The sequence below is a fragment of the Drosophila pseudoobscura genome, chromosome X (genome assembly GCF_009870125.1).
Source record: "Drosophila pseudoobscura strain MV-25-SWS-2005 chromosome X, UCI_Dpse_MV25, whole genome shotgun sequence".
Classification (NCBI taxonomy): Eukaryota; Metazoa; Arthropoda; class Insecta; order Diptera; family Drosophilidae; genus Drosophila; species Drosophila pseudoobscura.
Window position 1 is genome coordinate 54,806,975 of NC_046683.1, and position 136,155 is coordinate 54,943,129.

Below are 136,155 nucleotides of genomic sequence, written 5' to 3' on the forward strand. Positions count from 1 at the left end.
GTTGGCCTGCTGGTCGCACACCGATACGCTGGGATGGCCATGACTCGCCGCGGTGTCCTTTCAAACTGCATTGAGCACGTGCCACTCGCCTCGCCAGCGATGGTGAGACGGTGTAGCGGTTGCATGCAACTTAAATCGGGGTTAAGGATGTGCCGTGCTGTGGCAACTTTAAGCGCCTTCTGCTGCTGCCAGATCGATTACTCAAGCCCTTTTCGGGCAATTCTTGAGCTGTTTCCTCATCAGTGGCCACTCCCTCGAAGTCCCTTCCAGCTGTCCGGCTGTCCGGCTGTCCAGAGTGCGGATTACCTTCCGCTGTCTTTATCCTTGACTAACTACAACTCCAGACAGATTCCATCGCATCTCGCTAGCTTGTGGAACCTCTAATTTGCTGAAGGGGTTGTGCATTTCCTTGTGCATTTCCATCTCGTGTGCTGCAGCCATGATTTATCTTTAATTTATGTTTGGGTAATTTATCATGTCTGTGTTTTTGGGGTCGCACACAGTCGCACGCCCCCCAGGAACCTCCTCCGTGGCTCCGTGCAGTCGGAGGCAGAGACAGAGAGCTGCTTTCCTTTTCCTGCCTGGGCAAATGCTATGCAAATTGTCTTGAGCATTCCCCAAAGTGAAAGTGCCATTTCCCAGGCGCACACACAGAGAGAGAGAGAGCCTCCTTTCTCCTTGTGCACCTCCCCCCAGTCGCAGCCCCAGCCCCCTTCCCTGATGTGTGCGTGTGTATTGGCCTTGAATCCATAATTTGCTTGTCAACGGCAGCCTCTGGTGGCGCGTTTGCTGCTGCTTCTGGCTGCTGCTGGATGCCCCACCAAAAATTGTGCGCACATAATTGAGTTCAAGCATTTGGAAGCCAATTATGATTTCCACATTTTCACCCAATTTTCGCCTCTCATTTCCACGCGCTTTTTGTCCTCCTTGCCGCCCCTCGCGCCCCTCTCTTGTCCCTCCTTTGAGGGCCTTTCGTGCCTCTTGCTTGATGTGTCCCCCCCCCCCCCCCCCCCTCCGTTTGTGCAGGCACTTGCTTGATGTGTCCTCCCTTTGGGGCCCCCTTTCTTTTGTCCTTTTGTCCTTTTGCTTTTGCTCTTTTCACATCTCAATCAAGTGGGTGGGCGTCCTTGGCCGTTTCTCCTCTTGCTTTGCAGTCCCCCCCTCCATCGTTGGCCTTCTTTAAGATCCAGCTACTGGTTATGGACCGTCTTGAGGCTCCAACTCCAGCTCCCGCTCCATCTCCAGCTCCAGTTTCAGGTTGTGGTCCTCTTCTGCTCCTGATGCCTGATGCCTGTCGCCTGCGATGTTCCTTTAATTGCTTCTGCCACTTAACATATGCAAATGAAATTTAATTCTTTTCTTTCTCCCTTAACCTGTGCCCCTTAAGTGGCATGGCATGGCATGGGATGGCCGCCACGCCTTTAGTTTGATAAATATTTATGATTGCCGATGATAGGTTGAACAATGGAAATGGGGTCCCATTCTCCTAGGTAAACCCTTTATTTTACCCCCCACCGCACTCCCCGCCACTGAGTTCCGGCAAAAGAAAAGAACAATAAACAATACAGTGGAGGAGGAGGGAGTGGAGGGGGGGAGTGGGAGTGCCACTCAACGCAACGGAACTCGACGCATGGACTCCGATGAAGCTCTCAACCTGTCAGGACGGATCGGTGGGGGGGTTGGGGGCTCGGGCTAAGTGTGTGCCGGGACGCCCTAAAGGAGCTTGGAGCTTGGAGCTTGAGCCGGGGCTAAGGCCAACAAAAGATACCGCCGGAAGTCTCGAGCTGATATGCCATGCACCTCCAAACCTTCAACAACAACAGCGGCTGGAAAAAACCAGGCAAAACCCAGGGAAATGGTTGGAAAAACTTTGCAACTACTCGTCGTCCCCCCCCTCTGCCACCCTACACTCCCCTGGCTATTATTCTTTATGTGTTGCTATTTTTTGGCCGGATTCTACGTCGGGGACCAAAGTGCGAGAGAGATTTAAGCTCGAACAATGGCTGCAGGCATGGGGCAAGGGGCAGGGGGCACGGTCCCGAAAACCGCACGCAGGAAAAACACCGAATGTGAGGAGAATGTAGATTGTGGATGGAATTGCATTAAGAAATCATTCTCATGTGTGTTTGTGTGTGTGTGTGTGTGTGTGTCCCCTCCCACAACCCTTGCTGTGTGCATTTAATTGTATTTCTTCTAATTATAAAGCAGAAACAGAAGCAGAAACAGAAGCACCAGCATAAGCCACATTTCTATTTGAATACATTTGCATACGAGGAGCTCTGCTAACGTGGCCAAAGCACACACACACACAGAGGCATAGGGGAATGTAACAATACTCGGTACACATGTACACGATTCCGTACTCTTTTGCATATTACAATTAGAAATTCCAGAAAATTACGAATGTAAACCCAGAGAGTTGTTGCCATGAAAATTTGATGCTGCAGCCAGCCAGCCATCCAGCCAGCCTCCTTTTTCCGCAGCTTTGGCCTTCTCTAATTGAAGGTGAGGGTTTCCCGGGTTACACCTCATCCACAGAAACAGTATGTAAGCTTTTGGAAATTGGATTAGGGAAATGAGTGAAAAGGGTGGCAAAAAATGGAAAAGAATCTGAATGGGAAATTTCAAGGCATGGAATGTGTGTGGAAAAATGCAAGCCAGAGAGAGAGAGACAGAGAATGGGGGTATACCTTTTTGAAAATATTTATTTAGAAATATTTTTTAAGGAAAAAAAAACGGTGGGAGAAACCTTCTGTCGATTGGAGCAGCATAGAGTCTCCGTCAAGCACACGACATGCATTTTGTTTTGCGTTTCTGGTCACCGAGAAAGGGCGAGCTCAACGCCATAGAGCACAACCTCTTTTACTTGTTTTTAGGTCATGAAATGTACTCAATTGGGGCTCTTTCTCCTTTCTATATGAGGGCTGCTTTAAGTAGGTTTCCAGCTATAATTTCCCACTATATTCACTCGTCTTGATCTGCATTTGTCACTTTCGAATGAACCTGAAATTATAGCCACATGGCCATGGCCGCCACAGGAATACAAATGTTCCACTTGAGGAGTTCATTAATCCACTTGATTTCCAGTCTCACGCCTCACAGGGCCCCCCCCCGCTCCACCCCGGCCCACAGACAATGATTTATGAATCTCCACTCCCACTATCACCCACTGCCACCCCCTGCCGCCCAATACCACCCACTGCCACCCACCGCTCTCCCATGTCGAAAGCACTTTGATATACTTGGCTTAGCAATTGTTTCGGTTGATATTTGGTTAATCAAGTGTCCACCTCTGCAGGGGCGGGGGGTGGGGGGGGTGCTCCTCGGACACGTGCCGCAAGAGCCGCAGCCCTCCCCCCTCCCCTCCCCCCGCCCAGACCGTTTCAATAAATTAATTAGCCACAAAATTTATGATTATTGCCCCAAATGATTTCCGCTTTTTCTTTTCGGACTTTTGTTGCCGTTTTGTTTGATTTTTGGCTTTTTGCTTTTGCTTTTTGCTTTTGTTTTGGCAGTTCATAAATAATTCGTCTAATTTATGCACTGTCATACATATATTTCGTAATGGCAGGAAGGCGTGGCAAACCGATTGTTTATCCTCCACTCTGATCAGCCCACCCCCCCATCCTCCTCCCCCGCCCACTCAATTGCCTGGCACTCAATTTGCAATGGGAGGAGGAGGGGGGGGAGGAGCAGATGGATTGGGGCGAAGGTACAGTACGATTTCATAATTCAAATTCTTCGATTTATGAGCCAAAAACTGGCGAAATTCCCCAGGGGGTTTATCTTCTGCTGCTCCTCCTTTGGTTTGCACTTTAGATTGAGCCAACACCCTCCCCCCCCCCAACACCCCATGCAATGCTTGCTCTTGGCTTGTCCGTAATTTACGATTTTCGGCCAGGCCCCGAAAAACGCACTTCACTTGTGCGTAATACCAAGACAATTGTGTGCACAAACTGCAAGGATTCTCTAGGGCACCACTACGAGGAGGAGGAGCACTACTCGTATAGCATTTATCCCACCCCCAACCCCCTCACCCCCTCCCCCCCCACTAACCCCACAGCCAAGTGCATTGCTGTTACCGTATATCGGATCTTTTCTGGTCATAAATTTCCCTTTTTCTGGTTAACTGCTGCTCCTGTTTTCTGGCCCAAAAATCCAACTATAGTAGTGTTTCGTTTTTACCGCCTCCCCGCCTCCCCGCCTCCCCGCCCCCCGGGGGGGGTGCTCCCTGGCCACAGATTGAGGGAGAATTGGATTCCTTTCCCCTGAATTTTTCGTAATTGGAGATTGCAGTTTGCAAAAACACAAAAAAAAAAAGTTTTGCCATTCAAAAAGTTTACTATTTGATTCAGTTTTCATCTCTGTATCCCTGTATCTATATCTACTCGTACTCGTATTCGTACTCGTATTCGTATTCGTATCTGTGTGAATGTTTGTCTGAATTTACCCTCTGAAAAGTTTTAACATTTTTGACCAGTAATTGAACTCCGCAAAATGTCATAAAAATACACACACACACGGAGAGAGAGAGAGAGACAAGTGGGCTTCTAATTACTCGTACAATCTGTCATTTGGCCATTGTCTGGATGGCAGGGCTACTGGATGGCTGGAATGAAATTTGAGGCTAGACAAACTGTGAGGAAGCCATAAATCTATTGATGGCCTGCGGTGGCGAAACATTTTGTGGCACTGGAAAGATAGGCACTTAGATGTGCAAATATTTTCCACTCTCCTTTTTCATATTCATAGTTTCAGTATTCGGCTCTTGGCTGTGGCTGTCTGGTAGGCAAGTTTTTTAATTAAAAACAAATTCATGAATGCAATTTGCATGAAATTCAATTAAAGTTTTTATCTCTGGGCAACTGGTGGGGCTTCTGCTGCTCTAGCAGGATGCTGGGCAAATTAATCATACGCACTGTGGTGCAATCAAGATGAAATCTAAGCCTGACAAACAGGACATTTGATTGGAATTTCCAGAGCCAAAGGCTTTGAGACCCAAACCAGAAAAGATCAAATGCCCTCCACCCAGTCTGTAAGAGGGCACTGAATAAATGAATGAATGAATGACTGACTAAGTGAATGGATGAATGCACATCGAACGTGCCACAGTGGCGTGCCAAAAAAAGTTGCACGTACTGCAGTTGCATCCTCTTCAGCAGTTGCTTCTCCTCCCCCTCCCCCACCTCCTCCTCCTGCTCCTCCTCCTGCTCCTCCTCGTTTATTTGTGTTTGCATTTGCATTTACTTTTCCTTCACTTTTTGGCTTTCTCCGCCACTCATTCCGGCCATTCCTCGGCTCCTCCATTCCGCTGCTGTGTTTGCCAATGGCGATGGCCGTGTAATTTCTCTCAAAAACATCAACATCAAGAAGTAAAGAACTTTGGGTTGTTTCTCCGTCATTTTCGTTGTTTTTTTTGTTTTTTTTTGTTTCAAGTGCTCGTTCATTCGTTTCGTTGGTTCGTTTATTCGTTTATTCGTTTATTCGTTGGTTTATTTCGGTATCAATGTAAATTTTAATTTGTTTGGCAAATATTTTCTTACACGAGTGCCACGGAACGGGAACGAGCAGAGATACGAGTATTTGGTTCGCTAATTTGGCTGGAAAAGATGTGATGGAAGGGTGTACAGAGGGGAGGAATAAGCCCCCCAAAACAACGACTTTTTTGCTGCACTTTTCCCTGCAGAAACCATTTTGATATTCAATCTTCGCCCGGAAAAAGTTTCCTAAGAACAGCCGTAACCAAAAACGCAACCACCTCTATCCTTCTGCTGCCTGTCTGTGTGCCACATTCAACAAATTCCTGACAAAAAAAAAAACGAAGAGCAGAGGAAAAACCAAAAAACACGGAGGCGAAGGCGAAGGCGAAGGCGAAGAAAGTTAGTCACTTTTTATTGTCGGGTAGAACATTTAAGTGGAGAAACGAGAATGTAAAGTTCCGGTTCTCGCAACTTGATCGGAACTAAGTAAGTGGCAAGACATTTGCACGCATGCCACAAGCAGTCCGTGGCGTCCCGTCCCGTCCCGTCCCGTCCCGTCCCGTCCCGCCCGTCCCGTCCCGTCCCGCCCGTCCCGTTCCGCCCTTCCCTTCCGCCTTGTTGCCTGTCAGTTTTCCTTACATGTCCCCCCGACAGGCAACGATTTTTTCAATTTGTGTGCGTAATTTCTGCTTAGGCGGCGGGGCCTGTACTCCGCAGTACAGAGCCCGTGTGAGTTCTCTCCGGCGGGGCGACAGTTTCCCAAAGTGACGATGACAGGCACAGAAGGTCGCCCCGCCGTCACTCTGACGTCCGCTGCTGTGGAGCGACTGTAGCTGAGGTCCTGTCCAAGGGTTGTGTGTGGCCCCAAGTCTAGACGGAGACACCACACTGAGAGGCAGGCTCCACAAAGTTTCATTCGTCGCCAAGAACTCGCGGTGGGACGGGGGGACGGTGGGACTGTACTCCTCGTAGACTTTCAATTCATTAAACTTTAAATTTCAACTGACACAGTGATGAAAGAGAATACGAATACGAGTGCGAATACGAATCCGAGTAAATTTCGCACACATTTTGTTCCTTTTTTTTGTGCTGACAAAAACTTAAATGAGCATTGTTCCTATCGCCATCTCTTTTGGCATTATTGTGCCGGGGGCTATAAAATAAATAAAATTGAAATTTTATGCAAATCACTGAAATGTTCAAATGTTGTTGCTGTGTTGCTGGCGTGTGGTGGCATGTGAAGCGGCAAAGCCGAATGACAACGATAATGCTGGGGAAAACGGAAGGAAGGAAGGACAGAGTGGAGACCGAATGGAATATGTTCGAAATGAGACAAGAAGTTAATTTAGGGAATCGCATTGGGGAATGGATCCTTGGGGTGGACTCCATGTTGAAGGCACGACACGAGTCCTGCCTGCGAAGCCATTTCAATTTGTTGAACAGATTTTTGTTTTTGCCGCAAAACTTTTATGGCGTCTTTTCGAAATTGTAAAACTCTTTCTGCGGGTGCCTTGGCGGTTGGGGGTTTGTTTAACGAAAAGTTGAAGGATCCAACAAGGAAGGAGTTCTAAGAATTCGATTGTAGCCTCCTATCGATACGATATAGGGTCACCTTTTCAACCAAATTTGTACTTACACTTTCGAAACGCACTGTACTCGTAATGCGTTCATAAGTAGAATTTTATCTGCCCCAAGATACATGCATATGTTTCCAGTTTCAACTTGAATGTTCATTTCCGGCCAACGAGAATGCCCGTATTCCGGCTGCCATTTGCTCTCCTTTCCCATCTTTGGTCTCAAGTTTAAATGCCAAATGAGCTTCCGTACACACACAGACTCGGATGGACACCCAGAGATGGATCTGCCCCGGCCACAACTCGAGTGGCAAACGAATCCCAAAGCCAAATAGAATCCTGGCTCAGCAAATGTCCATCCATTCGACTTATTACATAATTAATAATTAGAACAGATCCAGAGAAGGCTGGTGCCAGAGAGGCCTGGCAAAGTATTTTAATAACCCATCACATCACATGCCCCACTCAAGTTTCCATTGCCAGTGCCACATGCCACAGGACTGGGCGAGGGACTGGGAGGGGGAGGGGGACTGGGGGTGTGGAGGCAAGTGGATGGCAACTCAAATCAATGTGCGAAACGTGCTAATTGCGGCAGCTGTGCAAATGTGTGCCTGGCCCCGGCCATTTGATAGTTGACCATCATTTTGATGGCTCAAATGCTTGCCTGTCGGGGCAGGGGCCATTCGGATGGGGCGGTGGGGTGTCCAGGATATCTTTAATGTGTTCGGAAGCCGCAAAAGACGGAAAGAGACGGGCCAGAGAGCACATGGAAAAAATACTAATTGCCAAAGAGCGAGCAATGCCATGAAAAACACTCGAAGGAAGGAGAAACTTTTGCATAAATGGCTGTCGAAACCTCAAACTACTCAAGAGGGTGTGTCGGTGTGTGTGTCGGTGTGTGTGTGAGGGGCGAGTGGGGGTGTGTGGGTGAGAGTGCGTCGTAAAAAATGGCAGCAGAAGAGCACTCATAGCCGCCGTAACACGTAATGAGATACTTCAAAATGATGTTATTGCTTTATTTATAGCGCTGCATAAAAAGACAAAAACCTAAAAACAAAAAAGTACACACGGGAAGGTGCAGAACGGGGTGGGGGCTGGGTGGCATAGGTTTTCGGTAGGGGGGTGGGGGGGACAACCGCTTTTTATGCCCACGTGGATGGCCGTGTAGTTTCTCCTGCGACGCGGCACTCCTTTCGCACTTTTACAGCTGTTTCGCTTATTAAGTTTCGTCTGTCACACACACACACACACACGCACACACACGCACAGTATCAGCGGAAGATACTCGTGTCAGCTATGGAGATACAGATACAGATACAGATACAGATACAGACACATGCTCGGCGTACATTGTGTGATGGTGTGATGGGTGCATAAATCGTATCTTTTGGCAAATAAAACCTGCAGCCTGTCGTGCCATCGCAGTGTCTGTCTCTCCTCTCTCCTCCTGAGGGTGGGGCAAGAGTGCTCTTCCACCTGCCCCCCCTGTGCCTGCCCTGTGGAACCCTCTCCTTGGATCCTCCTCGACTCCTCTGCTCTCCTCTAGCTCTTTTCTGCGTCTCTCTCGGATTGGCTAATAATTTTCTTGGAAAACTCGTTGAACCTGAGTAATTGCACCTCGGGGCATGGCATGGCATGGCTGGCTGCGGACATTGTTTAGATAAAAATAATTCGTGTTCATAAAATTATTCATGGCCCGCCATTTGATTAAAGGACACAGCAAGGAAGGAGCCTTGACAATCATAAAGCGAGGAAAAACGGGAGAAGCCGAAATGAAATCAACTTCAGTGCGAGAATAAAAATATATATATATATATACGAGTGTGTGTGTGTGTCTGTGTGTGTGTGTGTGTTTCTGGACTAATAATAGATGAGGTCGTCTCTCTTTGCTACTAATCTTACTCTGTCTCGCTTTCTCTCTAGTGAAAGCACAAAATTTTAATTGAAAGCTAACATCAAAAAAGGAAAGAAAATGCAATTTTCCCAATCATCAGCAGCAGCAGCGGCAGCGACAGCAGCAGATGACAATTTGTGCAATTTTCTCAATCGTCAGTTGGCCGTCAGCAGAGGATGAAAGAAGATCGTCAAAGGGTTAATTTAATGGCTCTGGGCTTTGGTCTGCACCTCCCCCACGCTCTCGCTCTCCCTCTATGGCCTCCTCCTATTACTCTCTTTGAATGGAGGAGGAGCAGGAGCAGTATGTAGCTCCTGCCCGCTGCCTGCCTGAATGCTGACTCATGAAAAATTAACACACAAATCGCATGGGGCAGACATTTAAAATGCACTTTGTTGCAGCTGCATTGCATAAAATTATTGCAGAAACAAAAATGGTCGGCGATAAGAAAGCAACAGCAAAAACCTAAGAGAAAATTACACAAATATGAAGAGAGCAACGACACGGGGATACCCCATGGGACCGTAAATCGACGATTGTCCCTTCGAGGAGGGCATCGCATAGAATGCAGCATTTAGGCAGCTCTTCTGGGGTTCTTTCTGTGCCCAGACCACTCTGGCCGGCCCCATTACAGGGTATTCGGCAATGCCTTTCGCCCGAATGCTTTAAAGTGCATCAATTTTAATGCAAATATGCAGCAAGCAGCAAGCAGCATTAACTTTTGCTGCGCTCTTAAAAATTTACATAATTGCTGAGAGTCAGGCGAGAGAGGGAGAGAGAGAGAGGGAGAGGGAGAGGGAGAGAAAGGCGCCGCCAGAGCTGCCATCCAAAGCCCTCTCATGCATGTGTGTGTGTGTGTGTGTGTGTGAGAAATGTGCAGAGGAAAAGCAAAGGAAAACTTTAATGAAAAACGTCGAGCACTTTGCACAATTAACGATTTTTCATGATTTTTCTCCTCCTCGTTCACGCTGGTCAGGCAATTTGCATAAATCAGTGCAAAGTATCTGTGACACATGGAGAGAGCACGCACTCCAGCACCAGCTCCAGCACCAGCCCCTGCTCCAGCTCCCGCTCCTGCTGCAGCTCCTCCGTGCACTCCGCTCCGCTGTAAGTGTGACCAGGCGGCGGGTCTCTGAAAAATGTTTACACATTTGCAAATGTCTGAAGGTCAGGGAGAGGCGGTGTGTGGTGTGCGGTGTGCGGCAGCCACGTGCAACATGATTTAGGCGTTTGTTCGCTGAGTAATTGTTGTGTGGCGTTGCGGCAGCAGTAAGGCCGTGTGGCGGGTGTAGCGGTGTGGCCGTGGCTCAGTGGCGCACTAGCTTTAATTTAATTTATGCAGCACCACAACAGGAACAGGCAACAAAGTAACAACAGCAACAGCAGCAACAACAACAACTGCAACAACTGCTGGGTAACCAGCAACAGGAACAACACTAGCTATACGAACGGAAGGAAGGAAGGAAGGAGTGCGCCCCACCGCCGCCTTGTCGAGGGCCACTAAGTGGCCGCTTCAGCGAAATTAAATGCACTCTCCCCGCCTCCAGAGAGACGGAGTCGTTGTTGTGTCGTCATCACAGTTGTTGCAAGGGTATGACAGGGTATGCCGGACAGGGCCTCGCCACAATGCCGGCAAAGGGAGGAACACAAATGAAGATCAGGCTGCTGCGCTGCTAGGGTAAACAACAGATCGAGCTCTCTTTGGCGAAAGAAGAAGAGAGCGAAACAAGCGAGGGCCTTCGGCTGGCACTAGCAAGCGTTGCCTTCGGCTGGCACTCGCGAGCCTTGTCTTCGGCTGGCAATCGCAAGCGTGGCCTTCGGCTGGCACTAGCAAGCGTTGCCTTCGGCTGGCAATCGCAAGCGTTGTCTTCGGCTGGCACTCCCAAGCGTTGTCTTCGGCTGAAGCTAGAGCGAGAGAGAGCCAAAGTACTCTAAGCTGCGGTGGGATCAATGTGCATTACGGGACTGTATGGATATACTCGTTTGCATGCTCGGGAGAGAGCGATCCCTGGCGAAGAGCATCAAGAGAATGGCATGCATTTCGTTGCTCTCCAGCACAGTGGCGTCCTCGGGAGAGAGCGATCCCTGGCGAAGAGCATCAAGAGAATGGCATGCATTTCGTTGCTCTCCAGCACAGTGGCGTCCTCGCCCGTTGTGGCACTGTTCAAACGACATTAGTGGCCATCAAATGGTCGATTCGCGGCCATTAGAATGTAATTCCATTTTGCTATTATTTGCACAGGCTGCGCATCTTCGTGCAGCTGCCTCTAAGCTGAATTTATTATTATGGCCAGGCCAATGTGTTTAGTTTTATGGCCAAAGAGACGTGAAATGTTTATGCAACAGCAGGCAGCATGCAGCACCAGCACCAGAAGGAGATTGCATTTTGTCCGAGAAGCAGCTTCCGATGCAGAGAGTTATTTAATGCGTAATTACAGCGCAAATCTTGTTAAGAAGTCAAAGGAGAAACGGGATAAGATGAGCCAAAAGGAAAGGCAAGGAAAAGAAAAGATAGATGGTCCTCCTGCTGGCAACACTTTAAGCTTTCCCCTCAGATACAGAGCGAGCGGGGGGGAAAGAGTGTGGGGAAGGGGGGTGAGGGGGAGGGGGAGGGTAGAGGAATGAGCAACGCTGAGAGGCAGCTTAGTGTTTGCTTCATTGAATTCATAAGCGTCTCGAAAAGTAAATCCGAATGAACTTTGGCCAAAGTCGAGACCGCAAAAAGAAACAGGAAAAAGTGCAGCCAAAGGGAATCTCTCACATAAAAAGCTATGACTTGGCGGATATAGCGGGTAAACCAAGGATTTGCCACGACCCCAGCCACAGCCCCAGGCGCAGCTCCTTCTCGCCTCGAAGGACAGAGGAGAACATGGACGAGAGGGGGGCCAGCGACAACGGGTCGTCAAAAGTCAATTAACTGCAACACTTGCAGCACAACTTCAACTAATTAGCGTACCGCTGCTGCTGCTGCTTGCTGCTGTCTGCTCGTTTCTCTCTATTCAACGCAGGGGCACGGGTGAGGGGGGGCTGCAAGGGGGCAAGGTGCAACTACCTGCTGCCAAAAGCAGAACGCACACAAAAACGTGTAGCATGCTTTTGGGGCTTGTGGTAAATAAGAATGCACTTAACGCGGGTTTTTAGATGAGGATCCACCACGACGAAGAGGAGGGGCGTCGCGCGAGAGGGGGACACTGAAGAGCAGAGGAGTGAAGCAGCACCACAGACTTTTACGAGATGAAAACTGTGTCAGGCTCCTCGTGGGTTAATTTGGGTTAGTTGTGGAGTGCAGGTGCTGCGATAGAGACACAGATAGAGACACAGATAGAGATAGAGACACTCACAGCGTATTTACATAGATGTGGGGGATGCACGCGCAGAAAGGAACACCATTTCGGTTGAATCTTTCATTTCGCATTTGAATGAATTTGAATTCAGTAAAATAGCTGTGTGTCAGGCGATGTCATATTGATGGAATCATTCATTTTGAAGGGAATTATCTCCACACAAGAAGTAGAGCTTCATTTACCGAATGGATTCGCTTCGGTATTCACCAGGCATCATCATTTTTACTGCGACAAATTCGAAAATTTCGGTTTTATCCTCTCGCTCACTCACCGCAGTGCTTGCACTCAGTTCTTTGGGATTCAGATTGATCCGAATCGGATTGATTCGTAATGATCGAAAGCATAAAAGAAACATGCAGATAGTTGTGATTGTGGATTCATACAGTGCTCTAGTATATGAATCATTGCTTTAATTAGAGCGAACAACGTTCATCTATATATAGGTTTATTCTCAAAAGAAAGTTATATTTAACTCTGTTCTACTCTTTAATCATCCATTGACTTTCAATGGAATCTTTTGCTATAAATAATTTCTTCATCCACTGCTTCTGACTTTTGCAATTTCACTGCTTCTCTGCTATCAGTCGTGCCATGCCCTGCCCCACCCATTCCTATTCCTATTCCTATTCCATTCCACAACAGGTGTCCTCTCTCTCTCTCTCTCTCTGTCTCTCTCTGTCCTTGTGTGGACCAAAACTCGCAAACATCGTCATCGTCATCATCATCGTTGGTGCTGTTTAATTAGGGTGTCGCTTGTTCTGGGTACGACATTTATCTTATCTGAACCGATTGGAGAGGCATTTGCGACAAGATGCGCTATCGGCGCTGTTCTGTGCTGTGCTGTGCCATTGATAACCAATAAACCACCGCAAGGCCCCAAAGCGGGGGATGCATTTCCATTTCCATTTCGATTTCGATTTCAATTTCTATTCCCCATCGGAGTAGATGTGACAGCGAGCGAGACGATGAACCTGCCTTCGAAGGTGCACAGCGTGCGGACACGCCTCGTGGCGATGTTTTCGCTGCCCGATTTGCTGGGTATGTTTCCGATACATCACTTTCACGTGTCTCTGTCTCTGTCACTCACTGTCTCATGTGTGGCTTCTATTCTCAAGCATTGGCCTGCCTGTGGGCGAGTGGTTTCTCCTTGGGGTACTACTCAAAGTCCGCGTATGTGTACGACAATCTGTGGCCGCACTGGTACGCTCTGGTGGGCGGCGCCGTCACCTTGGCCCTGGCCCTGGGCTGGACCCTGCGGAAGCACAAGAGGCAGAAGTACAGTTACGATCACTACTACGTCATCTTCTACGGCCTGTTGTGCTCGCTGATGGGGAGCTGCTTCATGCTCACCAAGCAGTTGGGTGAGTCCTGCAGATGCGATGGAAACCCCCCGTCTAACTCGATCTCCCAGCCGTTAGCTACTACTTCCACTTCGTGGGCCTGAGCGTCGTGTACCTGGCGGGCTTTAGCTACGTGAGCCTGCGATGCGACGCCTCGGGACTGCGACCCGCCAGGATCGCCCTGGCGAACGCCCTGCATGCCTGCGGCCTGGCCAGCGGATTTGTGGTCTTCAACGAGATGGAACCGCAGCGCTGCGGGCTGATTACCCTCGGGATCGACCTGCTGCTGGTCTCTGTGGTGTGCCTCAACGAGCTGCTGCAGCACCTGGGCTGCCACAACTACAAGGAGTCGCGGGACCTGGTCTTCAACCTGCTGAACGAAGAGCGGATGGTATTCCTGCCCCGTCAGGCGGTGCTCGCACAGTTCGTGGGACGCACCGACTACCGGCTGCTGGCCGACCGGCAGTGGCTGGTCCTGGTCCTCGGGGGCTTCCTGGTGGTGCTGCAGAGGAGCTGCCTGCTCTTCTCCCCCGCCTACCTGCAGCTGATGTGGAGTGCCACCACGGGGTATGTGCAGCGGACCCAGCTCTTCGCGCCGTTCGTCCTGTACGCCGGCGGCTGTGGTCTCGGGGCTCTGCTGCTGATGCGCTACACCCCCAAGCTGGTGTACCTCCTCTTTGGGGTCATCCAAGTCACGCTGATCGTGGCCCTGCTGTGCATCTACAGCGAGGAGCAGTCGGAGCACTGCTTCCTCTTCCTGTGCCTCATCTACGCCACCGTGGGCGTCCTCTCCAGCCAGGCCCTCCACTGGCTGCTCGAGTGCTCGCCCTTCCTCTACGCGGAGCTGGCCCTGGCCACCGGCTTCGTGCTGCAGCTGGGCATCCTCGAGGGCCACAAGTACGAGGCGAATGTGGATGACACTTGGACGGCCCTGCTGGCGGTCAGTGTGGTCTCGCTGGTGCTCACCTCTCTGGCCGTCCCCGTGGTGCAGTGGCTGCAGCCCTACTCCGCCAGCCTCGTGGACGTGCGCAATCGCCTGCTGGGCATACGACGACTCTCCTCCGCCGCGGAACAGACGCAGTTCTGGCAGACGAACCACTTCCTGGCCCACAACAAACCGCCCCACGAGCTGCAGTCCGTGCGGCTGTCCAAGAGTCGCATCTTCCAGCAGTATCCGATTAGTGGCCTCATCGACACCCCCGACAGTCCCAAGCAGAAGTTCTGACAACAAAGTGCTTTGCTTTCCAATCCCTCATTTCTTTCCGCCATTACTCATCGATGGCTTCCCTTTTGTCTGCCCGTCTGCCCATTGTTTGCGATGGAAAATGAAGCATTACTTTTGCTAATTCCCTGGAAAACTAATTTCCTTTGACCACAAGCTAATGATAATTTTTACCATCAAATATTTACGAGAATAATCTGCAGCTGCGTTGCGGGGTTGCTGGGATACAAATCTGCTGCAAGCCTTTACCCAACAAAAGATTATTAATTATTTATGAGCAGCATTATATAATTCCCCAGCGTCTCCGCTAAAAACCTGCTCTCGAGGAAACAATGTTAATGATTTTTATTGATTTTTAAGCAAATTAAATTGTGCGTAAAACCGCAAACTGAATTTATCATAAAGTCGCTTTATCAGTGGAGAGGATACCCCTGGATACCCTGGGCCCCTCCCGCGAGCACCCTTACATTTTTATTGCCAAAACATTAAACATTTATATCCGCTATCAATTTCGTAACGACGGGAAAAAGCGTAATCGCATCTTTGGCTGCTCGGCAACATTTTTCCGGTTCTACCTAATTTAATTTACGTAGAAAACTGAACACGGAACACTCCCGGGGGCGGAGCGGTGCCCGTAGTCGGCAACGGATCCGCAACGTGCAAAGGCAATAAAAGCGTTAAATTTGTTTATTTTTTCAAGCCTCGTGAGTCCGCAGGGGCTTTATTCTCCCTCCACCATCCGTACGGATGCGATTCGGCTACGGGTTCGATTTCTCTCTCTCTCTTTCTCTCTCTCTCGCTCGTTCACGTCTGGGTGCTTAGGGTATAGCATACCTTCCGGCACCCACAGGGAAATCCACCCACAAGCACACAGAAAGAGGGGGAGGGGGGGGGGGGGGGAGGGGCTTAGAGGAAGAGCGAACAAGGTTCTTTTGTTTTTGCCTCGCCATTGTTTTTAAGTGGATGCCGGGACATCCTTTGTTGGGGTTCATTCCCAGCCATCCAGGAGGAGTCGGGAGCCAGCAGCCAGGAGCGTGGATCCAGCAGCATTTCCGATCCCCTTATCACTAATGAAGTGGCCAATGAACTGCGTCCCGAAAGATTAAAGCGAAATTAAATGGCCAAAAACCTAAACGAAAATTGATTGATCGAAAAAAGGTGCACTACCCATCACTACCCATCAGTGCCGATGCCACCAAACCCCAAACCCCAAACCCCAAAACCCAGAGCAAACCCCAACGAACCAAAGAGCGCAAAGAAAAATAAATGGGGAAAATTATTTAAACCAATTTAGGTTGCGGTTTCGGGCGGCAGCTCAATATGCTGTGCGGTCAGGCCGAAACCACAGATAGAGATACTCTCGTGGGTGGAAAAATCTGTGTGCTTCACACATAAGGCGGGTATGCGGGTAGCGTGCACTTGAACAAACTTCGAGTGTGGCCTGAAATGAAGTTGGAAGTGGGAGCAGAGAGGGGATTAGCCACGAGCAGGCAGCCAGCCTCTCGGTAAGATGGAAGAGTGAAAGAGTGTTGCCGATGATGCCTGATTCCGATTCCGATTATCTCTATATAGAAGGTCCGATTAGGTGGTAATGCCTTTCTCCCAGTGCACACTCCCCCTGCACTGGCGTATGGCCAACCATTTTGACAGTTGAAAACACAACAGACCCTTGAATACGAAATACAATTATGGTTTAATTAAAACTATATTTTCACGCAAAATTATCGCTTGAAGCATCACGCACGCAATCACAATCAAAATCATAATCAAAATCAAATATCAAATTTTATACCATTTGCGGGTAGTGCAGAAACAAAGGTTCTCTTTTCGCGCTGCTAATCAGAGATGCCGACAGCAGCTATAGGTTGCTTTTTCTCTTTCTCCGCTTGACGTTCTCTGAGTCCTCCACCGCGAGCTTGAACTCCTTGACGGCGTCGGGCAGGTCCTCGCCCTGGTCGCTGTCGACCGTCCACGTCTCCAGTTGCGGCGGACGGTGGCGCATGATGAACGGATTGATGATGGCCGCCACACCGGCGGCATTGTTGAGGTGCACGTGGTGGGTGCCCTGCACCTCGTGGAGCTCGAAGTGGGGATTGTTCTCGCGCAGAATGGCGATGACCTCGTCGCTCTGCTCATCGATGAAGTGCGACTCGGAGCCCTTGATCACGCAGTACGGAACGTTGCGAATGGTGCGCGCCAGCTCCGCGGCAAAGGGGGGGCTCGTGTGGAACTCGTTGTAGTACTTGCAGCGTCCGTCGCGGGAGAAGAAGTACTTGTCCGGGTACTTGGTGGACTTGGTCACGTTCCGCTCGAGTATGTGGTGGCAGTTCTCGAGGAGCACCGACCGATCGGAGCCCTTGTGCAGGACCTGCTCCAGCTCCGCGTAGGTGTAGGAGGGGGGCTCCTGCCGCTTGGCGTTGGCGAAGCGCTCGTCCTCCAGCATGTAGCCCTCGATGTTGGTGCGCAGGTAATCAATCTGCGAGGCGGGCTTGCGGTAGCGCGTCTTCACGATGTCCACGCTGATGAGCAGGTCCATGCGGTGCGGATAGAGCGAGGCAAAGACAAAGCACAGCATGGCGCTCATGGAGTGGGCCATCAGCGACACCTTCTGCCAGCCGTACTCCTCCATGATGCGCAGGATCACGCACAGGTAGTCCACAAAGTGGTAGGCAATCCCCTCGGGCAGCTTCGAGGAGTAGCCGTGGCCGGGCAGGTCAATGCAGAGCACGCCCAGGTGCGTGGGCAGCAGCGGCAGCAGCTCGTTCCACGTCCCTAAATTGTCCAGCCAGCCGTGGAGGGCCAGGATGGGACGTACCTGGCGATTGCCGTACCAGCGGCCGACCACATAACCCCACGGCATATCGATGCGCACATCCATGGGTTCCTGCAACGAGCAGGGCATAGGGTATGTGAGCGAGAGAGGGAGAGAGAGATGGCTGAAGGGTTAGATAGGGAGGGGTTCGTTCTCCTTGTTAGCTGTTAATTGCCAGTGGGGTAGCTGGTAGCCTGTCGGCCTGCTGTTCTCTCCTGTCCGTGACCGTGTCCGTGTCTGTCCTGTCCTGTCCCGTCCTGTCCCGTCCCGTCCGGCAGGAAAACCAACCTGGTTATAGGTGGAAAATGTGCCTCTGGCATTTCCTTTCGATTCCCACTCGCAACCATTGCCACCGCCTCATCTGCTGGAGCTCGGTTTGATCAATCGCTTTGTGTGAAAAAGTTGAATCGGTTGACAACTGAGTTGGGGCCCAGGTGTCAATTGACGGACAGGCGGACAGGCCCCACCGAGCATTCTCCCTTGCAACAATTTATCATCTAGTTTTTTTTTGTATTTTTTTTTATTTGGAGGGGATATGTGTGCGCTTGTTCCCCAGGCGTATCAATCGATAGGGGTACAGTGGGGGTTCCGCCGAGGGAACAACAGGTGTACCAAGAGGTGTACGAAGAGCATTGAAACGTGCGCGCTTAATGGAGCTGCTGTCTAGATTCTTTAGTGACAGATTTCACTGTCTCAGCAATTGACTGATGTTGCACATGCAAAACTTTACTTTTGTTCGCTCGCTCAGCTTCAAAATTAGCGCCAAAATGCTCTCTCAAGTATGCTGAGCAATCGAGAGAGAGAGAGAGAGCGAGAGCGCAAAGCTTTGTCTGTGAAACTTTTACGGCAAGCAAAGTTTCCTACGCCGCCGACACTTTGATGAACTCCTCTAATGAGCTCCTCATAACACACAAAAGGCCCGCCCCCACCCACCACTTTGGTCGTGTGTTCGTGTGTGTCTAGGGCTTTGTGCCGAACGGGAAACAAACAAAAAAAAAATCACTCCACTTTGCAAATTCCATCGGTAGCCATTGACTTTGATTCCGCTTCGAGGGCGGCGGGAGGGAGGGAATCTTATCAGGTGAGTCCAAGGCGATAAGAATGCAATTGCGTCCAAAGGTAGAGGGGAGGGCTACATACATATGTCTGTGGATTTTCATGGGGAAATCTACTTGGCCCCCGCGCGATAAGGTCGCGTATAACATTCAATAACTTTTTATGACACGACAGCAAACACTCTCCCAGAACGTACACAACGCACACTCTGTCCAATCGTATACCATAATTACCTGTTCATGTTGCTCAATCTGTTTTCCATCACCGCCTCCTGCGACGCCACCGCCACCCGCCGTGGATGTCATTGTGTATTGGGGATTTGGTCCGTAATAAATGACACAATCTCTCAACTAAATCCGACACACGCGTGTCATTAAGCAGTGGGAAAAGTTGTCTATTTTTATGCAATAACTAAATTAACAGAGAGAGAGTGAGAGAGAGAGAGAGAGAGAGTGGGAACTGGGGAAGTGCACGCCACTAGCGCGTAAACAAAACTAAAGCGTGTTTGGCCCCAGAGGCCAATTAAATCCCACTCGACTCGGACGATGTCGAGGCGCAGACACGGGACTGAACTTTAATCAGCCATTCAGCCGGCAAGAACAACAACAACAACAACAATCGGGATACAGCCGCTAAGGTGAGAGCAGACACCTCGCGAAAGCAAAACGAAGAGCGGCAGGGAGGGAGGGAGGCAAAGAGAGAGAGCGAACTACAGCAGATCGCTACGAAGCTTTTGCTGGCAAAAGCATGTTCTATCATGCTTGGCTTTGAGCGGGAGAGCGAGCGTTACTGCTATGTGGAGAGAGGGAGATGGATAGTTTTACAGCGAGTGTTTTACAGAGTGATAAATACGGGAGAGCGAAAGCTCTATCATGTTCCGATAGCATGAATAAACAAAAAGAACTTTGGCAAGGGCAAAACAACAAGGGGTCAAAGTATACAAAATACGACTATATCTGGGAATTAGTTGTAGATCTCTATGATGTTTTCCAATACATATATTTGGCCAATTATGTCTACAAAACACTCAGAATGTGTTTGGAATGGCTCCCCGTGATGGCAATATGGACGTTTCACATAAAAAACCTCGGCACTTATGCCAATTGGCAATTTTCAATTTCCTTTACAGATTACATTTCCAAACATTTTCAATTTGTGGTCAAAGGCAGCCATCAAATAATTGATGCCATCGTGTTACTAGATCTCAAATTACAAAACAGGAAAATAAATATTGTACTCTTCAACAAAATAAAAGTACTTTGCGATGACAGGGCAGACAGACAGAGAGAGAGAGAGAGAGAGAGAGAAAGAGCAAAATTTTCCCATTTTATATATAATTTTTATGAGATTTTTTGAAATGGCAAAACGAAAACGAACGCCAAGTATAAAATATTAAAATAAAAACAATCACATAGCCAATAAAATCCAAATGAATACGTTTTGTGTGTGTGTGTGTGTGTGTGCTTTGGAGCGTTTTTCGTTGGCGTTCAGCTTCAATCGGTTCAACAAATTAATACACAAAAGCAAATCAATAAGAATTTATTTACCTCTTTTTTGGCGGGAGGGTAAACCTCAATAAAAAAAATATGGCCTGCTGAGAGAGAGAGATTTGATCGGGGCTATAGCACACAAAATCTATTCAAAAATCCATTCGAATCGAATAAAGCCGCCGACAACAGTTTACACAAAATGAATTTGTTTAGTTTTTGGCTAAATGGAAACTGTTTCAAAGTGGACAGCGCTCGAGAGGCGCCTCGGGCTGTGGGTGCGGCGGTGCGGGGGTGCGTCCAACACATAAATCTTCGTGGAGTGCACAAATTGAATATTGCTTCGCTGCTCTGTTCTGTTCTTTTCTGTTTCGAGCCATAAATAACAAATTGGAATCATAAATCTGGCAATCGCTGAAAAGTATGCAAAGCCTTTTTAATTTCCACTGCAATTAAAACGGCAAACGATACATGGAATAGAAAGAGAGAGAGAGAGACAGAGAGAGAGTGGGAGAGGTGCATCTTCTGTGGGCCTCTAAAAGTGCCCCCTGGATGTGCTTCTGATGGTTCAACGTTTAATCAAATACAGCTGACGCCTCGCCAAGTGGCGGGATCCTGTTAGCGCCTTCCTTGGCCCTCAATTTGGTGTGGCGCCTCGAAATCAAATTACGATGCATGCACCTCTGCAGCTCTGCCATGCCACCTGCTCTGCCCCGGTGCCCCGGTGCCCTGGTGCCCTGCTGTGGAGCCTCCTGCTGCTGCATCAGTGTCACTAATGACATTTGAATGACACTTGCCCCCCTCTCCACCCTCGCCCCTCTGCACTCCTCTGTCCTCCAGACAGCTGCTGCTGCTGTGGCTATGGAGCATCGCCCAGTCAGTCAACCAAAGGTGGCTAATGACCCGAACCCAAACTGGAGCTGGCTTCCTCCTCTCCCTCTCTCCCTCTCTGTCTGCCTCTCCTCTGGTTGATGACGCGATGGCGATGGCGGTGGCGGCGCCTCCAGTGGCAAATAGATAAGCGATTTGTGCCTTTTCGGAACTTTACTTTGGGACAAGCTGTGGAACGTGTTCCATCTTAAAATTGGTCTCTTGGGTCTCTTTGTCGACCCAGAACTATCACCGCCGGGAGGGGGGCATATACATGCCTTAAAAACCTACCTACCCATCGATTCAGCTTCCGGCGAACTCCTAACTGAATATTTCAGAATTTACTTGTCGAAAAACCCAGCATTTCCGAGCCAAATCGGTTACGGTTGTAATATAGACCTTCCGCGTTTCTTACGGATTTATTCGCGCGGTTTTCCCGTGCTCCTCTACCAATACAAATACTCGTATACTTGTGTACTCAGCATTTGCTGGATTTATGCCAAAGCGAAGACAGCCATCCAGCCAGCCACGCCCAGCGACGTGTCCTGCCCTGCCGTACCGCCGTTCACCGTCTCAATCCTCTGCAGTGGCCCTAATGTTGTTCCAAGGTGTAAAACGCAAAGTAATGGCTTTGAATATGCCTGCTAAGGAGATGCCAGAAGGCAGCAAAGGCGGGCAGGCAGACAATGAGGTGGCATCGACTGATACCCTGTAGTTGGCTTACTTTGTTGTGGTCTCAAGGGGGTAGGGGGCCCCTCCCCCACTCCCCTGGCAAGCCCTGCAATTCCAAATTAATCCTTCTGTTTCTGTGCAGTTTTCACTCAATTAGAGCCCAGATGCAATCCTCCTAATTGGCTGCCAATCTGCAGAGTATATAAACTTCGTTTACATGGCTTTTTATCTGCCACGACTGGATGGATGGCTGCTTTTCCTATGGTCTGGGGCGGAGGGGGGTGTGGGGTGGACTTTTGTCTGGCACTCAAGTGAAAAGCTTTTGTCGGCGCATGGAAATTTGACGGAAATTGTTTGGTCTGATGGATGCTGCAGATGCAGATTGAGATCCAGCAGTGGAGAGGGAGGGGAGATGCTGCAGGTTGCTGTTGCCACTGTTTCAGTGGCCTCCTGCCTTCTGCCTCCTGCCTCCTGGTGTTGTCTTTCTTGTACCTTTGCCTAATGGTGGCCCCTCCCCCTGGGTTGTGGCAATCCTTCAGCTAAGTAAACGGACAGTTTTTAGCATTATGGTCAGTAAAAGGCCATAAACTGGCCTCCGCCTGGCAGCAGCACAGGACCCGTCCCCAGAATGCCAATTTCAGTAGAATTTAAAGTTAATTCTGCTTCATTTTCATCGTGGAGGATGTTCCTGGCGGAGCCAGCAGAGATTATGCCAAGCGAAATAAATGCAAATCGCATTAGAATAAATTTTACTGTCAAGCGTCCTTCTCGTCCTGCTCGTCCTTCTCGTCCTGGCTCTTGTCCTGGTTTTCGGTGTTCCGTGTTCGGTTTTCGGCTTGCTTCCTAGCCCAAGACTGAGACTGTGACTGCAGGATAATGTCCCTAAAATGGCCGGCCAGACGAAATCCTCAGCAGCGGAAAACTTTGGCGACAGGTAGTCCAGATATAGCCACGATGGAGAGTGGAGCGTGGAGAGTGGAGCGTGGAGGTCCTGGAGCACCCCCTCCTCTCTAGCGCTAAAGGAGCAATTGCTGCCCTGGAGAACACAATCAAAATCAAGTTGAACGTTGAACGTTGAACTTTTTAATGCATAATTTATTATGGGGCACGGTGCTCCTGCCCCTGCCCCTGCTGCTGCTGCTGCCGGGGGTTAATCGGAGAGTCACTAGTGGGTTAAGGCAACATTTTTTTGTATTTTTTTTTGTATTTTGTTGTTGATTTTACGCGTTATTTTTTATGGCCAACGCGAACCAAAAAATCAGTTAGAAGAATGAAAGAGAAAGCGAGAGACAAAGAGCAGAAGAAGGAGAAAGGGAAGAAAGAAAGAGAAGGAGAGATGCAGAGCAGATATTCCTGTGGCAAGCAGCATATCATAAATATTTATGAAGCATGCCCCGTGCCCCGTGCCCCGTGCCCCGCCACGCCCTCGAAACACGAAGTCTGGCCAAGCACGTACCCGTACGCGGTGGCACACCTCAATACCTCCTCCTCCCTGAGGTGAGGGGGGGTGTCGTGGTGGCCATGGCTGCCATTTATGAAATTTATTTGGTTTCATCAAAAACTCATCTTAAATGCCAGCACACATGCGGCACATAAATATCGAGGAGAAATATTTATTTTCAATTGATTTGCGGCGCCCCAAGAGTGGGGGGGGGAGCTATCGATATTTATGAAAATTTAATGGGAGGGAATTGGGATTGTTTTCAGAGCGGGGCCCAAAGATACAATGCGACGGATTCGGTAGAGTACTTCTATGATCAGGGGGAGATCGGGGGAGAGTCTAACAGTAAAAGGAGAAACCAGTTAAGTCTCCAACGAGATCGTCTCGAACCGTCCACTAGCACCTTCTGCTGCCCCTCTGGTCTTCGATTTATAGTCTCTGCAGATGTGATTCGATGGAACAGTGTCCTCCTTGAGCCCTACTTGCAGATCTCCCTTCATTGGGTTGCCATATCCCACTGTCCAAACGTTTTGTGGTTTTTCTGCCACTGCCAAAAAAAAGTTTCGCCCATGGCCCATCGCTTGATTTGCGTGTTTTGCTGCAACCAAATCGCCGCATGGCCAGCACCGGGCCCACAACTATCAATTAAACTAATTAGCTTGATTTCCCCAGATGGGGGAAAGGCGACCAGAAATCGAGAACAGAAAACCGACGAAACTGGGACACGCCCAAAACTTTCGCCTTGGCTGAAAAATTCAATCAGCGCGTGCAGAAAAACGCAATCAAATGATTAAGTCAACAAATGAAGGCAAATTGCTGGGGCCGACTGGGGCTGCCCCAGCCACTGGCCACACCCCCACCCCTGCCCCTGCCCCCACCCCTGCCCCTTCTACTGTTCCCCTGGACATTTGGGATGCACTGTGTGTGTGTGGCCCCGCGTAAATCGAAACCAGAAGGCAAAAAGTCACTCGCGTCCAATGAGGATGTTCCTTCGTCGTAAACTTTTGGGCCAACTTCTCCTCAGGGGAGGGGGTTTCTGGTCTTCTTTTTTGCCACGTTTTCCCCACCAGAGAATTTTAAGCAGGTGAAAAGCAGAACGGCAAAAAAAAAGTTTCCTTCTCCCTCCCTAATGAGTGCGGTGGCAGCTTCATTGATTAGTTGGGGGTTTGCTTTCCCAGGCCCAGACCGACTACCAGCTTTTTCTCGCCAGTCTATCGACCCGACCATCTTTTCCTGTTGGCCAACATATTTTCGCCATTTTTATGGCAACGTTTTTCTCCTCTACCCCCTCTTTTCATGGCTCCTGGCCTGGAGTCTGGTCCACATTCAAATTCAATTGACTGTAGCATCTATGGACGGGGCGTGGAACGTGCCACACACACACACACACACGCACACACGCACACCAATACGAATATGAGTAGTGGATGTATGGATCCTCCTTCTAGGATATTTATTCCACTCTTCTACGCTTTTTTTTCGGTGCGATTGCCTGGCAGGAAATTTATTTATATTCAATTTGTGAATTTATGCCACTTTTTGCCAGCAATGGAAGCAGATGGAGGCAGCGGCGACACAGCCAGGACGGGGGGAAATTCACTTTGCTGCAGTTGCATAAACGTGAAAAAAGGCTCCAGCAGGCGGCTGTGCGAAAAGTGCACTGGGAGAAATTTCACCAACGCCAAGGCGAGGGGAGAGGCTTCTTTAAGGTGAAGAAGGGACTAAAAGAAGACTAAAAGGAGGGACTGGGTCGTATATCGGGTGGCAAGCGAGTGAGCCCGTGGTTGGCGCACGAGCTAAGCGAGGAAGCAGGAAGCTTGTGCCCCCTAGTATTGATATATTATGCAAAAAGTAGGAGAAAACAGAGAGAATCAGGGAATGATTTTAAGGGTTAAAGATCCCACTACTAAAGGTCTATGAAGGAAGTGTAGGAGAGCTCAGGATAAGTACATAATTATGCTCTTTTGGGGATCCTTTGATTAGATTAAAGCCCAAGCAATGGCTATCAAAGGCTTGGCAAAGGGAAGAGTAAGTGTGGTGTCCATCCAGTGGGATTCCCATAGGAAGATTGGTCCCCAGACCCTAGTAGAGACCCGACTAATGCTTAAAGCCAGCAACTAGAAGCCATATGTCTTTCCCCAGAATCGATCCTATACCTTATCCACATCTGTGTACGTATGTGTGTGTGTGTGTGTGTGTGTGTGTGTGTGTATGGAGATCTTTAATTGTTTGTTCGAAGGAAAGTTACTCCTGTAGTCGCGTCGTGTTTACGGGTACAGCCAGCCACTGAGGCATCAACCGTTTGTGGCAGAGACTGCCTGACGGCTTGGACATTTTCCGCAAAATCATAAACACATTTGGCCGTCTGTCGCCTTCTTGGAGATGATTACCTAATCTGAAGGACTAGCCAAGTAGTAGGTACATGCTGTATATCCTGGAAGGTACAGTCCGAAAGGCCCAAAAGAAAACCCACGGCCACGGGCAGGGGCAGGCCAGGGGGTGGGTGGGCTACCTAGGTAGTTAGGTAGAGGCCGCCGCATATATAGGCTCTGGCAGAAGGACGATCCCTCATTCAGTCGTCGTCTGTCAGCAGTGATTGTCAGCCAGCGCCAGCCATCGCAGCCATCGTAGTCGTAGAAGTCGTAGAAGTCGTAGTGTCTGTGATAGCTATAGACCCAGTGTGCCCAAGTGCTTAGGATGCTGTTCCTTGCGCCGCGCAAGCATCTGTTTGCCACCAACCTGATCATCCTGCTGATGATCTACGTGATGCGCAAGTGCCTGCAGCTCTTCTGCATCCTCGAGAACCGCACCGCCTGCCCGCAGCCCGACTGTGACTGCGACGAGCGGGACAGGGAGGAGGAGAAGGAGAAGGAGGAGGACTCCCCATTGATGGAGAGACGCGGCGGCTTCAAGTTCATACCCGATGCCATGCATAAGAGCATGCACGGCTTTGGCTATGGCGAGGGCCACTACCAGATCTTCGTGGAGAAGAAGGAGCGCAATCTGCCCACCCATTCGCGCCTCAATGCGGCCACAGCTGAAGTGAAGCTGAATCCCAATTAGAGGGCGATGCCCCCACCCCAATGTCCCCCCTCCCCCAGAGAGAGAGGGACACTGACATCTTCTGGAGCCTCTGAAGGCCACAGGATGAAGTCAGGACAATGTGCCAATTGCCAGCCAGCCAGCAGCCACACCACCACAGCCGCCACACCACAACAGCCCCACCACAACAGCCAACAATCAAATAATCAAATCCACCTCCAGACACACATCCACATTCATTTTGGTTCCTCTTCTTCCGCACAGCCTTTGATTAATCATTAATATATGCAGCAGATATGCCTATTTTTATAACCAAACAAAGCGCACTTTTGGCCATTAATAAAATTCATAAAAAATATACGAGAATTGTGAAAAAATCTGTGCCGGTGATTGATGCTCCCGGTTCTCAGCCTATTTATACGTATGATCTGCAACTTTTCTGCTTGCTTCCACTTGGAGAGTGGGTCCAGGGGTCCAAGAGTCGAGCTCCGAGTCCCGAGTGCCGAGTGCCGAGTCCTTGGGTTTGCCATGTCGCTGGCGGCGCCTGCTGCTGCTTGAAAAATTATCTCCAGCGTGGGAGGCTCTCTGATCGCGTGGGTGTTGCTGCAACATTAAATGGCATCGAATTTATCACAAAGTAGCAACAACAACAGCAGCCACAGTGACGCACAAGGGTGGGAGGGAGGAGTGGCAGTGGCAAGACAGACAGAGCCGAGGAGCAGCAGCAGAAGCAGCAACAATGTCAGGCAATATGCTCGAGTAATTTGCAAATACTCTTCACACGAAAGGAGCAACTTGTGCGGGGGTATAGCCCTTTTGAGGGGAATTCTGTGACAAAGAAAATTCCAGAAACTATCAGCGCAAGCGAGGCGAGTGAGCCGGGGGTTGGTCCCCTCGTATCATAGGGTGGATTCTTAGAGGTGCTTTGTAAGCCATATATATAGGGGATAGGTTTCAACGGAGGCCCACTTCTGGGGCTAAAAACCTTTGCTGTATGTATCTTATGCCCTCCCCCTGTTTGCCCTCTTTCACGTCCATCCATTGCACTTTCTCCATGGTGAGGGCATCCCCTGTTCGTTGTGGAGTCCCCCGTTGGGGCAGCACTGCCATTGTTCGGCATTCGGCCGCGATAAGGAGGACAGAACTGGCTCAGCTTGAGCGCAGCAATTGTTCGCAAATCTATCATCATCATCTTCTTAAGCACGTGTCTGTAATGCGTGTGCTGGCTTCTCTCTCTCTCTCTCCCAGTCTCTCTCTCTCTCTCTCTGTCTCGCCCTGAAGGAGACAATGTGGGGCTCTGTGGGGGGGGGCTGTGTGCAGCATTTTCTGCATTGCATTATAAATGAGGGGAAATTTTTAGTTGTAAGCTTGCATCATCACTTGAGCTGCATATAAATTATCCCAACCAAATCCAACCGCCCTCATCCAGGGCCCCCCCCGCAGCCGTGCTGCTATCCTAACGAGTTCGTTGTCATTATAATCGTGATTGTTATGGCTGTAATTCTAATTCCATATCTCTATAAACTCGTATGATGGCCGCAGGGGGTCTGGGCATGTGTGGTACGTGCTCCCCATCCTGCTCCCACTCCTCGGCAGCTGTTGATGTGTAAAAATGAAATGTCAGTCGGATAAGCGCCCAAAGGCAACATCCTGGCATCCTCCGACTCGACACATGGCATCCTGGCCATAATGAGGTACAGAGCGTGGCGATGGCCATGGCTGCTCGTGTCTATGGGGGATATACATACATACATATACTCGGGGATAGCCGGACCCCCCTCCTCCTCATCCTCATCCTCCTCCTCGTCTTATGCCCATTTCTGAACTAGTTTTGCCCGCATAAAACGTTAAGCTCTCATGTAAATCATGTCGCTATTGTTAGTGGAGCTCTCTCTCTCTCCCTCTCTCTCTCGCTCTCTCGCTGGACTCATTATAATTAACAATTTATAAAGCGTTAATCCACACACAGACACACACAGAAACTTGGCTCCCCGATCCTCCATCCCTCCGCCCTCCCAACCATTGGAGGTAATTTGCCAAGGCAGCCAAAAGAGCATGTTCAGCAACAGCTATAGGGAAAATCCAAGCCAAACAAACAAGTCAACAGAGTGGCAACAGAGGGGCCACGGAGGGGGCAACGGAGGGGAGGCAGGCAGCAAGGACTCGGCGGGTAGGGGCTGGGGGGTTGTGGGGGGGTTGAGTGTGAGTAAGCAGCATCCATTCGGTTGTAAGCTGCTTTCATTGCTCCTCCTGCTCCCCTTGCACCCCCCCACTAACTGCCATGTGCCCTGCCCCTGCTGCCCCCGCTGCCCCTCCTGCCCCTGCTGTGGCACGTCGCGCGCATTAAGAAGATGAGCTGCATTTTTCATGCATGTGAAGTTGAGATTGCAGCTGCTCCCTTCGTTTCTCCCCTCGCCCGGTTTTCAGTTGCAGTTGCAGTTGCCTTTCGCCGGCTCTTTCTTCTGCTGCCACTTCCCGTTGCGGCGGCATCCCGTGGCAGCTTCTTTTGCTGCAGCATCGCCATCGCCATCGCCATCCCCATCGCTGTCATCGTCCTCCCGCTGCTCATCAACGTCATTTGTATTAATTGCCCAAGCAGTTTGCTCTGCGCAATGATACCGAAAATAAGAGGCGACTCCATTGTGGTGGCTGCAATGTGGCAATGATGCCGCCGCACAAGTGTATTTTGTGTGCTGTGCATCCTCCCAGAAATGAGCGCACAAAACAGTCGACAAATGCTTGAAGGAAGCCACGAATTTTCGTGGTTTTCTTGATCCCAAATTGGTGGAAGAAAAGATCAAGATTTGGAGACTCGGAAGATTGTCGAGGGACAACAGATCTGCAACAGATTAATTCTTTTCGGAAGTCCTTGGCCTGGACTCTGCTTCTCTTGGAATTGCTTTCATTCTGTTCCCCTCTCTACCCCCCCTCTTGGCGGCAATCGATGATGGAATTCTCCTCATATTACGAGCACAATGGACATGTCCTTTTCAGAAGATTTCCTCTCTGCAATTTCCAACTCAAATACTCTTTTAATTGTCATCCCCATCCCCATCCCCGTCCCCCGACATCAGTTTATATGGCATATTCTTGTTCAATTTCCCATTTTCCACATTCCCAATGCCATCAGCGTTTTTTTGTTTTTTTTGTATTTTTTTTTTTTGCAGCCATCCTCCAATCTGCGAATGCATCCGCAAACAAATTGACAATTTTGCAGTTTGCCAAACAGTTTGACAGTCACTGGCTCAATGCTAGTTAAACCGCATCGAAACGACTTTTATGGACGTTCAATTAGTGGCTCAATCGGAGGGAGACAGAGGGAGAGCGGCAGAGCAGAGCAGAGCATTCAATTGAATTTTATTGAGTCTTTAATTGATGCCTGCCATGATGGCATCGCAGCTGGGGGATTGCAGGAAACAATAGCAACAATTGCTGTGTCACTTCCACCGAATTCCGTTGCACACCCACGGCGGATTCGTAGTCGCACAGCAGCGATGATAATTAGCAAACGAAAGCATCCCTGTTTTGGTAGGGAAAAATGGCATGTAAATGATTTACAAAATGACAGCAAATTGCCATCCCTTCTTCCTTCCTTGGTTCCTTCCTTCCTAAATGCCTGCCTGCCTGCTTTGTTGCCTCTCATTTTCCACCCATATCATCATTTGTGCTCGACAATTGCTTGAGGCGGCAGCAGCCCAAAAAACAAAGGAAACCATTTGAAAACCGTTCAGCACTGAATGCGAGGCAATTAAGCAGCGCTAATGAAGCGACTGACTGCCACCAAAACGAATTTCCCCAGCCTCCACCACCCCCGCCAGCCCCCACCAGCCGACAATGGCATCGACATTCCACAGTTTGATGCATTTAAACTGCATTTAAAATGCACAAAAACACACAGAAAACCCCAACAAATGGGGCAAAACAGAGAAAATAATAAAAAAAAGAAATCCAGAGGCAAAATACAGAATAAATTTTAATCAAATTGCCAAACGAGGCGGAGAGCGGAGAGCGGAGCGGAGTGGAGCAGATCTCGCATAATAAATAATAATAAATAAATATTCGAGTTTAAATCAACCGAAAATGAAGCAAAATAAAATCGTAACGAACAAGAAAACGAAAACGAATGCGAATGCGAATGTGAATACGAATATGAATACGAAAATGAAATTATCAATTCCAGTAAATACAATAAAAATATCAATATAATATATAAATGTATTCCCATTGTGCGGAACACAAAACTGTATCCACAAATATGTATATTCCATTCATACGAGTGTATATTGAAACATACATATATTTTTAAGCGGATTTCCAAGTCGACAAATGTGTGGCCACAAAAAAGATACTCGATATCTGGCTCCAATTTGGGCTTTTGGGCTATAAACGAATACGAATTCGATTAAATAAAAACAGGCCGCAAAGTCCATCAATAAAAAACTATTAGAAATACATATACACACATACATAGACACACACATATACATATACATGGCATATCAGACCAATTAAAAATTAAAATCAATTAAGTTGAGCAAATTTTCTTTCTTTTGGAAATTCGTGCAGGATTTTCGGATGTTTGGACTTGTTTGGGCCTTGGGCCTTGGCCGCAGCTCGCAGCTCGCCGTTTGGGTCCGTGCCGGACTGGACGGGACAGCCAGGCGCCACATGCCTCACATTCCGCACTGTCTCTAGATAATGCGCATACGCCGTGTAGTCCGTCTGTCTGCTGGAGTCTGTTCCAGAGGCCAAACCAGCAAATGTTTATTACAAGCCACTCAATAAACTATCGAAGGCCTATAAATTCGAAGGGAGGGCATTGGTTGCCCAAACAATATAATCACATGTGAGGACACACTGGCTGTCGGCAGTATGCAAACGGTGTCTGCCTTCCATTCAGACATTCAGCCTAGGATCGAAACTACTGCGGGATACTGTGTGTGTGTGTGTGTGCTGGCGTGTGTGTGTGTGTGTGCAACTTTCAATTCGTTTGGCGACTCGTTTCGGTCCATGCAAATGGATGATGTCGAGTCGAATGGAAGTCAAATGCCGTGTGGATTCGCGCTGGGACTCGACTCGACTGCCGCTTGGCCCTTGCCAAATGGGTCAAAGTGGCAGTCAGCCAGGCGGGGCGAACCGTTTGCCAGCACTCACACACACACACAGACACTCTCAAGTGAATGCCTTAAAGTATGCAACGCACAAGAAAAAAAGCCAAATTGTGCGCGCTAAATTCGAAATCAAACACACAAAAAATGCAAGTAAATAAAGCGAAATGTAAGCGAAATGTATGCGACTGCGTGGAGCCAAAGGCAAACAGAAGGATGCCTGGATGCCTGGCCGGGATCCCAAAATGTTGGCTCAAAGAACCACAAACGCACACACACACACACACACACACAGAGCACACATTGGTGGATGGTGGATGGTGAAGGGGGAAGGGGAGAGGCAGAGCTAGAGGGATGTTTGGATGGATGGATGGAAAACCGCTTGGCTAAACATTTGTCCAATGCCACGATTCCCGGTTACCCCGTTTTCTGGAGGCACGTACAAATCCGATTTGCACAATTCAAATAGCCCAAAATTTCGGTGAGGGGGGGGGGGGGGGGGGAAATGCATAACATACTCGTATTTGCCCCACACACATGCTCCATATAAATACCCCACAGTCATCAGCACACCATCAGCATCAGCCGAAGAGTTTCGGCCATGTTTCGTCCTGATCCATTTCCTGCCGCTCTCTCTGGGCGGGAATTTTAAAATAATTTTAATTAATTTTCTGCGGTCAGCGGCTTAAATCTTTATTCCGTCTCGCGTCTCGGGCTAACCGTGAAGGAGAACCAAGAACCGCAGACAGCAGACGGCAGACAGCAGATATGGCAGCTCTCCCTCTCCCTCACCCTCACCCCGCCCTCTCGCATTTCCCTAAAGCCCTCAACATTGCTTTCATTTTAATTAAAAATGCGCTTTTAATGCGCTTTTCCTTGACCGCCGCCCCCCGCTGTTCCCCTTCGACGGACAAGTTCAAGGCAGAGCGCACTTAAATTACAGCACGCCGCAACTGTTGCATGCATCTCTGGGGGCGCAGCATTGAGCGTCAACAGTCGCGCCTCGAAAAGGGGCAGCTGGACGCCGGAGGCGGGAGTATGCAATAAATTGCATGAGCAACAGCAACAGCAGAGCTTGAAATATGCCACAAATGCCATTAAATGTCAAATAAAAATTCAAAACAAAGGCCAACACACACACACACACCCATGGGAACAGGACGCCACACAATGCACAGGGCAGAGGGCACAAGGCACAAGGCACTATGAAAATGAAAGACAAATGCTGGGCACACACATGGCACAGATTTTCCGGACCGACAAGTGGGGAGTGAACAGTCAGTCGTCTGTGGGATATTTCAATATCAAATACCAGGATGAAGAACCACAATGCCAGGCTAAGATTGAGTGCACTTATGGGAATGGGAATGCGAATGCGAATGCGAATGCAAAGCCCAATGAAAGTGCCTAAGCAGGCGCCATACGCGCTCGTATTCCCCTGGGAGTGGGTCTGAAAGACAGAAGGATTGCTTAAATGTCACAGCAGACCCTTCAACATAGTTAATATACCCACTCCGTCCCCCGCACTCCCCCCACACAATGTTGACAAGTCGCCTACGAAGGTCATGTGGCTGCCCCCCCCCCGGGGGGAGAATTTAAGGACTCGCCCATACACACACTTGAGTGCTTTATGCAGTGAGCATTTTTCAGCCACTGCACTGCAGGCTGCCAGCTGTAGGAGTAATTCCTGCCAGAAATTAAGTTGCATGTGGAAATCTCATACTCATGGCTGCTGCCTGCCACACAGCTTATGCAGCAGGTCCAGTTTATGGGGCAAGCATAAGGCTGTAAAACTGTTGGGGGAAAGTGTTTTGAGTGCGGCATTAGCTCTCTCGTTATTATCACACAACTTTTATGCTCCCCCCCCCCCCTCGCCCCTCGCCCCTGCCCCTCTCTCTGCCCACAAAACCCTTTGGACGGACGTGCCACCAATAAACACATAGTTCTGTGCTGTGCTGTGCTCCGTCCGGGAGCTTCTCGTAAATTGCGCATACGCCATGTGGCATGCTTCAGCAGACAACGCAGATAACTTAACCCTGAAGCATTTTTTATGCTCATATTTTTCGTTGTTCTTGCCCCTGCTGCTCCTTCTGCTGCAGCTTGCAAAAAATAACACTAAAGAATGCAGCTTAAAGAGAGCAAAAAGATAGATAAAAAAGAAGAGCAGAGCAGAGAAGAGAAGAGAAGAGCTTAAGAGCAATATAATGGTAAGAGCGTCACTCGCGGCGTATACGTAATAAGCTTGCCTTGGGTCGGGGTCTGGGTTGGGGTCTGGGCTTGGGGTCTGTGTCTGGCGTAAGCAGCCATTGATTTATGTTCATTTTGTCACACAGTTGATACGCTTATCAGGATAGAAAGGATTCCCCTAAGTGGCCCGCTCTTCGGGGCAGAATTTGAAAGGGAATTCCTCCCAAAGATGGAACTACAGATATTTCCTAGAGCACAGTGTGAACGAATGGCTTGCTAATCATTCATTTTAGTCGCTCTAATTCCCCTAGTCTGTGACTAATTTCTGTGCGGAATTCATTTGGAAACGTGCCTCAAGGGCCTCCCCGCACATCGATCTCTTGCCTTACCCCAAGATGTTGTCGCTTGGGAAACTAATTTTAAGAATATTTCTGCCAATATTTCTGTCTTGTTTCATTCTGTTTCCGCAGAGATATATTTTGCAGCATCCGAAAAGGTCCAAGGGTTAAACGAGTGTCCAAATGATGAAACAATAAAGTGAGCCCGTTTCCCGTTTGTCGATAAAGATATGCTTGTACGGGGGAGGGATACCAAATCCCGACTCTAGACACGGGTTTTGGCAAAGTTTCGGGGGAAAGAAAGCCCAAGTTTCGAATGCAACTAAAACCAGCTCGAATTGGAGGACACCCCGCCCTGGCCCACCTTTCGGATAATTCCTTGGGCATGTCCCGGAACTCTGGAAGCCGCAACAGAGCTCAAACACAAGCCCGGGCTCAAGGCAGGGCTTTCCCCCACCTCGAGTCGATAAATATTGAACCCCAGGCGGAAACAAGTTTCTCTGCGAAAGTGAGTTTTATTTGGCGTATAATTAGAGTAGGTTCGGCCCCAGAGATTAGCAGTCCAAATGCCAATGAGCATGGGGCATGAGCATGGGGCGTGTGGCAGGGATCCATTCAAGTTAATTTGCCTCCCCCCTCCGCCCCAATGTGGCCTGGTGTTTATGGGTGTATGTGGGCATGGCTGCCGCAGAAGGTCGAAGTAATTGAGATTGTAATCGTTACTTATGGTGGGGAAGGGGGCAAGGGATATCCCCCGCCCTTGCCACCGCCCCCCCCGCAGCTATCTCTCTGGTACATTCTCGCCCCTCTCTGCGGGTGTGAAAGTTTTCCGGGCATTAAGTTATTAAGCTGTTTGGCTGCCCTGCCCTGATGGTCAAGCTGTGTGCCCCCCAGAGGGGGGTGGAGAGTGGGGGCGAGGGTGGGGGTGCTTATGGAATCACATATTGAAATATGCTGTTAGCAATTAATAGCACACGAGAATGCCAGATCGGCATCCACACACATTCTGTGGCATCGATGCGAGGGGGTGGGGTGGGGGGAGGGGCAGGCATCATCGATGGCGAATCAATGTGTGGAAGCAAGCATTTTCAATGGCATGGCACGTAATAATCACAATGAATTGCACTTGAACAGTCAGACCCAGCTCGGATCCGATCCGATCCGACCCTGACTTGGCTTCGGTTTCATTCCTGAGAGTATGCAGCATTCCGTGGCATGGAATCCAAAGTGCTGACGGATGGCGGAGGTAGAGGGTGGGGGGGTAGGGGGTTAGGGCGTGGTTTAACCCCTCCCCCCACTCCGTGCACCGTACACCGTACACCGTAATCATCCTGTGTCTGCTCCAACGGGGGGAACGTTTTTCAATATCAGACAAATAGACAACGAATTACATTGTAAGTAGCTCACGTGCTTTGGATTATGCGTGATATGCCTGGAAATTACTTCATTAGCAGCCGCAAATGGCGCTCTGCATTCTAAACAACTGCAGAAAGGGACGCACAGAGAGGGAGACAGAGGGAGAGAGAGGGAGGCAGAGGGAGAGAGAGGCAGAGAGAGGGAGACAGACAGCCATGGATTGTCACTTTTTTATGCAAAGCAGCAGACCAACAAAAATTTGCTAAACACGAATGAACGTCAAGGAAGAGGCGGATCCAGAACGGGATCCGAACCCGGATCCGCCACTCAATACGAAAACTACAACGTGGCAGCTTCCTCTGTCTCTGCAGATGTGCCCCACAAGTGGGGCTGTGGCTGTGGCTGGGGCTGGGGCTGTGGCTGGGGCGTCGCTTAAATGGCATTTGAAATGCGCTTAATAATCAATATTTTGAGGTGATAATTGTGTGCGTGTTCTGGTTTTATTTTCTATTCGAACAATCACAGACCGATCCCCCAGTCCCCCAATCATGGGGAGGCTGAAGGTTAAGGCCATCGGATGCCATTTCACTTATTAACGCGCCACCGTCCAAATGTAACATTATGCTCTTGCCCCAACCCATTGGGTGTCCCCAACAACGACTGTTGCAAGTGCAATCATTAATTTCAAATTAATTGCAGTCGCCTTTTTTTCGAGGGTAGTGCGACATTCATGAGAGCCTTGCACGGCACTCGACAGCCTTTGAAGGCCACTCGAAGGCTTCGGCCAAGCCCTGTGCTGCCCCCTTTTGCCCTTGGATTATCCAGTTGCACCTTTTAATATGTGTTTCTTCTCGTTTCAGATCCAAAAAGGGAACGAGCCTGCTTCTGAAAGGGTATGTACACCTGTCGGATACCGCCTATGGTTTTTCCTCCGTTGTTTTTTGTTATTTTTTTTGTATGGTTTTCTCTGGTCCGACTGCATTCCGGTTTCCATATCGTTTGTCATGGTCGCCGTAGCATTAAATCAAAAGCCAACCAGATTTTTCCTGTTTTTTGCCGACATTTTCCACCGACTCAATTTCGCGAAAGCAGGCAAAAGTGGCAGGCAAAAAAAAAAGGAATGTTGCACAGGGAAAAATATTGAAGATAATTTGCGGCTTTGATGCCGCATTGGATTTGTATGGAAATTAACTCAATTTACGGTTGCACACGGCCGGCCGGCAATTTAATTAACAGCCAAAAAGGAGTGCAGACCATGGACCACGGCTGAAGGGCTTTAACAGAATCCGAAACCAAATCGGGCTTTAATTAATCTAGATTTGAGGCAAGTTCGGCACAAACTTTGGATGCCGCCAAAGAACTTTAGCAATAAGCCAGAAAGAGAGTCGAAAGGGGGGAATAGAAAGGGGGGAGCGTGGGGAGCAGCAGAGTAGAGCGGGGCGAGTCACGTGGTGGAATTAATAAGCTTGCCACAATTTTGTATGCCACGAACATTGCAAATCTATGTAAATGTGTCGCATGTGGCGTATACTTAATGTGGCTGACATGCAATGCTTGCCACCGCAGAAATGGGGAACGACTCGCAGACAAAAGGGTGAGCAGCCCGGGCGTGCCGTGCCGTGGCGTGGCGTGGCGTGGCGTGTGTACATCGCAGGGGTGTGCCGTTGTGGCAGACACAAGGAACCAGCTGCAGGAACATTTATAACATTGTGTTAATGCGACTTATGTGACAGATCAGTTAATTACCGAGCATTTGGCACACAGAGAGGGCGTCCCATGAAGCAGTCTCAGTCCCAGTCCTTCCCGAGAAGCCCCAACCCACACACAAGCAGTCGAGCTGCCAAGCATCCAAGCATCCAAGCATCCCCCTGCTGTGTGCCTGACTTGGAAATGCTTTTTAATGATTTTCCTTTTGATGTTTACTTTGCCAAATGTGCCACTATGATGTGTTTGCCTAGAAGAAGCTTTCTCCAGCCTACGCTCTCTACTTCCCTCTACATCCCTCTACTTTCGTCCCTCTCCGTGGCCGCCTCTATCCTAGTAGAAGTCGTAATTAAATCCCGCACTTGAAGTGTTTTTGACAGTGCTAAAAATATTTATGAAAGTTCTTGAGAACCAATGAACTTTGCACTGCTCGGAGTTTACATAACTGTAAGCTGGAAACGCATCGGGAAGAGGCAAGCCCTTCCTCCCAGACCTAATGAGTGGCTGGCCCAGTCCCCCCCCCTGTCCACCGCCCCTGCCCCTGCCCAGAGGCATGAGATGAGAGTGTTCTCGGAAAGTCCATCCAATTATAGTGCCAGGGACCTCGAACTTCGGAGCCTCGGAGCCTCGAACCTCGGAGCCTCGAACCTGATATCTGCCTCAATGAACTTTAGCATTGGGATTAACAAGACAGCGGGCGGCTTAAGCTGTTCGCTCGCCCACTTATAAATCATCCTTGCTGCAGTGGAGAACGGCTTTAAAAAAGATGACAGGATACTGGATTCAGGGACTGCCCAGTCCGGGGACAGCAAAACACTTGTAACAATGTAATTTGAAACGACAACATCCCCTTGGCCCACGCACTGTTTCCTTCCAGTCAGCGACAGACCTACAGATGGGGATGACGAAGCTTTAAAGAACGGGAAAAAAACAACAAACAAACAAATTCAGGCAAAAGGCCAAAATCCAGTACGCCCTGCCGCCGCCGCCGGTCAACAGTCGAGAGTGGAGGAGCATTCGGAGCGGGAAATGGCTGTGGAAATGGCAGGAATTTCTGTTATAGAACCAGAGTCGGAGTCGGAGCCAGAGCCAGAGCCAGAGCCAGAGTCGGGCGCTACGGGCGCTAAACTCGAGCATAATCACATAATAAACATTTTCCATTCCGAAAAGGCAAAAAAAAAGGAAGAAAGGGACACTCGGAGGAGAGGATTTCATTAGAGCAGGAAAGCGACAGCGGAAGCGGAAACGGAAACGAGAACCAAAACCGACATGATAATAAATATGGAGAGGGGTGGGGGGGAGGGTGGAAAAAAGCGTAAAAAATAAAATGGCGACAGACAAATTCCAGATAAACAAAAGAGGGAATCACACAAATAGAGAGAGAGAGGGGGGGGAGGGGAGGGGGAAGGACACACACACACACACATAGCATAGACACGAATTATGCATATGTAACACACACACGCAGGCGATAGGCAACGGAGATACCCTTAATGGCCGAATTAAAACCCCCTCAGAATGGAAATGGAAATGGAGAATCCTCTCTGTCCAGGATGCGGGTGGGCGGAGCCGAATCCGGTCTGCACAGCCAAGGCCAGACAGAGCCTGCCAGCCAGTAGCCAGTCCTTCAGTCCTTCAGTCGTCAGTCGTCAGTCGTTGAGGATATGTTTCGCTCTATTTTCCAGGCATTTTCACTGATTTTTTTCACGCTTAATTTCCCACTACCGCCCGCCGCCGCTGCCGCCGCACCACTAGGCCGCCACACCACCCACCGCCCTTGTGCGCTGCTTGCGGTTTTATGTGCCATATTATTTTTAATTTCTTTCATATTTTTCCACTGGATTTATAGACGCGCCCTGCGGCTTAAGGACATTTCGAGCATTTTTATGGCCAAAGTTTTTTCCGCTGCTGCCATGTCACACAGATTGGCAAAAGGCACTAGCAAAGGCAAAGCCGCATGCCCACACGGCCACATGGCCACATGGCAAAGGGAAATTGTTTTGGGAAATAAACTTGGGAGCATTTAATTTGATTTAAAGAGCTCTTTCGGCGCACTAGGCGTATGATGAATGTGGGCCGCATGAACGCGGCAAAGCAGAGGCCCACGCGATTTCTCTGGGCCAGTCGATATATATATATTTTGGCAAAGTTTTTGCTGCCTGCTGGTGGCGCCTTGGGGGTCCCACATCTCTCGGTACGTGGGTTATACGTACTCCTATATTTGTACATGCCAAAAGATGTCTTATCCCCCCTGTGAAATATGAGGTTCATCCACTGCTCATTTGACTAATTGCAGCTCCACTCCTGGCAGATCTTATCCAACAGTACCACAGCTTTCTCACGAGAGAGAGAGAGAGTTCTCTGCCATTCTCAACTCGTTTCGGTTGGATTCGGGTGCTGCCTGCTGCTCCATCGGAGGAGGCTTTTGAAATGTTCGCAAACGCTGTCGAGGGGGGGCAATGCAATCTAAACTCGTGTCAGAAGCACTCCCCCCCCCCCCCCCTCCCCCCACCGCTGCCCTGTCTTGGCTACAATTCCGCTTTAGGCCATGCGATGCCATGCCATGCCATGCCACGCCACGCCATGCCACGCCACGCCAGACCCGGATCTGGGGCCGGGACAGCCTCTCTGCTGTTTGCCTGCAAATCTGGAGAATGTAGCCATGTTATCCTTGACTTGCCTTCTTGCTGCCAACAAAAAATCCATTCCACTAAGCTCCTGCACTGCTGCTGCACTTTTCGGGGGGCGGGGCAGAAACAAAAGTCTGGAAATTCGTTTATCGCGCCGCAAAATTGTTTTCGTTTTTGTCTACATTGCACATAATATATATTTTAGTTGCTAGTTGCTCTTGTTTGCTCACTCTTTTCTCACTTCTCTTTCTCCCTGTCCCTCTCCCTCTCTCCCTCTCCCTCTCTCTCTTTATCTGTTTGAAAACACTGCAAACAAACAGGCTGCAGCGAATGGTCGAAGTTTTCCATGCCCTAACGTCAAACTTCATTAGAAAGTATTTTCGATTAACATTTTGTAGGTTTTTAAGCCGTGTAGCTTTTTTGTGAAGGGTTCATTGAATCGATTATGATCCGATGATGTGTCTGCCCGTATAGGGAAGGACCTGCCCTGCCTCTGGGCTGGGTTTCCCCCACAGAAGAAACTTTCTCTCCGCTTCTTTCGAGCAGCCCCTAAAGAACATGTCTAAAAGGTGTCGATTCCACAATTTTCTTTGCTCTTTTTCTAAGGGTATTTGAGCAAATTGAGTTTGGCTCAAATTATCCTTGGTCTTGGGCGCCCCAGACCAAAGACTTTGAGGCCACGCCCAAGCGCCCCCAAAGCGACTGCGGCAAACAGTTTCACTTTTGATGGAGGAAGCCGCAACAGAGTGGCAGTGGAAGCACCAGAAGTACACCGACTACATGCGAGTACACCAGCAGCCAAAAGTCATTTTAGACACTTTTTAGACCCTTTTTTTGGGGGGGGGGGGGGGGGAGTGTGGTGCGGTGGGGGGAGGGGGGGTCACTGTCGTGTAATTTATGAGCTTGCGCCTCAAGTTGTGGGGCCACCACACGGTAACCGAAACAACATTCTTGTACTACGAGTCCAGGGCCGCCGCATTCGTGTCCACACCAGAGAAAGTGGAGAGTGGAGGGGAGTGGCGGGGAGTGTTGGGGAGTGGGGAGTGCCGAAGGGAGGGAAGCTGCACTGCAGCAGCGGCTTATCGTCATTGTCTCGCCTGTCTCTGGCTGGCCTTGCCCGCCGTTGTCTGGCAGTTTATGAAAACTGCAGCGGAAAATGTTTTTGGGTTTTTGCCTCTCGTTTTTAGGGGCATCAGCCATAGTGGCATAGTGGCATAGAGGACCTGCAGGCAGTGGCAGTGGCAGTGGCAGTGGCACCCAGGAGTGCAATGTCCTTGTTTATGCGCTGACACTATCCCGTCTCCGGGTGCGGCGCTTGATTGAATTGTGTCCTTGTCAGTGCATGTCCGCCCCAAAAACATCAGAAGCAGCCTCCGAGGCAAAGGCAAAGCCTAAAGCATAAAGCCTGAAGCCTCAACCCTGAGGCCCGAGGACAGGCCACAAAGTTTAATTAACTTTTTCCAGCTCAATTTCTAAACATGTTTTTCGGTCTATCCTCTCGTTGTGCTGTGCCGTGCTCTCTTCTCTTTTTGCAGTAATTTAATTTAATTGTTGAGGCCCAAGAGCAGGGCAGCAGAGATTTCTGGCACCCTTTTTTGGCAAACCCTTTAGCCCTCTGCGAAACTAAGCCTCTGCTTTTCTCTTCCTTGGTTTTTGTGGTTTTTTTCGTGTTTTTTTCGTGTTTTTCTTTTCGAATGACTTTAAATGGCAGCCACGTCTTTTGACAGCTGGAGGCTCCAACGGTATTACAGCTGACAGCTGGCGTCTGATGCGGTTTATGTTAAAAGCCAAACCCCCACACCCACACACGCCCCGCAAAGCCATTCCCCATTTACAGGATGGATGCCACACACAAGCACACACATGAGGAGGAGAAGGGAGTGCAAGTACTCGTACTCGTACGAGTATTCCGCGGCTGAGCACACACACAAATTTATGTTTATGTTAACAAAGTCGGAGCCATTCAAGTGGCAAGCCAAAACAAGACAACCTGTCCCCATACAGACTCCCATCCCCATCCCCAAACCCCAGAATGGGATGCAGTCATGTGCACAGAGCCGAAAACATTGTAACCGAGCACGCGAGTCCCAGAGATAACAGCCCACAACGATGACGATGACGATGACGATGCTGATGCCGATGGCTGCTACACTGGGCGAAAAATTTGAGTAACAGATCAGCCAATGGCCACCCTTCACTCAGATCCTCCTCTGAGGTCTGGAAGCATCCGCCGGGGATTATTATCTGCAGATCTTTCCTCGAAGCGAAATGGTAGTGCGATATTTTAGGCAATGCGAGTGAGCCGGGGTAGCAATTTACTGAATTTAATTAATTTAATTTAATTTAATTTAATTTAATTTACAATAATTTTTGCTTGGAATAGACTGTCATTCGCCGGATAAATACTACAATAGAAGAGCATGGAATATGCCCAATTTCCTAATTTTACAAATCATTTAAAGGCAGAGAGTTAGAGTGAGAGAGAGAGAGAGATAGAGAACACACAACAACAACAACAACAACAACAAAAAGAAAAGAAAACTGTTAGAGAGAAAGAGATAGAAAGAGAGAGAAAGAGAGCCCATTCATTCGGCTGGAGGACCGGCCTCCCTGTCCCCCTCTGGTGGTCGCTGCTGCGTTTCGGGTATCTGCTCGAGGTCGTCGAAGTCTAGATGGGACTCCCGGTGATGATCGTCCGTCTTCATCTTGGCCGCCACGTAGTCGGCGAAGGTCAGGTTGATGTCGAACGGAGTGCGCCGGAAGATGTTGGGCGGCGTGTAGTTGTTCTGGATGGGCCAGAAGAGGCCGTCCTCGTCGGGGGTCTGCGGGGCAGTGCCGTAGAGGTCGAGGAACTCGGCCAGGGTGAAGTAGAAGCGAGTGGAGGCCAGCACCAGCTCGATGCGCTGGATCTCCGGCAGAAACTTGCGGTAGACGTCCACCGACAGGAACTCGACTTGCTCCAAGGACTTGGCCTTCAGGGAACCCGCCACGCTGGCGGCCGTGCTGGCAGCGATGCTGGGGGCCACACTAGGGGCCCTACTGGGGACCATGATGGGGGCCGTACTGGGGACGGCACTGGGGGTCGTGCTGGGGGCCACACTAGGGGCCTTGCTCCCGGTTCGACTGGCGGCAGTGCTGAGGACCTTCTCCGGCTCTCGCTCCTCCTCAAGCTCCTGAAAGCGCTGGCGGGAGGGGACTCTACTGACGGTCTGGTGGTGGTCCTGCTCCTTGTCGGGATCGGGACTGGGCTCGGAGGGCGCCAGACTCTCGGCTATGAGGCGGCAGATGATGAGGAGCTTCTCCTTGATGATCATGTGCTGCTTGCCCATCAGGTACTCATCCGTGGGCGTCGAGGTGGGGAACTTCTCGTTGAGAAAGACCCCGGGAATGCGGCGGAAGGTCAGCTCCTTGGTGTACAGGTGCTTGATGTGATCCTCGGTCTGGAAGACGCGGTTGCTCAGCCAGAACTCGTTGCTGCAGGCCACCAGCTGGCGGCAGAAGCAGCCCATCATGTCCTCGCTGGCCTCCAGCATCAGCAGCGAGTAGTCGCCCATGTAGATGAAGAGCCCGCAGACGGGATCCGGGGTGAAGGCCTCCGCCTGGCAGTTGTGGTGCAGCTCCTGCAGCTTCTCGCAGAACGTCTCGAAGTAGTCCCTGGCCTTGGGGGGCTCCGGCTCCGACTCCGCCTCGGGCTCTGGCTCTGGCTCCTCCTCCTCCTCCCCCTCGTCTTCAAGAGCCGCATCCGAGGCCTGGACGAACTCATCGCTGAAGCGAAAGGTCCGGGTCACTACCTCCGCCTGAGCTTCGGGCTCCGCGTTCACGCGCTGTGTAGGATCTTGTGCGGACTGCGGTGTGGCAGGCCCCTCGCCTGGAGCATCTGCGGTCGCTTCCTCGGTGCCCTCCGCCTTGGCCAGCGACATCTCCGTGGTGGAGCCCTGCGTGGTCTCGTCCAGGGGCACTGGCGCCTCCTCCTCGGCTGCCATCAGCTCGGGCTCCTTCTTCTCCGCCTCCGGGGCACTGCTGGGCGGCTCCTCCACCTCGGTCAGCGCCTCCACCTCGGGCTCCAGGCACCCGTTCTTGGCCAGGATGAAGATGCGCTGGTAGAACACCGACGTCTCCATGTCGGTCAGCTCCACGTCCACGTACTCCACCAGCGACTTGCGCACCTGGAAGATGGCGGCCCGCTTCATGGTGAAGCATGTGTGGCGCGTCAAGCGGTGGCTGCGGCTCTGGCGCTGTCGGGCGGCCACCGAGGCCTGCCTGATGGTGGCGCGATTCGGTATCGAGGACATGGCGGACTCTCACACAGGTCTAAAGCGACAGAGGCAATCGATCCGACTGGTTGTTGTTTGTTTCTCGAAATAATGATGTTGTTATGAGCAACAAAACGGTTGTTATGAAAGGGAAATCAATGGAAAACTCAATGCCCTCTGTGGGGACTACAAAATCGTATCCGAAACGCCAGATACGATTGAAGTTTTCTTCCAGATAGATAGCTGGGATAATCATCTTTTGAGTAGTGTCCTTTATTGTCGGAAAGCATGTGAGAAACGTTTTAAATCAGGCCTTATCCTCAAGGACATCTTGGAGAAGTCGGAATAACACATTTGATGGCTGCTCTCGGCGAGATCCAGGGCCAAGGCAGATGGACAGATATGCTTTACGAGCAGTAGATCCCGGAATATAATAGTTTTCTCTCAGTGCACACACGCACACAGACACACACGCACACACGTAGGCACTCGTACACTGTTATTATCTAAGCAATGTACTTGGGCCGCAGAGCGCCTCAATTATTATTATCATTCGCTTGAAATCTAAGGCAGAATGCCTTCCCAACCCCATCCTCTCTCTCTGTCTCTGTCTCTCTCCTCTAAGTCCTGTATCGTTGTCTCGCTCTGCGGCGGTGGCTGGGGCTTTGTTTCTGGCTTTCGGCTGCGGCTGCGGCTTCGGCTTCGGCTTCCACTTCGGCTTTGGGGTTCTGGCGCTCTTCAGCGAGTTAATTTATTCATGGCACATTTATGAGCATAGTGATTTCAGGCAGCACCTACAACAACCTTCCGTTTTCCGTTGTGCCGCTTTGCCGTTTGCCAACCAACCTGCCACACCACCTTTCCGACAGACAACAAGAACAATGTTAAGGGAAAACTTCTTCATCAGGATGCGACCTCGTCCTTGCTCCATTGCTGCCGCTGCCTTTCGCTCTTGGAACAATTTGAAACACTTGGGCATACAATATGTTGAAATGATAATGAGCGAAAATTGTTTTTTGACTCCGTTCCCCAGGTGTTTTTGGGGGGCGGGCAGGCTGCCGGGGCATGGCTTCAAAGGATGTGTCTAAGCAGCAGGTCCTCAGAGTCCTGTGCTCTGTGTGTGTCCTGTCTTATACCGCCCTCCACCCTCCACCCGCCACCCTCCTCGCATCGGGCTAAGTGCCATGGACCGTTTTGCAGTTTAGTTTATTGAGCAAAAAGTTGCGTAGCAATTTGTGGGCCAATGTTTTAATAACTAAGTGCCTTCCCTGCCCAGCCCTGCCCTGCCCAGCCCTGCCCTGCCCTGCCTGTCGTCCTTCGTTGTCCTGGCAGATAAGATCCAGCTTTGAGTCTCGCTTTTCCGCTTAAATGCTCCTGGCTTTCACTTTCACTCTCCCTGACCTGACCTGACCAGACCAGACCAGACCAGACTTCTCTTGATTCCTGGAAGTGGAACTGAAACTCTTTCTCTCGATTGAGTTTCACTTTCATTGCCATGCCAATATCTGAATGACTGACTGATAGACGGCTTTCATCTGCTACTTTCTACTACTGCCCGTCCACCCGTCCACCCGTCCATCCGCTCGTCAGATATGTCGAGAGGCCACGCCCATTTGTCGTAGTTGTCGTTGGGAAAAGTCGCTGGCAGCAGCAGCAGGCAGCAGCAGCAGCGTTGATTGCATCGAAGTTCTTAGTCAATATTTGTCGATTTCAATGAAATGAGAATTTGACATGCAAGCAAACACGGCAGACAACTTTGCCGATGGGAAAGCCATGCCCATGCCCATGCCATGGATACCGAGTGGCATCAGGAGAGAGAGAGAGGGAGAGCAGGAGACTTCTGCTTCTGCCTTTACTTCTGCTGCAGTGGCAGCTGCAACAGGAGAAAGACAAACACGACAATCGGTTGGCGGTGCACCAGAGTTGGGTGCTGCCTCGGTCTGGGGCTGGCTCTGGGGGCTGGCTCTGGCTCTGGCTCTGGCACTGTCTCTGGGTCCAAATTAATTGCGATTTGTATGCAATGACATTTTTGTGTGTGGCAAAGTGATTGATGCCACTGCCCGGTGCGGGGCTGTGTGTTTGCACTCGTTACCTTTGTTGTTCCTGGAAAAATGTCCACTCTAATGAGGCTCCACTTTGTCCGAGGCATTGATTGGGCTTTTGAAAAGGTTTCGGCTCTCGGCTCTCGGAATGCTCTGAACTTTATCTTCCAGCCAAGGCCTCTTTTTATGCAACATTTCAGAGATTATCCCTGCGAAATGGAGGACCCTCTATGTGCCACATCTAGGATATGCTTACCACTTCTGATGCGCCACAAGTGTCGGATGTGGCACGTGTATTCGGTTTGCACAACACACACACACACACACACATGTACAGGCATGTATGTAATCCAATTATTTGTTAAGCATACTTAAGCGGGCGGCATGGTATAATTTTTGCAGTACTTATGCCCCAAAAAACCTCCAGCATCGCATGACAGTGCACTAATTACAAAATCAAAAACTACAAAACAGTTTGTGCAATAAATTCAATTAAAATTTTAAATGGCCCAGCGCGCAAACAGAAGTTTCTATAAAATAAAATTAATGCCAACTCAGCAGGGAGGCAGACTGGCTGGGGGGGTCGACGGGGGGGGGGGGATGGGGGGGTGGCTTCCAGGCAATTTTAATTTAATTCAATTATCCGAGGCATCAACGGCAGCAGTCGAGGCAACAACAACAACAACAACAACTAAAACAAGTTGAGCATTCAATTGCCTCGATGGAATAAAAGTTGTACCAGGTGCAAGCTGCAAGCTGCAGGCTGCAAGGTGCCCCATGGAGGCGAGGAGTGTCTACCTATTTAATAGCTGCTTCTCTGTGGAGGTGGAGGCGGAGATGGAGGTGGAGGTGGCTGTGGAGGTGGCTGTGGAACTCTTTTGCCAATGCAATTAAATGCAATGACAACTAACGATTGGTGGAGGGGGGAGGGTGGATGGGGGGGCCGAGGCCGAGGCCAATCAATTAAGCCTTGGCAACGAATCTTCTTGGCTGCCCAATTGCTGCACTGCTGCTTGAGTGGGTCGTGTCTCCGCCGATGCCCGCATTTCCAATTAATGGCAGCTAATTTATTTGAACTGGACCAAAAATCAATATCAATATTGGCGGAACGAGCGGAGGCAGGATTGTACATTCCTCATCAGCGGCAGTGGCATGCCTCAGGCCATGTGGCCAGGAATCTGATCTTTGGCGGAGGGGCCACGGGCCACGGGCCACGGGCCAAGGGGCTGCCGGAATGCCGGCTGGGGGATGGGGGATGGGGGATGGGGGGTGCTTTCGGCTCAATTATATTTTTATTTATGCGCCAACATTCGCGCACTTAACAAAATAGCATCCGGCCAGCCCCGGAGCATCCTTTTTCTCCTTGGGATCCTTTGGCTCCTAGACAATGGAATTTTATTGTTTTCGCCAATGTAAGCAAATTTGGTGGAAACTTTTTTTGTAGCGCCTCTTGGCCCAATGGGGTAGGGGGTGGGGGGCACGAGGGGGCACGGGAATATAGCATAAATAAAGTTATGTATTTGATTATGAAACTGGCGGACAGGCGGGACAGAGCAGGGCAGGGAATCGTGGCCAATGGATTCAATTGCTTGGCAGCAATCTTTATGGAAGGGACAGACGGAATCATAAAAAAAGATGAGAACAATCCTGGAGGGGAGTGGGAAGGGGCTGAAATGAAAGTAGAAGAAAGCTTTTTATGGCCCAAAAGTTGGCTTTAAATGAAAGTGTCCAGTCAAGTGAGTGTGTCCCCCCGTGCCCCCTCGACAAGAGACAAGAGATGTGTGTATCTATTTGTTCTGGCAATCGATTTCGTTCGCTGGCGATAGACACTTCCACAGGATGCCGCATGGCCACAGGATAGGCCGCACTTGAAACCCTTTAGAGAATAAACCACTATTTGTCGAGCCCTTCGCACCTGGGCCGACCCAAAAATCACAACGAAAGTGATTTCGGGTGAGTGTCTGAGTGTGTGTGTTTGGGTGGAGTGTCCTGACCCTTTTTCTCTCTCCTGCGGCACAAATTCCAAAACGGGACTTCCGGGTGGGTGCTTAAGTTGTAGTTTTTTCTTTTTTTTGTGTCTTGTGTCTGTTCTTCCAATGGACAGAGGAGCAGGGGCAGGAGCAGGGGCAGGAGCAGGAGCAGGGGCAGGCAAACATTCCGTAAATTTCCTTTTACGCCTCTCCCTGTCTCTCTCTTTTTATGAGATCATTTAAAGCCAGGCTTCCCTTTCCTTTCCTTTCCTTTCCTTCGCCCGAGCCGAGTGAAATGTTGCACATATTTTGTGTGTCCCTCAGCAATTCTGTTGCATTTTTCTGGGCTTAATTTAGATGCTGGCTGCTGGCTGGCTGCTGGCTGGCTGCCTGCCCCCATGCTTCGCCTCTGTCTAATTGCAATGCCAGCAAGAATTGGCATTTGGAAGGCAAACAATATGCGATATTGTTTCATATATTGTACATATGTATGCATGTATGTACATTTATTATATGCAAAAACTTAGTATTCCGAAAAGGAATAAAAATACAGTTGCAGAGCCATGAAATTGCATTTTCCTTTTGGGTTCACATCCACTGACAACAAACAATGGCCAAAGCCTGATTGAAATGAAACGATACAGAGGGACAGACAGGCAGGCAGACAGACAGACAGACAGGACATTCGGTTTTTGCATGTCATGCAAAGAGTGGGCTGTGTTGGAAAATATCAAACAATTAAATTACACGCCGAGCAGTGGCGGGGGCAGGGGCAGGGGCAGAGGCAGGGGCAGGGCAGAGGCAGGGGCAGAGGCAGGGGCAGAGGCAGGGGCAGGGCCACAACCAGGGCACGAGCACGAGTACAACGCACACAAAACTATATCCAAAGTGAACTCAATTTGCTGGCATCTAAATCATTTTTAATTTGAACAAAAACAACAAACAACAAACAGCATCAGCGGCAGCGGCAGCGGCAGCGGCATACCCAACGACTCCCCGGCAACAAAATACAAACGTTTTGTTTGCCCCACGAATGTTGCAACAGCAGCAACACACTCACCAAAACACAAAACACAAAAACAAAAACAACAAAAAATGTAAAACATGAAAGGATTGTTAGTTTTGAAAGCCGCAGAATCGGATACCCTCGCAGATGGGTCTTTCAATACCCGATATTCAATGATATTGAGGGGTATATTAGATGGACAGAAGGAAGGGTTTCCGACCCCACGATGAGGGCCTAGATCGCAGGGACTACAAGAGCTAGAGCAACAGCATTTCGTATCAAGACTTCTGTAATATCGCACTGCATCAGGGTTGTTTCAAACATCAAACGTCCCCCATAAAGGACGTAAAACTGTGGCCTTCATATTTTCGAAATCAGGAGAAAGCCAAAAGCGCAGAATCATAGAGAATGATCTACCAGATTGCCGATTAGATCTGGTCAGAAGGAACAAAGGAAATTGCAATGGCACTCACTCAATCTCTATCTCTCTCTCTCTCACACATTCTTCCTCGTGCAGTGTGCGCCCTCTGGCGAAAAGGCTAGTGTTGGTGTGAGAATAGAAAAATAGCCACAAATGTAAATAAAAATGGAAACAGCTAGAAACTATTAAATACAAATCTCCTAAACGGATTGCCAGCGTTTTTAGGAATTTGTTTGTTGGCAAAAAATCAAATCTGGCTTTTTGGAAACAGCGATACCAAACGACCTATAAAATATATTTGATTTATAGCATAACTAATAGGCTCACATACAGTACTGACCGGGTATACCAGCTGCCAGGTGGCAAGTGTAAAAGTAGAGCCCAGGCCCTTGCCGCGGCTCACAACGGTCCCCCTCGTTTCATTTAAAGGACTTTCCAGCAATTAATGAGGATGCTCTGGCCCCTTCCTGCTGCATCCCTCGATGAGCCGCAAACAACTGCCAACAATCGGCATACCCTCTTCCGCAAAAAGGGTATCATTGCCAGCAAAACATATTTAACAATAACAAAATATAGCACATATCTGGGCGGAGCAACAGAGATGGAGAGAGCGAAAGAGGGAGGGGCTGGGAGCCTGAATGGAAAGTGAGAAAAAGCATGTTTGTGCAGCGAGAGAGAAGCGAGCGGAGAGGAGTCGGAAACAACAACAACATTGAGAGCACACACATACACTCGCACTCCCGCACACGCTCTACCGCTCTACCGCTCTACCTCTCTGCCACTCTGCCACTCTCCCATGCCATGTACCGTTACACGCTGCTGCACAATTATTCAAATCCACGAGCCATGACTGCAGTCGAGAGCGACAACACCGGAGCAGAGGTGCAGGGAGAGCGGGGCGGAGCGAAGGGGAGGGCAAGAGCTGGAAGAGAGAGAGAGCATACATTTACACAGGAGATAGCAGACGGCAGCAGTCGGGGCGAAACGGATACCCTCTACGGATGCCCTACAGGGGCAAAGAGGGCAGCTGCCAAGTACAGGGTACTCCCCAGTCGGGTCTCCAGTTGGGTGGCCAAACAGATAGACATACACGGGAGAGAACAGGCGACACTGCCGTCCCAGGGGATATCCTGTACTCGTTCAAGCAGGGCCTCCATGCACGTATGGATTACAGGCAGATTTCGGCCCAAAGCCGAGTACAGGATGTCCCCCTAGTCGATGCATTACCCTCGCCTGGCCCTTCAGTTCCTAACTCGTTTTAATTTCTTCCTTTGTTTGCCGCCTCAATTTGTCACAATACTCGTAACAATGGAATTTAAATGTTTTCAGCAGCAATACTCGTAAAAATAACAAAGAATTAGGAAAAAAATAACACAAATAATAATATTCGTTGAGGACTGTCCTTTGCGGAGACGGCAATTACATAAAAATTTGATTTAGAGAAGCTTTTTGTCCAGCTCTCCACGCGTGCTAAGCCCTTAAGAGTAGATCAACGTTTGCGAAAAGGATTACACAAGTAATTTATGTGGAATTCGAGCCATTCATTCCCGCCGCCCAGATCCCCGCAGTGCTCGGATCTGAGAGACAGAGCAACTATCAATTACCATCATCTCATCCGGGGCTAAACAAGAAGAGCTCTCCCGAAGACCTCCTAATAAATGTGTGCCTAAGCAGTCGCTCTTCTCACCTCTGTCCGTGCCTGCCCAGCCCCTTTCAGACTCTTTTCGGAATGACAAAGCCCAAGCAAATGACGTGAAATATACATAAAGAGGAGGAAGAGCAGGTCATAAAATGGCGACGGGGGGACGAGGGCTGCCCCTCGCCCACTTACAAGTAATAACACTGGCCCCAGAGAGGGGCATAAAAATCAGGGGCTACACCACCCACCGCCCACACCATATGGGCCATAAAAAGTATATGGGGTAAGCCAAAATCCAAATAAACCCCCTCTACCCCCGTCAGAGCCCATCTAAGACGACACGACTCCTTCTGTCTCGCTGGTGGAGCCCGGCGGCTCGAAATATATATTTCACACAAAAAGCAAAGCCATCGCATAATGCGTGTGATTGATTCACCTGTATCCCACCTCTCGCGACCCCAGCTGCAGAGCAGTTGTAAAATTGATGGGCCCCATTTGGGCAGCGGGAAACGAGAAACGAGAAACGAGATTGCAGAGACCATTGCTTTTGCGATGATTAGCGGAGAGGAGGAGGCACAGGCACATGCCACATGCCACAAAATCCGCCACCGACTCCGTGCCGGGCATCTTTGGGCTTGGGGGCCATGGCCCCGCAGAAGTTTGCTGTTTGCATGGGTTTAACTGTCGTCGTCTGGTATCGGGGCAACACAATCAGCAAGTCGGAGCCAGTAAGTCACAACGAAATGAAACAAGCCAGCAAAAGTTGGTTAGTTAAAAGTGTTTGTCATTGCTGACACCTTTCGTCTACGCCCAGCGAATGTCCCGCGACAACAAGGACAACAGCGACAAGGACAACGACTTGAACAACTCGAGACAATGAGCACCGCGAGTCGACGTGAAAAGGGCAAAGTTTTTTCTTTTCTTTTCTTTGCTCTTATTTTGCCTGCCTTGTGGACTCCTTCGGCAGCCAGCTTTGGACCTTGTTGCTTGTTGGCCTGCCCGTGCGGCCAAAAAGTTTCCTGCACTCTCATGTTGATTGGTGTTAAATATTTGGCGGCGGCATTTCTCGCATCAAGTTTTGTAAATCTAATTTATTACATTGTGTGGTCCAGTTTTAAAGCCAACAAAAGAGTCAACAAATGGTGTCCCCCCATACCCCATCCCCCATCCTTCCCCCACAATCTCTCTCTCACCCTCACTCGTTTTATGCGAGTTGGTTTTGGTGTTAAGCCCCACCACAGAATGGCACAGAATGCCACAGAATACCACAGAATACCACAGATTGTGTCGAGCAGATCTCATGTGACTGTTTCCATCATCTGTGCGTGTGTGTGTGGGTGTCTCTGTGTGTCTCTGTGTGTGTCTCTGTGTGTGTGTGTGTGTTTTGGGGTTTTCTGTTTCAGTTTCCAATTTGCTGCTGCTTTTACGATATGTCTTCATATCATTTACGCTTATTTTGTGGTCTGTCCCCTGGCTTTGAGCTCCAGACACGCTCGCACTCGCATTTGTACTCGTCCTCGTCCTCGTCCTGGTACTGTGTCCCCGGCTCAGATGTGCACCCGCTAGCCATTTATCAATGTTGGCAATTCGTTGTGGCCGCTTCAAGTGGCTCCCCGAGAGCACGGCAGCAGGGGCAGCAGGGGCAGCAGGGGCAGCAGGGGCAGGCTCGTCCTGTTGTGTTGTTGTCATTGAAAGTGCACTTAAACTGCAATCGGGTTCGCGTTCGCTTTCGCGTTTTCATTATGCCAAGCCATAAAAACGATGGCACGATACGATCCATTCCCAAACAAGCGAGTGAAAGAAGCGAAGCGCCTGATGCCGCGGCAAACTTTGTTTCTGATGGCGTGGGCACTCGACTGGGGGAATACCCTAGAGCGAGGGCAGGTTCTTTAGGCACTACTCTACACCTTCTGCTTCTGTATCTGGAAATGAACCCCAGCAATCCCCAGCACCATCACCCCCTATACACCCTGTCCCTGCTCTGAGGGTGTGTTCGATGGCAACAGCGAACACAAAAAAAGGAAAGTTATCAACGTAAACAATTCAAGCACTTCAACTAGTTTCGGGCGCCTCGATAGTGCTCCAGATAATGGCCCGAGACGGGGGGCGGGGGGGCTATGGCAGGGGATGCATAATGAAAAGTTACCAAAAGCGAGAGGGAGCGAGCGAGAGAGAGGGGGAGACAGAGAGAGAGAGGGACAGGCAAGGCACCCCCTTCTCATTCGCAGAGCGACAAATTTTTATGGGCAAACTTTCAATTACCCAACTTTTTTCTTGCTTGAATTACTTTTGAAATGCTTGGCTCACACACACACACACACACAGAGAGATACTTGTACAGCCAGGACATATGCATATGTGTTAGTGTGTGTGTGTGTGCTTCGTTTGCTTCAGTGGCTCTGCCTCCCTGCCTCCCTGCCCCTCGGTTTCGGTTGCTGTTGCTGTTGCTGTTGCTGTCTCTCCTCTCTGTCGTCTCTTTGATGTTCTGCGGTGGCCATGGCCATTGACTCACTCTCCCCGCTCCGTTTACTCACCTGACTGTCCACCCACCACCAGCCACCCGTAGAAGCAGCAGCAGGAGCAGCAGGGGCCGCCCCACCGCCTCAAGGACGCATAGCCATTTATAATGCCTGTATATTATTACTTTTCACTTTTGGCGAGCAAATTTACGAGCGTGCTTTGCAATTTTTCAACTTGTTACTTAGCGCGAGCGCCACTTAAACACTTTTAAACGTAATTCCAGGCACCCGCATTGAAGCTCAGCCATGAAATATGAATCTCCCAAGACAATGGGATTCCCCATTACCATTTCGCCCATTGCCTCCATTCAGCGGAGGCGGAGGAGGAGTGAGCCAAAGGAGCACGAGGCCATTTCAGCGCCTCGGCCATTAATCATAATCTGTTGGCATAATACATAAAATATTGATGCTAAAGAGTTCAAAAATATATATACCGTACACCGTACACCGGAGTACGGGTGCGAGTACACGTGCACACACGGAGATGATAATAGCCACTAAACACCTACTTACCGACGGCCCAGAGTTATTAAGACCAACTGGAGTGGCCGAAAGGAGAAGGGGGGAGTGGGAGAGCGAAAGAGAGTGCTCAACCCAAAAGCCGCATGGCATTTTAGTTATTTATGCCACCTTGCAGCATAGCACAGCACAGCGTATCGTGCCGTAAAAGAGAGCGGGAGCAGCACCAGATAATATTCGGCTTTATTAGTTATGGCCCAAGCCGTAAGTCTTTTCGTAATAGTTTCTGCCCGGCACACACGTCGGATGAGTAATGTTCGAATGCGAGGCGGGGGCGAAAGCCACAATACAGAACGTTGATTACAAAATAAGAATCACTTAAGCTCTAATCTATTTCGAATCGATGTCGATGCTCGGGCAATAGTTGTGGACAAACGATAAATCTGATCAATTTGGAATTTAAATTGGCGAAATCTAATCCACATAATTCAATTCAGCTCTGCTTTGCCCACACGATTAACCTGCTCCATTCTGTTCTATATTCTATTCTGTTCTGTTCTGTTTTGCATTGATTCCACATGCCACATGCCACAGGGCCGGGCCCCCACCCCCCCCAATAGATTCGACACAAATACCTACTGCAAATCCCCAAAAGACCGCACACAAAACAAACGACGAAAAAAAATACTCACTGCTCACAGTTCTCTATTCTCTGCTCTACGTTCTCTGCTCTCCGTTCTCTGCTCTCTGCTGGTATTTCGAACATTTAAATTTCCATCGCCGCTTGGCGTTTTGCAGTCCAAATAAATTGACATTGCGAGAAGGCAAACAGAAATCGACGGCGAGCACGAAATGTTGCAACATGCAAGGCAAATGTCAATGTTTGTAGCACACCCCCACCACCCACTCCCACCCCCACTCCACCCCCACTCCTCCTCTATCCTTCTCTACCATCCATCCTTCGAGTATTTCCGGTCAGGCGGAAGTGTCTGAATGATGAATGCTCGGCATTCTGTGGCCGGGCTAAACAGAAAAACTAAAACGCCGGCCATTTCGGTGTGCGATTTGCGAGGTATTTAAAGTGCGCTCCACATTTCTGGCCAGAGCGCCACTTGAGCTGTTTTTAATGAAGTCCTGGCTGCCAGTCCCCAGTCCCCGGGGCCCAGTGCCTGTCCCTCGAGCGACCCTTCGAAGATGAATCGTTGGGTCAGGCTGGGTGCTGGCTGGCCTCGAATGAATCAAGCGATGATCACTTTTCCTCCTGCCATTCGATTGTGCCGCCCCCCCAGGGCGGGGTAGGGGGGAAGGTCAGCAATTAAAAACGCATAATTCATGGCCCAATGAATTTTTCAAAGCCGATGCCCCAAAAAGGTGTGCTCTGCATATAATTAAATTTGCTAACCCAAAAGTAATTGGTGGTGGATGTGGATGTGGATGATCCTGATGAAGTATACGGGCAAGGCCCTTTAATTATCCCCCACTCACACACACACACTCACACTCAGACACGGGGGAACACGATATGGTTGTTAGTCAAGGGGTGGGTGGCGGTAGCGGCTGGGTTGGGGGATAAATTGAATGTAAGCAGAGCGAGAGATGCTGCAAAAACCGAACCGAACCAAGGTGAGCATCACAGAGGAGCCGGACAGGCGACAATGACACATGATTATGTTTAGCCAGCTAGGGGGGGAGGGGGGAGGGAGGGGGTGGCGCATAGAGCAGCTGCCACCTTTGACCTGACCGAAACCTAGTTTGGGGCGCCCACCGCCCACCTGCAACATATTGCGGCCCATTACATTAGTCTTGGCCCTGGCCCGTGTTCGCCTTTCGCCAATGGCCATGTGGCATGACCCGGACCACCACTCTTTCCCCATCTCCATCTCCATCTCCTGCTGCTGCTGGTGCTCCTTGTCCCTTGTACGACAAGAGCCATTATGCATACGTATGATTAATGAGATTCGTGTTATTGTGGATCCAGACAACCACTTTTTGTGTCTGCCGCTGCTGCTGCCGCTGCTGCCGGGATGCTGGCTTTATCAATCAGATGTCGACCCGCACAAAAGAAAGGCGTTGTAATCATGCTCAAAGCCCCTAATAGAATACCTCAAATCTGGCTGGCATGTCCCTCTCTGTCCCCTCCAAGTGGGGGAAACCGCAACTGCATTGTTCCTGCCCGCCCGCCCGCCTGCCCGCCCGGCCCTCTGCCCTTTTTTGTGCCACTCACAATGCCATCATTGAGCACACATTGTGCCAAAGCCACTTCAATTTGTTGCCCCGGCGACCACATCACGAATTCATGACCCTTTGGCCAAATAACCAGCAAAACCAGACCAACAAAACCAAACCCAGAAAGAAAACCCCAGAAAAAAAAACAATATGCAGCGCCCGCTGGGACATGGCTTTGGGGGGATTGGGATTGGGTCTGGGGCGGGGGCGGGGCGGGGCGGGGGCTCGGGGCTCGGGGTGGGGGTGGAGTTGGATCTGACGGAACAAACCGACATAACCAACCATCAATCAAAACGGGGAGTCCGCGTCCACCGACAAAGGGGCGGGCGTACCAGAAAATTGTCCTCTCTCTCTCGCCAGGACAGCAGCCTCCGAACCGAAATTGTTTTGTCCAGGCGTGGCCATGCGGCGTATGCGTGATGCGGACGGGATCCCATCTCTGCGCTGCCATCGCTGTAATTATCACCTGGCCGAACAGAACGTGCTGTTCATTTTCATAAACACAATTATTTATTAATTAACTAAAACCCTGACAATTTTAGGCCCGCGTCCGTCAAAGTCAATTGGTATTTAATTGGAGCGCGGACATCCCTTTGAGCGACAGAAATGATAGGGAGAGGGAGCGTGGCAGGACAACGGCCAAACCACGGCAGGACCACGACAGGATATGGAGTGCTTTCAACCAGCAAATGCACAAAATAGTCGGACATTTAATTTATGGCGGGCCGCTGACAAGCGATTTAGATTGATTGCTCCATCCACCATCCACTATCCAAAGGGGGTGGGGCGGCTCTGAGGGGGCTGCCAGTTGCGAGATTAATTAATAAACAGCACGCAGACTGCGGACTTCAAACTGGAACTCATTTCAGAATTCGCTAGCTGCGAATGCGGCTTTCCCCCAGCACCGACCCGCGACCCCCGACCCGCGACCCTGTGAACGTATTTTCCGACGCTCGACGACATTCATTTGGCTGTCGCCAAGGTGTTTTTTGTCAGCTCTCCGCCAAATAAATGTCACAGGACACAAGCAGAAGCAGAACAGCCAGACGGACGGACGGACGGACATGAACAGGCGATGATGAGACAAACAAATCTAGAAATTAATTTCATTTCATTGGGCATTTGTTTGATGCTGGGGGGTGCTGGGGTGCGAACTTTTCCTCAGTTGACACTCAAATTAAATGTCAAATATTGCGAAATTGCCGGCAATAGGTTTGAAAATTAATTAACATTTTCGTCACTGAGGCACCGAGAGCACTGTTTGTTGGCCAGCGGTGCGTATGATTAATATGGCCAAGGATTTCATTTGGCGACTATGCCAAAGCCAGCGCCTTCGGCGGGGCAGCGACGCACGTGTTTGGCATTTTTCTGCTGGCACTTTTGAAAACTCAACAATGTGCCACGCCCCCAGGCCAAAGGCAAAGCCAAAGCGGAGCTCGCCTACTGTTCGACGGCAGCCCCGAACATAAATCTCTCAAGTGTCACATAAAATTTCCGCACATGTACAGAATCAAAATGAAAAGAAATCGGCTGGAAGAGAGCAGGACAGAGGGGGACTGGGGGGAGAGAGAAAGAGAGAGAGGTCGTAGTGCAATAACTTATCAAAGTTAATAATTCTTAATGTTAGTGCATAAATAAGACTGAAACAGAGTTGGTAGGTGGGTGGCGGGGGGAGGACGGGGGAACAGCGACAGACATATCAGGAGTTGTCACAGCCAGCGCCCATAAAAGTATGTTTCGGAATAAATACGGCTGATGCTGATGCTGCTGCAAAAAAACAAGAAGAAAGCAGGCATAAAGGAAGAAATTTAAAATTTATGCAAAAAGCAACAGAAGCAGGCAGCGGTGGCATCGGCGGCAGTCAGTCGTGGGGCGGAGGGGGAGGGGGAGGAGGACGGGGAGGATGGGAAAAAGTCAACTGACTGAAGGCTAATTTGCATAAGGAAAACGACAAACGAAACTCGAATGTAACGCTCTATCTCGCTCGCATTTTTATACCCCACCACCCCCAGCCCCAACCCCAACATCCCTCTCTCTCTCTGCCTCTCTCTCTCTGTCTCCCTCTGTCGCGTGTGGGGGAGTGTGCTCAGTGGCCTGGCAAATATGAAACGTAAAGTGTTCATGCTGACATCGCGACATAAAGTATATATGAATATGAATCTGTACATCTGTACATCTGTGCATCTGTGTGTGTGCGTGTGTGTGTGTGTGTCTGTTCGTACAACTGTTTCCCTTTTATTTGGCAGGCCTTTTGGCTAATAGCACACCCTCTCGCCCGCTTCCGCCCCCGCTTCTGTTGGCTGGCTGTTTGTCCGAAGCAGCAGGGCAGAAACGGCAGGCCAGGCCAACAATAAAGCGCACAAACGCCATTCATGCATGGGACTGTGTGCGAGAGGGTGTGTGTGTGGTGTGTGTGTGTGTGTTTGTGTGGGCAAGACTCTCCTTCCTCCTTCCTCCTGCCTCCTCCAGTGACAATCCAAAACAGGAAAGAACGGATTGCCTCCAAAGGGCCGAGGGCTTGCATACCCTTGCCCAACGATCTGTACGATTTTGGATCAACAATATCCTTGGGATACTGTGCTCCGACTTAGAAGTACTTCCAAAGGATACCTCCTGCACTTGTTTCCTCCTAAGTTTTAGCCATAAATGTCCCACATGAAAGCCATTTCTAATACTGCTCAAAATTATATATAAAATACGAGTGTTTCCAATATTTCCCTCTTCGCACTCCAAACATCTGCTCAAAATCATAATACCCTCTTGAAAGGCGGGTGGGCAGGGGCGGGGGCACAAAAAGGTCATCCAATTGTGTCCAGACATTGGCTTTGGTTTAGTTTTTATGTTTTTATGTGCGATATGTTCGGGTTTGGTTGTTTGGTTGGTCTTCTGGCCAGCATCGTTCATTTCCGGTCAGGCCGCAATGTGGTTATGAATAAGTTATGGCCATCTCGATCAGATGAACTGAAAACGGGCACTTGGATAAACATTTTGGAGCCCTTTTAATTACATCTTTAATTGGCAGAACGGCATGGGGGCAGGGCACGGCAGTGTGGAGGATGAGGGTTGCTAGGACTGCGCCCCCAAAGCATTTGTTAATCACGTAATTGGCCAAAGTTTGGCATTGGCTTAAACTTTGTCCAGGGAATCGTGAAAATGTTGCAGCTCATCCAGCAGCCACGAGATACGGAGATAACGAAATGAAACAAACGCTTGGCCCGTATCGCGGACAAACCATCTATCTTCCTACGCGCCCCTGGAAAATTATGACTTGAGCCGGGAGCTGGGAGCCAAAAAGGGCCAAAGGACTTGGCCAGTAAAGTTCATTGTGCCACATTTCATTTGGCTAAAAGTGCCCGTGGCATGGTCTGCTGCTCTGCTACTCTGCTGCTTTGGCTTCTGCAAATGATGCCCGTGAGCCATCAAAGCGATTGCTTCGTTTTTTCGATTGAATAGATGCGTTGGGGGATACCCAGTACCAGAGCTGTACCCATCATATTACGTACAATCCGCATTCCATCCCCGACTGGCCATGAGTGCAGTTTTAATGCTTTTAAGCTGCTAAACCAGAGGGGAATTCTTTAGCTGCTTCCACTGCCTCCAGTGCTGGCTGGTTGCACTCGGTTGGCTTCCACTCCTGCTCCTGCTACTGCTCCTGCTCCCTGGCCAAAACTTGGAGGCAGTAAAGCGGAACTAGGCAAACTAGTCCATCTCTCTGGCACTCAATTCTCCAGCTCTCCAAGGTGATTATTTTGCAATTGTTGTGCCAATTTTTAACGCAAATTGTTGCCAGACCCACCCACACACACACACACACACACACACACACACACACAGAAAAACTTGGACGTGAATGGGAATGGGAATGGGAATACGGACATAAGCGTGGGAGATTCGGAAGTCGGCAAAAGTCCGGAGGAAGGAGCCCGTCACCGGGCGGGAAGGCATTCTCGTATTTTGATTTCATTACGCCAGCAGGCGGAATATTTCCAGTTCATGATTCCGTTGCTATCCCCCATCCTAATGGGCAGATGTAGAGCCATTTATGTACATTATTATTCCGCTTTTACTTTCCATATTTTTTCCTATTTTCACTTTATGCTTGCTTACACACAGAGCTCCCTTCCGTTCCTTGGGGCCTGTTAAGCGATTGACCCACGCTCCCCGTTCCTGCTGTCGTCATCGCCATTGCCGGGAATTATTGTTATGGAAATCGCTTTGATTGCACGTTAGGAGCATTTAATTATATGCTCAAGGGGGGGGCGGGCGAGTGGGATGGGAGGGGGCGCCGCTGCCTATAATTTCGAGCAGCTTAAATGCCATAGGTTTCCAGGCTCAGAGCCGATCCGATCCGATCAGATTACAAATTGAATATCTGCCTCTTAAGGGAGGAGACTCTCGAGTGCGAGTGCGAGTGCGAGTACATATCTATGTACATATGTATCTCCAAATGGCATTTCGAATTCGACCTTTCCGTCGTGTTCCGTTCCGTTGCGTTGCGTTGCGTTCCCTTTCATCTTGTTTTTTAGTCAAATCACCCTGCGGCGTTGGCTGGCTGGCTGGCTGGCTGGCTGGCTTTCTTTTATGCGCTTGACAAACTGCGTTAAAATCTCCACTGACCGGAAACTAATTTGAAAATGTTATTCATTATGCATAGCACTCGTACTCGTACTCGTTCCCCCCTTCCCCCGCTGCCCCGTTCCCCCGTAAGCTTGGTATGGTATCCCTGCTCTCTCTCTCTCCCTCTGCTACTCTCTTATGCCCCCCACGGACGGACTCCACTCGACTGGCGTTGCTGCCGCTGTTGCCGCTGTTGCCGCTTCTGCTGTTATTTTTCGCGCACTTTCGCTGTTCGCGGGCTTCGGTGTTCGCGAGTTTGTTGCAGTTTTCTACGCACGGTCTGGGGCATCCCCTGAGTGACTCTGTGACTGTGTATGAGTGACTGAAAGAGAATGTGTATGCGTGTGTGTGTGTGACCCAAAGTTGAAGGAAAAAGTTTCGGTTTTTCGCCTTGCATTGCATGCCATGCGATGGCAGGAAAGTGCGCCAAGGACTAATGCCCAGATTTGAGTTGAGTTGAGTTGAGTTGCGGCTATGAGAGAGTTTTAACCAGATTGCCGCCTTAAAGCCGAATTAGCTCGCCAACAGCTCTATGACTCGCCAACAGTTCTTGTGGCTCTAGCTAAAAGTTGGCTTAAATAGTTTCACCAGAGCAGCAGAGAGACGAAGAGCGAGAGAGAGAGAGAGGGAGAGAGAGAGAGAAATGGGTAATGCTGGAGAAAATACGAGTGGCGAAAGGCATTTCATTTCCTTTTTGCCTGGCACCTGATAAACGCCCTAATTGAGAGCATCTTGAGTGGCGGCTCGACTGCTCGAGGAGATGCTATAAATTATAAGTCGACAAATTAAGCTGGCCAAAAGCAGGACCGAGCATCAAACGGATACGGAAGTGGCGAAAAATGCAGCGCCAGCGGCAGCCAAAGAGAAGCGACAAAGCGACAAAGCGGCAACGGCAACGGCAAAGGCAAACGCTGCTGGCAACCGCCACACGACCGCCATCTCAGAGGAAGGAAAACCGTGGAAACAATGACAGCCCAGCCCAGACCAGAGGGAAGTGGGGTGGTGGGTGGACACTAGGATAGGAAACCTTAAGGGGCGAAAGCAGCAGTAGCCAAGTTTTAGAGACAAAAGTCTGGCAATGGTTTAAGGCAAAAAGGAAAAGAGATAAAAAAATGGCATGCGTCGCATGGAACATGAACCAAAATGGCACCCACAAGAGCTTCCGGCAGACGTCCGCTTTAACAACTCTTTTACCCACACTCACGCACACAGGCAGGCAGGCAGGAGGACGAGGAGGAGGAGGAGGACACACACATAGAAACAGATGAGAACGCCCTGCACATTAGCCATGTTATATTTCGGGACGGTGGGACGGGGGTGGGGGCGGTGGCGGGTGCGGGGGTTGGGTAACGCTTTTGTCATAAACCCATTAAAAGTCAAGGACAAAATTCATGTTGCATGTTTACTCATGCACACTCCCACACACACAGACGCGCACACTCGCGCACACTCGCACACACTCGCACACACTCGCACACACGCACATACATCAGAGGAGCAGAACAAGCAGTGGCAACAAAGTAGCTTTAATTAATGAAACTCATTAAAGGGATGCCAGCACAAAGAGCAGCAGCAGAGGCGACAGGCGGCAGGCGGCCGAGAGACCAAGCCCAGGCCCAGGCCCAAGCCCAAGCCCAAAAGAACCAAGAACCCGGCTCGGTGCGGATCCAAAAAGCCAGCCAGACAGAAGCGCTTGCTGCGACCTGCCACAATGCGTTGCCATACATTAGCCAGGATGGCGCTTGCTGGCTTGCCTTGGCTTGGCTTGGCTTGGCTTTGGCCTCTGCTCCTGGCCCCTGAGTGGAGAGACTATGCCGCAGAATAAAATAATCAGCAGCAGAAACGCCAGCGACGGCGGCATTATCCTGCCTCTGACTTTGGCCAAGGCAAACGATGTTGCCCCACGACGACAGGAGGCGATGAAGCGACGACGTTCGCGAACTTCACGAACGCAACTGCCGAATGGGATGCACGAGAGAGTCCTCAGAAATAGCGTGGGCGAGCGAGAGCGTAGCCTGAGAGCTTTGCTGAGAGGATGCGCTGGGGAAATGGTGTGGTAAAGTTTTTCGGACAGAATTCCGAAAAGCTCCTGTAGGAGAAGGTACAAGGAAACAGTCGCAAGCAGTCGAAAGCACTGGAAAGCAGTACATAATTCACAAGCAGTGAAAGCAGTGAAAGCAGTAGTGGCCTAAGCAAAAGCAGTTCACGAATAGCGTGTGTGCCATCTCAAGCAGTGCGCAAAAAGGCTCAGTGGAACTGCTTGCTTTTGCTTGTTTCGCAATTTCATTTCAGTTTTCACCCTTCCGTGTCCCTTCCGTTTGTTAATTATCTGTATTACAATATCTCTAATTTTTCATTTCATTAATTTTAAATGTTTCTCCGTGTTGTAGCCTAACTTTCGCTCTCAAAGCAGCGAAACTGCGAAACAGATCTGTTATACTAGTATAAGTAGATAGTATAGTAGCTATTATTGTCAAGCAGAGCAGATGCTATAAAAACATGAAAATTTGCCGCTAGAGGGCTGATTTATACCAGTTTTCAGGCCACCCTTGTAATGTCCATAAATTTTATACCATTTTCAGGCTCACTCCCACCCCCAAGGTCATGCGCTGTTCAGCTGCTGTTCCGTTTCTAGCACACCTGTATGAATTTGGCTCTCTCGCTGGCTGCTCTCCTCTGTTCGAGGGGCCTGCGCACACGGCGGAGAGGAGCTCGCTCTGCTGCCAGGACTAGGACAACGCAGCAGCAGCAGCAGCGATGTCTGCAGAGGCAGCAACAGCTTTGTCCGTTTGCCTCAACGCCAAGAGAAGCAGAAGCAGGAGGAGGAGGAGGAGGAGGAGGAGGAGCAGAAACAAAGAACCCACCCACCCCCATTCGGAGCGCCTGTCGTACATCCTGTCCTGTGGCAGGCCCGGCACCTGCTGCATTCCCAAACAAAGGCCATTTATTTAGAATGCCAAGCGCAAAACGGAAGCGCCAAGAAAACAGACTACAACACGATGCGGGGGTGAATTGTTTGCTGGACTGCTGGGTTGCTGGGCTGCTGGGTTGCTTGGTCCTGGGTTCCTGGTTGCCACAACAACTGACATGAGCCACAACAAGAGGAAACATTTGCTGGAAAATTCACATTCACAACATTTCACCATAAAACCCCAGTCCGATAGGCAAATAATTTAAGATCCAACTCCAAAATGCAATTGAAATACCTGCGAACGTTGCTGGAGGGTCAGGTAAGGCGCGTTTATGGGAAAAACTAAATAAATCCCTACACTTCTTGTCTTCTTGTCCCATAGGAGCAAATCCAACGCATTGCGGGCCTGGCCTGGTCGCCCAACCAGCAGAAGCTGGCCATAGCCACCGCCGATCGACACATCCTGCTGTACGACGATGCCGGCGAGCGACGCGACAAGTTCAGCACAAAGCCCGCCAACTCGGCAAATGGCAAGAACTCCTATGTGATCCGGGGCCTGGCCTTCAGTCCCGACTCCACCCGCCTGGCCGTGGCACAGAGCGACTGCATTGTGTACGTGTACAAGCTGGGAGAGTCCTGGAACGACAAGAAGGTCATCTGCAATAAGTTCCCGCAGGCCAGTGCCGTCACGGCTCTCATTTGGCTCTCCTCTGGCGCCATCATAGCAGGTAATCCTCATCCCCCTTGCATTCGATCTGTATGGAACCCATCTTCAATCAAGTACATATCTATCGCACGACAAGGCCTCGAAGATGGAAAGATTCGTGCCCTGCACAGCAAGAGCAACAAATCGCAGAGTCTGTACGGTGGCGACAGCATCTGCATCTCGCTGGCGGCCAACACCAAGGGCAGCGGCTTCCTCAGCGGCCACAACGATGGCACCATCATCCGCTACTTTCTGACGGACGACGCCAACGAGCCCCTGGGAAGAGTGGTCCAGCACCCGGTGCCGCCGTTCGCTCTGGCCTGGCCCCAGGGCGGCTTCTGTGTCGGTGGCTGCGATCAGCGGATTGTCTTCTACGACCCGATGGTAAGTGATTCAAGAGTCATCTGTACATTCCACCAATATGATACCTACTATATGCTCCACTTTTAGGGTCGCCAGCTACGAACATTCGACTATTCCCGAACCGAGGGAGAACGCGAGTTCACGGTGGCCGCCTGCAGCCCCAACGGGCAGGCGGTGGCCTTCGGCAGCTACGATCGCATACGCATCTACGCCTGGAGTCCACGCCAGGGAGCCTGGAGCGAGAGTGCCAGCAAGGAGGTGTCCTGCCTGTACACGCTGAGCGCCCTGCTCTGGCGTCGGGACGGCGCCCGTCTCGCTCTCGGCTCCGTCAGCGGAGCTGTCCTGCTGTTCGAGTCCGTGCTGAGGCGCACCATCTGGCAGGACAAGTTCGAGCTGATCTTTGTGGCGCCCAGCCAGCTGCTGGTGCGATCGCTGGCCGAGCCCACGCAGCAGCTGACCATCGAGTCGCAGCTGGGCCTGGAGATCGACGATGTGCGGATCATGGGCAAGGACAACTACCTGGTGGCCCGCACCGAGGAGTCCCTGATCCTCTGCGACCTGACGCGCAACCTGGCCAGCGAAGTGCCCTGGACAGCCTCCGGCCACCACGAGCGCTTCTACTTCGAGAACCCCAATGTCTGTCTCGTGTTCAATGTGGGGGAACTGAGTCTCGTGGAGTACGGCGACAACTGCATCCTAGGCTCCGTACGCACGGAGTTCGTCAATCCTCATGTGATCTCCGTGCGCCTCAACGAGCGCGGCAATGCCCGGGAGAACAAGAAGCTGGCCTTCCTCCTGGACGCCAAGACCATTTGCGTGGTGGACCTCGAGAGTCGCCTCACCAGCGGCCAGATCAACCACGAGACCAAAATCGATTGGCTGGAGCTCAGCGAGACGGCCCACAAGCTTCTGTTCCGCGACAAGAAGCTGCGCCTCGTGCTGGTGGACAACTACACGGGCAAGAAGCAGACTCTCCTCAGCAACATCTCCTTTGTCCAGTGGGTCCCCCAGAGCGACGTGGTGGTGGCCCAGAGCCACACCAATCTGGCCATTTGGTACAACATCGATCTGCCGGAGCACGTGACCATGCAGACCATCCGCGGCGAGGCCATCGAAGTGGTGCGGGAGAATGTGAGTATCTCCTTAATCCCCCTAATCCTGTCCCCACTTTCTAATGCATCCGCATCTTGTGTATCCTATGTCTCCGCCCAAAGGGTCGCACTGTGGTGCGCTCCCAGGATGGCCCCAGCGAGCACAGCTACCAGCTGGACGAGGGACTCGTGGAGTTCGGCACCGCCGTCAATGACAGCGACTTTGGACGGGCCGTTCACTTTCTGGAGTCTCTTGGGGACAAGCCGGCGGCCAAGGCCATGTGGCACAACCTGGCGATAATCTCCCTGGAAGACGGCAATCTGCGAGTGGTCCAGCGCTGCTATGCCGCTCTGGGAAACGTGTCCAAGGCATTCTACCTAGCCGAGATGATCCAGGAGGCGGACGCGTTCGAGCTGGCCACCGATTCGCCGGGAATCCTCTGTCCCGAGGTGCGGGCCAAGCTGGCTCTCTTGGCATCCGATCTGCGCACCGCAGAGCGCATATATCTCGAACAGGGCGACATCGAGGCGGCCCTGAGGATGTACCAGCAGCTTCGAATGTGGGACGAGGCTGTGGCCCTGGCCGAGAGGCGGGGATATGCGCGATTGGCGGAGCTGAAGCAGCAGCACATGGACTTTCTACTGAGCAGCGAGCAGCCGGAGAAGGCCGGCCAAGTGCTCGAGGAACAGGGCGAACTGCAGCAGGCCATGGGGCTGTTCCTGAAGGCGAACAAGCCGGCCAGAGCTGCTCGACTGGCGCTGAAGACGCCGCAGCTGCTGCAGGACGAGCATCTGATGCTGCAGGTGACCGAGGGTTTGGTGCACTGCGAGCTCTACGAGCTGGCGGGCGACATTGCCCATCGCCTGTCCCGGCCAGAGGCTGCTTTGGCTCTCTACCGGAAGGGAGGGGCGTATGCCAGGGCCCTGGAGCTCGCGCGCGTCGTGGAGCCGCAGGAGGTGACGGCCCTGGAGGAGGAGTGGGGCGACTGGCTGGTGGGTCGCAAGCAGCTGGACGCCTCGATCAATCACTACATCGAGGCGGGCGCCACGCAGAAGGCCCTGGAGGCGGCGGTGGGCGCCAAGCAATGGCGGAAGGCTGTGCAGATAGCCAAGGTCCTGGACGAGCCAGAGCTGATCCAGCGCTATGCCCTGGATCTGTCGAAGCACCTGGCCTTTGCCGGGGACTTGGACGGAGCCGAGGATATGCTGGTGAGAGCCAACCTCCACAAGGATGCCATCGAGCTGCTGAACCGCCACGGGAAGTGGGAGCGGGCGTACGTGATCGGGGAGAAGTACCTGAAGCCGGAGCATCTGCGCGAGCTGTTCGTCCAGATGGCAGGCACCCTGGAGGAGCAGGGCAAATACCGGGATGCGGAGAAGGTTCTGATCGCCGTCAATGAGCCCGACCTGGCCATAGCCATGTACAAGCGGCGGGAGCTGTACGACTCGATGATCCGGCTGGTCGAACGCTACCACAAGGATCTGCTGGACAGCACCCACCTGCATCTGGCGCGGCAGCTGGAGTCGCGCGGCAAGCTGAAGAACGCCGAGGTGCACTTCATCGCCTCGGGGGACTGGAAGTCGGCCGTGCACATGTACTGCTCCTCGGGCAGGTGGGAGGACGGCTACCGCGTGGCCAAGCAGAAGGGGACGGACGGGGCCAGCCAGCAGGTGGCCTACATGTGGGCCAAGTCCATGCCCCTGGAGAGCGCCGTGCGCCTGCTGAGCAAACTGGGACTGCTGGACACTGCCGTGGGATTCGCCTGCGACTCGGGCCAGTTCGAGTTCGCCATGGAGCTGTGCCGCTTTGCGGGCAAGCCCACGGACGAGGTGCACCTGAAGATCGCCATGTCCCTCGAGGATGAGGGCAAGTTCGAGGAGGCCGAAGTGGAGTTCCTCAAGGCCCACAAGCCCAAGGAGGCGATCCTCATGTATCAGCACGCCGGCGACTGGCGGGCCGCGCTCAACGTGGCCGAACAGCATCTGCCGGATGTCGTGGGCGAGGTGCTCATCGGCCAGGCGGCGGCCGCTCTGGAGACCCGCAACTACAAGGAGTACGAGGCTCTGTTGCTGCGCGCCCAGCGGCCGGATCTCATCGTGGAGCACTACAAGCAGGAGTCCTTGTACGATGACGCCCTGCGGATAGCCGAGGAGCATTATCCCTCGGCCCTCAATGACTTGAGGCGTCTGCAGGCGCAGCTGCAAAGGGGACTGGCCCAGACGGGGGAGGAATCCGTCACCGACTCCCGTGCCTATCTGCAGCGAGCGGCGGAGTTCGCGAAGCGGGAGCAGTTCCGCAAGGCCGCCGAGTGCCTAATGCAGATTGATGCCTCCAATGCCGAGGATGCGGCCACCCTGGAGAGGGCCCTCCTGCGTGCCGCCGAGATCTGCAACCAGTTTCTGGAGGGACAGGACGCCCAGGAGCTGGCAACGGCCTTGGGGCCACGGCTGCTGGCCATCAAGCAGATTGGCCCTGCAGCACAGCTCTATCTGGCCGCGGACATGCCCAAGCAGGCGGTGGATGTCTTCATCAAAACGGAGCAGTGGAGCAAGGCCCGGCGACTGGCCAAGGAAATCGATGCGGATCTCCAGCTGCTCGCCTACGTGGAGCAGCAGCAGAAGTCGTGCCTCAAGCACGAGGGGAATGTCGAGCAGCTGGCGGACATTGACATCATCTCGGCCCTGGATCTCCTGGCGGAGCAGGGCCAGTGGCAGCGCTGCCTGGAGAAGGCCAAGCAGCTGAATCCCTCGGTGCTGCAGAAGTACGTGGCCGTGTACGCGGCCCAGCTCATCCGCGAGGGCAACTGCAGCAACGCCCTAGGTCTGTATCTGAGCTATGGGGCGCCTCCCATCGAGGCGCACTTCAACATCTACACGCGGATCGCCCTTGACTGTCTGGCCCTGAGGGAGGAGCAGTCCGAGGGCGGTTCGCTGTGGCGCCAGTTGCGAGACTTTCTCCAGCGCCTGCTGCAATCGCTGAGGGCCTCTCAGGAGCAGGCCCAGACCCAGTTCACGGCCGGCATTGAGCAGTTTCTCCTGATTGCACACTACTATGCCACCAGAGCAGCCTGCAAGGAGGTGCAGGCGCTCCAACCAGTCGCCCTGCGGCTCTCCTTGGCACTGCTGCGGCACACGGATATCCTGCCGGTGGATAAGGGCTTCTACGAAGCGGGCATGGATCTGCGGCAGGCTGGACGAGAGGCGGAGGCTTTCGTCATGCTCAACCACTATCTGGACGTGTGCGAGGCCATCGAGGAGGGCTCTGGCAACTTGGTGGATCACTCCGATTTGGCCAGCACCGATTTCCCCAGCTCCGTGCCCCTGCCCGAGGACATTCACCTGAAGAACGAGCCCAGCCTCCATGAGGAGGTGCGCGAATGGGTCCTGGCCGTCAGCATGGACCAGCAGGTGGATCAGCAGCTGCCCACGGACGATCGTGGCCTGTACGAGTCCAGCCTTGGCCCGAACGATTTGCCCTGCCTGCTGAGTGGATTCCCGGTGCGTGGCCGTCAGCCTGTGACCTTTCAGTCGTCGAGCAACCAGGTGAATCGCGACGTCTGGAGCAAGTTCTCGGTGGCCGTGAAGATGTCCCCGGGCAGTGGCATAGCCGACATCATTGGCTTCACCGAAAAGTGGCAGGGGGCCGCCAACTACGTAATGCACTAAGGCACGCACTGCAAAGACTGGTGGGAGTGTCGGTAAGTTGCTCGTAATTAAATTCTGTATTCAACCGTCAATATAATATGCGGACTATAATAATCTGGGCAATAATCTTGGGGGCGTGCTGGAGTGCGATTCGGTCCGGGGACAGCTACGACGATTATATGCAAGTATATGAAGCTTTGTATGTGTCTGTGTGTGTGTTTGTGTGTGTGTTTGTGTATGTGTGTGTGTTTGTGTGTACGTGTACAATTTTAGGTTTCTTTAAGTAGTTTCTGGTTAAGTGACTCGGACTCTACGGCACTCGGATCGATCTATCATCGTCATTCGATCAATGCAGGGCATTGAAGAGATCGCCTGCGGAGGGCAGGGGTGCCAGTCCGCCCGTGACATCTGGCAGCTGCGTCAGATCCGGCAAATTTGAGAGGTGATCGTGTATCTCCTTCTGCAGGCCCAACATCTTGGCCAGCTTCTTCTTGTGTTCCTGCAAATAGAGACACAGAGCATTAGGCGACGATGCTTGATATTTTTTGCTTGCAAACTGCACAAATCTGCACCGATAGGTGATGTGATTTAATTGGAATTGTGTTTAATTCAAAGCAAAAGATATATAATTTGTACAGAATCGAAACGATAGCCCAAAAGGGGCCTCGAGCATGCTGGCAGGATAGTTAGGAGGTAATGCGGGGTGTGAGCAATATGAGTGGCTCACATGATCTTATTCGATAAATCAGGTAGAGGTCGAACTTAAATTTGTTAACATATTCTAGGCGTTTCTTTGCTGTAAGCACCACTCATATTGCCACTGAGTTCCACCCTTTTATATATATATTGATTGATTGGGGAAACGTACATCGAGTCGTGTTTCGGCCTGGGCCAGCAGCTCCTTCTGTTCGGCCTGAAAGTCGCGCAGCATCGCGGCCAATTTGGTGCGCTCCTCCATCTCGGCTGCCAGCCGGGAGTTGTACTCGTTGAGCAAATCGACGGCCTCATTGACCTACAAATAAAAAGACACGTTTAGGTTTCCTGCGAGTACTCGCATTTTGTATTCCAAGAGACGCACTTGAGTGGCCAAGGCCTTCGCCTTGTCCTTGTCCTCCAGCTTGCTGATGCAACTGATCTCCGATATCTCCTGCGGAAGCTTTGCAATGCGTTCCCTGACCTCGGCATCACTGGAGGCCGAGTTCTCTATGCTCGTGAGAGCCTTGATCAGCTCCTCCGGCTCGGGTGGCTCACCCAGTGGTAGGTAGGGAGGAGTGTGCCCGTTTTCCGGCTCTACAGCCGGTTCTTCTGCTGGGGCTGGAGCACTGCTGCTCTGGTGATGGTGTCGCGGTTTTTTCGACTTCGAATGGCGCTCCTCATGCTTGCGCTTCTCCCTCCGCTCTGACTTTTCTGACCTGCTGCCGCTGCCGCCGCCGCCGCCGGCGCTGCTGCTGTGATCTTTATCTCGCTCCCCGGCTTCGGCGTCGTGCGATTTGCTGCCATTTTTGCTGCTTCCAGACTCCCGGTGCAGGCGGGCACGATACTCGTTTATAGCCTTGGCATCGTAGACGCCGCGCTCCAGCCAAATGTTGAGGATGCGTCCCAGACTGCCCAGGAGCTTGTCGGAGCTGCACTTCTCTCCGATGTGGGCAAACACCTTTCCCAAGACATTGCTGTACTCCCTGCCGTACTCGGGCCCCTTCTTCTTGCTGTTCTGGATGACATCGTTGGCCAGGTACATGAAGGTCAGCTTCTTCGGTTCCGGCACTGGAATGGTGCAAGAATGATATAAGAAGGTTCTGCATGTGAGGGAGTGGGGTTCTACCCACCATTCTCCAGCTCCCGCTGCCAGGTCTTCACTATAGTTGCACTATGCTTGCGGTGGTGAATCAGCCACAAGGACAGGGTCTGGATGCTGAAAGAGAAAAGGGTATCAGAATTTGCTATACACATTTGTTGCGGTTTTTTTTTCAATATTGCACCTCTGCTGGCTGCTGTTGAGCTCCGCCAATTTCTTGACCAGCGCGGTCTCTGTAAAGGCCGACATTGCAGCTGCAACTTCCGCCCAATCTGCAAATTCTTAAATATCTATAAAAGGGATTTTTCTATATGGGAAGCGAAAAACACGCACGAAAACACACGACGCACGGGAAAAAACAAAAATAATTCTCACAAAATTGACATTCTAGCAATCGACTTATCGATAAAATATACGGTCTGACCCTCAAAAATATACCGAAATATACCCTCTGATTTTTAAAATATACCGTAAATATACCGCTGAAAGCCTACCTCTATTTAAACTGGGAAACAGCTGAAGTTAAACCGCGCAAAATAATACTATTTGTAAGATCTTCTTGTAGATCAATCGTATCCTTCCACCTAAACTGCGCCAAAATTCTTCAAGATGCATCATTTTCGTGGAGAGTATTTACTAATCGTTCGCTGTCCATAAACAGAAAAAATATTCCTCGATTCTGATATTCGTTTTGCTATTACTAGCTAACTAGGACCCTCAGCCTGACCACATCATTTTATCCGATTGTCGAATCGATTTTCTACAAAATTGGCTATTTTCAAAGACTCCTTTTTATTATATTGTTTGTTAAATAAGGTTTAAACGAAAGAGGGAAAACCAAAATGTCCTTGTTTTTACATTGTACATTTACACTTACACGGTAACTACACATTTGCTACTTATCAACCATGCATATATGGAGAATGGACATTTCCTTAAAAAAATGTTAAAATTCTGTTCTAGTATTCAAGCTGCTTTGAAACCTAATTAAAAGCGTATTTTTCTCAGATTGACATGTTTTGAACTATTCATGCATTTAATTCGATTACTGTATATATGTATATCTCGAACCCGATACATATTTTCGGTATCTGCAAGAATACCATAAACTGCAACATTCCGTGGAGACTTACAATTTGGGGACTATTTTTTCATATGTACCCACCAAAAATGTACAATAAATTCGTTAAATCGGTCGTTAGAGCCTGGATGACAAACATATTAAATTTCATTTAAACAATTTCTTTCAGCAGGGCCATCGCGTAGGAATCGCTTTTGATTGCCAAAAACAATCTTTTGAGGAGCTGAGTCAAATTCAATATTCCAAGATTTTAGCCCACCCATGCTCTCTTTCGATGATGGCCAGTTGAATAATAAACTCGCTCATTTCTTTCTCTGATCTAATTTAAGAATAACGGACCAATTTCAATATCAGATATATTAGCAACACAAGTTTTGAACAGAATTACCGATGAAAAAAGGAGCACGTTTCTGGCACAGGGTTGCATTTGCTCATACTTGCGTTGGCGCGCTTCAATTGCGCGCGCAGTTCAAATTGAAATTTATACTGATTGGTTTTACCTGTGGTACCTGCATTGCAATCAAAGTGGCAGGCCATTATAGCTTGTTTATCTGACGTAAAGTCAACTGCTTATCTGCTTAATTTAATAGGTGAATGTAGGTATGGATGCATCATCCATCACAGCCCATCAATCAACAACCCAAAAACTTTTCACACTGATAAGCCGGTGGCTCTCTTTACTCTTCACTCAGCACTCAGCACTCAACCATCGACAGGTGTGTGCTCGGGCGGGGTGTGCAGCTCACTTGGTCGCAGCAGTTCAGGCGGATTGGTCGTGCGGTTCTTATAAGGAGAATACGGGTACGGGTAACGCGTACTAGTACATTTCACCCGTAGCGTAGCCACTGGCGTAAGCCTCAACGAGCAGCAATCGACCGCTTATCAGCCCTTGCCAAAGAGTAATTTGTGATACCTGTCCGCCTTGTGTATTGGCTTGTTTAGAGCGCAACGCGCTTAAGTGGTGTTAATTTTTCAGTAATTATTATCGTATTTATTGCCGAACGAAAGTGAAGTGCGATCGAACCCTCCGCTTCCTCCGCCCCCACCGCTCCGTCCAGTGCCGTGTGTCCGTCCGTGCGAAAGGCAATAAATGAATTACAGAGCCATAAAGTTGTCTGATCAGCGTGGTCGGGTTGCGGTCGTCTCGGCCAACTGCAGCTGATAATGGACATGGGAAGTCTACGTGTGTGTGCATGCGTGTGTGTGTATGTGTGCCTGCGAGTGTGATTTACAAATCATTAGCACACAATCAACAACACATTAGACAAATTGCTAAATTAGCTGCTGTTTTTGCAGCAGACAAAAAAAAGGCAACAAAACTTTGTTTTATTCGGGAGGGAGACCCAAATCCCGTGGTGAGACTCAGATAGGGGGAAAGAGAGCAAGAGCAACAGCAACAGCAAGCGAGCGAGAGAGGTGGTACGGTACGGTACTCGTAATTTTAGCTACTCTACTCTCTCACCCGCAGACCCCAGATAAGTCGTCCCCAGCCATTGAGTGATTCAATTGTTATTGGGGCGGCTTTGTTGTTATTGCTTTTCTGTACCTCTGGCGGATGGTTTTCAGTGGTTTGACCTGATAATACCCATAGATCCGACTGGAATCTGATTAAGGATTGTGGATTGTGGATAGCTGCCGGGGATAGACGAAAATGCTCAGCCCCTCACGACTACGAATGCAATCATGAATTCCTACTTTGATTCGGCCATCGAATACAATCGAACGAACACCATTAACCTGGCGCACTCCAACGATCAATCGCAGAGCTTCTCCAATGAAAAGAACTGGGAATGGTCGTATCTGGTGGTAAGGCAATTGCTCAATCACCATCATTTCTGCCCTATAATCTATACATATTCATACAACCTATTCCTTCTCTTTTCAGCGCAAATGCCGCAACCTGGAGCTGGAGGAGTCGTACGACCTGTACATGCGTCGCCTGCGGGTGGGCTACCTCTCGCTGTTCATCTTCATCCAGCTGCAGGTGACCATCACGCACACCCTGCTGCTGCTGACGACGCCGGACATAACCTTCGTGTACGTGGACATGGCCGCCTACATAGCTTCCGGCGTGGTCATCTGGCTAATCCTCTCGGTTAACTTCCGCAGCGAGCTGGTCAGCAAGCACGGCTGGGTGGTGTACGTCTCCTCCTGGCTGGCCGTTTGCGTGATGGTGCTGATGGACATCGGCCTGAATGTGTACCATGCTACCAGCCACAACTTCATCCTGAATCCCATCTACGACGCCTACACCCTGTACGCCATCTACATGTTCATGCCGGTGCCGTATCTGCTGCAGCCGTTCGTGCTCGGATCCGCCGTCACCCTGTGCTACATCATCAACTACATATTCGTGATCACCTCCAAGGAGGACAACCAGATGCATAGCATTCTCAACGAAGCCATTTACCTGAGTTGCGTCAACCTGCTGGGCATCTTCTTCCGCCTCATGCGGGACATCGCGTTGCGCACCACCTTCCTCGATCGGCGGCAGTACGTGGAGGAGAATCTCCTCTTGCGCTACGCTCGCGACCAAGAACGGAGCCTACTGCTCAGCATCCTGCCTAACCAGATCGCCGATCGTCTGCAGGAGGATGTCAAGAACCGCATCGAACGCTCCAAGCAGCAGCACCAGCAGCGATCTCACGTAGATACGCAGCGGACTACTGACAGTCAGAACCTCAAGCGATGGCGACAGCCGGATCACGGGTCAGTCAACGCCTTCCTTTCCTCCTTCTCATATTCTTCTACTCGTATGATTCTCTCCACAGAACCCTCTTCATTGAGCCCCATGAAGACGTCACTGTTCTGTATGCGGATGTGGTCAACTACACCCACCTGACCACCACTCTGGATGTGAAGAAGCTGGTGGAGGCGCTGCACGACCTCTTTGTGCGCTTCGACATTGCCAGCGAGGAGTACAATGTGCTGAGGATCAAGTTCCTGGGGGACTGCTACTACTGCGTGGCAGGGCTGGTCAGTCCCAATGCGGATCATGCCAAGTGCTGTGTGGACCTGGGCCTGCGCATGATCAAGGATATACGCGACGTCAGGTTCGTCTAGCCCTGTACTGTTTTCTCGCAGTGATTTGCTACTGATTCTTTTCTATTTCCAGAGAGAAGCGGCACCTCAACATCGACATGCGCATCGGCGTGCACTCTGGCGACGTGCTGTCGGGGGTGATTGGAGCCGCAAAATGGCAGTTCGACATTTGGTCCAAGGACGTGGACATTGCCAACAGATTGGAGGCTACTGGGGCCACGGGTCGCGTGCATGTCAGTCAGAAGACGCTGTCTCTGCTGGACGGCGAGTATTTCTTCGAGGACGGAACGGAGAAGGCTCGCGAGGATCCCGTGCTGCAGAAGCATGGCATTCGCTCCTTCCTGATCAAGTCACTGCGCGTGAGTACGAGCACATCCCCCCAAGGGCGAGTTTAGGGTTTTGGGGGCACTGCGATACCACACGCACACTTACATCGAATCGAAAGTTGTAGGCCCCCATGCACGATCCGAGACGCGTGCAGCGCGAGCGCCAGGCCAAGAAGCTGAGCGAGGCCAACAAGTCGAACTTCATGCACAACTCCACCCTGCACCAGTACAACCAGGTGCGCAACCAGGCTAAGCTGGAGATGTGTCGCGAGCTGGACAAGATGCCAATCGGTCGGATAAAGTATACTCTTACCCTCACTCCAGCACACCAGCTTGCCCCTCATCCAGTATCATTGTTCTCTCGTCTAGGCTCACCAAAGTGTTTCGGCGCAGCACTCGTCTCACCCAGGACGAGATTGAGGAGGAGACCTTCCGCCGCAACATCAGCTCGTTCTGTCTGTTCTTTCGCACCCGCAATTGGGAGATGCAGTACATGCGGGAGCCGGATGTGATGCTCAAGTACAGCATTGCTCTCGCCTGGGTGATTTACATGGGACTCCTGACCATCCAACTGTTGAGCAAGGAGTGAGCCATACTCTTATATACTCTTCGCAGTATTCCCAGTGTAATCAATAGTCCTATTTCAGTGCGAGATACCATTACTGGTACATCGATGGCACTACCATTATCCTGCTCACCATGCTGCTGATCGTCTCCTGGTACAAGAAGCTCTGGATAATGTACATGTCCGACGCGGAGGTGTCCGTCCCCACGAGTCGCCTCAGTGGCTGCCTCTTCAACATGTCGGATGTGATGCAGCGCAACTTATTCCTCCGCATCCTTATCTACTTCCTCATCATTTTATCCTACTGCGCTGTGGCCACCATGCAAGTGCTGGGCTGCAGCAAAGACGAGGACTACGAGGATAGCGATCCCACCGTAGAAGATCGGCTTTTCTGCTTTCATCCCTGGGTGAGTCATGAGCCATTCGCTCAGGAACTCTTTTGTCAAATTGTTATCCCTTTTTGTCCCAGATCCTCACCAACTGCATGACACTGGTTATTGGCATGTCCTTTCTGTTCACACGGATTCCATTCATCATCAAGGTCTGCCTCTCCACCATCATCACGATAGTTTATGCAGCGCTGGTGATATTTGAGTTCAACCACATCTACGCGAACAGCCCGTCCACCAATGTCAACTTCAACGCCAAGTACTCGCACATTCTGCTAATGATCATCACGCTGGGCATCTTCCACTTGATGGAGCGACAAACGGAGTTCATAGCGAAGGTGGACTACAAGTGAGTTTGAGGATGGCTAAGTTTCGTCACAGTACTTTGACCTACCAACAACAATTCTTCCTGTGCCCTTCAGCTGGAAGCGACAGCTGATGAAGAAGCAGGAGGATGCCCTGATCACCAACGACACTATCAAAGTGCTGCTAACCAACATATTGCCGTCGCACGTGGGTGAGTCCTTTACGGAGAAGTAAACCTTAGAAACTTGCACTGATCTTTAGGGCTTCCATTCCAGCTGACTTCTATCTGTCGACGCAGCTGCAGAACCAGCTCTACTACGAGGAGTACGATAACGTGGCCGTGATGTTTGCCTCCATCAAGAACTTTGACACGGACAAGATAGGACTACGGGTACTGAACGAGATCATCTGCGACTTTGATGATGTGGTAAGTACCTCGCCCATGCCACGGGGATTCATTATTCGTTTTTAACTAGCTCCCCGGTTCTTCCATTAGCTAAACAAATATGCGCAGTGCCTGCGCGTGGAGAAGATCAAGGTGGCCAACTGGACATACATGGCTGCCTGTGGCTTGGACGTGTCCCGCTCCGAACAGGTTAACGCCCCCCAGATGAAGTTCCGCAACGCCTCGTTGATGCCCAATGGTCGTCGCAGTCGCTACGACGGGGGGCGCACCTCCGACTCCGACGGAATCCACCGCGTCCCCTACGGCAATGGCAGTAATATTGCCCTGGACCTGGACCTGGAACGGGGGCAGTACGAGGGCAATGTGATAACTAGTGCCCCGCGCACTAGCAACGTTGGACAGCAAGCCGGCAACAGTAGCAATGAGGTGGTCCTGGTAATGGCACGGTTTGCCCTGGATCTGATGCGGGCCATGCGCCGCTTCAATGCCGAAAATATGCAGACAGAGTACGAGGGCAGCACCGACTACGGCATGCTGAGGATCGGCATCTCACACGGCCGGGCTATGGCCGGGGTGGTGGGAATATCGAAACCACACTACGACATATGGGGCGACCCGGTCAACATGGCCTCGCGCATGGACTCCACGGGGGTGCCTGGCCAGATCCAGGTGACCGAGAACACGGCCATCAAGCTGCGGGGGTTCAACATACAGTGCAACTATCGGGGCATGACTTTCGTCAAGGGGCGTGGCAACATTCCTACCTACATAATAGGCACCGACAGCGAATACGAGTTCCTGCCCCATCGTCCATCGAGCCCCAACACAAAGAAGACTAGCTGAATTTAATAGATATTCGATTTTAAGCTTCCATGTATATAAATACTTACATTATAATACCCAAAATAAACTAAATAAATTTGACAAGGACTCCATTAAAATCAAGGACTTTTTCTGATCATGGGAACCCATAATGGGCCCATAATCGGTCCTTAAATAGCGCACAAATGGGAAACATTCTTGATCCTTGATAAGGACTCCAACACAAACAGGCTTTTGCGGTCACATGAAACCATCATTGAATTTGTCAAAAAATGATGATCTCACGATCCTGGGAGAGTAAGTCCTTCGCCAATCTGGCCCCATTTGTCTGAGATATAGCCTTCCGAAGAAGTGGATTTGCATTTCATGCAAATACTGGTTTGTTCTGCAGGCTATATCTCGGCTACACAGCGGCCGATCTGGGCGTGGCATGTCTTTTCGTGATCGGGAGAGTCCTGCCAACCGATTGGCATCAGAAAAAAGGACATCGAGCTCATCACGATTTTCGCAAAAAATCATGATGGTTACATCATTGAATTTGTCAAAAATCGGCCTCATTTTCGTAGCCGAGATTTTGATGCCATTCGACAGGCTGGATCCCCACGATCCTGGGAGAGTAGGTCCTTCGCCGATCTGGCCCTATTTGCCTGAGATATAGCCTTCCGAAGAAGTGGATTTGCATTTCATTTCATGCAAATACTGGTTTGTTCTGCAGGCTATATCTCGGCTCTCGGCTCTCGGTCCTGCCAACCGATTGGCATCAGAAAAAAGGACATCGAGCTCATCACGATTTTCGCAAAAAATCATGATGGTTACATCATTGAATTTGTCAAAAATCGGCCTCATTTTCGTGGTCGAGATTTTGATGCCATTCGACAGGCTGGATCCCCACGATCCTGGGAGAGTAGGTCCTTCGACGATCTGGCTTCATTTGTCTGAGATATAGCCTCCCGAAAATGTTAATTTAGACATCATGAAAATACTGGTTTTTTCTGCACGCTATATCTCGACTATTGATGGGCCGATCTGGGCGTGGCATGTCTCTTCGTGATCGGGAGAGTCCTGCCAACCGATTGGCATCAGAAAAAAGGACATCGAGCTCATCACGATTTTCGCAAAAAATCATGATGGTTACATCATTGAATTTGTCAAAAATCGGCCTCATTTTCGTGGTCGAGATTTTGATGCCATTCGACAGGCTGGATCCCCACGATCCTGGGAGAGTAGGTCCTTCGACGATCTGGCTTCATTTGTCTGAGATATAGCCTCCCGAAAATGTTAATTTAGACATCATGAAAATACTGGTTTTTTCTGCACGCTATATCTCGACTATTGATGGGCCGATCTGGGCGCGGCATGTCTTTTCGTGATCGGGAGAGTCCTGCCAACCGATTGGCATCAGAAAAAAGGACATCGAGCTCATCACGATTTTCGCAAAAAATCATGATGGTTACATCATTGAATTTGTCAAAAATCGGCCTCATTTTCGTGGTCGAGATTTTGATGCCATTCGACAGGCTGGATCCCCACGATCCTGGGAGAGTAGGTCCTTCGACGATCTGGCTTCATTTGTCTGAGATATAGCCTCCCGAAAATGTTAATTTAGACATCATGAAAATACTGGTTTTTTCTGCACGCTATATCTCGACTATTGATGGGCCGATCTGGGCGTGGCATGTCTCTTCGTGATCGGGAGAGTCCTGCCAACCGATTGGCATCAGAAAAAAGGACATCGAGCTCATCACGATTTTCGCAAAAAATCATGATGGTTACATCATTGAATTTGTCAAAAATCGGCCTCATTTTCGTGGTCGAGATTTTGATGCCATTCGACAGGCTGGATCCCCACGATCCTGGGAGAGTAGGTCCTTCGCCGATCTGGCCCTATTTGCCTGAGATATAGCCTTCCGAAGAAGTGGATTTGCATTTCATTTCATGCAAATACTGGTTTGTTCTGCAGGCTATATCTCGGCTCTCGGCTCTCGGTCCTGCCAACCGATTGGCATCAGAAAAAAGGACATCGAGCTCATCACGATTTTCGCAAAAAATCATGATGGTTACATCATTGAATTTGTCAAAAATCGGCCCCATTTTCGTAGCCGAGATTTTGATGCCGACCGACAGGCTGGATCCTCGCGGTCCTGAGAGAGTGGGTCCTTCGCCGATCTGGCCCTATTTGCCTGAGATATAGCCTTCCGAAGAAGTGATTTGCATTTCATTTCATGCAAATACTGGTTTGTTCTGCAGGCTATATCTCGGCTCTCGGCTCTCGGTCCTGCCAACCGATTGGCATCAGAAAAAAGGACATCGAGCTCATCACGATTTTCGCAAAAAATCATGATGTAACCATCATTGAATTTGTCAAAAATCGGCCTCATTTTCGTGGTCGAGATTTTGATGCCATTCGACAGGCTGGATCCCTAGGATCCTGGGAGAGTAGGTCCTTCGCCGATCTGGCCCTATTTGCCTGAGATATAGCCTCCCGAAAATGTTAATTTAGACGTCATGAAAATACTGGTTTTTTCTGCACGCTATATCTCGACTATTGATGGGCCGATCTGGGCGCGGCATGTCTTTTCGTGATCGGGAGAGTCCTGCCAACCGATTGGCATCAGAAAAAAGGACATCGAGCTCATCACGATTTTCGCAAAAAATCATGATGTAACCATCATTGAATTTGTCAAAAATCGGCCCCATTTTCGTAGCCGAGATTTTGATGCCGACCGACAGGCTGGATCCTCGCGGTCCTGAGAGAGTGGGTCCTTCGCCGATCTGGCCCTATTTGCCTGAGATATAGCCTCCCGAAAATGTTAATTTAGACGTCATGAAAATACTGGTTTTTTCTGCACGCTATATCTCGACTATTGATGGGCCGATCTGGGCGCGGCATGTCTTTTCGTGATCGGGAGAGTCCTGCCAACCGATTGGCATCAGAAAAAAGGACATCGAGCTCATCACGATTTTCGCAAAAAATCATGATGGTTACATCATTGAATTTGTCAAAAATCGGCCTCATTTTCGTGGTCGAGATTTTGATGCCATTCGACAGGCTGGATCCCCACGATCCTGGGAGAGTAGGTCCTTCGCCGATCTGGCCCTATTTGCCTGAGATATAGCCTTCCGAAGAAGTGGATTTGCATTTCATTTCATGCAAATACTGGTTTGTTCTGCAGGCTATATCTCGGCTCTCGGCTCTCGGTCCTGCCAACCGATTGGCATCAGAAAAAAGGACATCGAGCTCATCACGATTTTCGCAAAAAATCATGATGGTTACATCATTGAATTTGTCAAAAATCGGCCTCATTTTCGTGGTCGAGATTTTGATGCCATTCGACAGGCTGGATCCCCACGATCCTGGGAGAGTAGGTCCTTCGACGATCTGGCTTCATTTGTCTGAGATATAGCCTCCCGAAAATGTTAATTTAGACATCATGAAAATACTGGTTTTTTCTGCACGCTATATCTCGACTATTGATGGGCCGATCTGGGCGTGGCATGTCTTTTCGTGATCGGGAGAGTCCTGCCAACCGATTGGCATCAGAAAAAAGGACATCGAGCTCATCACGATTTTCGCAAAAAATCATGATGTAACCATCATTGAATTTGTCAAAAATCGGCCTCATTTTCGTGGTCGAGATTTTGATGCCATTCGACAGGCTGGATCCTCGCGGTCCTGAGAGAGTGGGTCTTTCGCCGATCTGGCCCTATTTGCCTGAGATATAGCCTTCCGAAGAAGTGGATTTGCATTTCATTTCATGCAAATACTGGTTTGTTCTGCAGGCTATATCTCGGCTACACAGCGGCCGATCTGGGCGTGGCATGTCTCTTCGTGATCGGGAGAGTCCTGCCAACCGATTGGCATCAGAAAAAAGGACATCGAGCTCATCACGATTTTCGCAAAAAATCATGATGTAACCATCATTGAATTTGTCAAAAATCGGCCTCATTTTCGTGGTCGAGATTTTGATGCCATTCGACAGGCTGGATCCTCGCGGTCCTGAGAGAGTGGGTCCTTCGCCGATCTGGCCCTATTTGCCTGAGATATAGCCTTCCGAAGAAGTGGATTTGCATTTCATTTCATGCAAATACTGGTTTGTTCTGCAGGCTATATCTCGGCTACACAGCGGCCGATCTGGGCGTGGCATGTCTTTTCGTGATCGGGAGAGTCCTGCCAACCGATTGGCATCAGAAAAAAGGACATCGAGCTCATCACGATTTTCGCAAAAAATCATGATGGTTACATCATTGAATTTGTCAAAAATCGGCCTCATTTTCGTGGTCGAGATTTTGATGCCATTCGACAGGCTGGATCCCCACGATCCTGGGAGAGTAGGTCCTTCGCCGATCTGGCCCTATTTGCCTGAGATATAGCCTTCCGAAGAAGTGGATTTGCATTTCATGCAAATACTGGTTTGTTCTGAAGGCTATATCTCGGCTACACAGCGGCCGATCTGGGCGTGGCATGTCTCTTCGTGATCGGGAGAGTCCTGCCAACCGATTGGCATCAGAAAAAAGGACATCGAGCTCATCACGATTTTCGCAAAAAATCATGATGGTTACATCATTGAATTTGTCAAAAATCGGCCTCATTTTCGTGGTCGAGATTTTGATGCCATTCGACAGGCTGGATCCCCACGATCCTGGGAGAGTAGGTCCTTCGACGATCTGGCCTCATTTGTCTGAGATATAGCCTTCCGAAGAAGTGGATTTGCATTTCATTTCATGCAAATACTGGTTTGTTCTGCAGGCTATATCTCGGCTCTCGGCTCTCGGTCCTGCCAACCGATTGGCATCAGAAAAAAGGACATCGAGCTCATCACGATTTTCGCAAAAAATCATGATGTAACCATCATTGAATTTGTCAAAAATCGGCCTCATTTTCGTGGTCGAGATTTTGATGCCATTCGACAGGCTGGATCCCTAGGATCCTGGGAGAGTAGGTCCTTCGCCGATCTGGCCCTATTTGCCTGAGATATAGCCTCCCGAAACTGTTAATTTAGACGTCATGAAAATACTGGTTTTTTCTGCACGCTATATCTCGACTATTGATGGGCCGATCTGGGCGCGGCATGTCTTTTCGTGATCGGGAGAGTCCTGCCAACCGATTGGCATCAGAAAAAAGGACATCGAGCTCATCACGATTTTCGCAAAAAATCATGATGTAACCATCATTGAATTTGTCAAAAATCGGCCCCATTTTCGTAGCCGAGATTTTGATGCCGACCGACAGGCTGGATCCTCGCGGTCCTGAGAGAGTGGGTCCTTCGCCGATCTGGCCCTATTTGCCTGAGATATAGCCTCCCGAAAATGTTAATTTAGACGTCATGAAAATACTGGTTTTTTCTGCACGCTATATCTCGACTATTGATGGGCCGATCTGGGCGCGGCATGTCTTTTCGTGATCGGGAGAGTCCTGCCAACCGATTGGCATCAGAAAAAAGGACATCGAGCTCATCACGATTTTCGCAAAAAATCATGATGTAACCATCATTGAATTTGTCAAAAATCGGCCCCATTTTCGTAGCCGAGATTTTGATGCCGACCGACAGGCTGGATCCTCGCGGTCCTGAGAGAGTGGGTCCTTCGCCGATCTGGCCCTATTTGCCTGAGATATAGCCTCCCGAAAATGTTAATTTAGACGTCATGAAAATACTGGTTTTTTCTGCACGCTATATCTCGACTATTGATGGGCCGATCTGGGCGCGGCATGTCTTTTCGTGATCGGGAGAGTCCTGCCAACCGATTGGCATCAGAAAAAAGGACATCGAGCTCATCACGATTTTCGCAAAAAATCATGATGTAACCATCATTGAATTTGTCAAAAATCGGCCTCATTTTCGTGGTCGAGATTTTGATGCCATTCGACAGGCTGGATCCCCACGATCCTGGGAGAGTAGGTCCTTCGCCGATCTGGCCCTATTTGCCTGAGATATAGCCTTCCGAAGAAGTGATTTGCATTTCATTTCATGCAAATACTGGTTTGTTCTGCAGGCTATATCTCGGCTCTCGGCTCTCGGTCCTGCCAACCGATTGGCATCAGAAAAAAGGACATCGAGCTCATCACGATTTTCGCAAAAAATCATGATGTAACCATCATTGAATTTGTCAAAAATCGGCCTCATTTTCGTGGTCGAGATTTTGATGCCATTCGACAGGCTGGATCCCCACGATCCTGGGAGAGTAGGTCCTTCGACGATCTGGCTTCATTTGTCTGAGATATAGCCTCCCGAAAATGTTAATTTAGACATCATGAAAATACTGGTTTTTTCTGCACGCTATATCTCGACTATTGATGGGCCGATCTGGGCGTGGCATGTCTCTTCGTGATCGGGAGAGTCCTGCCAACCGATTGGCATCAGAAAAAAGGACATCGAGCTCATCACGATTTTCGCAAAAAATCATGATGGTTACATCATTGAATTTGTCAAAAATCGGCCTCATTTTCGTGGTCGAGATTTTGATGCCATTCGACAGGCTGGATCCTCGCGGTCCTGAGAGAGTGGGTCCTTCGCCGATCTGGCCCTATTTGCCTGAGATATAGCCTTCCGAAGAAGTGGATTTGCATTTCATGCAAATACTGGTTTGTTCTGCAGGCTATATCTCGGCTACACAGCGGCCGATCTGGGCGTGGCATGTCTTTTCGTGATCGGGAGAGTCCTGCCAACCGATTGGCATCAGAAAAAAGGACATCGAGCTCATCACGATTTTCGCAAAAAATCATGATGTAACCATCATTGAATTTGTCAAAAATCGGCCTCATTTTCGTGGTCGAGATTTTGATGCCATTCGACAGGCTGGATCCCCACGATCCTGGGAGAGTAGGTCCTTCGACGATCTGGCTTCATTTGTCTGAGATATAGCCTCCCGAAAATGTTAATTTAGACATCATGAAAATACTGGTTTTTTCTGCACGCTATATCTCGACTATTGATGGGCCGATCTGGGCGTGGCATGTCTCTTCGTGATCGGGAGAGTCCTGCCAACCGATTGGCATCAGAAAAAAGGACATCGAGCTCATCACGATTTTCGCAAAAAATCATGATGGTTACATCATTGAATTTGTCAAAAATCGGCCTCATTTTCGTGGTCGAGATTTTGATGCCATTCGACAGGCTGGATCCTCGCGGTCCTGAGAGAGTGGGTCCTTCGCCGATCTGGCCCTATTTGCCTGAGATATAGCCTTCCGAAGAAGTGGATTTGCATTTCATGCAAATACTGGTTTGTTCTGCAGGCTATATCTCGGCTACACAGCGGCCGATCTGGGCGTGGCATGTCTTTTCGTGATCGGGAGAGTCCTGCCAACCGATTGGCATCAGAAAAAAGGACATCGAGCTCATCACGATTTTCGCAAAAAATCATGATGTAACCATCATTGAATTTGTCAAAAATCGGCCTCATTTTCGTGGTCGAGATTTTGATGCCATTCGACAGGCTGGATCCCCACGATCCTGGGAGAGTAGGTCCTTCGACGATCTGGCTTCATTTGTCTGAGATATAGCCTCCCGAAAATGTTAATTTAGACATCATGAAAATACTGGTTTTTTCTGCACGCTATATCTCGACTATTGATGGGCCGATCTGGGCGTGGCATGTCTTTTCGTGATCGGGAGAGTCCTGCCAACCGATTGGCATCAGAAAAAAGGACATCGAGCTCATCACGATTTTCGCAAAAAATCATGATGTAACCATCATTGAATTTGTCAAAAATCGGCCTCATTTTCGTGGTCGAGATTTTGATGCCATTCGACAGGCTGGATCCTCGCGGTCCTGAGAGAGTGGGTCCTTCGCCGATCTGGCCCTATTTGCCTGAGATATAGCCTTCCGAAGAAGTGGATTTGCATTTCATTTCATGCAAATACTGGTTTGTTCTGCAGGCTATATCTCGGCTACACAGCGGCCGATCTGGGCGTGGCATGTCTCTTCGTGATCGGGAGAGTCCTGCCAACCGATTGGCATCAGAAAAAAGGACATCGAGCTCATCACGATTTTCGCAAAAAATCATGATGTAACCATCATTGAATTTGTCAAAAATCGGCCTCATTTTCGTGGTCAAGATTTTGATGCCATTCGACAGGCTGGATCCTCGCGGTCCTGAGAGAGTGGGTCCTTCGCCGATCTGGCCCTATTTGCCTGAGATATAGCCTTCCGAAGAAGTGGATTTGCATTTCATTTCATGCAAATACTGGTTTGTTCTGCAGGCTATATCTCGGCTACACAGCGGCCGATCTGGGCGTGGCATGTCTTTTCGTGATCGGGAGAGTCCTGCCAACCGATTGGCATCAGAAAAAAGGACATCGAGCTCATCACGATTTTCGCAAAAAATCATGATGGTTACATCATTGAATTTGTCAAAAATCGGCCTCATTTTCGTGGTCGAGATTTTGATGCCATTCGACAGGCTGGATCCCCACGATCCTGGGAGAGTAGGTCCTTCGCCGATCTGGCCCTATTTGCCTGAGATATAGCCTTCCGAAGAAGTGGATTTGCATTTCATGCAAATACTGGTTTGTTCTGCAGGCTATATCTCGGCTACACAGCGGCCGATCTGGGCGTGGCATCTCTCTTCGTGATCGGGAGAGTCCTGCCAACCGATTGGCATCAGAAAAAAGGACATCGAGCTCATCACGATTTTCGCAAAAAATCATTGAATTTGTCAAAAATCGGCCTCATTTTCGTGGTCGAGATTTTGATGCCATTCGACAGGCTGGATCCCCACGATCCTGGGAGAGTAGGTCCTTCGACGATCTGGCCTCATTTGTCTGAGATATAGCCTCCCGAAAATGTTAATTTAGACATCATGAAAATACTGGTTTTTTCTGCACGCTATATCTCGACTATTGATGGGCCGATCTGGGCGTGGCATGTCTTTTCGTGATCGGGAGAGTCCTGCCAACCGATTGGCATCAGAAAAAAGGACATCGAGCTCATCACGATTTTCGCAAAAAATCATGATGATCATTGAATTTGTCAAAAATCGGCCTCATTTTCGTGGTCGAGATTTTGATGCCATTCGACAGGCTGGATCCCCACGATCCTGGGAGAGTAGGTCCTTCGACGATCTGGCTTCATTTGTCTGAGATATAGCCTCCCGAAAATGTTAATTTAGACATCATGAAAATACTGGTTTTTTCTGCACGCTATATCTCGACTATTGATGGGCCGATCTGGGCGTGGCATGTCTCTTCGTGATCGGGAGAGTCCTGCCAACCGATTGGCATCAGAAAAAAGGACATCGAGCTCATCACGATTTTCGCAAAAAATCATGATGTAACCATCATTGAATTTGTCAAAAATCGGCCTCATTTTCGTGGTCGAGATTTTGATGCCATTCGACAGGCTGGATCCTCGCGGTCCTGAGAGAGTGGGTCCTTCGCCGATCTGGCCCTATTTGCCTGAGATATAGCCTTCCGAAGAAGTGGATTTGCATTTCATTTCATGCAAATACTGGTTTGTTCTGCAGGCTATATCTCGGCTACACAGCGGCCGATCTGGGCGTGGCATGTCTCTTCGTGATCGGGAGAGTCCTGCCAACCGATTGGCATCAGAAAAAAGGACATCGAGCTCATCACGATTTTCGCAAAAAATCATGATGTAACCATCATTGAATTTGTCAAAAATCGGCCTCATTTTCGTGGTCAAGATTTTGATGCCATTCGACAGGCTGGATCCTCGCGGTCCTGAGAGAGTGGGTCCTTCGCCGATCTGGCCCTATTTGCCTGAGATATAGCCTTCCGAAGAAGTGGATTTGCATTTCATTTCATGCAAATACTGGTTTGTTCTGCAGGCTATATCTCGGCTACACAGCGGCCGATCTGGGCGTGGCATGTCTTTTCGTGATCGGGAGAGTCCTGCCAACCGATTGGCATCAGAAAAAAGGACATCGAGCTCATCACGATTTTCGCAAAAAATCATGATGGTTACATCATTGAATTTGTCAAAAATCGGCCTCATTTTCGTGGTCGAGATTTTGATGCCATTCGACAGGCTGGATCCCCACGATCCTGGGAGAGTAGGTCCTTCGCCGATCTGGCCCTATTTGCCTGAGATATAGCCTTCCGAAGAAGTGGATTTGCATTTCATGCAAATACTGGTTTGTTCTGCAGGCTATATCTCGGCTACACAGCGGCCGATCTGGGCGTGGCATCTCTCTTCGTGATCGGGAGAGTCCTGCCAACCGATTGGCATCAGAAAAAAGGACATCGAGCTCATCACGATTTTCGCAAAAAATCATTGAATTTGTCAAAAATCGGCCTCATTTTCGTGGTCGAGATTTTGATGCCATTCGACAGGCTGGATCCCCACGATCCTGGGAGAGTAGGTCCTTCGACGATCTGGCCTCATTTGTCTGAGATATAGCCTCCCGAAAATGTTAATTTAGACATCATGAAAATACTGGTTTTTTCTGCACGCTATATCTCGACTATTGATGGGCCGATCTGGGCGTGGCATGTCTTTTCGTGATCGGGAGAGTCCTGCCAACCGATTGGCATCAGAAAAAAGGACATCGAGCTCATCACGATTTTCGCAAAAAATCATGATGATCATTGAATTTGTCAAAAATCGGCCTCATTTTCGTGGTCGAGATTTTGATGCCATTCGACAGGCTGGATCCCCACGATCCTGGGAGAGTAGGTCCTTCGACGATCTGGCTTCATTTGTCTGAGATATAGCCTCCCGAAAATGTTAATTTAGACATCATGAAAATACTGGTTTTTTCTGCACGCTATATCTCGACTATTGATGGGCCGATCTGGGCGTGGCATGTCTCTTCGTGATCGGGAGAGTCCTGCCAACCGATTGGCATCAGAAAAAAGGACATCGAGCTCATCACGATTTTCGCAAAAAATCATGATGTAACCATCATTGAATTTGTCAAAAATCGGCCTCATTTTCGTGGTCGAGATTTTGATGCCATTCGACAGGCTGGATCCTCGCGGTCCTGAGAGAGTGGGTCCTTCGCCGATCTGGCCCTATTTGCCTGAGATATAGCCTTCCGAAGAAGTGGATTTGCATTTCATTTCATGCAAATACTGGTTTGTTCTGCAGGCTATATCTCGGCTACACAGCGGCCGATCTGGGCGTGGCATGTCTCTTCGTGATCGGGAGAGTCCTGCCAACCGATTGGCATCAGAAAAAAGGACATCGAGCTCATCACGATTTTCGCAAAAAATCATGATGTAACCATCATTGAATTTGTCAAAAATCGGCCTCATTTTCGTGGTCGAGATTTTGATGCCATTCGACAGGCTGGATCCCCACGATCCTGGGAGAGTAGGTCCTTCGCCGATCTGGCCCTATTTGCCTGAGATATAGCCTTCCGAAGAAGTGATTTGCATTTCATTTCATGCAAATACTGGTTTGTTCTGCAGGCTATATCTCGGCTCTCGGCTCTCGGTCCTGCCAACCGATTGGCATCAGAAAAAAGGACATCGAGCTCATCACGATTTTCGCAAAAAATCATGATGTAACCATCATTGAATTTGTCAAAAATCGGCCTCATTTTCGTGGTCGAGATTTTGATGCCATTCGACAGGCTGGATCCCCACGATCCTGGGAGAGTAGGTCCTTCGACGATCTGGCTTCATTTGTCTGAGATATAGCCTCCCGAAAATGTTAATTTAGACATCATGAAAATACTGGTTTTTTCTGCACGCTATATCTCGACTATTGATGGGCCGATCTGGGCGTGGCATGTCTCTTCGTGATCGGGAGAGTCCTGCCAACCGATTGGCATCAGAAAAAAGGACATCGAGCCCATCACGATTTTCGCAAAAAATCATGATGGTTACATCATTGAATTTGTCAAAAATCGGCCTCATTTTCGTGGTCGAGATTTTGATGCCATTCGACAGGCTGGATCCTCGCGGTCCTGAGAGAGTGGGTCCTTCGCCGATCTGGCCCTATTTGCCTGAGATATAGCCTTCCGAAGAAGTGGATTTGCATTTCATGCAAATACTGGTTTGTTCTGCAGGCTATATCTCGGCTACACAGCGGCCGATCTGGGCGTGGCATGTCTTTTCGTGATCGGGAGAGTCCTGCCAACCGATTGGCATCAGAAAAAAGGACATCGAGCTCATCACGATTTTCGCAAAAAATCATGATGTAACCATCATTGAATTTGTCAAAAATCGGCCTCATTTTCGTGGTCGAGATTTTGATGCCATTCGACAGGCTGGATCCCCACGATCCTGGGAGAGTAGGTCCTTCGACGATCTGGCTTCATTTGTCTGAGATATAGCCTCCCGAAAATGTTAATTTAGACATCATGAAAATACTGGTTTTTTCTGCACGCTATATCTCGACTATTGATGGGCCGATCTGGGCGTGGCATGTCTCTTCGTGATCGGGAGAGTCCTGCCAACCGATTGGCATCAGAAAAAAGGACATCGAGCTCATCACGATTTTCGCAAAAAATCATGATGGTTACATCATTGAATTTGTCAAAAATCGGCCTCATTTTCGTGGTCGAGATTTTGATGCCATTCGACAGGCTGGATCCTCGCGGTCCTGAGAGAGTGGGTCCTTCGCCGATCTGGCCCTATTTGCCTGAGATATAGCCTTCCGAAGAAGTGGATTTGCATTTCATGCAAATACTGGTTTGTTCTGCAGGCTATATCTCGGCTACACAGCGGCCGATCTGGGCGTGGCATGTCTTTTCGTGATCGGGAGAGTCCTGCCAACCGATTGGCATCAGAAAAAAGGACATCGAGCTCATCACGATTTTCGCAAAAAATCATGATGTAACCATCATTGAATTTGTCAAAAATCGGCCTCATTTTCGTGGTCGAGATTTTGATGCCATTCGACAGGCTGGATCCCCACGATCCTGGGAGAGTAGGTCCTTCGACGATCTGGCTTCATTTGTCTGAGATATAGCCTCCCGAAAATGTTAATTTAGACATCATGAAAATACTGGTTTTTTCTGCACGCTATATCTCGACTATTGATGGGCCGATCTGGGCGTGGCATGTCTTTTCGTGATCGGGAGAGTCCTGCCAACCGATTGGCATCAGAAAAAAGGACATCGAGCTCATCACGATTTTCGCAAAAAATCATGATGTAACCATCATTGAATTTGTCAAAAATCGGCCTCATTTTCGTGGTCGAGATTTTGATGCCATTCGACAGGCTGGATCCTCGCGGTCCTGAGAGAGTGGGTCCTTCGCCGATCTGGCCCTATTTGCCTGAGATATAGCCTTCCGAAGAAGTGGATTTGCATTTCATTTCATGCAAATACTGGTTTGTTCTGCAGGCTATATCTCGGCTACACAGCGGCCGATCTGGGCGTGGCATGTCTCTTCGTGATCGGGAGAGTCCTGCCAACCGATTGGCATCAGAAAAAAGGACATCGAGCTCATCACGATTTTCGCAAAAAATCATGATGTAACCATCATTGAATTTGTCAAAAATCGGCCTCATTTTCGTGGTCAAGATTTTGATGCCATTCGACAGGCTGGATCCTCGCGGTCCTGAGAGAGTGGGTCCTTCGCCGATCTGGCCCTATTTGCCTGAGATATAGCCTTCCGAAGAAGTGGATTTGCATTTCATTTCATGCAAATACTGGTTTGTTCTGCAGGCTATATCTCGGCTACACAGCGGCCGATCTGGGCGTGGCATGTCTTTTCGTGATCGGGAGAGTCCTGCCAACCGATTGGCATCAGAAAAAAGGACATCGAGCTCATCACGATTTTCGCAAAAAATCATGATGGTTACATCATTGAATTTGTCAAAAATCGGCCTCATTTTCGTGGTCGAGATTTTGATGCCATTCGACAGGCTGGATCCCCACGATCCTGGGAGAGTAGGTCCTTCGCCGATCTGGCCCTATTTGCCTGAGATATAGCCTTCCGAAGAAGTGGATTTGCATTTCATGCAAATACTGGTTTGTTCTGCAGGCTATATCTCGGCTACACAGCGGCCGATCTGGGCGTGGCATCTCTCTTCGTGATCGGGAGAGTCCTGCCAACCGATTGGCATCAGAAAAAAGGACATCGAGCTCATCACGATTTTCGCAAAAAATCATTGAATTTGTCAAAAATCGGCCTCATTTTCGTGGTCGAGATTTTGATGCCATTCGACAGGCTGGATCCCCACGATCCTGGGAGAGTAGGTCCTTCGACGATCTGGCCTCATTTGTCTGAGATATAGCCTCCCGAAAATGTTAATTTAGACATCATGAAAATACTGGTTTTTTCTGCACGCTATATCTCGACTATTGATGGGCCGATCTGGGCGTGGCATGTCTTTTCGTGATCGGGAGAGTCCTGCCAACCGATTGGCATCAGAAAAAAGGACATCGAGCTCATCACGATTTTCGCAAAAAATCATGATGATCATTGAATTTGTCAAAAATCGGCCTCATTTTCGTGGTCGAGATTTTGATGCCATTCGACAGGCTGGATCCCCACGATCCTGGGAGAGTAGGTCCTTCGACGATCTGGCTTCATTTGTCTGAGATATAGCCTCCCGAAAATGTTAATTTAGACATCATGAAAATACTGGTTTTTTCTGCACGCTATATCTCGACTATTGATGGGCCGATCTGGGCGTGGCATGTCTCTTCGTGATCGGGAGAGTCCTGCCAACCGATTGGCATCAGAAAAAAGGACATCGAGCTCATCACGATTTTCGCAAAAAATCATGATGTAACCATCATTGAATTTGTCAAAAATCGGCCTCATTTTCGTGGTCGAGATTTTGATGCCATTCGACAGGCTGGATCCTCGCGGTCCTGAGAGAGTGGGTCCTTCGCCGATCTGGCCCTATTTGCCTGAGATATAGCCTTCCGAAGAAGTGGATTTGCATTTCATTTCATGCAAATACTGGTTTGTTCTGCAGGCTATATCTCGGCTACACAGCGGCCGATCTGGGCGTGGCATGTCTCTTCGTGATCGGGAGAGTCCTGCCAACCGATTGGCATCAGAAAAAAGGACATCGAGCTCATCACGATTTTCGCAAAAAATCATGATGGTTACATCATTGAATTTGTCAAAAATCGGCCTCATTTTCGTGGTCGAGATTTTGATGCCATTCGACAGGCTGGATCCCCACGATCCTGGGAGAGTAGGTCCTTCGACGATCTGGCTTCATTTGTCTGAGATATAGCCTCCCGAAAATGTTAATTTAGACATCATGAAAATACTGGTTTTTTCTGCACGCTATATCTCGACTATTGATGGGCCGATCTGGGCGTGGCATGTCTCTTCGTGATCGGGAGAGTCCTGCCAACCGATTGGCATCAGAAAAAAGGACATCGAGCTCATCACGATTTTCGCAAAAAATCATGATGTAACCATCATTGAATTTGTCAAAAATCGGCCTCATTTTCGTGGTCGAGATTTTGATGCCATTCGACAGGCTGGATCCCCACGATCCTGGGAGAGTAGGTCCTTCGCCGATCTGGCCCTATTTGCCTGAGATATAGCCTTCCGAAGAAGTGCATTTGCATTTCATTTCATGCAAATACTGGTTTGTTCTGCAGGCTATATCTCGGCTACACAGCGGCCGATCTGGGCGTGGCATGTCTTTTCGTGATCGGGAGAGTCCTGCCAACCGATTGGCATCAGAAAAAAGGACATCGAGCTCATCACGATTTTCGCAAAAAATCATGATGGTTACATCATTGAATTTGTCAAAAATCGGCCTCATTTTCGTGGTCGAGATTTTGATGCCATTCGACAGGCTGGATCCCCACGATCCTGGGAGAGTAGGTCCTTCGCCGATCTGGCCCTATTTGCCTGAGATATAGCCTTCCGAAGAAGTGGATTTGCATTTCATTTCATGCAAATACTGGTTTGTTCTGCAGGCTATATCTCGGCTACACAGCGGCCGATCTGGGCGTGGCATGTCTCTTCGTGATCGGGAGAGTCCTGCGAACCGATTGGCATCAGAAAAAAGGACATCGAGCTCATCACGATTTTCGCAAAAAATCATGATGGTTACATCATTGAATTTGTCAAAAATCGGCCTCATTTTCGTGGTCGAGATTTTGATGCCATTCGACAGGCTGGATCCCCACGATCCTGGGAGAGTAGGTCCTTCGACGATCTGGCTTCATTTGTCTGAGATATAGCCTCCCGAAAATGTTAATTTAGACATCATGAAAATACTGGTTTTTTCTGCACGCTATATCTCGACTATTGATGGGCCGATCTGGGCGTGGCATGTCTCTTCGTGATCGGGAGAGTCCTGCCAACCGATTGGCATCAGAAAAAAGGACATCGAGCTCATCACGATTTTCGCAAAAAATCATGATGTAACCATCATTGAATTTGTCAAAAATCGGCCTCATTTTCGTGGTCGAGATTTTGATGCCATTCGACAGGCTGGATCCTCGCGGTCCTGAGAGAGTGGGTCCTTCGCCGATCTGGCCCTATTTGCCTGAGATATAGCCTTCCGAAGAAGTGGATTTGCATTTCATGCAAATACTGGTTTGTTCTGCAGGCTATATCTCGGCTACACAGCGGCCGATCTGGGCGTGGCATGTCTTTTCGTGATCGGGAGAGTCCTGCCAACCGATTGGCATCAGAAAAAAGGACATCGAGCTCATCACGATTTTCGCAAAAAATCATGATGTAACCATCATTGAATTTGTCAAAAATCGGCCTCATTTTCGTGGTCGAGATTTTGATGCCATTCGACAGGCTGGATCCTCGCGGTCCTGAGAGAGTAGGTCCTTCGACGATCTGGCTTCATTTGTCTGAGATATAGCCTCCCGAAAATGTTAATTTAGACATCATGAAAATACTGGTTTTTTCTGCACGCTATATCTCGACTATTGATGGGCCGATCTGGGCGCGGCATGTCTTTTCGTGATCGGGAGAGTCCTGCCAACCGATTGGCATCAGAAAAAAGGACATCGAGCTCATCACGATTTTCGCAAAAAATCATGATGTAACCATCATTGAATTTGTCAAAAATCGGCCTCATTTTCGTGGTCGAGATTTTGATGCCATTCGACAGGCTGGATCCCTAGGATCCTGGGAGAGTAGGTCCTTCGCCGATCTGGCCCTATTTGCCTGAGATATAGCCTCCCGAAAATGTTAATTTAGACGTCATGAAAATACTGGTTTTTTCTGCACGCTATATCTCGACTATTGATGGGCCGATCTGGGCGCGGCATGTCTTTTCGTGATCGGGAGAGTCCTGCCAACCGATTGGCATCAGAAAAAAGGACATCGAGCTCATCACGATTTTCGCAAAAAATCATGATGTAACCATCATTGAATTTGTCAAAAATCGGCCCCATTTTCGTAGCCGAGATTTTGATGCCGACCGACAGGCTGGATCCTCGCGGTCCTGAGAGAGTGGGTCCTTCGCCGATCTGGCCCTATTTGCCTGAGATATAGCCTCCCGAAAATGTTAATTTAGACGTCATGAAAATACTGGTTTTTTCTGCACGCTATATCTCGACTATTGATGGGCCGATCTGGGCGCGGCATGTCTTTTCGTGATCGGGAGAGTCCTGCCAACCGATTGGCATCAGAAAAAAGGACATCGAGCTCATCACGATTTTCGCAAAAAATCATGATGTAACCATCATTGAATTTGTCAAAAATCGGCCTCATTTTCGTGGTCGAGATTTTGATGCCATTCGACAGGCTGGATCCTCGCGGTCCTGAGAGAGTGGGTCCTTCGCCGATCTGGCCCTATTTGCCTGAGATATAGCCTTCCGAAGAAGTGGATTTGCATTTCATGCAAATACTGGTTTGTTCTGCAGGCTATATCTCGGCTACACAGCGGCCGATCTGGGCGTGGCATGTCTTTTCGTGATCGGGAGAGTCCTGCCAACCGATTGGCATCAGAAAAAAGGACATCGAGCTCATCACGATTTTCGCAAAAAATCATGATGTAACCATCATTGAATTTGTCAAAAATCGGCCTCATTTTCGTGGTCGAGATTTTGATGCCATTCGACAGGCTGGATCCTCGCGGTCCTGAGAGAGTAGGTCCTTCGACGATCTGGCTTCATTTGTCTGAGATATAGCCTCCCGAAAATGTTAATTTAGACATCATGAAAATACTGGTTTTTTCTGCACGCTATATCTCGACTATTGATGGGCCGATCTGGGCGCGGCATGTCTTTTCGTGATCGGGAGAGTCCTGCCAACCGATTGGCATCAGAAAAAAGGACATCGAGCTCATCACGATTTTCGCAAAAAATCATGATGTAACCATCATTGAATTTGTCAAAAATCGGCCTCATTTTCGTGGTCGAGATTTTGATGCCATTCGACAGGCTGGATCCCTAGGATCCTGGGAGAGTAGGTCCTTCGCCGATCTGGCCCTATTTGCCTGAGATATAGCCTCCCGAAAATGTTAATTTAGACGTCATGAAAATACTGGTTTTTTCTGCACGCTATATCTCGACTATTGATGGGCCGATCTGGGCGCGGCATGTCTTTTCGTGATCGGGAGAGTCCTGCCAACCGATTGGCATCAGAAAAAAGGACATCGAGCTCATCACGATTTTCGCAAAAAATCATGATGTAACCATCATTGAATTTGTCAAAAATCGGCCCCATTTTCGTAGCCGAGATTTTGATGCCGACCGACAGGCTGGATCCTCGCGGTCCTGAGAGAGTGGGTCCTTCGCCGATCTGGCCCTATTTGCCTGAGATATAGCCTCCCGAAAATGTTAATTTAGACGTCATGAAAATACTGGTTTTTTCTGCACGCTATATCTCGACTATTGATGGGCCGATCTGGGCGCGGCATGTCTTTTCGTGATCGGGAGAGTCCTGCCAACCGATTGGCATCAGAAAAAAGGACATCGAGCTCATCACGATTTTCGCAAAAAATCATGATGGTTACATCATTGAATTTGTCAAAAATCGGCCTCATTTTCGTGGTCGAGATTTTGATGCCATTCGACAGGCTGGATCCCCACGATCCTGGGAGAGTAGGTCCTTCGCCGATCTGGCCCTATTTGCCTGAGATATAGCCTTCCGAAGAAGTGGATTTGCATTTCATTTCATGCAAATACTGGTTTGTTCTGCAGGCTATATCTCGGCTCTCGGCTCTCGGTCCTGCCAACCGATTGGCATCAGAAAAAAGGACATCGAGCTCATCACGATTTTCGCAAAAAATCATGATGGTTACATCATTGAATTTGTCAAAAATCGGCCTCATTTTCGTGGTCGAGATTTTGATGCCATTCGACAGGCTGGATCCCCACGATCCTGGGAGAGTAGGTCCTTCGACGATCTGGCTTCATTTGTCTGAGATATAGCCTCCCGAAAATGTTAATTTAGACATCATGAAAATACTGGTTTTTTCTGCACGCTATATCTCGACTATTGATGGGCCGATCTGGGCGTGGCATGTCTCTTCGTGATCGGGAGAGTCCTGCCAACCGATTGGCATCAGAAAAAAGGACATCGAGCTCATCACGATTTTCGCAAAAAATCATGATGTAACCATCATTGAATTTGTCAAAAATCGGCCTCATTTTCGTGGTCGAGATTTTGATGCCATTCGACAGGCTGGATCCTCGCGGTCCTGAGAGAGTGGGTCCTTCGCCGATCTGGCCCTATTTGCCTGAGATATAGCCTTCCGAAGAAGTGGATTTGCATTTCATGCAAATACTGGTTTGTTCTGCAGGCTATATCTCGGCTACACAGCGGCCGATCTGGGCGTGGCATGTCTTTTCGTGATCGGGAGAGTCCTGCCAACCGATTGGCATCAGAAAAAAGGACATCGAGCTCATCACGATTTTCGCAAAAAATCATGATGTAACCATCATTGAATTTGTCAAAAATCGGCCTCATTTTCGTGGTCGAGATTTTGATGCCATTCGACAGGCTGGATCCCCACGATCCTGGGAGAGTAGGTCCTTCGACGATCTGGCTTCATTTGTCTGAGATATAGCCTCCCGAAAATGTTAATTTAGACATCATGAAAATACTGGTTTTTTCTGCACGCTATATCTCGACTATTGATGGGCCGATCTGGGCGTGGCATGTCTTTTCGTGATCGGGAGAGTCCTGCCAACCGATTGGCATCAGAAAAAAGGACATCGAGCTCATCACGATTTTCGCAAAAAATCATGATGTAACCATCATTGAATTTGTCAAAAATCGGCCTCATTTTCGTGGTCGAGATTTTGATGCCATTCGACAGGCTGGATCCTCGCGGTCCTGAGAGAGTGGGTCCTTCGCCGATCTGGCCCTATTTGCCTGAGATATAGCCTTCCGAAGAAGTGGATTTGCATTTCATTTCATGCAAATACTGGTTTGTTCTGCAGGCTATATCTCGGCTACACAGCGGCCGATCTGGGCGTGGCATGTCTCTTCGTGATCGGGAGAGTCCTGCCAACCGATTGGCATCAGAAAAAAGGACATCGAGCTCATCACGATTTTCGCAAAAAATCATGATGTAACCATCATTGAATTTGTCAAAAATCGGCCTCATTTTCGTGGTCGAGATTTTGATGCCATTCGACAGGCTGGATCCCCACGATCCTGGGAGAGTAGGTCCTTCGACGATCTGGCTTCATTTGTCTGAGATATAGCCTCCCGAAAATGTTAATTTAGACATCATGAAAATACTGGTTTTTTCTGCACGCTATATCTCGACTATTGATGGGCCGATCTGGGCGTGGCATGTCTTTTCGTGATCGGGAGAGTCCTGCCAACCGATTGGCATCAGAAAAAAGGACATCGAGCTCATCACGATTTTCGCAAAAAATCATGATGTAACCATCATTGAATTTGTCAAAAATCGGCCTCATTTTCGTGGTCGAGATTTTGATGCCATTCGACAGGCTGGATCCCCACGATCCTGGGAGAGTAGGTCCTTCGCCGATCTGGCCCTATTTGCCTGAGATATAGCCTTCCGAAGAAGTGGATTTGCATTTCATTTCATGCAAATACTGGTTTGTTCTGCAGGCTATATCTCGGCTACACAGCGGCCGATCTGGGCGTGGCATGTCTCTTCGTGATCGGGAGAGTCCTGCCAACCGATTGGCATCAGAAAAAAGGACATCGAGCTCATCACGATTTTCGCAAAAAATCATGATGGTTACATCATTGAATTTGTCAAAAATCGGCCTCATTTTCGTGGTCGAGATTTTGATGCCATTCGACAGGCTGGATCCCCACGATCCTGGGAGAGTAGGTCCTTCGACGATCTGGCTTCATTTGTCTGAGATATAGCCTCCCGAAAATGTTAATTTAGACATCATGAAAATACTGGTTTTTTCTGCACGCTATATCTCGACTATTGATGGGCCGATCTGGGCGTGGCATGTCTCTTCGTGATCGGGAGAGTCCTGCCAACCGATTGGCATCAGAAAAAAGGACATCGAGCTCATCACGATTTTCGCAAAAAATCATGATGTAACCATCATTGAATTTGTCAAAAATCGGCCCCATTTTCGTAGCCGAGATTTTGATGCCGACCGACAGGCTGGATCCTCGCGGTCCTGTGAGAGTGGGTCCTTCGCCGATCTGGCCCTATTTGCCTGAGATATAGCCTTCCGAAGAAGTGGATTTGCATTTCATTTCATGCAAATACTGGTTTGTTCTGCAGGCTATATCTCGGCTACACAGCGGCCGATCTGGGCGTGGCATGTCTTTTCGTGATCGTGAGAGTCCTGCCAACCGATTGGCATCAGAAAAAAGGACATCGAGCTCATCACGATTTTCGCAAAAAATCATGATGATCATTGAATTTGTCAAAAATCGGCCTCATTTTCGTGGTCGAGATTTTGATGCCATTCGACAGGCTGGATCCTCGCGGTCCTGAGAGAGTGGGTCCTTCGCCGATCTGGCCCTATTTGCCTGAGATATAGCCTTCCGAAGAAGTGGATTTGCATTTCATTTCATGCAAATACTGGTTTGTTCTGCAGGCTATATCTCGGCTACACAGCGGCCGATCTGGGCGTGGCATGTCTTTTCGTGATCGTGAGAGTCCTGCCAACCGATTGGCATCAGAAAAAAGGACATCGAGCTCATCACGATTTTCGCAAAAAATCATGATGTAACCATCATTGAATTTGTCAAAAATCGGCCCCATTTTCGTAGCCGAGATTTTGATGCCGACCGACAGGCTGGATCCTCGCGGTCCTGTGAGAGTGGGTCCTTCGCCGATCTGGCCCTATTTGCCTGAGATATAGCCTCCCGAAAATGTTAATTTAGACGTCATGAAAATACTGGTTTTTTCTGCACGCTATATCTCGACTATTGATGGGCCGATTTGGGCGTGGCATGTCTCTTCGTGATCGGGAGAGTCCTGCCAACCGATTGGCATCAGAAAAAAGGACATCGAGCTCATCACGATTTTCGCAAAAAATCATGATGGTTACATCATTGAATTTGTCAAAAATCGGCCTCATTTTCGTGGTCGAGATTTTGATGCCATTCGACAGGCTGGATCCCCACGATCCTGGGAGAGTAGGTCCTTCGCCGATCTGGCCCTATTTGCCTGAGATATAGCCTTCCGAAGAAGTGGATTTGCATTTCATGCAAATACTGGTTTGTTCTGCAGGCTATATCTCGGCTACACAGCGGCCGATCTGGGCGTGGCATGTCTCTTCGTGATCGGGAGAGTCCTGCCAACCGATTGGCATCAGAAAAAAGGACATCGAGCTCATCACGATTTTCGCAAAAAATCATGATGGTTACATCATTGAATTTGTCAAAAATCGGCCTCATTTTCGTGGTCGAGATTTTGATGCCATTCGACAGGCTGGATCCCCACGATCCTGGGAGAGTAGGTCCTTCGCCGATCTGGCCCTATTTGCCTGAGATATAGCCTTCCGAAGAAGTGGATTTGCATTTCATGCAAATACTGGTTTGTTCTGCAGGCTATATCTCGGCTACACAGCGGCCGATCTGGGCGTGGCATGTCTCTTCGTGATCGGGAGAGTCCTGCCAACCGATTGGCATCAGAAAAAAGGACATCGAGCTCATCACGATTTTCGCAAAAAATCATGATGGTTACATCATTGAATTTGTCAAAAATCGGCCTCATTTTCGTGGTCGAGATTTTGATGCCATTCGACAGGCTGGATCCCCACGATCCTGGGAGAGTAGGTCCTTCGACGATCTGGCTTCATTTGTCTGAGATATAGCCTCCCGAAAATGTTAATTTAGACATCATGAAAATACTGGTTTTTTCTGCACGCTATATCTCGACTATTGATGGGCCGATCTGGGCGTGGCATGTCTCTTCGTGATCGGGAGAGTCCTGCCAACCGATTGGCATCAGAAAAAAGGACATCGAGCTCATCACGATTTTCGCAAAAAATCATGATGTAACCATCATTGAATTTGTCAAAAATCGGCCTCATTTTCGTGGTCGAGATTTTGATGCCATTCGACAGGCTGGATCCCCACGATCCTGGGAGAGTAGGTCCTTCGCCGATCTGGCCCTATTTGCCTGAGATATAGCCTTCCGAAGAAGTGGATTTGCATTTCATTTCATGCAAATACTGGTTTGTTCTGCAGGCTATATCTCGGCTACACAGCGGCCGATCTGGGCGTGGCATGTCTCTTCGTGATCGGGAGAGTCCTGCCAACCGATTGGCATCAGAAAAAAGGACATCGAGCTCATCACGATTTTCGCAAAAAATCATGATGGTTACATCATTGAATTTGTCAAAAATCGGCCTCATTTTCGTGGTCGAGATTTTGATGCCATTCGACAGGCTGGATCCCCACGATCCTGGGAGAGTAGGTCCTTCGACGATCTGGCTTCATTTGTCTGAGATATAGCCTCCCGAAAATGTTAATTTAGACATCATGAAAATACTGGTTTTTTCTGCACGCTATATCTCGACTATTGATGGGCCGATCTGGGCGTGGCATGTCTCTTCGTGATCGGGAGAGTCCTGCCAACCGATTGGCATCAGAAAAAAGGACATCGAGCTCATCACGATTTTCGCAAAAAATCATGATGTAACCATCATTGAATTTGTCAAAAATCGGCCTCATTTTCGTGGTCGAGATTTTGATGCCATTCGACAGGCTGGATCCTCGCGGTCCTGAGAGAGTGGGTCCTTCGCCGATCTGGCCCTATTTGCCTGAGATATAGCCTTCCGAAGAAGTGGATTTGCATTTCATGCAAATACTGGTTTGTTCTGCAGGCTATATCTCGGCTACACAGCGGCCGATCTGGGCGTGGCATGTCTTTTCGTGATCGGGAGAGTCCTGCCAACCGATTGGCATCAGAAAAAAGGACATCGAGCTCATCACGATTTTCGCAAAAAATCATGATGTAACCATCATTGAATTTGTCAAAAATCGGCCTCATTTTCGTGGTCGAGATTTTGATGCCATTCGACAGGCTGGATCCTCGCGGTCCTGAGAGAGTGGGTCCTTCGCCGATCTGGCCCTATTTGCCTGAGATATAGCCTTCCGAAGAAGTGGATTTGCATTTCATGCAAATACTGGTTTGTTCTGCAGGCTATATCTCGGCTACACAGCGGCCGATCTGGGCGTGGCATGTCTTTTCGTGATCGGGAGAGTCCTGCCAACCGATTGGCATCAGAAAAAAGGACATCGAGCTCATCACGATTTTCGCAAAAAATCATGATGTAACCATCATTGAATTTGTCAAAAATCGGCCTCATTTTCGTGGTCGAGATTTTGATGCCATTCGACAGGCTGGATCCCCACGATCCTGGGAGAGTAGGTCCTTCGACGATCTGGCTTCATTTGTCTGAGATATAGCCTCCCGAAAATGTTAATTTAGACATCATGAAAATACTGGTTTTTTCTGCACGCTATATCTCGACTATTGATGGGCCGATCTGGGCGTGGCATGTCTTTTCGTGATCGGGAGAGTCCTGCCAACCGATTGGCATCAGAAAAAAGGACATCGAGCTCATCACGATTTTCGCAAAAAATCATGATGTAACCATCATTGAATTTGTCAAAAATCGGCCTCATTTTCGTGGTCGAGATTTTGATGCCATTCGACAGGCTGGATCCTCGCGGTCCTGAGAGAGTGGGTCCTTCGCCGATCTGGCCCTATTTGCCTGAGATATAGCCTTCCGAAGAAGTGGATTTGCATTTCATTTCATGCAAATACTGGTTTGTTCTGCAGGCTATATCTCGGCTACACAGCGGCCGATCTGGGCGTGGCATGTCTTTTCGTGATCGGGAGAGTCCTGCCAACCGATTGGCATCAGAAAAAAGGACATCGAGCTCATCACGATTTTCGCAAAAAATCATGATGGTTACATCATTGAATTTGTCAAAAATCGGCCTCATTTTCGTGGTCGAGATTTTGATGCCATTCGACAGGCTGGATCCTCGTGGTCCTGGGAGAGTAGGTCCTTCGCCGATCTGGCCCTATTTGCCTGAGATATAGCCTTCCGAAGAAGTGGATTTGCATTTCATTTCATGCAAATACTGGTTTGTTCTGCAGGCTATATCTCGGCTACACAGCGGCCGATCTGGGCGTGGCATGTCTTTTCGTGATCGGGAGAGTCCTGCCAACCGATTGGCATCAGAAAAAAGGACATCGAGCTCATCACGATTTTCGCAAAAAATCATGATGTAACCATCATTGAATTTGTCAAAAATCGGCCTCATTTTCGTGGTCGAGATTTTGATGCCATTCGACAGGCTGGATCCTCGCGGTCCTGAGAGAGTGGGTCCTTCGCCGATCTGGCCCTATTTGCCTGAGATATAGCCTTCCGAAGAAGTGCATTTGCATTTCATTTCATGCAAATACTGGTTTGTTCTGCAGGCTATATCTCGGCTACACAGCGGCCGATCTGGGCGTGGCATGTCTTTTCGTGATCGGGAGAGTCCTGCCAACCGATTGGCATCAGAAAAAAGGACATCGAGCTCATCACGATTTTCGCAAAAAATCATGATGGTTACATCATTGAATTTGTCAAAAATCGGCCTCATTTTCGTAGGCGAGATTATGATGCCGACCGACAGGCTGGATCCCTAGGATCCTGGGAGAGTAGGTCCTTCGCCGATCTGGCCCTATTTGCCTGAGATATAGCCTTCCGAAGAAGTGCATTTGCATTTCATTTCATGCAAATACTGGTTTGTTCTGCAGGCTATATCTCGGCTACACAGCGGCCGATCTGGGCGTGGCATGTCTTTTCGTGATCGGGAGAGTCCTGCCAACCGATTGGCATCAGAAAAAAGGACATCGAGCTCATCACGATTTTCGCAAAAAATCATGATGGTTACATCATTGAATTTGTCAAAAATCGGCCTCATTTTCGTGGTCGAGATTTTGATGCCATTCGACAGGCTGGATCCTCGTGGTCCTGAGAGAGTGGGTCCTTCGCCGATCTGGCCCTATTTGCCTGAGATATAGCCTTCCGAAGAAGTGCATTTGCATTTCATTTCATGCAAATACTGGTTTGTTCTGCAGGCTATATCTCGGCTACACAGCGGCCGATCTGGGCGTGGCATGTCTTTTCGTGATCGGGAGAGTCCTGCCAACCGATTGGCATCAGAAAAAAGGACATCGAGCTCATCACGATTTTCGCAAAAAATCATGATGGTTACATCATTGAATTTGTCAAAAATCGGCCTCATTTTCGTGGTCGAGATTTTGATGCCATTCGACAGGCTGGATCCCCACGATCCTGGGAGAGTAGGTCCTTCGCCGATCTGGCCCTATTTGCCTGAGATATAGCCTTCCGAAGAAGTGGATTTGCATTTCATTTCATGCAAATACTGGTTTGTTCTGCAGGCTATATCTCGGCTACACAGCGGCCGATCTGGGCGTGGCATGTCTTTTCGTGATCGGGAGAGTCCTGCCAACCGATTGGCATCAGAAAAAAGGACATCGAGCTCATCACGATTTTCGCAAAAAATCATGATGGTTACATCATTGAATTTGTCAAAAATCGGCCTCATTTTCGTGGTCGAGATTTTGATGCCATTCGACAGGCTGGATCCCCACGATCCTGGGAGAGTAGGTCCTTCGACGATCTGGCCTCATTTGTCTGAGATATAGCCTCCCGAAAATGTTAATTTAGACATCATGAAAATACTGGTTTTTTCTGCACGCTATATCTCGACTATTGATGGGCCGATTTGGGCGTGGCATGTCTCTTCGTGATCGGGAGAGTCCTGCCAACCGATTGGCATCAGAAAAAAGGACATCGAGCTCATCACGATTTTCGCAAAAAATCATGATGGTTACATCATTGAATTTGTCAAAAATCGGCCTCATTTTCGTGGTCGAGATTTTGATGCCATTCGACAGGCTGGATCCCCACGATCCTGGGAGAGTAGGTCCTTCGACGATCTGGCCTCATTTGTCTGAGATATAGCCTCCCGAAAATGTTAATTTAGACATCATGAAAATACTGGTTTTTTCTGCACGCTATATCTCGACTATTGATGGGCCGATTTGGGCGTGGCATGTCTCTTCGTGATCGGGAGAGTCCTGCCAACCGATTGGCATCAGAAAAAAGGACATCGAGCTCATCACGATTTTCGCAAAAAATCATGATGGTTACATCATTGAATTTGTCAAAAATCGGCCTCATTTTCGTGGTCGAGATTTTGATGCCATTCGACAGGCTGGATCCCCACGATCCTGGGAGAGTAGGTCCTTCGCCGATCTGGCCCTATTTGCCTGAGATATAGCCTTCCGAAGAAGTGGATTTGCATTTCATTTCATGCAAATACTGGTTTGTTCTGCAGGCTATATCTCGGCTACACAGCGGCCGATCTGGGCGTGGCATGTCTCTTCGTGATCGGGAGAGTCCTGCCAACCGATTGGCATCAGAAAAAAGGACATCGAGCTCATCACGATTTTCGCAAAAAATTATGATGGTTACATCATTGAATTTGTCAAAAATCGGCCTCATTTTCGTGGTCGAGATTTTGATGCCATTCGACAGGCTGGATCCTCGCGGTCCTGAGAGAGTGGGTCCTTCGCCGATCTGGCCCTATTTGCCTGAGATATAGCCTTCCGAAGAAGTGGATTTGCATTTCATGCAAATACTGGTTTGTTCTGCAGGCTATATCTCGGCTACACAGCGGCCGATCTGGGCGTGGCATGTCTCTTCGTGATCGGGAGAGTCCTGCCAACCGATTGGCATCAGAAAAAAGGACATCGAGCTCATCACGATTTTCGCAAAAAATCATGATGTAACCATCATTGAATTTGTCAAAAATCGGCCTCATTTTCGTGGTCGAGATTTTGATGCCATTCGACAGGCTGGATCCCCACGATCCTAAGAGAGTAGGTCCTTCGCCAATCTGGCCCCATTTGTCTGAGATATAGCCTTCCGAAAATGTTAATTTACACATCATGAAAATATTTAATCCGCTATATCTCCGCCATATCTTGTCCGATCTGGGAGTGCCAAAACTCATCGTAATCGGAAGAGTGTCCTTGATCGCTTGCAACCACTTTGGCTTCAAGGACAACCAGGATATTGCCATTTACGTTTTTAATTTTCAGCTTGATCGCTTTAGGTACACCAATTCTAGTCCGATTTGAAAAATTTTAGTTTTCCCTTTGCGACTAGACGTACAATCCTCCGATGTCCTTTTTCTCCTGAGTGAGGACCGTCACGTGGCAATTCTAAGCCATTGGGTCAGCCTAAAATTATGCCTGAAAAGTTAAAAAAATTTATCACAAAAGTATGCCATACATATAAAAAACATGTTTTTGTTTGGTTTTCTTTATTTTCGTGGCGATCTGGGCGTGTCATGCCCTTTCAGTTATCGGACATCTATAGGATATCAAGCTATTTGTAGCTTGTAATTAAATCAGAAACAAAATATTAATTATATTATATATATTAGCACAATCACAATGGATTCTCCACGGCCGAGTTTTAATGAGGATGTGGGAGACGGCCGCTCGCTGGGCAACATTCGGACCCTAGAATGGAGGCACTTGGAGGTAAATGAACTGTGCAAATACGGGGCGAGTATTTCAAGCTATCTGCTCGTACATTGCAGGCAAAGTGCCGGGCGCTCCAAATGGAAGGCTGCGTGTGGCATTACATGAGGCGTTTGGCCGCCAACAATGCGGCTCAGTTTATTATGGTCATAGAATTTTTGATGATGGTTCACATTATACTGCTGCTGACCCTGGTCAAGGTGAGGATCCATTGGCGGTCTGCACTGGATCTGAAAAGACGATATTCTATGATTTCAGAATGTACGGTTTTATGCATTGATTCCTTACCTGTTGGTAATTGTTCTGACGCCACTGGTCATGATGGTTTGCCTAAAGGATAACCTCGAACGCAACTACTACGTCTTCAACATGATAGCCAGCTGGGTGATGGTTTTTCTGCTAATAATTACGGGTAGGAAATTGATTCAGTTCTTCGTTAGATATATGATCTGTGCTCCACTCAGACACCTTTATGCTAATTTCTCATGGCGACTACAAACCGCTGCTGGCCTGCTACGATCACGTTGTCCTGGTTGCTGTTTACTTTTATCTGCCGATTGCGTTCTTAGAGAAAGGCAGGCCCTATATCCTGGGACTGACCGCATCCCTGGTGTACTTTTGTTGCTCGTACAGGCGGTTGGGCAAGTTCAGTGCTGACCTCCTGTGCTATGCGATTTATCTCCTTTACCAGAATCTCGTAATGTCTTTCTTTTTCACGATGAGAGTATTCCAAGTACGACGCATTATTCTCAGTCGCCATCAGTTGGTCTACGAAGGCATTGTGCTCAAGGTGGTTATGAAGAACGAAAAAGCCCTACTGGAGTCCATTATGCCTGCCAAAGTGGCGCATACACTGCAGGAGGATATCTGCATGCGGATCGAGGATGAACGGCTGGGTAAAAAGATCCCGAAATTGCGGTACTTTAAGGACTCCCTTCCCTTACCTTCTCTTACTGATGATCCTTCCCTGATGATCCGCCTGCAGCAAACTCTTTGTGGAACCCCACCCGGATGTGTCCATACTGGTAGCCGACATGGTGCACTACACGAACCTGACCAACACCTTGGATGTGCAGAGTCTGGTCGAGATCCTGCATGAGCTGTTTGTCAAGTACGATCTGGCCGCCAAGCGGAACAACGCGCTACGGATCAAGTTCCTCGGGGATGCTTACATTTGTGTCTCCGGCATTCCCGTATACAACCCCGACCACGCCAGGTGCTGCGTGGACCAGGCCCTCGACATGATCAGCATTACTCAGGAGGTCCGCGAGCAACGAAAGCTGGACATCGACATGCGCATCGGTGTGCACTCGGGCGAAGTGTTCGCTGGGGTCATTGGCCACATCAAGTGGCATTACGACATCTGGTCGAAGGACGTGGATATCACCAACCGCCTTGAAATGTGGGGTGAGCCGGGCAAGGTACACATCTCCAATCGCACACTCAACCTGCTGAACGACGAGTACGTATACGAGGACGGCACGGACAACGCCAAGAACGACCGCATATTGCAGAAGGCGGAGGTCACCACGTATTTGGTCAGTAGTCGACATTCCGACTTTACAGACCCCGACGATCAGGAGCAGGATTCAAGTGATGTCTCGCTTACTTCGTTCCGTATGAGCTTTAGCAATATCTACGAGGATGTTGAGATGATGACCCAGAAAACGATAGTAAACGAGGTGGAACACATGCCGGTCGGACAGTGAGAAAACACACCTACACTCCTTATCCCCTTTTTTTTGTATTAAAGATACCTCCCGTAGACGCATCCACATCTGGCGAGCACCCAAAAGTAACGGAGAGGACCTCAGCGAGGATCAACTGTTCAATTCCCAGATCTCCCTTTGTTTGCTGCACTTTCACAGCTCGAGCAGGGAATGCGCCTTTATGAAAATGCCAGACCTGCTGATGAAGTACAATCTAGTCGTTGTGCTTATCGCTGCAGTGGTGATCACCGTCATGAATGCTACAGTGCCTTTGTATGCAGACTTAACTGAGAGACCTGATTCGTTCCCATATAATCATCCACATTTGCAGGTCCATGGACTTCAAAGAGCTGTTTGTGATACTAATTGTGCTTGTGCTCATCTGCTTGACCGCCGGCTATAAGAAGTTGTGGGTCCAGTACCATCTGCTGACGCCCATGAGGCAGCCTTCCTTCTTCCTGAACCGTTGGCTCATCCGGGTGTCAGAGCATATCGAACAGCAGTCGATATTTGTCGGCATACCACTCTCCGCATTTGTCATTCTTCTTGTATACATAATCTCCTCGAACGGCGTGGTACGCATCGGCAACCTCCTCCACTCGCATTGATTTAACTGGTGGTCAAAGCTAATCTCACTCCCTTTCACAGCTATCGTGCAACAGGGCCGAGTTTGAGTTTGAGTTAATCGAGTCGGATCTGGCCGACGAGGATCCTCAGATGATGTGCTTCCATCCTTGGGTAGTTACTCAATCGGTGATCATTGTGCTCAGCCTGCTGTTCTACTTCGGTGCCATGGCGCTGGCCTTCAAGATGGGCCTGGGTCTGCTCATCCTCAGCTGCCACCTGTTCACCATCCACGCCCACTACGGATTCGCTTTCGAGCGATCGGAGACCACAAATATGAACCTGAAGGCGGAATGGGCCCACACCTGGTATCTGATTGCCTACTTTATAGCCCTCTCGATCAAGCAGCGTCACTCCACCTATATCTACAAGGCGACCTTTTTGTAAGCATCCACATCCACCGTTTCCAATACAATACAAAATACAATTGCCTACCTTCTTTGCAGCATCCGAGAGCGCTACGAGGAGAAGCGAAAGCAGACAGAGGACACAACAAAGTCCATAAAGATCATTATGGCCAACATGTTGCCCTCGCATGTAGCCAACACCTTCCTTGAGCGACGACGCAACGACCAGCTTTTCTACGAGAACTTTAAGAATGTGGCCGTGATGTTCGCCTCCATCGAGAACTACGAGGCTGACCGGGCTGGCATCCGAGTGCTGCACGAGTTCATCTGCTACTTTGACGAGCTGCTGGTGAACTTTGGCCACAAATACAAGATCGAGAAGATCAAAGTGATGGGCTGGACGTACTTGGCTGCCTGTGGTCTCGAAGTGGATCATTATACCGACTTCTCGATCAATATTCCTGTCAAAAAAGAGAATACTTCGGAGCCGATGAATAGATCAAGTAGGCACTTCCATCTTCTTACCATAGCAAGCTCTTGAATAGTTAATATCCGCAGATAGTGTACGCTTCGAAACGGCAACAGCATCAGAGGGCTTTGAAAGTAACGTATTTTTGGACGACGCCGTTGTGGTCATGACCGAATTTGCCGTTAATCTGTTGCGCATCATGAACCAAATCCAGGTGGCGGATATCTTCTACGAGCTCGATCTGCCGAAAAGCTCTCGGGGGTTCCTAAAAATCGGTAAGATCTGTCCCCCTCCCACCTTTTGGAAGTACCCAGATTTCTTACCGCAGTCTCACATCGCCGTAGGCATCGCTCATGGGCCTGTAATGGCTGGAGTTGTGGGCCTCTCGAAGCCGCACTATGACATATGGGGCAACACCGTTAACATGGCATCCCGCTTGACAAGCAGCGGACTACCGGGCGCTATCCAGGTGGCCGAGGCCACTGCCCAGGTGCTGCGTCGCTTCAACATCAGGTGCGCCTATCGGGGGCAACGTTGGCTGAAAGGCTTGGGCAACTATCCCACATATCTGGTGGACCTGGATGACTCCCTGAAGTTTCAGCACAATAAAGACGAGCCCGAGACGTCCTCAGATAGCACTGAAGAGACAGTTACGGTCGATTATCTGTAAAATGTGGACGATGTCCCAGAAGGGGAGTAGGAGAAGGAGCCAACCGATCCTGCACCTCTCACTTAGTATTAATATAGATTTATTAAGAATATATAACACACATAGATATTCATATAAGCAAATGTTCTATATGAGGTTAAATACGTTCGATTTGAGCACTCGCAGACGTCTTTTCACAACTGGTAATCTGTGTATAAGTATGTGGATAGCTTTCCATTACACATAGTCACATTAAATATATATTGATACTAGGGGGTAAAACATGCATCTCAACGAAAATAAACAGCATGAATCGTTAACAGAGCACCACATCGTATCAGGTTTCCATTTCGTTTGGGTTTTGTGCACAGTTTTGAGCATAAATATAAGCATAGCAGCTGGTTTGGGGTGTGTGTAGCAGTGTAGTAGCAGTGCCTTACTCATTGGCAGAGCCGGAGCTCAGCAGAGCTGTGTCCTCGGGTATGGGCTTACGCCTGTACGACGGCTCCGTGGCCAGGTAGACCACAAGAGCACCAAATACCACATACAGGACTCCGATTACATTGGCCAGGATACCAGCAGGTGGCAAGGTGGAGTACGGTGGAGAAGTGCTGCAGATAGAGGGAATACTTTAGACATTGTCAGAAAATCACAAATCAAAGATCCACTCACATTGCAAAGATTGCCTTCTCGGTGAGGCCCATGACGGCGCTTGCAATGGCCAGGACGAAACCAAACAGACCAAAGTAGATGTGCAGCGGCATCATGGCAATCTTGTAGTTCTCCCTTATCCCCGGAGCGAGGAATGCCACGAACCCGGCCACGTACTGCAGCGAGAAGATGATCACAGCGGAGAGACCCAGCCATGAGTGCAGCGAGTACAGGTTGGGTATGGGCGGGCTGTTCAGGTTATGCGAATCGAAGACCGTCTTCAGGGCAATGACTGTTAGAACGAAGGCGGCCATATGGATGCCGGCGTGGGTGAGCTTCAGGGTCTTCTTGCGCGTGGTGCGGAAGCCTCGGTACACCAGAATGGCTGAAATGGGAGTGGAGTTTAGTTTGCAGTCTGCTGTCGGCGGTCTGCACCTCTTCCGCTTGCAGCTTGCAGCTCTACTCACAGTTGCCATACAGATAGATGAAGCCAATGGTCATGAACAGCGGATGCCAGTTGAACTCCAGCTTGGGATTGGAGCTTCCACCCAGTCCGCCAAAGTGCTGCCCTATCCAGGTGCCCACCAGCACGATCATCGTCAGGCCGCACAGCTGCGTCAGAACGTACAGCACCTTAAAGTTGATCAGCGCCGGATCCATGTTGGATTTGGTGCCGCCTAGAGGGAGAGGCAGAAAGAGTATTTCTTAAAAATAGAATTCAAAAACTCTATTAACCATATGCCCCCGAGAATTCCGAGCATTCTTTTGCCACACTTTTATGCGATCTTATCATTAAACTCACAAGCACACGCACACATTCCATCCCCTCTATGATTCTTCAAGCTTTTCCATATTCCCAATCAACAACATTTGTTTAGTGGCCATACATTTTTCCCTCCCTTTGCATCTTTAAATTATTCGGTTTTACTTTACAACTGCCTTCTGGCCTATACTTCTGAAGGTGATTAAAACAACCATAAAATCCAGTGCTGATAACCACATTCGTTGATTACAAAGCTGCTGTAGTTGCTACATAATCCATAAAGAATGATTATAGCCCACATGTTGCTTGGAATTGGCGGAATAGTCCCTGCCACATGCTACATGCCACATGCCACATGCCACTTTCCCCGGCAGCCAGACAGACATTCGATCTGGAGCATCATCAGTAGCCATGTGGCTACACGAAACAAAGCCCTTGCTTTGTCGCCAGCAATCTGAGATTCTGATAAATAAATACCCTGAACGAGATCTAGACATTAAAAAAAACACACAGAATTATTGGAACCACTCGGTTCTTACACTTACAATCCCATATCTGGTTGAATTCTCCTAAAAGACTCACGTAAACATTTACGATTGTTTATTTAACAATTATTTATGCTATCGAAGTCAAAATTTGTGTCTGCCAAGACGCCGTAAAGAAAGTAAACTTTCTGTTATCGCGAACGAACGAAAAAACGAACATTCTGTCAAAATATTCATATGTTTTTGTTAGATAGCATCCAGCAGGCTTCCTCCAACGGAATGATATCAAAACGCTCTAAATAGCATCGTGGTTCGAGTATTTTGTATCTTGCATCTTCATAAAACCTGCAAATAAATTAAAAATTCCCCTGGAAATTTGGCGACTGGAAGTGTGTTTAGGAAACACATCTATCTATCTATCTGCCTATCTATCCCTAAAAGAATTGTATCCCCAGACTTCAAATTAACCTTGGTAGTACTACGTTACAATCTTTGGTGCAGTCACCCTCGATAAAGGCCTTTTATCAGATGTTGAACTCTGTCATACTCGTATGCAAATGACAACTCAATCAAAAGTGAGGAAAATTGTTAGATGTAAACTGCCGTAAATTACCCCTAGCTGCCGTATGCGGTATGCTGTATGGGGCAGAGACATTACGTTGCTTCAAAGACACGCGTGTCCCCCAGTTATCCAATAAATTTGAATACGATGCTCCAGATTCGGGCTTGTGTGTTTATCCTTTCGTTCAGAAGTGAAATTAATTGGCATATTAATTAATGATTATGATTGTGATTTATGACGGTTAAGTGGGCGTGCCAGGGCGTCTGTCTGGGCTGATCAGCAAAGCGTTGCAACAGATCGTGCGCAAAATTTGAAAGAAACAATCTACATACTCGTAAAAGATGAAAAGTAAAACCTCTCCGCCGATGACGACTTTGGAAAAGCGTACAAAAAATGTGAAGACAGCAAAAGTAAAATAAATAAAGCGAGTTAAAGAAAAGCAAAGAGATTTATATATGAATATGTATATATAGGTATAGGTATATGTATATCTTATATACTGTGCGAGTACGAGTATGTCTGTTGAAAAACTAAAGTGAAATTCGTGCTCGAGTCGTGCTCATCGTCATGATGATGATGATGATCATCATCGTGGCGGGCGCATGTTGGGAGGTGTGGCAATGGCAATGCAGTTTTTAACGGTCTCTCTCTCTTTATGTGTTTGTCTGTGCGTTTTGTTATAACTTTTACTAAACTAAACTCTTGTGGTTGTTGCTGGCAGTGGCAGTGGCAGTAGCACTGGCAGGTTGTTGATTTTACTTTGCACTAATCAAACTTGCAGCCGAATTGCAAAGCCATTCACTGTCTGCACCTGTCTGCCCCTGACTCTGGTCTGGTCTGGTCTGGTCTGGCCTGCTGCTGGCTGTTGCTGTGTGTGGTTGTTGTACCTTTGCTGGCTGCCAATTCAATGCCTCCAATGGTTGTTGCTGGGCGCACTTGTTCTGCTGCTACTGTGGCCGAGGCTGCCACAGCAGCCACTTCCACAGCAGTCATCTGCTGGGGCGGCTTCTCCGCCACAGCCGCCGCCTTCTCTCCTCCCCCATTCGTCACGGAGATCACTGTAGTGGCTGTCGTTGCAGTGGTCGTCCCGGAGGATGTTAGCTGCTCCTCTGGCGTGGCGGCTACTGGCTCCACTTTGATTTCATTCGCGGGCACCGCCGCCTGCTCTATGTCCGAATCCTTTGACATAGTTGCTGGACTCTGGTGTGGTCGGTGGTTGGCTTGGTGGCTTCTGGTTCGGGGGCACTGATTAATCAATAGTTCACCAAATGGCATGCAACGCTAACGGTTAATTGCCACAAGACACAACACTACAGCAACTCTACAACAACACTACTAAAAAAATACAGCACTATGGTACTACGATACTGGGATCAGCGACACGACCTACGATACGATGCGATACGACGAGTGAGTACAACCGAACGCCTCAACGTGCAATGCGCAAGTGAATTTAAAGTTTTCCATCCGCCAGCCGCCGCCCGCCGGAGCTTAAAAACGGCAGCAAAGCCAACTTCAGCGCGCCGATGTCTGTATACCCTTGAAATTCGACGACTCTACAAAATGGCTTCTTGTTAGACTGTGTTTGCGTGTTTCCAACGACAACTTTATGACATTGTTGTCCGACTTAAATCGGACCTTACTGTACACTCTTAAGGCTCTATTTCGTTGAGAAAAAGCACAGACGGACATTGCTGTGTCGACTATATCAGCCGACTTCCTCCTGGGTACACTTAATGGATTCGGGGATGCTTCATTCCGTGTTGTATACTATGTACCCCCTTCAAGGGTATACACCAAAAGAGCTTTTACTGCCTGGCACGGCAAAATGTGTTGGTGCTATTAAAGCGTAGCTAATTGTTTAGTTTGTACTAGTGCGGATTTAAATGGATATGAAAGGGCGGGGGAGTCCGGGCGAGGGTAGATGAGTGTGAGGGGAAGAACTCTGGTTAGTATGCCACACCAGACCAGATATGGCTGTTCGAAAGGGGGTGAAGGTGGGTGGTGGGCACCTTTTGCATTCCTCTTACTCTATTGATGCCCCGTCCGTCAGTGAGCTGCATTTCAATTGCGACTTTGACTATAATGTTCTATGCATAATAATGTGATATACATCTGAAGTTCCTTCTTTAACACGAGTACCCACACCCTCTCCGCCGGCACTGACTGATTTCTGATGATGGGGCACTTACCCAGGGTGAACAACATGGCGTATGCTTATTACTTTCTTTTCGATTAAGATAATACTGTTGGTGTAAATGTTGAATCTCTTCTTATCTTTTCAGCACTCTATAAAACTTTAAGTTGTCGGAGAACAATGGAAAAATGCAAAATTTTTTCTGCTGCGACACTCTCTACTTGTTGAACGAATTGCGTTCGAATGACTGTCGCTGCCATATGGGAGGAAAAACAGTGAAAATGTCTGCAAAGGCTGCTGCGTGGGCGGCGGCACCCTACACCCTCTGTTGAGCCCGCCCTTCCATGCTGGGTGCCTGCTGTGCCTGCTGGCTGCAAGCCACAATAATGGAGCTTTTCTTTGAAAGCTCAAACATTCAACACTCATGCAAGCGCACACGCAAACGCTTTCTAACAGTAATACAACACACACACACACACAGAGCTACTTGGGAACCACTTGTTGGATATGGAAGATAGCGAAAGACAACGTTCTACTTTCGTACATTTTAATACGTGGATAAGAAATATGTATATGTAGATCAGTACTTACAGTTCAAACTTAGTCAGCGTCCAATATGTACTATACTTTGACTAATTTTGTAAACGTTTTGCTGGACCACACGCGACACACAAATAATCAAAACAACACTAGATGCTGCCAAAAAAAAAAACACACAAAAAAACAAGATTTCGCGACGTCAGCAGCGGCTGCGACAACGTCATGAATTCATTGACCGGCTATTTACCTTATCAAATCAAGTGCAAGGTCAGGTGGCTTTCACTCTCTAAGGGTTTCGAGTTACAAATCGATCCACTCATGGTCTAAATGCTCGCACAAGTTTGCTTTGCTCACTCATTTGGAAAAAAGCGGGACACAGACATACTAGGGCTGGAACGACAGTAAAATTCGAGGGTCAGACAAAGAAATAACATTTCGCCGAAAAATGTAAAAATGAGTTCTCAGTTCAACTAACATTCAAAAGTTTAACAAGATTAAATTAGCATTTCCCAATCTGACTTTTAGTAACATATATTTTCCAGCCCTGATTATACGAGCCAGAATCAATGTGACCCTTCGTTTTTGGTATTTTGTGCAGCACTGATGCCGCTTTAGCATATTTAAGGCTATATCATAAATAGCTGCATATATAAGCATTTAAAAAATGTTCAAAATGATTCCACTCCGATTCCCACTGGGACCATCCTTCATTTCCAGTTTCACCCTATGGTTCCGGTTTTAGCTGTTCTGGCACTTTTTTTCGAACCTAGCTTGTATTGACTCTGAAATTCTGGCAGCATGTGATAGTAAAATATCGCTGCTAACAAAACACACTAACGCCTCTTGGCTAACAGAAATCGCATCGTCTCAACAACAACAAAGCAAAGTGTACAATTTTTGTACGATTTCTCACATAAATAGTTATAAATAAATGCACATATAATGCTCTCCAACCTGCTGGTGACCAAACAAAAGGTGGTCTTCATAATAGGTGAGCCCCAACCAACAAATTAAGTGTGCCAAGTGCATAAGCAGTGCCGCCACATTCCCTTTTCGTTTTCCTCGTTGCAGATGAACTAAATCGGGAGCGCATTGCCCTTAGGTTCATTGACAGCCTGCTGCATGAGCAGGGGCAAGAGGCGGGCACAATCAAAACGCTGCCAATTGGCAATCTGAGGCACGTGTCCAGCTACGAGGCGCTGCTGAATGAGTGCGGCAACAACAACAACAACAACCAGTCTGGAGAAGCCGCGGATTTCAAATCCAGTCCTACCACGGATACGGGGAGCAGCAGCACAAAGGCCGAATACAATATCATACTGCCCACATTGGCGGACCTGCTGTGCTACCAGACACCCGCGTACATCTTCAGCTTCCTCAATAGGCTGCGTCGCTCGGAGCACGTGCGACGTGTGTTCCTCTGGGCCTCGCCCCAGCACTTGCAGCATCACCATGCGCAGTACATCCTCGCCGGCTGCGAGTATCTAGCCGAGTTGATTCTCCGCCTGGAGTCGGAGACTCTGCTATCGCTGATATCGCGCAAGCCCGGCGGCGGGGTGTCCAACAAACGCTACGCGTGCCGGATCACCAAAACAGAGTTTCAAGTGACGCCTCTAGACGGTCCAGCAGCTGTTGGTTCGCCCAAACAGCCATCGCCGGAGGCTGATCAGACAGCAGAGCCGGCCAGCAGCACCTTCAAAATAGAACTGGACGAGGATGAAGTAGTGGCGCGTAACGCTCTCACATTGCCATACGAACGGTGAGCCATCATCGAATTCCGATCTGTCTCTCAACTAAATATGTTGCCATTTCAGCACCAGCGAGCCTGCTGAGGGCAATATAATTTACACACCCGATGCCGATGATGACTTCGATGACGAGGATCCCGATGAGGATCTGTGCATCTAATGTGCGCTCCAGCAGCAAACGGCAGTACAAATAGCCTTGGCTTTAAGTCTATTTAAGTCTAAACCTACTTAACTCATAGAATACCTGCAAGGAAGGAGCAAAGCAAGGTCCGGTCCAGAAATCCGACCCCCAAAACAACAGATGAAGATGGATTATGATTATGATGAACCACTGTTCTGGTGCTGGTTACACAAAATTGTTGCCGAAATACCGATTCACCGACCGATCACTTTAGTACATGTAGAATTGCTCATTTATTTTGGATAACTTGTTGGCGTTGCATATTGATATGTGAATCAAAAAATTGAAGAAACTTTACATGAATACACAGAGCTTACAGAGTTTAATAGCGAGAGTTAATAGTGACGGCCCTATCTTATGACTTAGTTGCGGAATTTGATCTAGCTAAACCTTATTTATATCTCGAATTTTTGGTTGCAAGCTCCCCACTCTGCGAGTGGAATGGATGGGGAAGAGTGTCTCTGTCCTGTTCTGTCCGGTGCGCTGCGGCATATTCACAAAGCAGGCGACGGACGTCGACCTTGTTTCGTCATTAACTTAATCTAATGGCTATTTAATATTGCAAAATGCTCTAAAAAGCAAAAACAAAGGTGGATCTGCACTTGGAAGGGGTTGCTGTTGCTGCTTCCCCCAAGCCGAGTGTCCGAGTCAAGATGGCGATTAGTTTCAAGTTTACACATTTATCACAAACTACGAAAAAAAAACCCTACTGGTGGTGCATTGAGCATAAAAATTGTGTAATTCTTTGAGTTTTGAATCTGAATCTGTAGATTCTTGCACTTTGAGATATACACAGAGACATGAAAAGGTATTTACACTAGAAAATTAATAACAACAAAATGGATTAATGGCAATACAATGGACCTAATAAGAGTAGAGCTTTTCCCTCATTTGAGTAGGGCATCCACGTCGCTCTTGGGATCGGGGGCCAGCGAGCTCCAGGGGGCGTCACTGCACAGTGGCAGCGACAGTTCTGTGCCAGCATCCACCACACAGCTTTCCCTGAGCTGAAAGAATTTACCCACCAGATCGTCAATCCACCTGTGCAGCGGCGGACCGGTGAGTTTTCCGTTGGCCAAGGCCTCCTCGCGCAGGGAGAACTGCTCGTCGTCGGTGTGAAGATGCTGCTGCCACTCCACTGGTAGCTCAAAGTCGTCCGGCAGGGCTATGCCCAGGCCACCGTTCCGCTTCTCCGCCTCTGGGGTCGTCTCCAGGGGCTCACCATTCCCATAGGCCATGGGGGAAATCAGGAACTTGAGCTGCGCGTAGATGGAGCTGCGTCCAATCAGCTTCGCTGTCCATACACCAGGTGTGATGGGATGACTAAGCAGGGTTTTTGAGTGGTTGATTAAATCGGTGGACGAGTCCTCCACATGCAGCTCGTTGAAGTCCTGCAGGCGACCCAGGGGATCGATCCACAGCAGAGTGAGGTTGTACGAGTGTGAGGCAGCCCCGGAGTCCGTCGATCCCTGGTACGTGTAGCTGAGAACCAAGTCACTCTGTGGCCCCAATAGCTTCCCAAAGTTTCGCGCCACCTGCTCTTTCTGGTCGAAGTCCGTGGAGACCTCGAAGTTGCGTAATCTCTTGCTGAACCGAGCATTCCGCGCCAGCTTTCCGTGCTGAACGGGTCGTACTCGCGTCTCCAATTGCACATCCTGCCCGGTGGCTCTCCTGGCACTAAACCGCACTAGGAATCCCTTGTACTGATCCCGGTGGAGGTAGTGCGTGAGCTCCAGTAACTCCAGAGGATCGACCCTGGCCTGACTGCCAGCCAGGCGCATTAGGCTGTCGCCCACAGATCTGACGAGGTCATCCGCAGATCCGTGCACATCCTCGTGATGGTAGAGCGACTGCCAGTACCCATGGAGGTTCAGATATTCGCTGGTATAGGGCCCATACAGCCACTCCTCCAGCTGCAGGAGCACTGCCTGGTTGATAATCGGCTCGAATTTGCGGGCAAAGAACAGCGATTTCTGTTCCGTGGCCAGCAGCCGGGGCCAGTCGTCTGGCATGAAGTCGTTGGGGCTGCAGCCGCACCAGTCAACCACGTGCTTGTACTGGCACTTGCATCCTTGCTTCCGCTTCCAGTTGGTCACGTGGAGGTTGTTGTCCACATACGTGTGGCAGTGGTGGGTGTTCCGCAGGACCGTGTGGAAGAACGATTCCGCTGGGAGCAGCGTGTGTCTGAATAGCTTAAGAAGCGCTTGCAGCAGCTCATCCTCCTTCTTGGGATGCGTCACATAAGCCACAAAGGGCCGCGAGAGGGCCACCCAATCGCTTCCCCCATCCACCTGAATGCCGGCGGGCAGCTTGCGGTCTCCGATCCTCCACATGTGCGTGTCACACTCCACAAAGGTCCTGTCCAGTCCCTGCTTCTGGATGAACTTTTGCGTCTCCCGGCCATGGCCCTTCACAAAGTTCCTGCCCCGATTGGCACTCAAGAAATCGACCAGTTTGTCCAGCGTCTTTACGGGGAAATCGCTCTCGCTTAGGTTTATAACGAAATCCCATTGCCACTTGGACTTGAGCAGATCCTCCATGCACTGGAGCAGCATGGTCAAGAGCGAGGCCCCGCCCCAGATGGTGGAGAAGCGTTTGCGGGCCAGGCGGATGTTGGGGAACTTCTGTTCCAGCTCTAGCAGTTTGCGGTACAGATAATCTTGTCGCTAAAAGAAAACCCCCCAGCCCCAGTCAAATGAATATTTCATAGCAATTCATCCCAGCCTTCAGCTACAACAACAAATGTCCAGCATTAAATTGTGCAAATTGGCAGAATCGTCGAGCGAGCGCACGTTTTAATTGCCGGAATCCGGTCATTGACTTTGAATTCGGACTTACCTCGTCCACATGTATGTAGTAGACATGCTCGGGTGCATACAGGGCTTTCAGCAGTCGATGCACCTGACGCAGCGCCCTGCCATTGATAGTCAGCAGAAATGCAATCCGCACGCGCTTGGCCCCCGTCGGTGGGGTGCTCGCCGCCAGTTGGGCAGTGAATTCTGCAAGAGATTGGGTTCGTTTAGTGTCGAGTCCAGTTAAAAGACCATCACTCGACTGTACTCACTGGCAATGCCCGTTTCGTAGATGTTCATCGCATAGAAGCCTCCGCAGATCTCTCTGGCATTGCCCAGACATTTGATGTTGCAACTGGAGTCCGGCAGCTTGGCGGCCTTGGGCGGAGTATCGAAGCCGCAGAAGCACTCGCGACCATACTGCACACCGGCATAGGGATAGCCGCTCTGCAGGCAAAGCTCCAGGCAGAGATTGGGAGAATTGGAGTTCTTGAAGCTGGTGTAGTAGCCGCCGAGCAGGCGTCGATCCTTCTCGTCGCGATAACAGCCGAGGGACACGTTGGCTGTGTGGTTGCCCGACGGGCAGCTGCTCTTCAGCTGGATGGCATAGAAGCGACCCGCCTGTATGGAACAGGCGATCTGTGCGATATGTTGGCGGCAGTCTTTCGTTTTGGCGCGCTGCAGCGCCGATATTGCTTCCTTGGCTTGGATATCACATTCGGGCTGAAAGCCCAGTTGATTGGCGGTTAGCCTGGCAGGACGGGGGAGGCTCTCTGGCGGCTCCGCTATCACCGGATTCGAGGCCAGATCACGCTGCGAGCGCTGGGCGGCGTCCACGTCCAGTCCGGAGCCGCTGCCACCACCAATGTCCACCGACTTGTAGGCCAGGAACAGTTGGATGCCAAAGATGAGGACTAGGATGATCAAAACCGGCCGATATCGTCGCAGCCAGCGTGCGGACACCGATTGCTCCATGACTACTGAAGTCGCCTCCTGCGGCTGCTGTTGCTCCTCCTTCGCGTGGTGTCGTACAGGTTGTGTGCGTTGCTATTTCTTTGCGTTTGACTGTGGCCACGATGCGGCGGCATGATACACTGCTTATTGCTGGATGTCGGTGCATTTGGATATGTACATTTGACTAATTAATGGCATTTTTCTTTAATAAAAACGCCCCCGCAACCCGCAGTCTTGCAATTTATCGTGTTTTTCCTTCCACTCGCCCACAGCGTGCTGTTAGGCGCAAACTAGCACTGTTAGTCCCCCGAGCGGGTGCTGTTAGACGCAACAACGATATTAATTTTATATTCAATAACAGCATCGATATTGAGAAACTGTCACCATCAGCGATATATTTAGAAACTGCCACCACTAGAAGTTAATATGGTCGATCCGAATCGTAAAATAAATCGTCAGCCCGTAAAGGATCTGAACTTCCTGGAGGAATGCGAAGCTGAGTTTGGCTCGCGCTACACAGAAGACGATGACGAGTTTATGGCACACTGCAGCAAGCCAGTGGCCGGGCCGCCAATAGTCGGAAACTGGATGAGCGGTGGGGGAGGAGGCGGCGGTGGTGGCAGAGGATACTCTGGTAACAATCGATACAATGGCAATCGCAGAGGCGGCGGAGATCGTGGCTGGAACAGGCGTGAAGGGGGCGGAGGCGGAGGATACCATCACAATAACCACGATAGGGGGGGATACAGAGGTACGTCCAGTCCAAAAGTGGTTTCCTTTGCATATAGTTGTGTATCCTTTTCTTTTAGACAATCACAATCGCAATCGGAACAGATACGATGTATATCAGCGCAGAGATCGTGGCCATCATCATGGAGGCGGTAGTAGAGATGGCGACGGGGGCTATGAGCGCAGTGTTGGCGGTGGAGACGACCACCACCATGGTGGTGGTGCTGGTGGGGGCGACCGCAAACGTTCCTTCGATCAACGATCCTCGCGCAACGACTCGCAGGGCAGAGATCAGCCACCGATCAAGGTCAGACGGGACTACGGTAACTTTGTGCCAGCATCCAAGGATTAGCAATCGAAATTAGTATAAGTACTCTCAATGTTTGATGTTTGATGTTTGATCAATTATACACATACATATAATATACATATTTTTAATTCATTTCGCTTAACGACATAATGATAAAAGATACCTGTATGCTTCCATCCTACTACCCTTTCACACGGCTGACTCTGATAGATCATTGGCATCGTCTTCGGGTGCTGCTGCCGCTGCCGCCGACATGCCCACACCCATCGCACTGAGCAGATTGGAGACCGGGCCTGCGCCACCCGCCTGCGATTTGTAGCTGTCCATCATGTTCTTCAGCGTGTTAACATTTATATTGATGGGCTCAAAGTCCTCAATGTCATCGAAATCATCCTCATTTGCCTGGGTGGCGGCTTTCTTGCCCTGGAAGGACTTGCCAATGGTGGTCTGCGACAATTCCCGATCCATTTTCTTCATGTACGCCTGAATGCTGCGATCCAGCGGGAAGCCGGTGCTTGAGCTGGACAAAGCATCGAAGTTGCGCTCGATATCGTCGTCATCCGCGTAGTCACTCATCTCGGAGTTGGAGTCCCAGTTGTCCTCTGGGATAACAAAGTCCAGGAAGTTCCTCACGTGTGTGCTATCCGCCTCCTCCGATTGGATCAAAGAGTTGCGGTTACAGGCCTTGCGCATTGATTGATTCTTTCTGAGCAGCGATCCTTGAGACGTGGATGCTTTTGGTTGCCGCAGCGCCGGCTCGTCATCATCGGAGTCCAAGTCGGGGGCTTCGCATCCGGCGTGTTCAATGCCCTCAAAGTTCGACTGCTGATCCAGGAAGTCGCTCAGCTGCTTCGTGAATTCTTCGGCGTCCATATCGCCATTTGGCTTGTAGAGTTTGTTCGGTCCGTAGCGATCCTGGAGCAGAGCATCCAGATCGTGGGCGGTAATACTGAGCCAATCATCCTTATCGCTTGGCAGTAGATTGTTCTGTTCATCGCGCAGGGCCACTGAAGCCGTATCGGACGGGTGCAGCATCAGCGCCAGAACCTCGGCTCCCACGCGCTTGGCGGTGCGGAACCGATCCTGATTTCCCTTGAAGTACTCCTGGGCCTTGCCAAGCAGGCGCGTGTGCTCCGCACTGCCCTCGATGTTGTCCCGGAAGTAGCCTTTGCCCTCGAGACTCCTCAGATACGCCCGCCAGGCAGGCTGATCCTCCAGGGCACAATCTCCTGCGCGCTGGGCTTGGGTGGCTAGGATTTCCAGGCCGCACGCCAACTTAACGCCCAGAATCTGTTCCTTGTGGAGCTCTGGCTGGCTCACTTCGTCGGCGATCTTCCAGCCGAGTCGCCTTTCCGGCGTGTACTGGTTGTGCATCACCATGGCGTACAGGCAGCGGGTGAATCGGACATTTGTGCGGACACGAGATGCCTCCGGTGGGAAAAACTTCATGGTTCTCAAAGCCTTGATGTCCTCGGTGTCGCGATCGCAGAACGCCCTCACAGCTGATGCCACTAGCTGGGGGCGTGTTTTCAGCAGCTGCGCTGCACTGTGAGGCACCTCCACGATCTGGCGATGGATGGAGTAGTGGGGCATGGCAATCAGGAACTCCTTGAGCCGGGTCTTAAGTACGTTCTGGACATCGGTGGAGCAGCGATACAGGTTGGGATTGAGACGAATACGCTGCAAGGCGATGGGCACGGGCATGGGCTTGTCAGGGTTGGTGGATGCCGAGTTCTGCAGCAGCTGGAGGGCACCGTTGACTATGTAGGCACGCTGTTCGCAGGTGTCGGGAGAGGCCCAGTCGGGCAGGACATCGGCCGCCTCGATTAGCACGAATTCCCCATCGGAATCGCACACCCGGGCAATGTATTCACCGCGTGCCTGCGATATTTCCAACAGAAGGTACACAATAAACCATTCGTCGCCAATGTTGTCGCCGTAGTGGGTTACCCCGTGCAAATGAGGTGGCAGATCCCCTGAAGAGAAAGAACATTCTGATTGATATTTGTGGCTATTTATAGAATTAAATGGGGCGGGCCCGTCATACCATCTTCGTCGTCTTCCGCCACATTGGTTTCATCATTTAGAAGGCGTTCCAAGGTACTGCCAGTACGCACTTGCAGCTGAAACTCATCCTTGTGCCAAATGTAGCTCCGCTGAACGACCAGCTCTCTGACAATCTCCATGATCTCCGTTTTGATGCGCAACAATTTCTCCTTCACTTGGAACTCATCCGTAAGATTATCGGGCAACTTCGGGAATATAAAGTACTCCACGTAGTCATCCTCGCGCACAAATTCCAAATTGCCCGGCTTCCTATACTTAGGGATTGGCTTTGTCTTCTTTGAAGTCATTGTCTCGTCTCGTCTCGCCTGTTGTTGCTGCTGCTGCACCCAATGTGCCTGCTGCTCCTTTGTGTTGTGACTCAGATCGTAGGCGACGCGTGGGCCAATGGATGTGTGTATCCTGGGCGACTGATGGGGCGCTGTCCGCTGTACCCCAAAGCAAATGCAGACACGACGATTACCGAATGACTAATACAATAATTTTTGCCAATTCTTTTCCAAATTCCCTGTGATTCAAGCCAATTTCTTCATTTATTCGAAAAAGGAAAAGTTGTTGGAAAAACGAACTTAACCCACTTAAGCACCCTTTATTTAAACACGTGCACCACTCGAGTTAAACCGCAAAACTTAATACTTTTTATAAATTCTTCTTGCTGATCCAGTCCATCCTTCCGTTTTACTTGCAAAAAAAACCACGAAAGAGGGAAAGAAATAGGTCAAAGATACACCTGAACTGCGCTAAAATTCTTGAATGCTCGTGTGGTATTTAAATATGGGTTAATCTCTGTCCATGATCGGAAATCATATTCCCAGATTTTGAGATGCGGCTTAATATTACTAGCTAGTCTGGCCTCTCAGCCCTGAACATATGATTTTATCCGATTGACGAATCAATTTTCTACAAGTTTGTCCAATTGTAAGGGCTGCCTTTTAGTGGATTGTTTACAAACTAAGGTTTAAAAAACGGGCAAGGTGTAAACCGTAAGCTTGTACGAAGAGAGCAAATCCCACTACAAAAAGAGAGCAAGTCCCAACAATTGACCTTCGATACTATATCGACTGCGCGCCAAAGGGGAATTGTTTAACAGATATGAATTCAGGCACGATTTGAAAGAGCAAAAATTGAAAAATCCTGCGTATGGAAGTTTCTATATCCACCAAAAAATATATGTAGCAGATTGATGAAATTTCGAGGCTAAAACATCCCGAATTGACCGCAAAACATCGATGTTTCCGTACCCGATGTTTCTCGCTGTGTTCAAAAAACACAGATCGTGCGCTATCTCGGGATGTTCGTAAACTTCGATATATCGATAGCTTTCTATCGTTTTGTATGACCGTTTGGCGGTAATATTTGAATTTGAAATTGTTTTGTTTTTTGCCAGGGAATGTGTTTTCGTAAAAATTTAGCCAAATATTAGCATGCAAACATTTTCTAAGTGCCCTACATTGCGTTTCTCTGCCTTTCTCTGTTTCTATGCCAATTATACTATTATTTACCCATTAAACAAACACTTCTCGCGAACGAAGATAGAAGATAGGGTCAGAAGTTGTCACATTTGTTTTTTTGGGGTAAATATGGATCATTTACTCATCATTGCGGCATTCCAGTTCCAGTTTCAGTTTTTGGTAGTTGTTGCTGCTGTGATTGGTTTGGTACTTTGCACAACTTCTATTAACTTTCGAAAGTTGATAGGCAAACAAACACGCATCGAACCGCAGATATAAAGAAGACTCTCTGCGTGCTATCTTAAGACCTGATATTTCTTTGTGTTCTCGCTTATTGCTGCCACTGGGGGCCCTATCTGCACAGACAAACCGAGAGACTCATTGAGGCTAGACGCGCACACGTAAAAGAACAAAGAGAAAACGTCATCATGTTCCACAGGAAATTCCTTTTGAGCTTGGTAAAATCCTCTCAATTTTCAACCAAGAGCTTCACTAATCACATTTTATATTCCAGCTCCTGCTTAATGTTCTGGCCTTGATGATGGCAGCCACCGTGGTAACCACACGACGCGTTCAGCCCCGGGAGGCCAACTCCTGCGAGGGCCGTCAGACGCCTGGACCCATCTGCGAGTCCTGCGAGCTGCTGGCCACCTGCGTCCGCCATTCGAATGGCTGGGTGAACATTCCCGTGGAATCGTGCGATGTGGCCAATGGCTACTACTGCAATGCCCGGCAGGGGACCTGCACCAACGACACGGGACCCTGCCATCCGTTTGGCATCGAGGGGAACTTCCAGTGCACCTCGCAGGGCATCTTCCCGGATCCGTACGACTGCCAGAAGTATCACATGTGCTACTTTGTGGGCGCCACCTTGGTGGCCGCTGCCGTCGACTGCGGCAACGACAAGGCCTTCGATGCCAGCACCGGACAGTGCACGCTCACGCTCCAAGATCCCGTCTGCCTGCAGAGCCAGTACCACTGTCCCCATGCCGGTTACGTGGCCCCATGGCCCACCAATTCCAACATCTTCTACGTTTGCAAGTCGACGGTGAATCAGAACCTGAACGACACGATCGTCATCTATCCCTCGCTGCATCGCTGCAACGACGGAGAGACCTTTGTGGACTTTGTCTGCCGCTCGACCACCAACACGCTGCCCCAAGTTCCCTCACAGCCGGGGGAGGTCGTTGACCCCAATGACAATGACTTCTCGGTGATGCCCAGCAGCTGCCAGCACGTGGGTCTCATGGCGGACATGGATGACTGCAGGAAGTACTACTACTGCTCGGCCTTGAATGGCAGCCTCCGGCACATGCAGTGCCCCGACGGCACCTACTACCGGCCCGAGCAATCCTCCTGTGTTTTGGGCACCTGCTGAGCCCTGAAGGTGGTTCGGTGTATTTCGTGACTTGTATTTGCTAGCGACGATTGTAATAATTATCAATAAATAAAGAATCGAAGTGTACCTTACCGCAGATACGAGTGTGTCTCACTATTCGCCTCTAAATCAAATTTTGAACTGCGACGAAGCCAAGGTCGGCCGTAGATCTCTGGAACTGCGGAAATATTCATTATTCTCCAGAAGTTCTCCAGGTTTATCTTTTTTCAATTAAGTGCAAAACATTGTCCCCTGCGATTATGAGGCGCTATATAAGACCTGGCCAAACGAGTCCCGCATCACAGTCTTCAAGATGGGGCCATCCTTTCAATTACTCTTGCTGCTCATTGGGCAGTGCCTGGCGAGCAGAGCGGCAGTGCATCCTTTCGATCTGGGAGCTAGAGAGGCGTCCAATCCCTGTCAGGATGTGCGTGTGGCTGGCTTCATCTGCGTGGACTGCTCCACGCTGGGCTACTGCCTGCACGATGGCAACGGCCAGTGGGAGACGCAAACGATGATGACGTGCGAGTCGGATCACAGCTTCTACTGCACGGACGAGGGCACCTTTGGCTGCACCTGGCAGTCCAAGTGCCACGTCCCAAAGCGCGGAAAGTTCTACTGCCAGCAGCCGGGAATGTTCCCAGATCCGTACGAATGCCGCAACTACCACGAGTGCAGCGCCCAGAACGTGGACACCCCCCACCAGTGTGCGAATGGAGCCGCGTACTCCACCCTCACCGACAGCTGCACCCTGCCGAAGGACAGCGACCAGTGCTCGGACGTCCAGTACTCCTGCAGTCGTGCAGGGCAGACGGGCGCCTGGCCGGCGGACAGTCGATTCTACTACATCTGCCAGAGGGATACCGCCACGGAGGGCACCTTATTCCCCCTACTGTTGCGTTGCTCCGAGGGATACGTCTTCAACGGCTACAGCTGTGTGACTCCCACCAGGAATCTGTCGTCCAGGAGCACCCCCGTGGCTAGATCCTGCTCGAATTTCGCCATCTCCAAGTGTCCCGATTCCACGGCCAGCGATGAGTACTGCCTGTGCATCAATGGAACCCTGGAGACGCAGAATTGCCCCGATGGCTCGTACTTTGATGCCCAGCATTTGGTGTGCCGCCCAGGCACGGTAGATGCCGACGGAGAAGTGCCCTCTGATTCGGGGGCCACCACTGGATCCGGCATCTGTCAGCGCGTGGGCATGGTTGGCGATTTGACCGACTGCTCGACCTTCTATCATTGCGATGCCGTTGGGGCAACGATGAAGCGCTCCCCCACCGGAACGTGCCCCATCGGGACGATTTTCAGCCTCTCGAAATTAATTTGCGAGGCAGGAACTTGTTGAACAAAAAACGATTTACTCTCCCAAATAACAAAAAACAGTTCGAGCAGATTCTTAACCATAAATAAACTGCAGTCCGCAGCAGCAATCATGCAATCATGCAAGGCATTTCGATGATCAGTCATCGCACTCCTTCACCACTGGATGCAGGACAATGGAGGCACCATTGCATCCAGTCCGATCCGAGATAAAGTCGTGGAAATTACTTTCCAGCGCCCACATGAAGCGCTTGTGTCCGGGCAGCACTTGGGTGGACAGGCGGCAGTCGCCGCCGCGTTGCACCTCCTGCAGATTGGAGGCCTTGAAGCACGTCTCCGAGTCCCACAGATAAATGTCGTTCTCGCCCTTGTAGCGGAAGAACAGCGATGTGCCGCCATCGGCTCCCAGGAGCACGGCCTGCTTGCCGTACGGCTTGGGTCCCACGTCGATGATGGATCCCGCGCCCTGGCCCACGCGCAAGTACTCGCCCTTGATCGAGTACAGTCGCGGCGAGCTCAGGTAGCTGAAGAACAGCGTGGAGGTGCCATCCGCCTTGGAGGTGAGTGCCACATACAGCACGTCGCTGGTGGGGGCCGTCGCCTTGGGCAGGACAATGCGGTACGACTTGTTCCCAGTGATGTCATAAACGAGAATGCTGCGAGCCCCAGCATCGGCCACATAGCTGCAGGGATAACACACGGTTCACATATACAGATACAGATTACAGGGCATATTCCGCAGACTTACACAAACGGCTTGTTGTCCTTGGAATAGTCGACGACTATGAACTGCAGTCGACTCTCGGCGGTCACCAGATCGCTCAGATCGATGCTCTTCACCACCTTGTGGTTGGCCGTGTTGATGGCCACTATTTTGGGGCCACAGCGACGGATCGGCTGCTCCAGCGTATTGACAATGCCCACATCCAGTGCCCAGAGCAGACCCTGCAATCCATCAAGAAAAAGCCATCAAAACGTATCCTTAATTCGTGTTTGCATGTCCATTGAAATGCCAATGGACGGCGCATCGAAATGCACTCATCGCCCGCTGAATGACAATCAAATTAATATCTCTTGTGTATTTCAAAAATTGTGTCCACAAATAAATAAATAAATTCGCATGCCATGCCACCCAATTGTTGCTATTGTCTGACAGTTATTGCTATTCATATTGTTGTTTTACATCTCCTCTCCCCTCTCCTGCCCTCCACTTTTTTCCTCTCCTCTTCTCACATTTCAATTGTTTTTATTGCCAACTGCAGCACATCGCATCACATCACATCACATCACATCAGATATGTGTGTATTTCAATATTTGTTGAATGCCCTTGTTGTTTTTGTTGTTGTGACTTTTGTGTAAATAAAATAATGAAATGCTTTTGCACAATCGAAATGCTAAAGCGAGGAATGCAATTCTGTGGATGGCATTTAAATGAGCCAGGAATTGCATGGTAGAGCAGAGGAGGGGGATTACACGAGGAGAGACGAATACCCTGGATAAGGGTGCTCCAGAAACGAAGATTGCTCATTCCCCTGCTATGGGAATAACCTCTTTGGGCACTCCATTCACGCCTGTTTGTCATACAGCAGTGCCACTCTGCCAAGTCACTTTGGCACCCGACGAAGCAGTCTTCTGTGAACCCTGGGTATACCCCAATCGATCACATCTCTCTCGCGCTTTGCCATAATTTAAGTATTTAACAAACACACAAAAATGTAAAGCTGTCAAGCATTTCAGCAGCAGCAGCAGCAGCAGCAATAGCCATAGCAGATTGTTTGTTAATTGAAATCGCAAAAAGAGCTTTGGCCAATGGCTCATCAAAATGGCTGGCAGGCAGGCGCTTGGCCCTGGCCCTGGCCCTGGCTCTGGCTCTGGCACTGGCCCTGGCACTGACTCTGGCATAACGCTTCAAAAATTAATTCCCAGAACTTTTTTTGCATCGCATTTACATGGTGCTTCAGCTGCAGTTCGCAGTTCGTCGTTTAAGGACTGGCAGGATAGGGGAGGACGACCTTTTGCCCTTTTTATAATATTCCATTCACACTGCAGTTCCGTTTTTTATGGCGGGGGGTTTTTGTCATTCCTTGCGTTTATTTCTTTCCGTTGACTTTTTCGGCACCGATTGCCCGACATGAACTTTATTTGAAGCTTTTCGTGTTGTCGTTCATTTGATTAAAAAAGCCATTTTCGCTGAGAAGCGATAAAAAATGAAATTCGGGGGGAGTCCGAGACTCAAGAGGTACCCTGTATGCGACAGAGTCGGCGGTGGCGTAGCGGGGGGGATGGGCTTATTCCCGTAGAGGGATATAGAGGTTGGGTTGTGTCCCAAAGTAGCGTCTTCGTCTGCTAGCCCATGTACCCTTTGCTACCCTCTCCTTTAGCCCACAAAAAATGCATGGAAACACGCATTTTTAAAGCCATCAAAGAGGCGCGCAAAGTGTCAACGTGGCAATGCAGAATTAATGAAACAAATTGCAGTTTTGGATGAGAGAGAGAGAGACGCTCTTCAGTGTCCGCCACCACTTTCCACTTTCCAATTTCTCCACTGAAACAATGCTAAAGTTAATTGCACTCACGTTCTGATCGACAGCCAGATCCACGACGGACTGCAGCGCCTGGCAGTTGCCCTCCTCCTGTATGGCCCAGCACGGATACGGTGCGATTTTGGCGAGGCACTCGCCCTTCTTTAGGTTCACCTTCCCTAGGGTGAAGGGCACGCCCTGCTTGTAGCGCGGCAGTGCCACAAATGCCGAGTCCCTCTGGAGCTGGGCCCGCGTGACAATCACGTTGCGGGGCACATAGCGGCCGGACTGCACGTAGATGTTCTTGGTGGAGTCGCAGGGCCAGTGGAGGTTGCTGCCACTCAGCTGAAAGGTGAGCTCCGCCAGCGGGTTCTTGTCGCATTTGCTGGTCCCAATCGAGTTGGAGGCACTGCCGCCGGAGGACTCATCGCCGTCCGAGGAACTGTAGCCGGCCTGCACCGGCGCGGAGGGGAGGAGGAGCAGGAGCAGGAGGGTGGAGACCACCAGCAGTTGGTGGTGCAGCAGCTGGGAGGCCATATTTCTTTATCGGTTAACACGTCAAGCCGTTTTTTTTGGCCAAGTTCGAGCGCCGAGCCACAACGAAGATGAAAACTGTCTGTCTGAAGAGGGGCTTCTGCATTCTGCTTTTAAATATAAATGCTGCAGATTTGCATGCAGCGTTCGTGTCGGTGCGTGTTCTGTGGCAAGGCCGTTGGCTGCTTGGTAAACATGGGGGGAAACATGTGTCTGCACGTCTGGCCGCACCATACGCCCGGAAATTGAATAGACCACACATGCACCCAGCACCCCGAACCCTTTCCCCCCCCCATTGGACACCCTCTGCTCCATCGCTCTCTCTCTCTCTCTCTCTCTCTCTTTCCGCTGGCTCTGTTTCTATGCAATGCGGAAGCTGGCATTGGTTTCAAATTTAAAATTGTTGCAATTTGTGTCCGTGGCGGTGGCTATGGCCGGCTCTTTGTCTGGCCATCGATCGATCGATTGGTGCTCTGGACGCTCTTTAAAGTTCACGGCTCATGTCGCAACTATTGCCAAGGTGTTGCCCCAAAATGCCGCCTTTGCTGCTCCTCTGTGACCTGCATCTTTGGTACGAGAAAGTGTCGATTTCTGACAAAAACATCTGTCCGGGGCTCTGGAGCTATCAGTTGAGCAAGAGATACACCCCCCCACCACCACCCCCCCGGACAGCGACAGTTGAGACTTGTTCTGTGATAAGATTTCCCAAGAATCGGAATCAAAGAAGGCAAAAGAATCAATGAAGAGGCAAAGCGAGAGACTCAATGGAAAAGTATGAATCACACGCACATGCACACGCAGAGAACGAGGCTGCAAATGATTGACATTCCCATTGAGGCACGTAGCAAAGATACAAAAATAAGTTCTCCTACCCATCCCCCTGCCCACCCGTACACGAGATCCTTGTGCACTCCTTGGCCCCCCTGTGGGACGAGCACTACACTATTTGCGTTCCATTCAACTCCAGGCCGACCGTGTAAATTGATAAGCAATCTGCCAGATATTGATGCCGCTTCGGTGCCTATTTTGGGTGGCTTTTTATCTCGAACTCGGTCTCGGATTCGGGTTTGAAATACATCTCAGTGGCGCCTGTTTTCAAGTTGGGGGTATAGCTCAGGGGTAGAGCATTCGACTGCAGATCGAGAGGCCCCCGGTTCAAATCCGGGTGCCCCCTTGGAACACAACTTTTTTCACGTCACTTTTTTATTTCGCCCCGGGATTATGGCGCCCATTAAAGGTGTCCTGTCCGTTCCTCCCGGGACAATGACCTATCCTCTCTCGTAAAGAAGAATACATGTGGAATACGTGGTCATGCCACAGCCCCCACAGCCCCCACAACCCCACCCCGAACGCCCACGCATCAAATAATATCAAATAAAACGCGTTGACATATACATACGGGTGGCGGGGGGGTAGCGGGGAGGGCGGTCTGACCCTGGGCCTCCTTCCCGGGCCACCCATTCATTGTTCTTTCTTCGCCTTTGTCTGTGCCTCGTGGAGTGGCAGTGTCCGCCGCCAGCACGTGCATTGAATTACGACCTGCCCCTCCATTAAATCTCGCAAGCAAAAATTTAATCTGTCGTCCGCCGGCTGGTCAATATTTTCATAAACGAAAGAATAACAAAAATGTTGAACCCTTTTTTCGGAGGGTTCAAAGATTTGGCTTCCGTATCGCTGCATATCGAGATAGAGCGAGAAGGAACGAGCGAGAGAGAGAGAGAGAGAGGGGGATAGAGGGGCATAGAGGGAGAGAGCTGTCTCGGCTGGTCTGTCCATAATTCCAAATTACATGCAGATTGAATTTGTGTGAAATTCGTTTTAATAATCTGCCTCCCTCCCAGCCGCTGCTCGTCTCCGCTGCCCTCAGATGGTCATTGCCAAATATGTGGCACCGAAGCACACTCCCACAGCAACGCATGTGTGTGTGTGTGTGTGGGTGTGTGTGTGTATGGGTGTGTGTGGGTGTGTCTATGTGTAGGTGGATTGTCTGCCAATCTGTCGGACAGAGTCTGTCTCCCTCTTTCTGATGCTTTCATGCCTTCCCTCTCTGTCTAACGATGCCATCAGCCATCAGCCGCACGCTGAAGCTGAAGCCTGAGCTGTAGATAAATATTTATGCGTTTCAATATAAATAATAACAGCAAAAATATCAAAAAATTTAAAATTATACGAAAGGCAAAGCGATAAACACTCTATGGAGAATGGCATAGAAAAGCGGAATGCATGGCAAGCCACTAATGGGGAAATGTAGAAAATTCGATGCGAATGATTAGGGTTTCCGTTTATGTCTTTGCCTCGAGGAAAGTGTATGCCGGCCTCCGAAACCCCCCACAAGTCGACAGCCAAAATGCTCGCAAAATGTTATTCTACTTGCGGTATTTGCCAGATGCGTAAATATAAATAAGGGAATGTTTTAGAATGCTGCCATCAGTGGGGAGCCATCATTGAGATCATAAATACGAAAAAATAACCACAATTCAATTCAGTTCGGTGGATTCCCCCCCCTCGCCATAAATGCACTCCGAAAGCATTGACAAAAAGAATTTCAATTAACCAAAGCTGCTCCACTGGTTAGGGGCTGAATCGATCATTTTTAGGGGGAAAAGTCCCCTCTCTATTCGGTGCCCTTTTAGTACCCTGTAGGCCAAAACTTTAATCCCGCTCCAGCATTTACATATTCTGTGATTAACGAGGGTCAATCGCTGAAAGATTTGCCCAAAACTTCGGCTTGAGCTTCAGCGAAAGTTTTGCAAAACTTCTTCTAATTCCACAGAATATCTTATAAACTCTCGTGCGGCCGTAATTTATGTGATTTTTGTCGCTTAAATCGCTTGACTTTGCATAAATACTCGTAAAATTAAATACAAGTCGCGGCCCATTTACCAAAGAAATTCAAACGTGACCACAGACAATATTTATTGTTCTTCTTGTAGCTGGGCCTCGCACTCCGGAAGGGTATATTGGAGTTGTCGGTGGGTATGTGACGGGCAGGTCTATGCTGTTTCCGGAGACCCTTTACGGTCTACTACAGGTCTACTGAGTCCCCCTAAAGGAATGCACCAAATGTGCTCCCAGTAAAGTATTTTTCTTTAGTTTTCTTGAGGTTTTCCCGTCTTTAAATTACGTTTTATGCTTCCTATAAGAGGAGAGGTATGTGACGGGGAGGTATATGCTGGTATCTCTTTGTTCCCGGAGACCCTTTAGGGTCTACTACAGATCTACCGAGTCCCCCTATAGGAATGAACCAAATGTGCCCCCAGTAAAGTAGTTTTCTTGGGTTTCTCCCGTCTTTAAATTACGTTTTCTGCTCCCTAAAAGAGGAGAGGTATCCCATTTGTCTATCAAGAATTCTTCTTTATATTGTTTGCTTTATATTTCTGTTTATTTTTGCTTTGTTTTGTTTTCTGGCCGGACAAATTATTGGCTTATTTGCGTTTTCAATTGGAATTTTACGAGCATTGGCATATATAAAAGTTCATCCATCGGGAGGTGGGGGGAGGAGGCTAAGAGTGGGAGGTGGGGGGAAAGAGAGTTTTAAAGAAGTATTTTGTTGGCGTTTGCATAAATCCCGCTCTCGCGTGGCTCCCTTGCTCTCCCTTGCTCTCATGACGCATACGCCCCGTTAAACCGGCAATAAAAAAAACCTGTCAACTAAAGTGTGTGTGTGTGTGTGTGTGGCCTAAAGGTGACAACTGGGAGGGTGGTGGCTAATGGGGGTCAGCAGTAGGGGCTATCTCTTATCGCCCCAATACCCCCCGCCCCCCACTGGGTGGGTGGGGGTCTTACATAAATTATGTGTCAGATGAGCGGCTATCCCGGAAATGCTTGTCATCAATTCGATTTTTTTTTCTTTTTTGCTTTTCTTGCGGGTAAATTTGTGGAGCCATGTGGGGGGAGCCGACTGCTTGCTGCTTGCTGCCTGCTGCTGCTGCTGGTGGCATATAAATCATTGAGCTATTGAGGGGGAATGCGGGTCTTTGGCTGACAATTTGACATGCCAAACACGTTGGAGCCATGGGCCATGTCTGTGTGGCATGGCATGCCATGATTCCGGGTTGAATGCTTGACTGGAGCAGAGACAGGGAGAGAGAGAGAGACAGATAGAGAGCTTAAACCCTATTCAGAGGGTAATTACGGGAATGTCGGGCAAACAAGGAGACCACTCTTCGCTCCACTCCACAGAGCACTCCACAATCAAAGCCTGCAGTCATCGTGCGGCTTTGAAAATTA

General features: G+C 49.5%; 16 protein-coding genes, 1 long non-coding RNA gene and 1 other non-coding gene across 33 annotated transcripts; 11 read left to right on the forward strand and 7 right to left on the reverse strand.

Annotated features, from left to right (window-relative positions):
* The first annotated feature begins 13,167 nt into the window (after nucleotides 1-13,167).
* Nucleotides 13,168-15,247, forward strand: LOC4813506 (uncharacterized). The gene is made up of 3 exons (XM_001353993.3): nucleotides 13,168-13,330; nucleotides 13,408-13,653; nucleotides 13,704-15,247. Exons 1-3 carry the CDS (start codon nucleotides 13,258-13,260, stop codon nucleotides 14,855-14,857), a joined length of 1,473 nt encoding a protein of 490 aa, XP_001354029.2. The 5' UTR covers nucleotides 13,168-13,257; the 3' UTR covers nucleotides 14,858-15,247.
* A 1,293-nt stretch (nucleotides 15,248-16,540) lies between these two features.
* Nucleotides 16,541-19,192, reverse strand: LOC4813833 (probable serine hydrolase). The gene is made up of 2 exons (XM_001353994.3): nucleotides 18,956-19,192; nucleotides 16,541-17,738 (listed from the first exon to the last, which is right to left on the reverse strand). Exons 1-2 carry the CDS (start codon nucleotides 19,025-19,027, stop codon nucleotides 16,713-16,715), a joined length of 1,098 nt encoding a protein of 365 aa, XP_001354030.1. The 5' UTR covers nucleotides 19,028-19,192; the 3' UTR covers nucleotides 16,541-16,712.
* On the forward strand, nucleotides 18,501-63,537 carry LOC117184440 (uncharacterized). 2 transcript variants are annotated; one of them, XR_004469796.1, is made up of 3 exons: nucleotides 18,501-18,747; nucleotides 36,084-36,116; nucleotides 63,292-63,537. It is a non-coding gene; the product is annotated as an uncharacterized lncRNA (long non-coding RNA). The 2 variants fall into 2 exon arrangements; XR_004469795.1 differs by lacking the exons at nucleotides 36,084-36,116; nucleotides 63,292-63,537 and adding an exon at nucleotides 19,852-19,994.
* On the forward strand, nucleotides 25,728-26,594 carry LOC4813834 (uncharacterized). The gene has a single exon (XM_001353995.3). It carries the CDS (start codon nucleotides 25,890-25,892, stop codon nucleotides 26,253-26,255), a length of 366 nt encoding a protein of 121 aa, XP_001354031.2. The 5' UTR covers nucleotides 25,728-25,889; the 3' UTR covers nucleotides 26,256-26,594.
* Nucleotides 41,888-43,921, reverse strand: LOC4813595 (uncharacterized). Its single transcript, XM_001353996.4, has one exon. The coding sequence runs from the start codon at nucleotides 43,847-43,849 to the stop codon at nucleotides 42,143-42,145; it is 1,707 nt and encodes a 568-aa protein (XP_001354032.3). The 5' UTR covers nucleotides 43,850-43,921; the 3' UTR covers nucleotides 41,888-42,142.
* Nucleotides 63,538-63,548: 11 nt separating the features above from the next.
* On the forward strand, nucleotides 63,549-69,536 carry Oseg2 (intraflagellar transport protein Oseg2). 2 transcript variants are annotated; one of them, XM_001353997.4, is made up of 5 exons: nucleotides 63,549-63,939; nucleotides 64,003-64,348; nucleotides 64,424-64,710; nucleotides 64,777-65,820; nucleotides 65,904-69,536. In XM_001353997.4, the coding sequence occupies exons 1-5, from the start codon at nucleotides 63,901-63,903 to the stop codon at nucleotides 69,444-69,446; spliced, it is 5,259 nt and encodes a 1,752-aa protein (XP_001354033.3). In that variant the 5' UTR covers nucleotides 63,549-63,900; the 3' UTR covers nucleotides 69,447-69,536. The 2 variants fall into 2 exon arrangements, with proteins under 2 accessions (XP_001354033.3, XP_033237758.1); XM_033381867.1 differs by having other exon boundaries at nucleotides 64,003-64,710.
* LOC4813837 (regulation of nuclear pre-mRNA domain-containing protein 1B) lies at nucleotides 69,484-71,624 on the reverse strand. Its single transcript, XM_001353998.4, has 5 exons — nucleotides 71,405-71,624; nucleotides 71,252-71,337; nucleotides 70,504-71,189; nucleotides 70,294-70,437; nucleotides 69,484-69,924 (listed from the first exon to the last, which is right to left on the reverse strand). Exons 1-5 carry the CDS (start codon nucleotides 71,467-71,469, stop codon nucleotides 69,772-69,774), a joined length of 1,134 nt encoding a protein of 377 aa, XP_001354034.3. The 5' UTR covers nucleotides 71,470-71,624; the 3' UTR covers nucleotides 69,484-69,771.
* Nucleotides 71,625-72,968: 1,344 nt separating this feature from the next.
* Nucleotides 72,969-78,276, forward strand: ACXD (Adenylyl cyclase X D). Of its 8 annotated transcripts, XM_033381870.1 has the most exons (13): nucleotides 73,010-73,102; nucleotides 73,770-74,107; nucleotides 74,187-74,338; nucleotides 74,411-75,010; nucleotides 75,073-75,354; nucleotides 75,417-75,702; nucleotides 75,795-75,970; nucleotides 76,039-76,254; nucleotides 76,317-76,641; nucleotides 76,704-76,972; nucleotides 77,046-77,140; nucleotides 77,205-77,356; nucleotides 77,426-78,276. In XM_033381870.1, exons 2-13 carry the CDS (start codon nucleotides 73,985-73,987, stop codon nucleotides 78,176-78,178), a joined length of 3,429 nt encoding a protein of 1,142 aa, XP_033237761.1. In that variant the 5' UTR covers nucleotides 73,010-73,102; nucleotides 73,770-73,984; the 3' UTR covers nucleotides 78,179-78,276. The 8 variants fall into 8 exon arrangements, with proteins under 8 accessions (XP_033237762.1, XP_001354035.2, XP_015043425.1 ...); XM_001353999.4 differs by having other exon boundaries at nucleotides 72,989-73,102; nucleotides 73,893-74,107; nucleotides 74,187-75,010; XM_033381868.1 differs by having other exon boundaries at nucleotides 74,187-75,010.
* Nucleotides 78,277-106,870: 28,594 nt separating this feature from the next.
* LOC4813884 (adenylyl cyclase X E-like) lies at nucleotides 106,871-111,127 on the forward strand. 2 transcript variants are annotated; one of them, XM_001354000.4, is made up of 11 exons: nucleotides 106,871-107,002; nucleotides 107,062-107,202; nucleotides 107,261-107,414; nucleotides 107,467-107,920; nucleotides 107,988-108,707; nucleotides 108,769-108,984; nucleotides 109,043-109,286; nucleotides 109,360-109,718; nucleotides 109,782-110,185; nucleotides 110,241-110,426; nucleotides 110,496-111,127. In XM_001354000.4, the coding sequence occupies exons 1-11, from the start codon at nucleotides 106,913-106,915 to the stop codon at nucleotides 110,819-110,821; spliced, it is 3,294 nt and encodes a 1,097-aa protein (XP_001354036.2). In that variant the 5' UTR covers nucleotides 106,871-106,912; the 3' UTR covers nucleotides 110,822-111,127. The 2 variants fall into 2 exon arrangements, with proteins under 2 accessions (XP_001354036.2, XP_015043426.1); XM_015187940.2 differs by having other exon boundaries at nucleotides 107,572-107,920.
* LOC4812792 (cytochrome b reductase 1) lies at nucleotides 110,884-116,328 on the reverse strand. Of its 6 annotated transcripts, XM_015187943.2 has the most exons (6): nucleotides 116,186-116,328; nucleotides 115,990-116,094; nucleotides 114,149-114,492; nucleotides 111,919-112,128; nucleotides 111,473-111,836; nucleotides 110,884-111,411 (listed from the first exon to the last, which is right to left on the reverse strand). In XM_015187943.2, the coding sequence occupies exons 3-6, from the start codon at nucleotides 114,447-114,449 to the stop codon at nucleotides 111,237-111,239; spliced, it is 1,050 nt and encodes a 349-aa protein (XP_015043429.1). In that variant the 5' UTR covers nucleotides 114,450-114,492; nucleotides 115,990-116,094; nucleotides 116,186-116,328; the 3' UTR covers nucleotides 110,884-111,236. The 6 variants fall into 6 exon arrangements, with proteins under 6 accessions (XP_015043429.1, XP_015043428.1, XP_015043427.1 ...); XM_015187942.2 differs by lacking the exon at nucleotides 114,149-114,492; XM_015187941.2 differs by having other exon boundaries at nucleotides 115,990-116,328.
* Nucleotides 116,329-116,760: 432 nt separating this feature from the next.
* On the forward strand, nucleotides 116,761-118,193 carry Elp5 (Elongator complex protein 5). Its single transcript, XM_001354002.4, has 3 exons — nucleotides 116,761-116,929; nucleotides 117,010-117,697; nucleotides 117,753-118,193. Exons 1-3 carry the CDS (start codon nucleotides 116,881-116,883, stop codon nucleotides 117,844-117,846), a joined length of 831 nt encoding a protein of 276 aa, XP_001354038.2. The 5' UTR covers nucleotides 116,761-116,880; the 3' UTR covers nucleotides 117,847-118,193.
* Nucleotides 118,082-121,922, reverse strand: oxt (Xylosyltransferase oxt). Its single transcript, XM_001354003.4, has 3 exons — nucleotides 120,932-121,922; nucleotides 120,706-120,866; nucleotides 118,082-120,533 (listed from the first exon to the last, which is right to left on the reverse strand). The coding sequence occupies exons 1-3, from the start codon at nucleotides 121,632-121,634 to the stop codon at nucleotides 118,755-118,757; spliced, it is 2,643 nt and encodes an 880-aa protein (XP_001354039.1). The 5' UTR covers nucleotides 121,635-121,922; the 3' UTR covers nucleotides 118,082-118,754.
* Nucleotides 121,923-121,979: 57 nt separating this feature from the next.
* LOC4813746 (protein argonaute 18) lies at nucleotides 121,980-122,769 on the forward strand. Its single transcript, XM_001354004.4, has 2 exons — nucleotides 121,980-122,364; nucleotides 122,423-122,769. Exons 1-2 carry the CDS (start codon nucleotides 122,040-122,042, stop codon nucleotides 122,692-122,694), a joined length of 597 nt encoding a protein of 198 aa, XP_001354040.2. The 5' UTR covers nucleotides 121,980-122,039; the 3' UTR covers nucleotides 122,695-122,769.
* Nucleotides 122,717-125,352, reverse strand: ecd (ecdysoneless cell cycle regulator). Its single transcript, XM_001354005.3, has 2 exons — nucleotides 124,700-125,352; nucleotides 122,717-124,628 (listed from the first exon to the last, which is right to left on the reverse strand). Exons 1-2 carry the CDS (start codon nucleotides 125,004-125,006, stop codon nucleotides 122,842-122,844), a joined length of 2,094 nt encoding a protein of 697 aa, XP_001354041.2. The 5' UTR covers nucleotides 125,007-125,352; the 3' UTR covers nucleotides 122,717-122,841.
* A 1,051-nt stretch (nucleotides 125,353-126,403) lies between these two features.
* LOC4812982 (uncharacterized) lies at nucleotides 126,404-127,644 on the forward strand. Its single transcript, XM_001354006.4, has 2 exons — nucleotides 126,404-126,625; nucleotides 126,682-127,644. The coding sequence occupies exons 1-2, from the start codon at nucleotides 126,596-126,598 to the stop codon at nucleotides 127,543-127,545; spliced, it is 894 nt and encodes a 297-aa protein (XP_001354042.2). The 5' UTR covers nucleotides 126,404-126,595; the 3' UTR covers nucleotides 127,546-127,644.
* A 174-nt stretch (nucleotides 127,645-127,818) lies between these two features.
* On the forward strand, nucleotides 127,819-128,986 carry LOC4813651 (peritrophin-48). Its single transcript, XM_001354007.4, has one exon. The coding sequence runs from the start codon at nucleotides 127,859-127,861 to the stop codon at nucleotides 128,891-128,893; it is 1,035 nt and encodes a 344-aa protein (XP_001354043.3). The 5' UTR covers nucleotides 127,819-127,858; the 3' UTR covers nucleotides 128,894-128,986.
* yellow-g (L-dopachrome tautomerase yellow-g) lies at nucleotides 128,886-132,016 on the reverse strand. The gene is made up of 3 exons (XM_001354008.4): nucleotides 131,446-132,016; nucleotides 129,617-129,813; nucleotides 128,886-129,551 (listed from the first exon to the last, which is right to left on the reverse strand). Exons 1-3 carry the CDS (start codon nucleotides 131,926-131,928, stop codon nucleotides 129,008-129,010), a joined length of 1,224 nt encoding a protein of 407 aa, XP_001354044.3. The 5' UTR covers nucleotides 131,929-132,016; the 3' UTR covers nucleotides 128,886-129,007.
* Nucleotides 132,017-133,027: 1,011 nt separating this feature from the next.
* TRNAC-GCA (transfer RNA cysteine (anticodon GCA)) lies at nucleotides 133,028-133,099 on the forward strand. Its single transcript has one exon. It is a non-coding gene; the product is annotated as a tRNA-Cys (tRNA).
* The last annotated feature ends 3,056 nt before the right edge of the window (nucleotides 133,100-136,155 follow it).

What these genes read in the sequence shown, in the direction of transcription:
- Oseg2 (XM_033381867.1), top strand. Translation starts at nt 63,901, where the DNA reads ATGCAATTGAAATACCTGCGAACGTTGCTGGAGGGTCAG. An exon ending in TTGTCTTCTACGACCCGATG is followed by an intron (nt 64,711 to 64,776) that starts GTAAGTGATTCA and finishes CTCCACTTTTAG; the next exon opens with GGTCGCCAGCTACGAACATT. An exon ending in TCGAAGTGGTGCGGGAGAAT is followed by an intron (nt 65,821 to 65,903) that starts GTGAGTATCTCC and finishes CTCCGCCCAAAG; the next exon opens with GGTCGCACTGTGGTGCGCTC.
- LOC4812982 (XM_001354006.4), top strand. Translation starts at nt 126,596, where the DNA reads ATGTTCCACAGGAAATTCCTTTTGAGCTTG. An exon ending in GGAAATTCCTTTTGAGCTTG is followed by an intron (nt 126,626 to 126,681) that starts GTAAAATCCTCT and finishes TTTATATTCCAG; the next exon opens with CTCCTGCTTAATGTTCTGGC.
- LOC4813506 (XM_001353993.3), top strand. Translation starts at nt 13,258, where the DNA reads ATGAACCTGCCTTCGAAGGTGCACAGCGTGCGGACACGCCTCGTGGCG. An exon ending in TTCGCTGCCCGATTTGCTGG is followed by an intron (nt 13,331 to 13,407) that starts GTATGTTTCCGA and finishes TCTATTCTCAAG; the next exon opens with CATTGGCCTGCCTGTGGGCG. An exon ending in CATGCTCACCAAGCAGTTGG is followed by an intron (nt 13,654 to 13,703) that starts GTGAGTCCTGCA and finishes TCGATCTCCCAG; the next exon opens with CCGTTAGCTACTACTTCCAC.
- LOC4813837 (XM_001353998.4), bottom strand. Translation starts at nt 71,469, where the DNA reads ATGTCGGCCTTTACAGAGACCGCGCTGGTCAAGAAATTGGCGGAGCTC. An exon ending in CTCAACAGCAGCCAGCAGAG is followed by an intron (nt 71,338 to 71,404) that starts GTGCAATATTGA and finishes TTTCTCTTTCAG; the next exon opens with CATCCAGACCCTGTCCTTGT. An exon ending in CGAAGGCCTTGGCCACTCAA is followed by an intron (nt 70,438 to 70,503) that starts GTGCGTCTCTTG and finishes TTTTATTTGTAG; the next exon opens with GTCAATGAGGCCGTCGATTT.
- LOC4813884 (XM_001354000.4), top strand. Translation starts at nt 106,913, where the DNA reads ATGGATTCTCCACGGCCGAGTTTTAATGAGGATGTGGGAGACGGCCGC. An exon ending in TGCTGCTGACCCTGGTCAAG is followed by an intron (nt 107,203 to 107,260) that starts GTGAGGATCCAT and finishes CTATGATTTCAG; the next exon opens with AATGTACGGTTTTATGCATT. An exon ending in GGAGCCGATGAATAGATCAA is followed by an intron (nt 110,186 to 110,240) that starts GTAGGCACTTCC and finishes TAATATCCGCAG; the next exon opens with ATAGTGTACGCTTCGAAACG.
- ecd (XM_001354005.3), bottom strand. Translation starts at nt 125,006, where the DNA reads ATGACTTCAAAGAAGACAAAGCCAATCCCTAAGTATAGGAAGCCGGGC. An exon ending in GGCGGAAGACGACGAAGATG is followed by an intron (nt 124,629 to 124,699) that starts GTATGACGGGCC and finishes CTTTCTCTTCAG; the next exon opens with GGGATCTGCCACCTCATTTG.
- ACXD (XM_001353999.4), top strand. Translation starts at nt 73,985, where the DNA reads ATGAATTCCTACTTTGATTCGGCCATCGAATACAATCGAACGAACACC. An exon ending in TCCTGATCAAGTCACTGCGC is followed by an intron (nt 75,703 to 75,794) that starts GTGAGTACGAGC and finishes CGAAAGTTGTAG; the next exon opens with GCCCCCATGCACGATCCGAG. An exon ending in ATCCAACTGTTGAGCAAGGA is followed by an intron (nt 76,255 to 76,316) that starts GTGAGCCATACT and finishes GTCCTATTTCAG; the next exon opens with TGCGAGATACCATTACTGGT.
- yellow-g (XM_001354008.4), bottom strand. Translation starts at nt 131,928, where the DNA reads ATGGCCTCCCAGCTGCTGCACCACCAACTGCTGGTGGTCTCCACCCTC. An exon ending in ATCTGGCTGTCGATCAGAAC is followed by an intron (nt 129,814 to 131,445) that starts GTGAGTGCAATT and finishes GATGGATTGCAG; the next exon opens with GGTCTGCTCTGGGCACTGGA. An exon ending in AAGGACAACAAGCCGTTTGT is followed by an intron (nt 129,552 to 129,616) that starts GTAAGTCTGCGG and finishes TTATCCCTGCAG; the next exon opens with CTATGTGGCCGATGCTGGGG.
- LOC4812792 (XM_001354001.4), bottom strand. Translation starts at nt 114,536, where the DNA reads ATGCCATTTGGTGAACTATTGATTAATCAGTGCCCCCGAACCAGAAGC. An exon ending in TGAATTGGCAGCCAGCAAAG is followed by an intron (nt 112,129 to 114,148) that starts GTACAACAACCA and finishes CTCTCCCTCTAG; the next exon opens with GCGGCACCAAATCCAACATG. An exon ending in GAGAAGGCAATCTTTGCAAT is followed by an intron (nt 111,412 to 111,472) that starts GTGAGTGGATCT and finishes CTCTATCTGCAG; the next exon opens with CACTTCTCCACCGTACTCCA.
- Elp5 (XM_001354002.4), top strand. Translation starts at nt 116,881, where the DNA reads ATGCTCTCCAACCTGCTGGTGACCAAACAAAAGGTGGTCTTCATAATA. An exon ending in AAAGGTGGTCTTCATAATAG is followed by an intron (nt 116,930 to 117,009) that starts GTGAGCCCCAAC and finishes TCCTCGTTGCAG; the next exon opens with ATGAACTAAATCGGGAGCGC. An exon ending in CTCACATTGCCATACGAACG is followed by an intron (nt 117,698 to 117,752) that starts GTGAGCCATCAT and finishes TTGCCATTTCAG; the next exon opens with CACCAGCGAGCCTGCTGAGG.
- oxt (XM_001354003.4), bottom strand. Translation starts at nt 121,634, where the DNA reads ATGGAGCAATCGGTGTCCGCACGCTGGCTGCGACGATATCGGCCGGTT. An exon ending in CTACGAAACGGGCATTGCCA is followed by an intron (nt 120,867 to 120,931) that starts GTGAGTACAGTC and finishes AATCTCTTGCAG; the next exon opens with AATTCACTGCCCAACTGGCG. An exon ending in ACTACATACATGTGGACGAG is followed by an intron (nt 120,534 to 120,705) that starts GTAAGTCCGAAT and finishes GTTTTCTTTTAG; the next exon opens with CGACAAGATTATCTGTACCG.
- LOC4813651 (XM_001354007.4), top strand. Translation starts at nt 127,859, where the DNA reads ATGGGGCCATCCTTTCAATTACTCTTGCTGCTCATTGGGCAGTGCCTG.
- LOC4813833 (XM_001353994.3), bottom strand. Translation starts at nt 19,027, where the DNA reads ATGACATCCACGGCGGGTGGCGGTGGCGTCGCAGGAGGCGGTGATGGA. An exon ending in AGATTGAGCAACATGAACAG is followed by an intron (nt 17,739 to 18,955) that starts GTAATTATGGTA and finishes TGCTCGTTGCAG; the next exon opens with GAACCCATGGATGTGCGCAT.
- LOC4813595 (XM_001353996.4), bottom strand. Translation starts at nt 43,849, where the DNA reads ATGTCCTCGATACCGAATCGCGCCACCATCAGGCAGGCCTCGGTGGCC.
- LOC4813746 (XM_001354004.4), top strand. Translation starts at nt 122,040, where the DNA reads ATGGTCGATCCGAATCGTAAAATAAATCGTCAGCCCGTAAAGGATCTG. An exon ending in CGATAGGGGGGGATACAGAG is followed by an intron (nt 122,365 to 122,422) that starts GTACGTCCAGTC and finishes CTTTTCTTTTAG; the next exon opens with ACAATCACAATCGCAATCGG.
- LOC4813834 (XM_001353995.3), top strand. Translation starts at nt 25,890, where the DNA reads ATGCTGTTCCTTGCGCCGCGCAAGCATCTGTTTGCCACCAACCTGATC.